This window comes from Trichosurus vulpecula, chromosome 4 (genome assembly GCF_011100635.1).
Source record: "Trichosurus vulpecula isolate mTriVul1 chromosome 4, mTriVul1.pri, whole genome shotgun sequence".
Taxonomy (NCBI): domain Eukaryota; kingdom Metazoa; phylum Chordata; class Mammalia; order Diprotodontia; family Phalangeridae; genus Trichosurus; species Trichosurus vulpecula.
The window spans coordinates 35719933-35860354 of NC_050576.1; the positions used below are offsets into that span (position 1 = coordinate 35719933).

At 48.0% G+C, this 140422-nt stretch overlaps 6 protein-coding genes across 6 annotated transcripts; 1 reads left to right on the forward strand and 5 right to left on the reverse strand.

Annotated features, from left to right (window-relative positions):
• Positions 1 to 9727: 9727 nt before the first annotated feature.
• CFAP57 (cilia and flagella associated protein 57) lies at positions 9728 to 68631 on the reverse strand. Its single transcript, XM_036757353.1, has 23 exons — positions 68591 to 68631; positions 68322 to 68505; positions 63848 to 64164; positions 59746 to 60035; positions 54238 to 54445; positions 46336 to 46488; positions 45543 to 45682; positions 44868 to 45033; positions 43922 to 44035; positions 36849 to 37061; positions 30944 to 31117; positions 29957 to 30118; positions 27887 to 28042; positions 24231 to 24324; positions 20579 to 20769; positions 19945 to 20118; positions 18666 to 18824; positions 18070 to 18213; positions 12442 to 12558; positions 11869 to 12003; positions 11646 to 11789; positions 10920 to 11052; positions 9728 to 10076 (listed from the first exon to the last, which is right to left on the reverse strand). The coding sequence occupies exons 2-23, from the start codon at positions 68476 to 68478 to the stop codon at positions 9871 to 9873; spliced, it is 3747 nt and encodes a 1248-aa protein (XP_036613248.1). The 5' UTR covers positions 68479 to 68505; positions 68591 to 68631; the 3' UTR covers positions 9728 to 9870.
• LOC118848466 (ubiquitin-like protein 5) lies at positions 56196 to 56522 on the reverse strand. Its single transcript, XM_036757354.1, has one exon. The coding sequence runs from the start codon at positions 56513 to 56515 to the stop codon at positions 56294 to 56296; it is 222 nt and encodes a 73-aa protein (XP_036613249.1). The 5' UTR covers positions 56516 to 56522; the 3' UTR covers positions 56196 to 56293.
• Positions 68632 to 68772: 141 nt separating the features above from the next.
• On the forward strand, positions 68773 to 73263 carry EBNA1BP2 (EBNA1 binding protein 2). Its single transcript, XM_036757355.1, has 9 exons — positions 68773 to 68902; positions 69003 to 69086; positions 69369 to 69529; positions 69623 to 69746; positions 70865 to 70954; positions 71387 to 71462; positions 71575 to 71668; positions 72445 to 72607; positions 72705 to 73263. The coding sequence occupies exons 1-9, from the start codon at positions 68840 to 68842 to the stop codon at positions 72753 to 72755; spliced, it is 906 nt and encodes a 301-aa protein (XP_036613250.1). The 5' UTR covers positions 68773 to 68839; the 3' UTR covers positions 72756 to 73263.
• Positions 72996 to 80274, reverse strand: FAM183A (family with sequence similarity 183 member A). Its single transcript, XM_036757356.1, has 4 exons — positions 80142 to 80274; positions 76003 to 76062; positions 74256 to 74359; positions 72996 to 73106 (listed from the first exon to the last, which is right to left on the reverse strand). Exons 1-4 carry the CDS (start codon positions 80272 to 80274, stop codon positions 72996 to 72998), a joined length of 408 nt encoding a protein of 135 aa, XP_036613251.1.
• A 2140-nt stretch (positions 80275 to 82414) lies between these two features.
• On the reverse strand, positions 82415 to 94886 carry AIRE (autoimmune regulator). The gene is made up of 15 exons (XM_036755463.1): positions 94737 to 94886; positions 93971 to 94145; positions 93649 to 93801; positions 93342 to 93413; positions 91160 to 91273; positions 90762 to 90895; positions 90079 to 90159; positions 89063 to 89178; positions 87966 to 88002; positions 86514 to 86591; positions 85408 to 85532; positions 84451 to 84616; positions 83810 to 83875; positions 83514 to 83582; positions 82415 to 82495 (listed from the first exon to the last, which is right to left on the reverse strand). Exons 1-15 carry the CDS (start codon positions 94884 to 94886, stop codon positions 82415 to 82417), a joined length of 1617 nt encoding a protein of 538 aa, XP_036611358.1.
• Positions 94887 to 106658: 11772 nt separating this feature from the next.
• On the reverse strand, positions 106659 to 140265 carry LOC118846695 (nuclear body protein SP140-like). Its single transcript, XM_036755464.1, has 17 exons — positions 140148 to 140265; positions 139345 to 139495; positions 137994 to 138171; positions 137486 to 137593; positions 135471 to 135503; positions 131846 to 131950; positions 129306 to 129445; positions 123976 to 124023; positions 119827 to 119860; positions 118682 to 118807; positions 115114 to 115253; positions 113184 to 113249; positions 111288 to 111406; positions 110362 to 110485; positions 109460 to 109531; positions 109037 to 109180; positions 106659 to 106730 (listed from the first exon to the last, which is right to left on the reverse strand). The coding sequence occupies exons 2-17, from the start codon at positions 139471 to 139473 to the stop codon at positions 106659 to 106661; spliced, it is 1638 nt and encodes a 545-aa protein (XP_036611359.1). The 5' UTR covers positions 139474 to 139495; positions 140148 to 140265.
• Between the last annotated feature and the right edge of the window lie 157 nt (positions 140266 to 140422).

The following is a 140422-nucleotide window of genomic DNA, read 5'->3' on the forward strand; positions in this document are numbered from 1 at the left end:
AAATAATATTATGAAAATGATTTTGATTTCATAGACCTCCTGAAAAGGGCTGGGGGTTTCCGGGGACCCCCAGACAAGACTTTGAGAACTGCTCCTCCAGCGATCCTTCCCCTTTCTGGCATTCACTGAGACCTTGCTCCCTGTCCAGACATGGAATCCCTAGCCATCCTCCTCAGCACTGGCGGCACCTTTTCTCATGTTCCTCACTTTAGGTGGGAAAGTCAGAATTGTGTTTGCTTCCCACCGTCACTTCTAGACCTTCCTTCTGCCACCACAGCTCAGCCACCCCTATGGATTGTCACTCAATCCATATCCTAGAAGCCCTTATTCACCAGCTCCAAAATCATTCTCTCCTCTTTCACAAGGAAGTCGGTTCCTGACTCACAGTCTTCCTTACCACCCTCCCCTCTACCATCATACTAGGAGACTTCAATATATACACTGATGTTCCCAATTCCCTGATCTCTTCAACTATCATGACTTCTTCCTTCACATCTCTACCCTAGCCATATCCAGGGATGATCAGGCCTTGGATCTTACTTTCACCCACAAGTCTTCACAAAATCTGGAAATCTTCTATGTGATCCTAACCTCCCATCATTCCATCTCCCCCTCTCTGCCTCATTCCTCTGACACCTGCTCTGCTCACCATGACCTCCCTCCCCTACCTCCCTTAGTCCCTAGGTCTTCTCTCTGGCTGTTATTTCACTTTCCTTTTCCAGTCTTGATCTTGGAGCTGACTGGTTCACCTCCATACTGCCCTCTGACCTCACATCCCTCATCCTATCAGTTCCTATGAGAAAACAGGAAGTCACCCCACTGTACTGACTGGGTCTACCATAAGTCTGTTGTCTGGGTCCTTACAGCAGCAAGGCAATCCTTTAATTCTTGCTGTATTCTTTCCCTAGTCCTCTCTCCACAATGGCCGTTTCCAACTTTCTCTTCTCTCTTCCAGCTTTCTACTTCTCAGCTGAGAACCTTACCTCATAGCTTTACTGAGAAAATGGAGGCCATTTAAGCTACCTCTCCTTCCCCCTCCTCATCTTACACCACTCTGACATATTCTGTTCATTATCTTTTCCTGCATTCACTCTCTGAAGAAGTAGTTCTTCTCAGCTATAAAATTATGCATATCCTTTGGCCTAGCAACACCAATACTAGGTCTGTATCCCAAAGATATCGAAGGACAAGGAAAAGGACACACATGTGCAAAAATATCAATAGCGGCTCTTTTTGTGGTAGCAAAGAATTGGAAACTGAGGGGATGCCCATCAGTTGGGGAATGGCTAACCAAGTTATGCTATATGGTTGTGATGGAATATTATTATGCTGTAAGAAATGATGGAGATGGTTTTAGAAAAACCTGGGAAGATCTATATGAGCTGATGCAGAGTGAAGTGAGCAGAACCAAGAAAACATCATATATAGTAACAGCAATATTGTAAAGATAATCTGCTTCGAAAGACTTAGCTACTCTGATCAATACGATGATCCAGATAATGCCAAAGAACTTATGATGAAAAATGCCATCAACTTCCAGAAAGAGAACCGATGAACTCTGAATGCAGATTAAAGCATTTAAAAATTTTATTTTTTTTTGCCACATGACATGTGGAAATATTTTGTATAACTTCGGATGTATAATGGGTATCATATTTCTTCCCTTCTCAATGGGTAGGGGAGGGAAAAAAAAGAAGTAGCCCTTCTCCTTGACAAAGCAGATGCCTCTACAGACCCCTGTTCTATCCCATCTTCTTTGGCAGAGGTTCTCCCTCCCCTGCCCCCATCATGCCCTTGTCTCTCTAATCTTCAACCTCTCCCTGTCTTCTGGCAATTTCTTTGCTATCTACACACTCACCTCTCCTCTAACCTGGAAAAAACCCCAAAATCTTATTTGACCTTATTATTCCCTCAAGCTATATCTCTTCTCGCTTTCACAAAGTCCTAGAAAAAGCTGTCTACATTTGTTGTTGCTTCCTCTCCTCTCACTCATTTCTCAATCCTTTCCCACCTGGCTTCCAACCTCAACATCCAACCCAAACTTCTCTCTATAAAGTTACTGATGATCTTTCTTAATTGCAAATGGAATGGTCTTTTCTTAGTCTTCATCCTTCTTACACTTTCTGCAGCCTCTGACATACTGATAACTTTTTCCTCTCTCCTGTCTGGATTCTTGGAATACTTCCCTCTCCTCACGTGCTTCCGACCAGACTGATCACCCCTTCTCAGTCTCCTTGGCTGTATCTCCATTTACATCACACTCTTTCACTATGGATGTCGCCCAAAGCTCTGTCTTGGGCCCTTGCTTCTCTCTCTACACTTTTGCTTGGTGATCATCATGGGGTCAATGATCATCTCTAGGTGAGTGACTCCCAGATCTGTACATCCAGCCCTAGACTCTCCTGAGTTTCAGGCCCTCATCAATTGGTCCTTTTAAACATCTTGAACTGGACGTGTCATAGATGTATCAAACTCAACATGTGCAAAACCAGAGCTCATTATCTTTCCTCCCCCAATTCTCCTAATGAAGACCTCCTGCCATGGTAACATGGAACCATTAACTCTAACCTCCTCTTTGAGCCTGGCTATCCAATCAGTTCCATATCCATCTGATTGCATTACCATCTAGTCCATGTTTCTCCATCTTCTCCACAAGAACAGTGTGAGACATTTCACCCAAAGCTTTGCTAATAGCTAAATAAACTCCATAGCATTCCCTTCACCTGCTACTGGAGTAACCATGTCAGAAAAGGAAAGGAGATTGACTGACAGCCAGGATGGGGAAGGGCTTGCTGCCCATGACAGGAGGCTAGGTTGAAAGAACTGGGGGTGTTTTGCCAGGAGAAGGTTCAGAGGATACTGGAGAGCTGTCTTTAGGTGTCTGAAGGAATCCCAAGTGGAGGGGGACGAGGTAAGGAGGGGTAAGATGTTGCAAAAAGGACAGATGAGGTTGAATGTCAGGAGGAACTTTCCCCACGCTGACAGTTGTCCCAGAGCAGAAGGGGCAGGTGGTAAGTTCCGAGTCTGAGTCCCGGGAGGGCTCCTACGGAGAGGAGCCAGTATTTGTCCCGGGATTTATCGGAGGAGGCGTGGCTGTAGTTTTACCACACTGAGCCCTTAAGTGCCGGGGGTGGGGGGAGTGGGGAGGTGTGTAAGTTTAGCTGCCCGACTTTGTCTTTTGGTCTCCACAGACCCTCCACACCTCTCTCCTCATCTCCTCTCACTGGAAGGTGGCCAGGGCAGCTTTCGTCCTCTTTATTTGACACGCCCAACGAGGGTCAGTGATTTGTCCAGTTCAGGGTAGAGGTGGGGGTGGGGTGGTGTACGCGGGGCTCCTGCCTGCCTTTCACCCCCCAGGTCTGGGATCTCAAGGAGGCACAGACTGAAGACTGACCTGCAGGCAGAGGTGCTGGTCCATAGGGTCCCAGGACAGCGGCTGAGAAGGTGGGGCGGCAAGGAACCCGGAAGGAAACCAAAACCCTGAGGAAAATCCAGATGGAAAATTACCTATGTTCGCCAGCCTCAGGTGAGCTGGGGGAGGAGGCAGGGCAAGCAGCAGGTGGCCCTTCCTGTCCTGGAGTCTTCGCCTTGATTGGCTGCAGCTGATCTGCTTGCCCGCCCCCTGCTCTCCGGGCAGGACCTGGGCGGGGACATTCCCCATCTGGGCAGGGCTAGGGCCTTACTGGAAACGGTATCTGTCCAATTCAGGGCCAACCTGCCCTGGGAGGAGGGGAGGAGGAGGAGGAGGAGGAGGAAGGGGAGGAGGAATGCTTTATGTCCACCTGCTTCTCTGGTTCCCCTACAATTTCCCTGAGGCCCCCAAGGCCAATGAGCCCTCTGAATACAGCTCCCTAACTGCCTTCGTCTCATACCCTCTACCCAATCCCCACATCCACTGACCCTGTAGAGCCCTCCTGATACACTCTTGGCTGTCTAACTGCCCCTCAAACCCCACTGCCCCAGGCTAAACCACTCCTGACCCAGAAGGGACTCCCAATATAGCCCCAGGAGCTCTAACTGCCCTCAACCTCCACGCCCCACCCCAAGCTCCAGGCCCTCACACTGTCCGCTCTGCCATTCCTCTCAGGCCTTAGTGCCTGGTATCTGGACCTCCTAAGTTCCAGCATGATCCCTGAGCCCCAGATCCCCCATTGCTCCCAGTGGGGCCCTGATTCTTCTCTGGGCCCCATCCCTTCAGGCTGTTTAAAGCTGATAGTTGGGGGGCATCTAGGTCTCATGGGGAGCCCAGCCCACTGGGATAGTTTGGTCCTGCCTGCCCTGCCTGACAGATCCTGAAGGAAGAAGGGAGAATTCTGTCAAGCCCTGATAAGCCTATCTCTGCCTGGTTTCAGTCCAATTCATTTCCATTCATTGATCATTTATTAAGCCACAAACAGTCCTTACCCTCATGGAGTTTACTCTGGGATGCGCCTTGCATGCAGACAAGTCCTTAACTGATGATTTAGGTGGGAGCACCCTAGACAAAGCAGGATTCAAGGAAGCCAGGCATTCCAAGAAGCAGATTTGAGGAGGGATAGCCTGGGCCAAGGCACAGTGTTGGCAGATGAAGTGTTGTGTACGTGGAACCAGCAAGGCCAAATGAGCTGAACCGACAAGTGTGTGAGGGAGACTCCAGGGTCACAAGGCTGGAGAGGTGGGTTAGAGCCAGGTTGTGAAGATGACAGGAGTTGAGGGTTGTGGCTATGTGAGTGAATAGAAGGGGGTGGCTGGAGGAATGTGGAGGTAGAGTTGACAAGCCATGGTAGTCATTTAGAAATGTGGGGTGAAAGAATGAGGAGCCAAGAATGAGTAGGAGGTCGTGAGCCTGGGTGATTGGAAGGATGATGGTGATCTGGACAGAAATGGCAATGCTGAGCAGATGAAAGGGTTTGAGGGCAGGGAATATAACAAGTTCTGATTTGGCCACGGTAAGTTTGAAATTCGTATGGGAAATACAGATGACGATATCAGTCAGTCAGTAAGTACTTCTTAGGCACCTACTATGTGCCAGGCACTGTGCTTAACACTAGGGATACAAAGAAAGGCAAAAACACATTCCCTGGCCTCAGTTAGCTTATATTCTAATCATAACATAGATGTCCAGTAGAAAGAGTGAGCCTGGAGCTCAACGGGGAAGAGAGCTAGCTCTGGGAGTCATCGGTATAGAGATCATTGAAACTACAGGTGCTGGAGACATCACCAAGTGCGAGAGTATAGAGAGAAGAGAGGATGATCTAGGTAGAGACAGACAGACTGACCTGATAGGTGGAAGGAGAACCAGGAGTGTCATGGAAGCCAAGGGAAGAGTAGACGAGAGGAGGGCAGACAACAATATAAAAAGCTGGAGAGGTCAAACTGAATGGAGACTGAGAAATGCCATTGACTGGTGCAGTTGGGTGACCCTGAACACTTCTGTTCAGTGGTAGAGTTGGAAGCCCAATTGGAGGAATGTGAGAAACGAAGTAAGGAAATGGAAGCCAGGGTGTATTAGACAAAGCTTCCTAGGAGTGTGGCTGTAAAAAGGAAAACTTTGCCATTGACTACCAGCATGACCTTGGGCAAGCCACAACCTCTCTGACTAAAGTTTCCTCCTTTGTAAAAATGAGGGAGGTTGGATTCCATGGCCTCCACATTCCCTTCCAACTTCAAGTATTTGTTTGTGTAAACACCTGCCACTGTTCACTGGAGCAACTCCCTTGGAGACTTGGATTTTGCCCCTGCCTCTGTAGTCCCCACCTTCTTAGCTACCTAGAGCCAGAAAAGAAAGTTCTAATCACAAAAGTCCTTGGCACTGTCAACATGGCTCAACCTCAGAAACCAATATGATTTTGTGAATTGAAATGACACTGAAGAAAATATTCTAATAATTAAGCTAGCTAGCATCAATATGGTGCTTTAAGGTTGGCAGAGCACTACAACAACCCTGGGAGGTAGTTGTCATTATTATCCCAATTTTACAGATGAGGAAACTGAGGCAGGCATAGTTGAAGACTTTCCCAGAGTCACACAACTAATGTCTGAGATGGGGTTTGAACTCAGGCCTTCCTGACTCCAGGTCCGGCACTATCCATTGCACCACATACCGACCTCTATGCTGATATTATATAGCTAATATTTATGTGCCACTATAGAGTTTGTAAAGCCCTTTACATGTCTTACCTTATTTGAAGATGTGTCTCCCCTCCACACTCCAGTCAAATTAGATAGTCAATCAAGCCTTACCATCTTGTTTATCACTGTGTTCTAAGACCTTCCTGGATCTTTCCATCTGCCTTGCACCGAAACCCTCTTCCATGTGTTGTCTTCCCCTGGTAGATTGTGGGCTCCCTGAAAGCAGGCTTCTTTCTTTGAATCTTAGAGCTCTGATTCCACCCCCCCCCATTCATTCGTTTATTCATCCTATGATAAGATACAGGATAATACCTTGAGGGAGAAAGTAGGATCAAGTGAAGGTTTTTGTTTTTGAAGAATGGGGGACATCTGGGCATGTTCATAGGCATCAGGGAAGGAGTCAGGAGAGGAAGAGAGTTTGAAGATGAGAGAGAATGGTAGAGGAGGAGACAGAAGGGAATGGGATCTAGGGCAGCCCAGTTGGAGGGCCCTGGTGAGGAGAAGGAACTTGTGATGAATGGCCTTAATTTTCTCAGTGGAGGAGTTGAGGTTCTCTGATGACAGGGATGGGGGGCTAGAGGAGAGAGGAGGAAGTCTGGAGCAGCCATTGTGCAGAGGATAATTCAAAAGTCAATCATGGGAGAAGGAAAGACTTCTGGGCAGTGAGGGACCAGCTGAGATTCAGTTACCCATTTGTCATGCATCCAGTCATCAAGGTCACATGTCCTTCTCCAGGAGCATGTGGCTGGAAGTGGAGAAAGGGGAAAATGGGAGTAACTAAGGGCTGGGGCTTGGCAAGAGGATCAGGGACTGAGGGATTCAAAGGGAGTCGATAAGGTAGAGTTGAACAGGGAGGCATAAATGAAGAAAGGAATGGACAGAAGTACAGAGTGAAAAACCAAAAACCAAGAGAAATAACGAAAGATGAAAAACCCACAGGGAGTCAGAGGAATCTGAAAGCTAGGTTAGAGTGTGTGGGTGGGGTGGGGTGGGGAGGATTCTGGAGTCAGCCAGGTGCCACAGTGGCTAGACCTGAACTTGAAGTCAGGAAGACTTAAGTTTGGATCCAACCTTAGACACTTCCTAGTCTTGTGACCTCGGGCAAGGCTAGCCTTTGTTGACTTCAGTTTATCTGTTAAAAAAAATAATAGCATCTACCTCTCAGGGTTGTTTTGAGGATCAAATACAAAGTGCTTTGCAAACCTTAAAAGTTCTACATCAATGCTGTCGTTCTTGTTGCTGTTATGGTTGTTAAGTGCAAAGGGGCTGTCTGGGAGTGACTGAGAGAACTGAATCTGCCACTGCCTCCTGGATCAGGGCATGAGAGGAACATTCAGCACTGAAGAGGGTGGCCAGGGAGGCAGGGTTTTTCCTGTGAGAAGTGGCAGCAGGAGCATGGGGAGACCCTTAGACCTAGACGCTTGGGTGACGACACTGTGTCAACCCTAGCACCTTATCTGCTGGACAGCGACACCTTTCTTGCCCTTCTATCACTCTTCTCCTAGAGCCTGCCAGATGGCCCCAGCAGTGGTCCCTCCGCCTCAGCTTGTCCTATATTGTACTTATTGGTGTACGGGTTGTGTCCCCCTCTCCCAGGAGAATGGAAGCTCCTTGAGGGCAGGGATTCTTCTGTTTCATGTCTTTGTACCCCCAGAGCCTAGCCTGCACACATAGCTGATATCTGGTAAACAATGAATCATTTTGCGAAAGTTGCGAAGTGGCATATTTTAGCTGGATAGCACAAGTATCTTTCTGCCAATGAAAGCCATCCTTAAGAAGAATGGGCTGCCGAGGGAGATAGTTTTCCCTTCACTGGAGGTTTTCCAGCAGAGGCTGGATGACTGGGAAGCCAGTGAGCCCACCTCTCCCTCTCCCCGCCCCTATTTCACAATTGAAGCCCAGACAGATCCAAGTGCATTGCCCCAGGCCACATGGGCAGTCAGCGGCAGAGCAGGGATTCAAATCCATGCCCTCTGACACCAAATCCAGGGTAATTTCTACTATGCCATGGGACAACTACATCGGTTGGAGGCGATGAGGGGCTTTGGGTTTGCATGTGGTTTGGACTAGATGTCTTTGAGGGCCCTTTTGCATCTGAGATTCTGTGATTTGGGCTCTGCCTGGACTGGTGTGTGTGTCCTTGCCTCGTGAACATGCTATAGAGGCAGCACATGATCCAGGAATCAGGACACCTGAATTCCAGTGTGGCCCCATGTCATCCATCACTAGAGGAGTGACCTTGCCACAATCACCTCTCCAAGCCCAGAATCAGAGCCTGTCACAAATGGATTCTTGAGCAAACAGCCATCCAGCTTCTCTTTAAAGACCTCCAGTGACAGGGAGGTCCATTTCCGCAACTGTTCATTCCCTCCTGTGGCATCTCTAGCACTTGGGAAACCTTTCCTCATATGGAGCTGTGCTGGGCTGCCTGTCATGCCTAACTCAAAGGGTCTTCTGAGGCTCAAAGCAGACAACGACCATAAAAACCTTCCTAGCTGCTGCTGCTGAGACTTACTGCATTGGCTAGCAGAGTGGCTGTGGGCAGCACAAGAGATCAGGAGGGGCTGGCACAGTCAGGTAGTGTTGGCTAGGGTGGTAATTACCAATCAATAAGTGTTTACCATGAAGCAGGCACTGTGCTAAATACTAGGGATACAAAAAAGGGAAAAAAACCCCAGTCTCTGCCCTCAGGGAGCTCACAGTCTAGTGGGGGAAGACAATGTGCAAGCAACTATGTACATCTAAGATATAGACACGGCAAATGGGAGGTAATTTCAGGGGCAAGGTGCTAAGGGTAAGGGGACCAGAAAGAAAGGCCTCTTAAAGGTAGAACTTGGGCCAAGTCTTGTAGGAAAGCATTCCAGGTGAAGGATCTGGGATGGACTGACTCACCCTGGGAAGGAAGATGGTGGGTGCTTAGTGAGGGCTCTCAGGTTCAGGCCTGGCTCCAGCCAAGAATGTATATGAGGGATTTAGTCAGGAGAGCCTTGTGAGGGTTGTGAGAAGGGCGCCCAGGCCCAGGCTCAGCTCCATTCAAGAACAATGGTGAGGAATCCAGGATGGAGAGCCTCATTTAGGGGGCAGGGGACCTGGAGTATGAGAGAGGACTTCAGAGCTAAGTCCCACCTCCACTGGAGTATGAAGGTGGGGACCTTGAATAGAGTGGGTTGGCGTTGAAAGGACTCCAGACCTCAGACCCAACATAGGCTGGGCATCTTGGATGGAGGGTCTTATGGGGGAGTAGCTGAGGGGGACCCAGGAGGGATGAGAGGGAGAGCTGGGGCTCAGAATGTATCCAAGACTCCATGGAAAAATCATAGATGGGAGCTGAATGCAGGCTGTAGCTTCATGGGTGGGTGAGTGAGGGGGCTGGCATTATTCAATTTCAATGAACAAGAGAGGAAATTTGGGGAGACTGCTTCTATTTATCTTCTTTTCTTGTTTGCCTGAATTTACTGGTAGCAAAATGAGTGAAGTGGGGAAGCAGATGGTGCCCATCTGTACAGGGGACAAGGAGGGTGGGAAAGGTCCGGGGGCATCCCAGAGAAAGGAGAGTGACAAGCTACCAGGCCTCCTGCCTTCCTTTGGCCCCTTGCCCAATAAGCGAAACTTGGATGGCTGAGGGCAGGCACCTTTCTTTATTCCTCCCCTTGTCTTCCCCCCCAGGGCTCAGGAAACAGGGCAAGGCTGGAGCAGTGTCAGAGTCCAGGCCTGTCAGGCCTCCAGGCAGCCAGCTTGGGTGCTGCTTGGGCAGGAGGCTCAATTGCTCATGTTCTCAAGATTCCTGTCATTCTCCAAGGAGGGGAGCCTCCCCACAGGGTACAGCCCTGGAATCTGCTCCTGCTCTTGGATATGGTCTCGCAGGCGCCGGATCTCTAGCCGCTGCATTTCTATGATCCGCTCGGTTTCTTCTTCCTCATTCAGTCTCAAAATCCCAACAGCAGTGGGCTTCTCCAGGCTGGGGGCTATGAGGAGGGAAAAAGAAGGGAGAGGCCTGGCTTTGGAAGCCACTCCAGGGTCTGGTCCATGGGTCCCAGGGGGCTCCTGAGTCATATTTGGTGAAAAGGAGTCTAGATAACTCAGACCCAGAAATGGGGCCTGGGGACCTAGAACATTAGGCAGAGAAATGGGGCCTGGGGACCTAGAACATTAGGCAAAGAAATGGGGCCTGGGGATCTAGAACATGAGACACAGCTTAAAGGGCCAGGGAACTGGAACATTAGACAAAAGAATGAGACTGGAGGGGTGGGGTTGGTCTAGAGCATGAGACACAAGAATGAGACTGAGGGGGTGGTGGTCTAGAGCACAAGACACAACAATTAAATTCAGAGACCTGGAACATTAGACAAAGGACTAAGAGCAGAGGTGAGGGTGTCTAGAAATCAAGCCCAGAAATGTGGTCTGGACAACTAGAACAGCTGAAATGGGAATGAGATCAAGAGGTCTAGAATATCAAACAAAGGAATAAGTCTGGGGGTACAGAATATGAGACCCAGTGGTAACAGCTGGGGAGGCTCTGGAACATTACATTCAAGGAATAAGGGGCGTGTACACGTGCACGTGTATGTGCACGTTTGTGTGTACATGCATACGTGTGTGTGCGCGCGCGCACGTGTGCATGTGTACATGAGCATGCATGGTGTGCGTTTGCTCTCGAGCATGTATTTCCAGAAGCCAGGCACAGGAAGGAAGGCTGGGGGCTAGAATGAGCAGGGTCTTTCCTCTTTTGTTTCTGGAGATGCGAAAAGCATAATTTGGATGGAGGCCTGGGGGGTTTCCGTGGGTCCCCTGCTCAGTCTGGGCATCACCTGCTTCAGATACATCTGAGTGTCGAAGTTTCTTGGTCAGCTTCAAGGCTGACTCGAGGTCGTGCACCTGAGTGCGTGTGATCTTCAGCTCCCTTCGAAGCTCGTTAATCTCTTTGATCAAGCTCACATTTTCCTGCAGTAAAGAAGGAAGAGTGAGCTGGAGTGAGCCCTGTGCAGGAAGCGCTCACTCCCATCGAGACTGACCTACGGCTCTACCATCGGCAGCCATGGCACAGGAAGAGTGCGGCCTTTTCAGCTCCTCCAGTGGGGGGCTCCCCCCGGGCTCTGTCCAGGACAGGAGGGCTCCCCAAGGAATCAGGTGGTCTGGATAGAGGGGGCGTCTTTCTGTCCTGGATTGTTGTGGAGCTTCTGACTCTTCCCTTGGACAGGCGGGGGGAAGCCAGCAGAATTGGGAGGGCAGAAGAGAAGGGGGTTCAGCCTGGGGGACCGTGTGGAGCTTCAGGACAGGTTGGCCTATGGGCTCTTCTGGCTCCCTCCAGCTGGGCATGGGACTGGAGCAGCCAGCTGGCCAGGACTGACCATGACCACGAACGGGGCCATTCTCTCTCTCTAGGAGTTGGGCAGTTTGCATTGCAGTGTCCAGGCGGCCCCCTGGGGCCCCAGATGGGCACTGACTGTTAAGGGATTGCCAGTGTCTTCATGAATAACGGGACTTAGACTTGCGGCTGGCAGCAGTCTGTCCAGAGCTCCGGCCACTGCCAGTACCTGCATGATTCGCACGTTGTCTGAGCGGTGTAACTCATTCTCCTTCAGCACCTTCTTCTTGAGGGTGGCCAGGTTCCTTTCCAGGTGCTCTCTCTGCCGGATGTACTCCAGCTGCAGATCTGTGTCCACGCCCACGATCTCCACCTGTGGAAGGAAGGTGCACAGGCCAGGTGGGGCAGGGTGAGCTTCCAGGGCTGGGGTGGGTGGGGGGGCTCCTACTTACCATGTCGGCCTGCTGGACATACTTGTCAAAGAGAGAGCGGATCTTTTCCTTTAGCTGCCGAGGCTCCTGGATGTAGCCCACACAGTTATGAAGATCTATCTTAAACCGCTTGACCAGGGCCTCCATGTCCCGCTCCTGAAAGTAGCATCTGCTTAGCAGCTGGCCAGGGCCAGCAGAGGCCAAGGGACAGAGGCCAGGGGCCCTCCCGGGCTCCAGCCGGCTCTGAACCTGCCCTGCTCCAAAGCCTGTCAGAGTCACTACAATCCAGCATCAATTCCCGTCTATTGGTTTGGGGCCTCGGTCTCCCCACCCAGGCCAGAGTCTCTTCCACTGCTTCCCTAGCAGGTAGGCATCCAGCCTCTGCTGGCACACCTCTAGGAAAATGGAGGCACCCCCACCCCCCACCCCAGGACGGCTCTGCTGCTTAGGAGAGTTCTGCTGACATCCAAGACCCTCTCAGGGGTCTGCTCTACTGGGGCCAAGCAGAGCAGCCAGGGAGGATTTGAGGGACACTATGGAGAAGCCCAGCTGTGAGCTGAGGCAGGTCTCCCCCTCCAGGGGCATCCAATCTACCTTCTGCCGCTCCCGGCGCATCTCCTGATCCGTAGCTCGGAGCTTCTGCCACAGCTCAGTGATGTTCAGTTCCAGCTGTGTGTTCTGTTTATGGAAACGCTCAAGCTCTGACTCCATCTGCCAAATGAGAAAAAGAAAGCAGGATGTCAGTGTGGACCCAAGGAGCACAACTTTCCCATTCCCTCAGACGCTCCTCCGTTCCCTGGCACCTGTCGAAACCACCCATTTACAAATAGTGCAATTCCACGAATATTTATCAAGGGCCTACTGTGTGCCCAGGACTGTTCTAGGCATAAGAAATACAAAAATGGAAGTGAAAGTCCTCAAGAAGCCTACATAGGGAAGGGGAATGGAGAATGGACATGTATTTAGAAAAATATATACAAAGTCATTTCTGGAGGGAGGGCACTAGCAAGCGGGGTATCAGGAAAGACTTCCTGTAGGAGGTGGCACCTGAGCTAAACTTTGCAGGAGGCCAGGGGTTCCGAGAAAAGATAAAAAAGGAATGAATTCCAGGTAGCTGCGACAGTCTGGACAAAGGCTTGGAAGCTGGAGATGGGGTGCTGCCATGTGTGTGAGAGGCAGCAAGCAGGCCAGTTTGTCTGAAGTGGAGAACGTGTAAAGGGAACTTTGTGTTATCATCTAAAGCAGGAGGGAGATTCTTTTAGAAATTAGTTCTTTAAAAAAGTATTCTGACCTGCTTCTCTCCCCTCCTCCACAATGAACATTTCCATACACAGGGTAGAAAGCAGAAAGAGATTATATAGGAAGCTGTGAATCTCCATTTCATGTTTGTTTTTTAAAGACTCTCTATCTTGCCCAGGCTGGCAGCACAGGGGCTCCTCAGGGGCCTGACCTGCTCTGGCCCCCCTCAGGCAGCCTGGTGCCACCTCGATGCCAGACTTAGTGTGAACACCTGATCTGGGGAGCCCTCTGCAGCCCAGAGTGGCCCAGATCCAGAGATTCACCTGCTTCCCCCACCCTGGCAGCCGAGCTGTGCCACCATGCCCACCAGCCAAGACCCAGATGTGTAATAAATTCCACACGTTGCTTTCTCCATCCTACCCACAACTGCCAAAGTGGCTTTGCACCCCTGACTGTATCACTCCCTGCTCAATAAATTCCAGTGGCTCCATGTTATCTCTAAGATCAGATAGAAAATGCAATGTTTGACTTAATTTCCCACCTTCCCCAGTCTTCTTACACCCTACATCTCCTGGACTCTACAATCCAGTCACACCGGCCTCCTGCCTCTTCGTCCAATAAAACACTCCATTTTCCATCTCTGGGCCTCTGTACTGTCTGACTCCATACGTGGAACGCCTTCCTTGTCTCAGCCTCCTGGCTTCCTTCACGCACCTTCTCTCTGAGGTGACTTCCATTAATTTGTACATATCCCATAGCTACCAATTGTTTGCTTGTGGTCTTTCCCCCTAGAAGGTGAGCTCCTTGAGGGCAGGGACTGTGTTTTTGCCGTTCTTTGTATCTAGTACCTGACACATGGTAGATGCTTAGTAAATGCTTGTTGACTGATTTCCAAAACTGTCTGTACTTTCTTCTGAACTTCCTTTTCTCTCTCTCCCCAATTAAAAGCAGAAAAAAAAACTCTTATAATAAATATGCATAGTCAAGCCAAACAGATTCCCAGAGTAGGCAGCCACATCCAAACAGGTCTGTCTCTTTGTGCACCTTGTGCCCAGACGTGGGTAACATGCTTCATCCCAGGTTCTGTGGAATTGGAGCTGGCTCTTTGTTCATTACCTTCATCAAGTTCTGAAATTGTCTTCTGGAGCTGTTATCTCTGTTATTAACGCTTCTGGTTTCGCTCTCTTTACTTTGGGCTGAGGGGGTGACCCACATGTGAGAACCCGCCCCCCCCCCCGGGGGGGCACATTGCCAAACCAGGATCAGTTCAGAGAGCCAGGGTTAGAAAAGGAGAATGGTCTCGTGTGATGGTGTAGCTACACGGTCTTCAAGTATCGGGAGGCAGAGCTGCCTCGTGGAAGACCGGTTAGATTTGTTCTTGGCCCCAGCAGACAGAACGAGGAGCGATGGCAGCAGCGACAGCGAGGCACATGAAGACTCTATGTCTGGGAAGCTTCAGGAACGCGACAGCCTGCCCGTAGCGCGGCGTCGGCGCTCCCTGGAGGTCTTCAAACAGCGTTGACGAGCGCGGGCGGGGCAGGGAGGGCGCCTCCCCCAGGACAGGACAGGTGGGGCCACCTTCTGACATCGCTTCTCTCCTTACCTCGGCACTACAAGGAACAGAACCAAAGTGACCGAGAAGAAGCGGGCTCCCGAGGTAAGAAGGCTGGGGGAGGAGGTGAGCCCCTGCTCGGTAAGACTCCTGGCCCAGGGGAAAGACTCACTGGAGAACACAACAACTGGCCAATGTATTGACCGTCAGTGATGTTGGAGGGATTATGGAAAATGGGAGAGGAATCGTAAGACTGGGGAAGGGCACATGTTCGGAGGTTTTTAAAAGGAAAATAGGAATAACAGCCGGCATTGACTTGGCGTCAAGCCCGGAGGCAGGTGCGATTGTCGCCCCCATTCTGCAGAGAGGCTGAGACAGGTGGTGATGTGCCAGTAAGTGCCCAAGGCAGGATGTGAGCTCGGGTCTTCTGGACCCCAGGTCCAGGGCTCTCCATTCCATATCAGGGCTCCGGGCCAGCGAGCTTGACTTTGATTCCTCAGACAATTCTAGAACAGTGCATTAAAGAGATGGTTGGCTGAACAGCCAGAAAGGGAAGTGATGATACAAAGAGCCTGCCGGGCTTCACCAGGAGCGGGTCGTGCCAGGCTGGCCTCATCACCCTTTTTCACAGGACTGCCAGACTAGCAGATGAGGACAATGCGGGGGATAGAGTTCACTCAGGTTGTAACAAAGCTTCTGGTAGAGCGTCTCATAGCATTTTTGTGGAGAAGGTAGAGAGATTCGGAGTAGACGACAGCGCACTGGGGTGGGATGGTAGCGCTCCATGCGTCGTTCTGATGGGTCCAGGGACAGTGCCTGGAGTTCGGGAGTGGAGGGTTCCGGAGATCCGGGCTGCTTGAACATTTTTATCAATGGCTCTCGTTAAGGATAGGTGGTATGCTCATCACATCTGCATTTGAGACTAAGCAGGGAGAGAGAGCCAGTCAGTCACCTGGCATTTCTTAAGGGTCTACCACGTGCCAGGCACTGTGCCAAGTGTTGTGGATACAAAGAAAGACAAAAATCCAGTCTCCTTGAGGAGTTCACAGTCCGTGGGGTAGAAAAACATACAAATAAATAACTTTGTATGAACAAACGATAACCAGGATAAATTGGAAATAATCAAGGGATGACAGAGTCAGGCTGGATCTAAGAAGACAAAATTTGATAGGAATAAATGTTGTCTTCGATTTGGATACAAAAAAAATCAACCTCCCCAGTACAAGAGGGGTAAAGCACAGGGAGCCAGCAGGGGTTTAAGGAGGTCTGGGGGTAGGGGGAGTTAGTAGATGTCACACTCCAGATGAGTCAGTGGGGACGGGATCTCGCGCTGCACTGGGAAGGGCACAGACTCCAGGGCTAGGAAGGGAGGCGACAGTCCCTCTGTGTTTTGCCCTGGTCAGATCTCCTCTGGAATCTAAGTGGATTTGGAGTCAGGAAGACCTGCGTTCAAGTCTGGTTTTAGACGCTTATTACCTATGTGACCTGAATTCTGTTTGCCTCAGTTTCCTCATCTGTAAAGTAAGGCTGATAATAGTTGTTTTGAGGATCAAACGCAGTAATATTTGTAAGGTGCTCTGCAAACCCGAGAAAGCCGTATGAACGCTATTAACATAAATATGTTGGGCTTGTTCTGTTTGGCCCCAGAGGGCAGAGCCAGGACCAGCGCGGAAAGTTGCAAAGAGAATGACTGAGGCTGAGTATCAAGAACACTTCTCAACCCCAAGAGCTACCCCAGAGTGGGGGGAGAGGGCTGCCTCCCTTGGCAGTCCACAAGCAGAGCTTGATGCATGGGTCGGGGGGTCCTAGCGGGAGTCTCTTTGTGCATGGGCTGGACTCATGGTCCCCGGCTCCCCTCTGGCTCTCTCGTTCTAAACTGCCCCCTTCCAAACTGCCCCCTTCCAGGACTGGGATGGTCAGCCAAGAATGGCAGTGATGCCTCGCGGCCAGCAGAGGGCAGTGGCTGCAGGACTCTGGGCAGCGCCCCCAGGCCGGGTGTCCGCTGGGATCGGCCCCTCCAGAGTGGGGTCTGCAGCAGAGGGGAAGCCCTGCCACGGTGGGCTCCAGAGCATTCGAGCAGTCACCTTAGATTTGGGTTCGGCCCTGGGCTGCTTCACACTTCTGTGGATGCCTGGGGCACGGACAGAGACCGATGGCTCTGCTCCGGCTCATAACATCGGCAGATAGCACCAGACAGGGCGGGCTGGCTGATGCATCAGATGCCGGAGTCAGGAAGGCTCCCAAAGGATCCCGACAGGCTCAAGGGAGCGATAAATTTATAAATTCATAGTGATAAATCTAAAGTCTCATAGGAATAAAAAAGGCTTGGGAATAAAACATCGACTCCCCAAGCATAGGATGGGGGAAGTTGGGTTGGATGGCAGGTGAGAAAGATCTAGGGGTCTGAGTGGACTGAGCTCAGCCAGAGTTAGCAGCCAAAAGGGGGAATGTGAGGGAGTTTTGAAAGAGTCCTGGGGCCTCTGGAGTTTACCTTCAGTTTGGGGCACTGCCACTTGGGAAGGACACACTAGAGAGTATGCAGAGGGGGCAGAATGGGCAGTGAGAAGCTTCCTACCACTCTGGAGAAGAGAAGGCCCCCTGAAGGCCTGTAATGGAGAAGGGGGACCAGCTTCTTCTGCCTGGCCTCAGGAGGTACAACCAGGGGCTGGGAAGTTTGCAGAGAGGGTCAGATTTTGGCTCTGTGTCATGAAAAGTATCTCCATGAGGAAGGGGCTGCCTTGGAAATGGCAGGTGTCCCTCCTGGAAGGCCTTCACCCAGAGGCAACACGGCTTCTTTGGATTTCAGGTCTGGGGCTAGAGGGACCTCAGAAGCCAGAGTCTGGCCCAGGGAGTGAGGGACTTGTCCAAGGTCACTCAGGCAGTGAATGTCAGAGGAGGGAATGCTTGTGTGTCATAGGGGAGATTTTAAAACTGTCACTTGGCCATGACTTCACCCAGAGAGCTCCACAAAGCAGGCTGGTGGCCCTTGGGGCTTGTCTCCACTTCTGTGTGGAGAGGAGGAAGGCATGTGTCATACCTAGTCAGTTAGATGGCTTCCCTATTCACTGCTTAGGACTTGATGACCCCTAAAGCCCCTTCCTACAAAGGTTCTGGGATGCCCTGACTGGGAATCTTGGACAAACCCCTTCTCTGAGCCTCTGCCCGAGGAAGCCGAGACCCTGTGGAACCCTTAAAGTGCTGAGAGCTGCTGCTGTGCCTGAAGGAAACCCTCTGGACCCTCCAGACTGAATCACAGAATTCAGTGTCCCCACCCTGTTCTCCCCAGTGGCTAGGGGCTGCTGCCCTGGGTGCAGGGATGGGGTCAGAGCCCCCTGTCCCCGGGGGCCGAGGACTCTCCCTGGCCCTAGTGGAGGGAGGGGGCAGACCCAGTGCTGGGGGCGGGGATGGAGAAGGGGGCAGGGGCTGCTGACCTCTTGGATTTGCTCCTTCATGGCCTTGATTTCATTCTCCCGAGGCTCAATCTGCTTCTTCAGCTCCTTAATTTTATAGTCCAGCACAAACTTGAACTTCTCCAGCTCCTGGTTCTTCTTTTTCAGGTCATAGATTCTCCTTTCCTAAGGAGAGACACGGGGGTCACAAGGACTCACTTAAGAACTTGGGGAGATAGCAGCAGGGAGAGAATACAGTCTCCCTTCCCCTTCCCCAACTTGGGCTGGCAGGAGCCCATGAAACTGTGGGGGTTTATGGGATGGTGAGAGGAAGCCACTCTGCAGGGCAGGTGGTGTGGATGCTGAGGGGGGCCCCTCGGCAGAGCAGGTGGTGTGGATGCTGAGGGGAGCCCCTCTGCAGGACAGGTGGTGTGGATGCTAAGGGGAAGCCCCTCTGTGCAGGGCAGGTGGTATGGACACTGAGGGGAGCCCCTCTGCCTGGGGTAATAAGCCATGGGCATAATGACTGGTCCCTTGCAGAGGCCACTCCACAGGGGTTCCAGAGTCAGTCTCCCACCCCCTTTGCCCACGTGTGTCCCTGGGGCTAGGTGCAGAGTGGGGGGCAGCCCCTCTGTCACCTTGTCCTGAATTGTCTCATCTCTTTCCTGGATCTCCCGCTTCAGGCCTTGGATATCTTTCTCCAGTGCCTTGATGACCCCTTGGAGTTTCACCTGCTCCCCCTTCAGGGACTCAATGTCCGAGCTCCGCTCCTCTATCTCCTTCTGCAGGCTGCTGAACTGAGACCCCCCACAGCTGACAGTTGGTGACCTGAGCCCCTTGGCCTCCAGCCCTCCCTAGTGCCCTGTGCAGAGGGATGGCCCTGGAGCATCATGCCCATCATGGCAGAACTTTGGTAGGTGGTGGGTAAATGCCAGGAGTGTGAGGGTGTTGGTGAGAACAAGGAAGGACCAAGTCCTCAGAGGAGCCTCATTCTCTCCCATCAGGCCTGGTGATGGCAAGCTAGGGGCCTGCTGCCCCAGGACCAGCCTGGCCAAGCTTGGGGGGCTCATTGCTGAGCTGGCTGGAGCAGTAACCAAGGACCATGGATGGAGGCCTAGAGGGACCGTGACCTCCATCCCATGGATGGACTCCTGGATCCTTGCAGCACTGATGGGTCAGGTCAGTGCTGGGCACGTGGCATATGTAGATTGTTGGCAAAGTCTCACAAGCCATCTTCCAGGAAAACTTGGAAAGGTGAGGGCAGGAGGACCGGGAATGAGCCATGGCTGAAGCCCTGGCCAGACCACCTCTGGAGGCTAGTTCCCTGCTCTGGGCTCCCCCTTTCAGGAGGGACAAGCTGCAGGTGATGGGCAAAGTAAGGGGCCTGGAAATCCAGGCCGAAGGGGCACAGGTGACCTGGAGCAGAGGAGAAGGCTGCGTGTGTGCCGTGGGGTCACCTCGAGCTGAGGAACATCTTTGTTTGCCTTCGTCTGCTCGGTGCTTACACAGCACAGCCTTGGTCATGAATCAATGTTTACTGAAGGACTGGATGGAGAGCCTTGCCCAGGGTCATCCCCAGGGACAAAAAGACAGGGAAAGGGGAGCAAGGCAGGTGGGCCGTGCTCTCAGACACTTCCTCCACCCGGGGCCAGAGGCTGTTCTCGGACTCCCTCAGCGCCCCCAGTCTTCTCTCAACCCCCCTGCCCTGCCCCGGCCCCTGTCATCCCCCCGACCCTCCCTGGTCCCTCTCACTCCCCCGCCTGGCCCCTCTCATCCCCTCCTGACACCCCCCCCCCCCGCCCCTCTCATCCCCCTGGCCCCTCTCATCCCCCCCAGGCCCCTCTCATCCCCCCGGCCCCTCTCAGGCCCCCTAGTCCCCTCGCCCCTCCCCGCCCCAGCACAGAATGGGGGCCTCACCTTCTTCCGCATGATGCCGGTCTCTCCTTTGAGCCGCAGGTTGGCCTCCTTTTCATCCCGCAGCTTTTTTTCATATTTGGTTTTGATGTCCTGGATTTCGCGGTCTTCGTCTTCCTCGATCTGCTTCTTTGTCTCTTCAAACTCTCGTAGTTGCTGCCTCGCATCATCTTGAGCCTGGCTCAGGGATCACGGGGGAGGACAGAAAGGGTCAGCACCCGGGTGTGTCCAAGGGACTGGCTAAGGGCCTGTGGGCAGGGGCTCCAGCCTCGTCTTACTCCCTGGATGTGCGGGGATGGGCTCAGGGCCCGTGTGTGTGCAACTTGGGTTTTGCATGCATGATAGTACAGAGGGTATGGGACAGGAGGTCAGGCCCTTTGCTCTGTGTGCCTGAGGAATTGCCTAAGGGTCACATGAGTTCTTAAGGCTAATAGAGACCTGGTCTAAAGGCTACTGGACTCCATCTGAAGGAGAAATGGGGACCTGAGGATTTCCTGGCTCCTGCTGTGGATGCCTCCTCAGGTTCTGGGCTGGGGCCTGGACTGCTCCTGCCTCTTCCCTCAGGTTTCCCCCTCCCTGCCCTCAGTGGGGCTGCCTGAGGCCGGGGACCTGGCCCTGCTCCAGGGCCCTCGGGCACCTCTTCTAGCAGCGTCGCTTTCTCATGGAGCTTGGCCTCGTAGTACTCCGTCAGCTCCTCCAGGGCCTGGCTCTTGGTCTCCTCGTTGTCCCGGAGCTGTTTCTCATACTCCTCTTGCATCCGCTGGGACTTGAGCTGTAGCTCCTGGTACTTCTCATATTCCAGCAGCAGTTTCTGATTGTTACAGCACTCTGGAAAGAAGGGTGGCAGGCTCTGAGAGCAGTTGCCCTGGAGGCCTGGGGCTTGCTGCCAGTGGATGCCCCCTAACTGGCTTCCTCCCAAAGAATGGGCTCTGGGGGAACCCAAGGACAAGGTGGGGGGACGCTGGACCCCTGCTGGCCACATCAGCTCAACATGCACTGATTTGGCACCTGCTGTGTGCATAGCACCGTGCTCCATGCAGAAACAAGAGACAGACCTTGCCCTCCACAAGGAGAAGACACACACACAAATGACTGAGGGACACAGCAGAACACAGAAAGAAGTGTAAAGGAGAGACACAGACAAAGGGCTGGGAGGAAGCCAAGGGCTGACCAGCTATCTGCAGCTAGAAATCTGGGAGGGGACAGGGCCTGGAAAGATGAAGGCAGGGAGAACTCAGAATTCTAGGGTTGGGGGATCCTGCAGGAGGGGAAGAAGTGCACCCTCAGGTAGGGGGAGGGAGGGGGAAGAAGGCTCTGCCAGACCCCAGCAGCCTCTGAAAATACGAATCTCTGCTGCTGTATCTGAGTCAGTGACCTGGACACCACGCATCAAAGGTGCAGAGGGGAGGGAGAACAGGATGAGATAGTGAGGATGGACAGGCCTCCTGGGAGCTCAGAGACCTCCCTGCTTAGACTGGTCCAAGCATCTCCCAGGAGGGAGTCGAGCAAGAACCGTCTGGCCAGCACCTGGGAGGACTTGGCATCTCAAAGTCCCCATCAGAGCAGATGAGTCCCACTGCTTCTGCTGTCATGAAGGCTAATAGGAATCTAGAAAGCATCACCAAAGAATATCATATCTTGAGCCAGCAGTCAGGCTGTTATAACCTCAGACTCAGGCTCAGAAAGGCCCAAAGTTTCAGACCTTCTGAAAGAAATAGGGGGATTGTGGGAGCATGCAGTTGACGAGCATTTATTAAGCGCTTACTCTACCGTGCTGAGCTCTGGGGATACATAGAGAGGCAAAAGGCAGGCCCTGCTCTCAAGGAGCTGCCAGTATAATGGGGGTGATGATGTAGCCATAACAAGCCCCAGCGTGACTGGAACGAGATCCTGAAAGGAAGGCATCACAGTGACGGCGATGGGGCTCTCGCCAGAGATGCTGGAAGGGCCCTTGCAGATCAGCTAAGATGACCAGAGTTGAAGCCATCTGCCCCCACGGGGTCAAGCCAGTAGTCAGGAGAAGAGCGAGAATCAGAGGTCAGGTTCTCTGACTCTAAGCACAGTTTCCTTACCTCCCCCTTGGAGTTCCTCAAGGGGGAACTGGCTCAGTTGAGAGAGTCCTCTGGGGTCCTGAGAGGTGAAGGCACCTGCCCAGGATCCCTCATCCAGCCTCAACCTGATGCCAGAACCAGCTCTACATTCGCTACGCATGCTGCCTTTCCAAGTCCAAAACCTATGACAAATAAATGTGCCGCCCATCTTTGGCCATGACCCCCGTGGGCAGGAAGATTTGGGGGAAAGGGCATATAACCACCTTCCCAAGGTCTAATCCTGACCCTGACCCTGAGCTTGAAGGGGTTTGTGGAAAGAAGCAGGAAGCCTTTATAAGCTGAAGAGGTGACTGGGATCCCGGGGGGAACAGACAGCAGAGAGAAAGCCCTGGGGAGGGCTGCTGGGGGCTGAGCCAGCATGGAGGATTTAGGGATGCCTGGGCTGGGGGGAAGGGACTGATATGTGCCTCTGTAGAGTGAGCCAGGGAGGGAGATGCACACTGATGCCCTCTCCCCCTTCCTTTCCTCCCTCTTCAAGAGGGAGGTGAGGAAACTGTGCTTATAGACTCCCTTTGGACTCGGGGTCTCTGCGGCTTGGGAAGTTTTAGCATCTGTCCTCCATGTTCACTTCCACTTGTAAGCTGTTAGCCCCTGGAGGCGACTGAATGCTGTGTGTGTGTGTGTGTGTGTGTGTGTGTGTGTGTGTGTGTGTGTGAGAGAGAGAGAGAGAGAGAGAGAGAGAGAGAGAGAGAGAGAGAAAGAGACAGACAGACAGACAGGCAGACAGGCAGTGAGATAGAGAAAAAGAGACAGAGAAAGACAGAGACACTGAGAGGCAGAGAGATAGAGAGAGATAGAGACTGTGAGAGAGATAGAGAAAAAGAGATAGACGGAGACAGTGACAGACAGAGAGAGACAGAGAGACAACGAGTGAGAGTCAGAGAGATACAGTGAGAGAGACAGAAAGAGAGGGAGGAGAGAGAGACAGAGACAGAGAGACAGACAGGGTCAGACCTGAACTTCGGGAAGATCATTGGCAGCAGAGTAGAGGCTCGAGTGGAGGGGGAGAGACTTGAGGCAGGTAGAAGCCCCCAGCCACTAGTGTAAAGTTCCAGGAATGAGGTGATGGGGGCCTGCACCAGGGTTGGGGGGGCCAGTGTCAGAGGAGAGAAGGGGGTATATTGGAGAGATATTGCAGAGTGAAACTGATAGGCGGGGATATGGGGGGGAGCTGTGAGACAGAGGGGAGTTGAGATTTTGATCTGGGTGACTGGGAAGATGGGGGTGCCTTTGATATAACAGGGAAGTTAGGAAGAGGGGGAAGGTTTGGTGGGGAAGAAAAACGAGATCCCTCTTGTACAAGTTGAGTTTTAGATGTCTCCTGGACGGTTGGAGATAGGAGGCTGGAGGTCAGGAGAGAGGTTGGGGCTGGACAAAGGAATCTGAGTGTCATCTACATTGAGATCATGGGTGAAACTACAGGAGCTAGTGAGGTAACCATGAGAGAAAGTATGGAGGGAGAAGAGAAGAAAAGGGTGTCCAGGACAGAGCCCTGGGGGACACCTGTGGCCCAGGGTGGGGAGGGGTAACCTGGAGATTCAGCTAGAGACTGAGAAGGAGCAGCAGGAGGGAGCAAGGTCAGGAAAGCCCAGAGAGGGGACAGTATCCAGGAAGAGGCCAGAAGAATCGAAGCTGCAGGGAGGCCAAGAAGAAGAAAAATGGAGAAAAGGTTTGGCAATGAAAACATCACTGTGACTTTGCAATTTCAGTTGAATGATTGCGTCAGAAGCCAGACCTCAGAGGGAGGGAGGGAGGGAGGCGACAAGCATTTATTAAGCACCTACTGTTTGCTGGGTGCTGTGATAAGCGCTTTATAAATATTCTCTCTTTTGATCAGCACATCTCTGGGAGGCAGGTACTATTACATCCATTTTACAGTTGAGGAAAATGAGGCGGTCAGGTTAAATGACTTGCCAAGGTACACACAGTGCATCTCCCTCACAGGTCCTCTGACCTGTGGCTCCTTTGCATTAGCCAGGGCCCCAACCCACACAACCCTGGTCAAACCCAGCATCTCAATCCACTCCCAGCACTCCAGGTATCTGCCTAGACAGGGTGGCGTGGCCCCTCCCCCCACCTCAGAGCCCCCCTCTGGCTGGCTCCCTCGGTGCCCCCCCACCCCCCACTTCCCGCTGGCCAGCTCCCTCAGTGTCACTATCCAGAGGCCGCCCCGCTCACCAATGTCCTGTAGCTCTCGGCTCTGCTTCTCCAAGAGGTCTTCTACATAGTTGTTGTGCGACATCTCCTGCTTTTCCTTCTCTGTTCTCAGAACCTGAAACCCAAACAAAGGTTCTGATGCTCTTTCCTGTTTTGACATATTTCTCCCTAAGAGATCCTGGGAGGATGGATCTTCCTAGAAGCCCTGAGTGCCAGAGCTGGGAGGGACCTTGGGGCAATGTCTCTTAAAAGACCATCCAGACTTCCCTGGCGCGGTCAGCCATTCCCCAATTGATGAACATGTTCTCAATTTTCAATTCTTCGCCAACATTAAAAGAGCTGCTATAAACATTTTTGTACATATAGGTTCCTTTCCTTTTTTGTTTTGTTTTTTTTTATCTCTCTAGGACACAGACCTAGCAGTAGCTGGATCAAAGGGTATACATGGTTTTATAGACCTTTGGGCATAGATCTAAATTGTTTTACAGAATTGTTGAATGGGTTCACAACTCCACCAACAGTGCATTAGTGTCTCAATTTTCCCACAGCCTCTCCAACATTTATCATTTTCCTTTTCTGTCATATTAGCCAATCTGATAGGTGTGAGGTGGTACCTTGGAATTGTTTTAATTTGCATTTCTCTAATCAATAGTGATTTAGAACATTTTTTTCATATGACTATAGATAGCTTTGATTTCTTCTTCTGAAAACTGCCTGTTCAACCTTTTACCATTTATCAATTGGGGAATGACTTGTATTTTCATAAATTTGACTCAATTCTCCATATATTTGAGAAGTGAGGCCTTTATCACAGAAACTTGCTATAATTTTTTTCACAGTTATGGTTGTATTTCCTTTCATCCTATTTTTTCCCATTTACCCTATTCTCTCTCTCTCCTTTCACCCTGTCCATCCTCAAAAGTGTTTTGCTTCTGACTACCACCTCACCCCAATCTCCCACCACCCCTATCCCCTTTTCCTCCTATTTTCTTGTAGAGTAAGATGGATTCTGGGCAGCTAGGTGGCTCAGTGGATATAGAGCCAGGCCTGGAGTCAGGAAGACTCATCTTCTTGAGTTCAAATCTGGCCTCAGACACTCACTAGTTGCATGACCCAGGGCAAGGCGCTTAATCCTGTTTGTTTTAGTTGTTTCCTCATCTGTAAAATGAGCTGGTGAGCGAAATAGCAAACCACTCTAGTATCTTTGCCAAGAAAACCCCAGATGGGTCATGAAGAGTCAAATATGAATGAACAACAACAAAGAGATAGATTTCTATGCTTAATGGAGTGTGTATGTTATTCCCTCTTTGAGCCAATTCTCATGAGAATAAGGTTCAAGTGCACCTTCATCTTCCCCTCCACCATAAAAGCTTTTTCTTACCTCTTTTATGTGAGACAATTTACCCCATTCTACCTTTCCCTTCCCACTTCTCCCAGTGCATTTCTCTTTCTTGCCCCTTAATTTTATATTTTTAGATAGCATTCCACCATATTCAACTCACACATGTGCCCTCTGTCTATATATACTCCTTCTAACTGCCCTATTAATGATAAAATTCTTAGAAGTCACAAGTATCATCTTCCCATATAGGAATGTAAACAGTATAGCTTTATTGAATCCTTTATGACTACTCTTTGAAGTTTACCTTTCTATTCTTCTCTTGCATCTTGTATTTGAAAGTCAATTTTTTTTTTTTTTTTGCTTTTTGGCAGGGCAATTGGGGTTAAGTGACTTGCCCAAGGTTACACAGCTAGTACAAGTGTCAAGTGTCTGAGGTCGGATTTGAACTCAGGTCCTCCTGACTCCAGGGCCAGTGCTCTACTCACTGCGCCACCTAGCTGCCCCTGAAAGTCAAGTTTTCTATTCAGCTCTGGTCTTTCTAGTCAGTCCTCTACTTCACTGAATATTCATCCCCCCCCAATAGATTACACTCAGTTTTGTTGGGTAGATGATTCTTGGTTGTAATCCTAGCTCCTTTGCCTTCCAGGATATCATATTCCAAGCCCTCCTATCTTTTAATGTAGAAGTCACTCAATTCTGTGTTATCCTTACTGAGCCTCCATGATATTTGAATTATTTCTTTCTGGCAACTTGCAATATTTTCCCTTTGACCTGGGAGCTCTGGAATTTGGCTATAACACTCATGGGAGTTTTTATTTTGGGATCTCTTTCAGGAGGCAATCAGTGGATTCTTTAAATTTGTTTTACCCTTTCGTTCTAGAATATTATGGCAGTGTGCCATGGTAATTTCTTAAATGATGATGTCTAGGCTCTTTTTTTAATCATGGTTTTTAGATAGTACAATAATTCTTAAATTATCTCTCCTTGATCTATTTTCCAGGTCAGTTGTTTTTCCAATAGTTCATATTTTCTATTTTTTCATTTTTTAAATTTTGTTTGCTTTGATCTTCCCTGTCACCATAGTAATTTTCCATGGTCAGGTTCTTTTTTGTTGTTTGCTCATTTTTCCACCTATATCTTGACTTTTAACTTTATGTTTGGACTCTGCTCCTAGGGTGGAGGGGGCACTGTCCCAAGCTTCAGGTTTTTTTGTGGAGCTGCTTTCACAGCTAGTTCTGGGGGTCTGTAAGTTTTTTGTTCTTCCAAGGCAGTATTATCTAAAGCTTGGTGTGTTTACTACTCTCCTGGCCTGTTCTCCGGTCTAGGAGTGACCACAAACACTCTTTTCCATCCCGGAACTGTGCCCAGGGTCCCTACTCCCCTGCAGCTCCCTGCAGCTGCAAGTGCTAGTGAACCCCTCTGTCTTGGAATTGAAACCAGGGTCCCCACTCCCCCATGGGTGACCATAAGCATTCCTCTGCACCCCGGAACTATGACGTGGGCTCTGGTAATAAATATGGGATGCCTTCCATCAGGTTTGCACCAGGGAGGAGGCTGGGAAATGCTCTGCTGGTGAGCCAGTACTGATGGGTCTCCTCAGAATCCACCACTTAATGGCTTTGCAGTGAGGATCCAGTTTTATTCCTCCAAAGTCTTTGCTTCTCAGACCCCCAGCAGGTGGTTTGTGAGGGAGGCGAGATTTTTCACTTTGTGGTTTTCACAGCTCTGGATTGGGTGGTTTGCTTTTCATTATGGCTTACAGATATGAAGACTGCCTGGTCTGTGTCTGCTTCCCAGATTCTATTCTGTGTGTTTCTTTTTGTGGCCTTCCCTCTCAGGGTGGTTGTGGGGACCAAGTGAGACGATGTGTGTAAAGTACTTAGCAGTATGCCTGACACATAGCAGGCACAATGTAAATGCTTATTTAAAAAAATTGCTGCCATGAGTACCAGATGTGAACATTCCAAAGAGGTGTTCCCACATCCCCTTTCCCCACTTTCTACCTCTCTTTATGAGTGGTAAGCTCCTTGAGAGGAGGGACCATCTTGTTTTCTCGTTTTTGTATCTTCAGTGCTTATCCCAGCTTAACCCAGTACACAGTAAGCTATTAATGATGCCCTGTCTATCATTATCACCTGTTCCAGAGTTTGTTTTACACGCCTTCGTGTTCTCCAATGCTGCAGATTTAAGCTGCTCCTCCACTCCCTGCTCCTCTGCTCTAGGGCTGAGTGGTTTGGGGACAGTGACACTCACGCTCCTCCCCCGACCCTGCCCAGGAAGGGTGCGTCCCTGCACCCCCACCCTGGATGGATGGATGGGGGCTGCCATGACTCACCTGGTTCTTGGTTTTCAGAGACTCCATCTCCTGGACGAACTTGTCAGTCAGCTCCTTGATCTTCTCGGTGTAGTTCATGTCTTTCAGTCGTAGCTGGTACTCATTCTCCATCTTCAGCTCTTCCACTCGCGTCTTCAGCTCCAGCATGATCTGGGCCTGCAGAGGGAGAGAGGGCAGTGTCAGGACAGTCTGCCCCGGGCAGGAGCCCTGAGGGGAGGGACCTATCCTGTGTCAGCAAGCCCTGCCCCCAGCATCAGGAGCAGCGAGTGCCTGAGCCAACCTGGGCAAGTCTATCTGTGCCTCACGTCACCCACTCCTAGATCCCTTCTTCTGTCCCCTGAGGATTTATTTCCCTCCTCTGCTATCTTCTCATGAGCTGGTATCCTCCCTCCTTCTCCCCTGCACCAGACTGACAATAAGCTCTACCTGGGACTGCTCTTTCTGGGTCCCTCTCAGGGTCTGGCCCAGGGCCTGGCAAGGGGCAGGTGCTCGGCTGGTATTTTTGATTGGTTGGGGAAGTGAGGCCCTGAGGCTGGAGGGGAATGATCCCTGAACCCCCCAAGCACAGAACCTCACACTCTGTGTGTAGGCACTTTGTGACTGGGCATGGAATCGAACAGAAAAGGGGAAAGATGCAACCTCTTCCAGATGGTAACTTTTCAAAGATTCCCCCTCCCATGTTTCCTATGTTCTGAAGCAATGTTCAAGTTCACTGACAGGGACTGTTTGGCTGCTTTATCTCAGCCCCAGCCCTAGAAGGTGTTCCCACAGAACACAGCCTTATGCCTCATAAAGGATGGGAAAATTGGCCTAAAGTTGGGGCCACAGCACAAATGACATTCAGTGCCTTCCTTTGACAACTACTTTCATAGGTGTTCTTCTGAAAAGAGAGGCTGGTTCCTTGGCATCAAAGGAACTGGGTTTTTTTAAAATTATTTTTTCATTTATTATTAAAAATATATTTTTTTCATTTAACAAGCATTTATTTTCCCTTCCTCCCACCCTGAGAGAAAAAAGTAACCCAAGCCAAACACTTGAAACAAATGTATCTAGCTAAGCAAAACACATTCTTCTATTTTCTTTCCACTGCAAAACTTCAGGGAGGCTCTTTCCAGCTTTCCTTTCCAAGTGTCTTGGAAAAAGGTAAGGAATTATCTTGCCAACATCCACATCCATTCCTGGGCAGAGGGTCCAAGGGTCCCGCCATCTTGGCGAGAGCCATCTAGCAACCACTGCTACTCTGTGTCCCCCTCGGAGTCCTGCCCAGCCCATGTCCAGGTATGGCCCTGCCTTCCTTTCCTGCTGTGCCTCTCCTGGTATGCTCACTGTCTATGTGCCTGTGGCTTCAGTGGCAGTTCAAAAGCAGCCAACTCGGAGCCCTGGATGCCCAGGATGGGGTGGGATCCCCTGTTTATGGCAGTCTCCTTATCCATGGTGAGTCTCTCCATGGTGGCTCAGCAGCCCACGCTCTTTGTTTTAAAAGCCTCACTACGGTGTAACATGACCTTTTGATGCTGCCTTTACACAGAACATGTTTAACTTCCTAAATTTCCACTTCTCTCTGGCACCCGGGGATCTTAGAAATTTCAGAGAAGGCACTCAGGCTCTTCCTGACAGTTTATATACATACACATATATTTCTACAATACTACATGTATCATGTGTATGTACATATGTGTGTGTACAAATATATATACACACAGACAGATACATATATAGATACATATATGTCACTTTATTAAATCTAGCTTTGGTATAAATGCTCACACTAACCATTGAACCACCAGTTCTCCCAAGCCAGTCAGTCTGGTTCCAGGATACCCCTGCCTGTTTGGGTACACCAGCACCCACTGAGGGGGCTGTGCTGCCTCTGGCCAATTTGTGAGGCTATGCACTCTCCAACAAGGAGACTGCAGTGGGAATCCTCATGCCAATGAAATCCTAGCTCCTAGGAATGCTCCCAGGTCCTCCTGCAGAGGGCTCATGATCATGTTCAACCTCTACCCCCCAGGAATTGGCCAGGAGTGTGCACATGGGACAAACAGAGAAGAGCCGAGCCCCAGCCCTTACCTTCTCTTCCATGTCTGTCTTAGTGACCAGCACCTCCTCAGCAAAGCCCACTTCCCGTTCCCTCTTGACACCCCGGCCATCCTTATCGTAGACTTTCCAAGTTATGAGACAGCCATCCTCAGCACCGGTCAGCAGGAATTGGTCATCAAATGTAATGGCCATCTAAGGAAGGATTGGGCATGAAGAAGGCAGGTGGATCAAGGGCAAGTGGAGGCCACACTTCTCAGCCATGTCCTGCCTTAAATCTCCTAGAAAAACGGGACATACCCTGACCTTTGAATGACAAGGGAAGTCCTGTCCAGAGCACCAATTAAGGAAGGGGGGAGGGGGACAGGGCTCTCAGTGGCCTTCTTCAGCTTCTTATCTCTAAACAAGGGAATATCCTCTTTGGAAGCCAGAAAGAAAAGCATTCCCAAGTATGTATGGCCACCCCAGACTGACTGTCCAGTAGGCTTCCCTTGGGGCTGGTCAGCTCTAAAGGAAGGGGACAGGGCAGGAGCAGCAGCAGCAGCTCATCAGCTCATGCCCATGGTTGCCCATAGGGAAATGCAGCACATCAGTCCTAAGGAACAGGTAGTCACTAATCATTTCCACCTTCCCCTGGCTGTGCACCCTCAAGCCCTGCCATCCCATCAGGACAGCTCTAACCCCACCATGAGAGACAGAGCTGTCCCATGAGGGAGTCTTTAGGCCCAGCTTGAGAGCTGGGGCCATCCCATTAGGGTTGGCACCTTATGAGTCACTCCCTGCACTCTGAGAGGCCATGTGCTGTCGCATTAGGGCTCAGGTGTCTTGTTTTCCGGCTGTCTTATGGTGGTCAGAAGGGAAGACAGCCATGAGTCTTTTGAAGCCTCTTACCATTTCTTTGGCATTAAAAGACACCTGAACAATTGTTTAAATCTCTACCACCTGAGCCTCTCTTCATGGGAAGCAGGCCAGTGAGATATGGGAGTGTCCAGGAGGGGACAGCAGGAAGGCCCCTCTTACCTTTGTGACAGGCCCAGCATGTGCCTGGTACTCATTGAATTCCTTGTGCAAGGGCAGGGGGTACTTCATGGATCGGATGGTGCCCATTGAGGTGCCGACAAACACCATGCGCCCTGAGTGGGAGATGACTAGTGCTGTGTAGGTGACATCAAAGGCAGACACTTCCCGAAGCACCTGGGATGCAGAGAGCCCTGCTCAGTGGCTGAGCCTGTGGGGGCATCCCACTGTAGGAGCATCTGTCCCCAGATGTACGTCTGCTGCAGCCCATCCACACCAGAGCCAGACTCCTCCTCCTGCTGGCACCAGTTCTGCCCTCGGCCAGGTAACTGTGGCCAACACAAGACACAAATCCTAGAGGGAAGGCATTACCCACCAAATCTCGGGTCCCTCCTCCCCATTCTAGCCAGTGTGTGATAAATGCCTGCTCAGCGACACTGAAGTCAGGTGGCAAAGGAAGGAGAAAGAGGAGTCCGAAAACTGTTCTAGAGAGAAGATACATCAACTGTCTGCTGCCTTCCCCACCTGCGTGATGGCTCCTTGGCCTCCGTGGCTGGCTTCCTAACTGTGGGTGACCCCAAGGCTCTGGCCTGGGCCCTCTTGTCTCCTCTCCACACCTCTCACTTGGTGACTTCATCAGCTTCCAAGGATTCAATTTCCGTCTCTGAGCAGATGAATTTCATATCTATCCATCTATCTGACCGGCCCCAGTCCTGTGCCACTAATTGCCTACTGGATAGCTCAAACTGGATGTCCCATGGTCATCTCAAACTCAACGTGTCCAGAACTGACCTCTTCATCTTTCCCCCCAAGCCCTCTTCTCAACTTTCCAATGACTGTTGAAGGCACCGTCATCGTCTCTAGGCTGCCCTCCTGACTCTATTCCTGGACTTTCTCTACAAATGCCTCCAGAAACCTCTCTGCCCTGCAAGTTCACCCCAGCTCTTGGCTTCCCACACTGGAAATGCCCTCCACCTCTGTGGGCCCTCTCTCTGATTGGCTGGTTCCTCCCAGAACCTCTGTTTTAAGGGGGAGGCCCCGACCAACCAGCTCTTCATTCCTTTCCACGGTGTACCCCTGACTTCCTGCCAATGCTTTCTAGCCTGTGTCCTTGGGCTGGGGAACCTTCATTTCTCCCTCCATGCCCACACTCCTTTCAATTTTTTTTTTTGATGTGCTGTTTTCTCTATTAGAAGGTAAGGTCCTTGAGGGCAGGGACCATCTTCCTGGTTGCATTTGCATTCTAAACCAGGTTGATGATAACTGACAGGCCTCATACCTGGTGGTGAGTTAGGGAGGTGTCTACCCCAAGCATGTGAAGACCTCCCCCAGTGGAATGGGAGGATGAGAACAATTTGTTCCAATGGCCACGAAGGCGGCAGGAGCAGGCGTTTGAGCGACGTATCCAGCCTGTCAGAGCGGTGCTCTCTGTGGCAGAGTTTGAATGTTTGGCAGTGTAGCTGGAGAGAGAACCTCAGGGGTCCTTATCTTGCCAGGTGATATTCAGAATCTTCCTAAGACAATTCAAGTAGAAGCCCTTCAGTTTCCCGGCATGGCGCTGCTAGACTGCCCAGGCTTCATAGGCAAACAACAAGATCAGCACAATGGTTGTATAGACCTTCAGCTTGGTGGGCAGTCTAATACCTCTTCTCTCCCACACTTTCCCCTGGAGCCTCCCAAACACTGAGCTAGCTGTGGCAATGCACGTGTCCACCTTATCATCTATGTGGACATCCGTGGAAAGTAAACTGCCAAGATCAGTGAACTTATCCACAGCATTCAAAATGTCTCCATTTGCTGTTACCAATGGTTCCATGTATGACTGGTGGGCTGCTGGCTGGTGGAGAACTTATGTTTTCTTATTGTTACTTGTCAGGCCAAAATTAGCACAAGTGGCAGAGAATCAATTCGTACTTTGTTGCATCTCAGCTTCAGAGGCTGCACTGAGTGCGCAATCATCTGCAGTCTTGGCTTGTAGCCTTTCCAAGTTCAATAACTTACTGTCAGTCAGCACTTGACCTTGATGTCATTTTTTGTGCTCAGTGAAGGCTTCTGATAACACTGCAGAAAACATGATGCTAAAAAACCACGGGAGCACGCGCACTGTCCTGTTTCCTTCCACTGGTGACTGGCAAAGCACAAGAGCCCTGTCCATTATCTAGAACAGGGCTGTTCAAAATGCAGTCCCCACCACAGGTGGCCTGCAGTGCAATTTATGCGGTGGCCTACAAGCACAGACATTTACATAAATGCTTTAGTAAATGAAGCCGAGCTACTGCGGAGCTCTCACTAAAATGGCAAATCAAAATGTATTGTCTATTGTTTCAATAAAAACCTATGGTTGGACAGCCCTGATCTAGAACCTGGGCAAGCATGCCGTCATGAAACTGGTATACAACACTGATAAACTTGTCTGAACAACCAAATTTTGCCATGATCTTCCCTTGTGACTGAGAATATTAATGGCCTTCAAAATGTATAGCTACACCTAAGTATTTCTGCAGTATTTGTTTCCTACCCCCTCTTGACTGTATAAAAAATGTAATAGTGTGTCAAGATAGTTTAAAATTGTTTTGAATTATGCATATTCACATGTGCTTAATTGCTAAAAATCTCTTAGTTTATCTTTGAATGGAAGAAAAATATTAATGGCCTTGGTTAGACTGACAAACATTGTACACTGCCTCTGCTCTGTTCCTGGCATTTCTCCTGGAGCTGTCAGCCAGCAAACACCATGTTGACTGTTCCTCAGCCATTTCTGAAGCCACACTGGGTCTCAGGTAGTTGACCATCCTTCAAGTGAAGGATCAGCTGATTGAGGACTCTGGCAAGAATCTTTTTAGTAAATGTTTAGCTTGGAGAGGATAAGTCTACGATCAGCTGCATGGCTGCATCGTCATCACTCTCACATCTTGTCTGTCTCTTCTTACAATGACATAGTCTGTTAAATGTTAATGTTTGTTGCGAGGGTACATCCATTAAATTTTGTTGCATTTGGGTAAATGGAAGACAGTGTTGGCGATGATAAGGTCATGAAATTCACAAGTCTTTGATAGTAAGTGACCACTGCTGTTGCTGTCGCTGGTTCTGACTCCATTCCTCCCAAAGACTCCCTACCATGTCTGGTAGTCTGTGCCTACTCTGGTGTTAGTCACCCAGGATTATAGTCCTCTTTCAGCGCACTGATGATGAGGGTCTCCAGGTCTTTATGACATTTTTCCTTGACCTCCTCAGGGCTTGTCATGGTGGTGATATGCGCACTGATCATGGTGGCGTGGTACTTTTCTGCAAGTGGCAATGACATTGCCATGAGCCCGTTGTTCACTCCTTTCGGTGGGCATACAAGCTTGTTGACTAGATCAGCCTCATGGTGCTCCCATCACTGTGGCCACTTCAGAAAATTGTGTATCTAGCTCTGACTTCAGTAAAGTGACCTTCATTTGCCAGATTTGTTTAACTTGGGGCTGCTATTTCTATGTGCTACCTGCCAAGTTCTCTTGAAATAAGAGCTGTTTGTCTTTCAGTTAGTGTTGTCCATAAATGTGTGAACACTCCATGTACCAATGGTGATTGGAATTATCTTCACAAAAGTTTTTGTGTTTTGGTGGGAGGCTGAGATCTCCATCTTCTGAAGTTAGCAGGCCAGGGTTAAATGAAGCAGACAAGTTTTAGGGCATCTTTTCTAGCCCCTTCCTTATGCCAGGAAGTGAGCAATGCAGTCCTTAAAAGGCTGCTCAGACACCCAAGGTGCTGCCAAATCCCAGTGCTGCTTCAGTCCAGTGAGAAGATGACCCCATGGCCTGGGCTGCCTCCCAGGGCTTGTGACTACAGCTCCCAGTGTATCTGCACCTGCCGCTTCATCACTAGCCCGTTGCCACAGGACTTTGAGGTAGGTAAAACAGTAAGATAGTAAAATAGTAACAAAGTAAAATAACAAATAATAAAGCGGTAAAATAGTTGAATAATAAAATAAAATGATAAAATTGTAAAAATCATTGAATAGTAAAATAATAAAATAGTGAAATAGTAAAATGGTACAAGTGATGATGCCTTTTGACTTGAGCATAAATTGGATTTAAGTGAGGCTGAGTTGCGCGAAATCATCAGCCTCACTCTCTCTTCCAGTCACTGGAGCCCGGTGAAAAGACAAAAGTCAAGATGACTGACAAGTGCTCTGGATACAGTGGATCACCTGCTTCTGCCACCTTTGTGGTCCATCGAAACAAAATGTTCTCATCTTTCCATTTTGCTGGGGGAAGTCTTCACATGCTTGGGGTACATACGGCCCTAATTCACCAGTAGGTGTGAGGTCTGTCAGTTACCCTCAACCTGATTTAACCCATCTGCCAAGATGGTTTTTACTGGGTTGTGGCTGCTGCGCATGCTAGAGTTTCTTGGAGCTGCAGGTGAGAGCTGGGTAGCAGGTGAAGACTACAGGTGGACGAGCAGCCTTAAAAAAGGCTTGGTAAGTCCTCACACCAGAGGGGCTAGTTCTCCCTGAGCACCCCAAACACCCACACCCTTCGATGGAAGTAGAAGGCAGTTAGCTGTTGACTGGCTCAGGGATGGGCCATACCCCTAATTGCCCTTAAACAGAAAGATGTGCTCTAAGGAATCAGTCAAGTCAAAGATCAGCTATGAAAAGGATGACTCCTGGCATCAGAGAACAGAGCTGCTATAGAAAAAGAGGCCAGCTCTTGAAAAAGAATTGTTCCTCATGTTTTGGATGGAGGGCCATGGGGTTTCTCTCTCCTCTTTACATCCCATCAATCCTGCTATCTTGCAGGTGAACTAATTGCCCAGTAGAAGAAACTCGGTGGTGCAGAGTCAGGAAGACCTGAGTTCAAATCCAGCATCAGATACTTACTGGTTGTAATATGACTTTGGGAAAGTCATTAGAGCTCTGTCTACCTCAACTTCCTCCACTGTAAAATGGGGACAGTAATAGCATCTATCTCTCTATCACCTCTCTCTCAGAGTTGTTGTGAGGATGAAGTGAGATTACATTTGGAAAGCACTCAGCACAGTGCCTGGTACATAGTAGGTGCTTCATAAATGTTCATTTTCTTATAATAGAGGAGGTGTTGCGAGTCAGGCTCAGGACTGGAGGAGCTTTGTGAATTTAGAGTCAGCCCTGGCAAGGAGGAATCGAGCTTGGAGAAGAACATGGCCAGGAATCCCAGCTGAATGACCTGCCCAGCAGACACTGCACTCAGGGGGAACCTCACAAAGACACTATGAGAAGGAAAAGAACATTGTATTCCTGCCATTGGAGGTGTGAGTTTCCTACACGTGCATCTCTCTATTCTTATACTCCATATGTGTGTCCATTCTTCCTACTGATGCTGTGTGGGGTGGGAAGAGAGTGCCCTAGGGCTATGGAGAGAATGATTTGTTCTATTTTTCATGCTACACTATTTCAGTAAATATATTTGCTTTGAGTCAGTTGTGTCATGTGGCCAATTAGTAAAGGTAAACACATTGGTGAGGGAGGGCTCATGAGTTAAATTTTTAGGAATGTAGCCCCATAGAGCAGCACTTCTTAAACTGTGGGTTGTGACCCCACATAGGGTCGAGACCCATAGTTTAAGAAGCACTGAAGGGGTCGCGAGTGGAAAAAGTTTAAGAAGCCTTGCCATAGAATACCTTGAACCTTCAAGTAGTTGCTCCTCTGGGGTCCCAACCTGCCAGCATGAGTTGGGAGAGGATAGTTCAAGAGGGTGTGCTATTCTGTATAGGTTTAATCTGGGATGTATTTGGGGTGCCCTATGTATTCACAGGAGCCCACTGAAGAGATTTCTAATCTGGGATTTTCATCCACAAAACCAGCTAGTCAACCATGAATGTCTGGTATCCGGCTCCTTTGGTTCTACCCCAGGCCTTCTCCCAATGTCATGGTCTTGCTCACCGAAGAGTCCGCAATCTCCTTGAGGGTCTGGTCAGATCCAACAGCAAAAATGATTTTAGAGTCGGGAGAGATGCCCACACAGTTGTAGCTGCAGGATTTGAGCACACACTCAGTCTCTCTCTTCCCCGAGGAGAGGTTCCACTCATACACAGCACCATCTGTGCCACAGGAAATCAGCTTGCTGTCATCCAAATTCCATGCGACTGACTTGATCTAGAAGAGAGCAAAGAGTAACCCTGGGGAAGTAGTACAGACCTGGAAAATTCAGTTTAACCAACATTTATTGAGCCCTACAAGGCACTGGGGGGTGGGTATGAAAAAAATAAAGAATGAGACCCTGTCTACCTATAAAGGCTCTTTGGAACATATAACCTGTATACCCATAAGGAAATACAAGTCTAACTGATGTAAACCAATTGCTGTAAGGAAAACATCAAAAGATCCTAAAAGCTGTCTTAGTTGGCAAATGCTTGTCTTGTCTGCCAAGTGTAGAGATATGGCAGCCAAGGGCAACATCAGTTTAGGAAGGAAACTCCCCTGTAAAATCATACAGACAAAGACAATGGATGGTGGAGATGGCCTCATCAAACAGAGAGAAGCAGTGAGGAAAACAGAAAGGAGAAAAACAAATGGATGAGACTCCCTAAGGGAAAGTCATCCCCAGGACATTTATGGATGGGAGACAATGAACAGAAGAAAGTTCTGCAATATGGCAGCTCTTTTCTCCATCAAAGACAGAGAAATCACTGCCCTAGGGCTGGGAATGGTGCAGTCCTATATGTGTTTGTGGAGGAGTTTGGGAAAGCAATAAAGGGAACAAAGTTGCTGGACTAGGCCAAGTGTAGAGAGAACTGTGAGGTCACCGAGGTCTTCATTCATAACATGAATGAAGAAAGGGGGATACCAAAAGTGTGTGTGTAAGAGGGAAATCTCAGGCCTCATCAATGAACAGCAAACAAAGGAACATAAAAACCCAGTAACTTATGAATCTATTCTCCTACTGATGGAAAATATTTAGTACACATGCATCTGGGGCATCTTTAATGAGAGTATTCAAAGTGCTTGTGTGTGCATGTGCCTGTGTGTGTGTGTAGAGTTGATTAGACTTCTGACCATCCGATTCCTCTCCTCCCCCAGTCCAGTTGATGAAACTACTGAAGAGCGAAGCCTGGGACAAAGACGAGGAGACATTAAGATATTAAAACAAAATGTATAGAAGTGTTTGCACTGTTTTTGTTTATAGATGCAAGCTTTCCCCCAAATATATTTTAACTGATAACTTTTTAAACTTTGCCTGGATTTCCTCTTAAGTCCCTGTCCTTTTTAATCCCAGAAAGTCATCCCTTGTGCAGCAGTTTTTGTTGTGCATGCCTAAATCACATAAGACGGAGGCACCCATGTGGGAGACACCAGGGATCTGTTTCTGGGAGAAGACATGAGGTTGGGAGTGGACTCTTTCCATTGGCTGCATGGCCAGGACAGGCTGCATCTTTCAAACTACCAGACTGGGCGAGTCTTACTTTCTTCCTGGCAGTGCCCATGGGGCAAAGGTCCCGTTTACCCACAGCACGGGCACCATGCACTGAACTATGTGGGGGAATAGGGCTACCTTGGCCCTGCCCAACCTTTAAGGCCCTGTGGTCTCAAGAATCGCGTTTGGGGTTTTGGTCTGTTTTATTTATCCATTTCAGTTCTAGACATAGTCAGTGATGTCTGTGGATTGGGGATCTTGAACCATGATGAACATGGAACCAGATGCTGCCAGTCTGGCAGGGAAGCAATGAGAAGCCTGGTTACCGTGATACAAATCCAAGGGGGTTTTGGACTTCGAACTTGCGGTGCTATGCTGTACAGGTAATGAGAGAAGCTATGAATCAAATTCAAAATCTCCAGAGACTTGGGGCAATTGTAAGCCAAGATTATGCCTCCCAGACATTAGCGGGGATGTTTATATTTCTTTTTGCTACACCTTTGACGTAAATGTTCCTTGGCAAAAGCTGATCTGACTGTTAAGTGGTTGAATGGGACTAGGGTGCAGGGGACCCCTAAAATTGGGAGAACACAAGCCCCTTAAGCATACATACTGGAGAATTCTGGAGGAGAGGTGACTTGTATATACCTGGCTCTTAGGCAGTGAAGGTTGGGGTAGTCACTGTTACATTAAAACAAGTACTTTAAAAAAAATTGTAAGCGTGGGATTCATTTATTCAACCTCACTCCACTTCAAGTAAGTGATGATACCCAATCAATCAATCAATCAATCAATCGTAGGTCTCAACTAAGTCTGAAAAGTCCTTGCAAGTCATTTGATGAAGTGAAATGATGCTAGATGGGTGATCTGTTCCAAATGGCAGAGGGATTTTGTTTGGCTCTCTGGGTCTTGTATAAAAGCATCGAGTTGATTGGAATCGGGACATTCCAGCAAGTGGAGCAGGAGAAAGTGTTCAGCAAACCTCTGAGGAAGGACCACCTGGACTGGGGAAGGAGGAGGGAAGAGAGGCTTTGGCTTCAGCCTACTGCCTTTAGTCAGAGAACTGGCAGGCTCTGATGGCACCAGAGGATTCTGGGCTGCCTCTCTTTTCATTAGGGTCCTTTTCATCAGGCTTCAGCATTGTCCCAGAAGGACAGCAGCAACTGGTGCAGTGTCTACACTGAAGGCCAATTACAGACTGGACACAGGCTCACCATGCTAAGCATTTTATAAAGGGAAGAAAAGGACTTCTAGCAACCTGAAGCTGAGATTTACCCCATTGCCACATGGATTCTCTAAGCCTGAGTCCCATTTGTCATGGATTTTGTACATATTTGTGGCACACTTTGGGGTGGGATATTTTGTATCTTAGTGTACCCCCTTTCCTAAAAGCTACTTAAGGATGGCTGACTAAAATGACTCTTAACTGACGATATCAGGAGGAAGCACTTAAGTTGGGGCTGGGGTCAATGGAATTAGAGAATTCCTCCCAACTCCTCTGTGAGACCTAGAGAACCCTGAGAGGGTCATCTTTACCACCCTGCCCCTCAATTGCCTGAGGTGTAGCCTTGTTCTGGGATCCTGAGATTCAATGTGTGAGAATAGAAGTTGGACAAGAATCTACAGAAAGAAAGAAAAACAAATCTGTAAAACCAATCAGTGTGTTTTAAAAAGCAAAAAACCCCTGACATATCCAATGGTCCACATCCATGGATTGAGTGTGAAGCCTTTTTTGGAGCCAATCTTTTTTTTTAAATTTTGCATGATTTGGTTTGGATTGTTAAATTTTCTTCCTATTTACATCACTGTAGTCGATTTGTTGTTCAGTTATTTCAGTCATGTCCAACCTTTTGTGACCACATTTGGGGTTTTTTTTGGCAAAGATACCGGAGTGGTTTGCCATTTTGTTCTTCAACTCATTTTACATATGAGGAAACTGAGGCAAACAAGGTTAGTGACTTGACCAGGGTCACACAGCAAGTGTCAGGCCTATTTTGAACTCAGATCTTCCTTATTCCAGGCTCAGTGCTCTATAAAACTGTGCCACCTAGCTGCCCATTGTTGTCACTACAGATTTTGTTTTCCTGGTTCTGCTTTACTGCACTTTGCATCAGTCCAGGTAGGTCTTTCCATGCATCTCTGTATTCATCACATTCATTGTTTCTTCTATTACATTCATGTACAACTGGTTTAGCCATTTCCCATCTGTTGAATATCTGTTTGGTTTCTGGTTCCCTGATAAGCATAGAGAATACCACATTTTGGAGTATATAGAGCCTTTCTTTTTGTCAATGACCTTTTTTTTTTTAAAAAAAAACAAATCTTTTATGAAAGTTCCAAATAATGTGAATCAATACTATTTTCCTTTATGTTTGCTTTAAATTTTTTCCAGTATTTTAAAAAATACGACTTATTATATCAGGTGGCCAAATTTCATACACCATACTGATTCCTTGAAAAACACTCTTGGCCTTTTTCAATAAAGATGATTTTGGATTCTGGAAGGAAATTTGATCATTTCATGATGTCCGTTTACTGAACCACTCCCAATCTGCCTAGCAGTGAACATGCCTAGTACGTTCAGTACATGCCTGGTGGTGGAATCTCTGGGTCAGAAAAGGGTATGGATATGTTAATCACTTTATTTACATAATTAAAAATTGCTTTCCAGAATTAGACCAATTCACAGCTCCACCAACAATGCACTGGCATACCTGTTTCTACGCGGGTTTGCTGGGGATGAGATGAAACTTCAGAGCTGTTTTGGTCTGCATTTCTGTTATTCTTAGTGAATTGGAACGTTCTTTTGCGTGCTTGTCAATAGCTTGAAACTCTCCTTTTGAGAACAATCCATTTATCTATTGAAGAATGGCTTTTGGGCTTATGTATTTCTGTTAGTTGTCTATATGTCTTGGATATTAAACCCTTATCAGAGATATTTAATCCAAATACTTTTGCCCAGTCAACCACTATTCTTTAATTTTGTTCATGCAAGAGCTTCCCTAACACATGAAGCCAGAATTATCTATCTTTTGTAATCAACTCCATTCCTTACTTGGTTAATAATACATCTCTTCCCTACAGCTGTGAGAGGGATATGATGTACTTGTCTCTCTTTTTAAAAAAATTTATTTATTTACTTTTAGTTTTCAATATCCACTTTTATCTTCCTCACTTTTTAACGATATGATCTTTTCTATTCAGGCGACATATGCTGAATAGGATCCATATTCATTTAATTCATTGTGAGATGCTGGTCTAAGCCTAATTTATGCCAGATTGCTTTCTAGTTTTCTCAATGATTCTTATTAAAAAAGAAGTTTTTCCAAGGTAATTTATAGTTTTGAATTTATTGAACACTGGGTTATTGAGTTCCATTACTTCTGCTTCTTCATTCTCTTGTCTAGTCCAATGATTGACTTTCCTGTTTTTAACTAGTACCAAATGTTTTTGATGACTGCTGCTTTATAATATCATTTGAACTGATTTGTGTGTGTGTATGTGTGACCAAACTTGATACAATCAGAAAGCAGCTAACCTTTGGCTGGCCAAAGGCTTGGGCATGTGCCTAGTGGCCATGTACAGAACAAGACACTCCCTAGAGAATTTGTAGAGGAAGGAGAGAGCTCTGAGGTGTGCGGACTCTGGCAGTCAAGAAGAGAGCCCATTACGGAAGAACCCAGCCCTTGAACCTGCCTCTGTTGAGGGAGGAAATTTTTGTCCTCTAGGTACCTTGCCTAATGGGAGACACTGTACCTGCTAAGGAGCTGACCCAGTTAGTCAAAGCACAAGACCGAAGGAGCTTTGTGGGCCAAAAGAGAGTTAGTCTTTGTCACAGGAAGTGGAGCTGCAGAGATCAGGTCCCAGGAGACCGACTGAGTGGCCTGCCCAGAAAAGACACTGCATACAGCGAGGAGTGAAGTCAGAACATCACAAGAAGAAGAAGGACATCAGGGCCTTGTAGAGCTGGAAGCACAAGTTACCCTGGTCACGTGTGTTTCCTATCCGTGTGCCTCTATTAGGGTGCTCTATGAGTGCACCCATTTTTACCATTGATATCATGTGTTTTTGTGGTAGAGTGTACCCCAGGCTTATGGGGGTGGTGGTGGATGTGTTCTATCTTTCTTATGATTTCATCTCAGTAAATACCTTTGATTTGAGCCAACTGTGTCCTCTGGCTGACTATCAAAAGTAACCACACTGATGGGAGCCTGTAAACTATAGTTTATTAGTGTGATCCTGTAAGAGTACCTTGAATCTTGAGACCCCACCTGCAAGTGCCCAGAGGGGATGATACAGTAGAGCACTGGGGGATATTCCATAGTAAATTGCATCTTTACCAGTCCACAATTAATTGAAACTAACTAAAAGACATAGAGGATCTACAAGACCCTACTGTGCTTGTTTGTTGACTATTAAAAAAATGATAAATTGCCTTAAAGGCCCTCTTCCAACAATATGTGCCATCTCCCATACATATATCAAAATGATGTGAGATTCTCTGGTAGTAAGATAACCTTAATCAGTGTACCTCTTATCATCAATATCATGTAAGGCGTAAAACAGGGAAAACTAGGGATGTTGAATGTGTTTGCCATTGTGATAAAGGAGATCAGTTAGTCAGTCGATAAACATTTATTAAGTGCCTATTAAGGACTGGGGATACAAAAAGAGGCAAAAGACAGTCCCTGCCCCAAAGGAATTCATAATCAAATAGGAGAGACAATATGCAAAGAAATATACACAAACAAGTTGTAGACAGGATAAATGGGGGAAAAGGCATTAGAATTAAGAGGAGTTGGGGCAGCTAGATGGTGCAGTGAGTAGAGCACTGGCCTTGGAGCCAGGAGGACCTGAGTTCAAATCCGGGGCTCAGACACTTGACACATGTACTAGCTGTGTGACCTTGGCAAGTCACTTAACCCCAAATGCCCTGCCTTCCCCCCCTCAAAAAAAAAAAAGAATTAAGAGGAGTTGAGAAAGCCTTCCTGTGGAACAGGAAGAGGTGGTCTTATGATTCTTGACTCTGATTAAGCCACACCTAGGTTGCTGGCTGCAGCTCTGGGCATGAGCTAGGAAGCAGAAGGGGGAAGGGACAAGGGGCCATGAATCTATGCCGAATGGAGATCAGGTGAAGGCCCTGGATATGTGGAGCATGGAGAAGAGAACACTTGCTCTAGGCAGAACCCTGTGTGTGTGTTGGGGTGGGAGAGGGGAGGCAGGGAGTTTCAGGAAGCCCAGTTTAGCTTTGGTGTTAGGGAAAACTTCCCAACAAAGAGATGTGTTCTGTAGCGGGTGGGGCTGCCACGGGAGATGGGGAAGCACCCCTCCCTGGAAGTCCAAGCAGAGGCTGGATGACCACTGGTTGTGGACATGATGGAGGGATCTGTGCTCAGGCCTCTGAGGCCCCTTCTGACTCTTGGATTCTGCAAACTCAGTGTGAGGCAATCTGACTACCTGGCAGCCCAAAAGGTACATGACCCTCACCTTGGGCCCATTCAGGAGGGCATGTGCGTGTGTATACCATATATGGGGTTGGGGGAGATCCCTACAGTCTAGACTGGCTGGGCGGTCCCTCCCCTCGGCCCCTGGCCACACTCACCTTGCCTGTGTGTCCCTTCAGGTTACCGATGTTCTCCAGGCTGGTTGAAGTGTAGATGTGGATCACGTTCCCATTGATGGCGGCAAACAGGTGGCCTCCGTTACTAAAGGCACACTACAGAGTGGATAGGGTGAGAGAGAAATATGAGCACCAGGGAGGCCCTGCTTGAGGACCCTGCAGACAGCTCCAGGTCCTTCAGATCTCATGACAACCATGTCAGGGCCAGGGGCACTGTGGAATGACTGTAGCAGACATTCTGCCCACCAGACTGGCCAGGGAGGACAGTCTGTGATGGACAATGCTTCTCCCACTGCCTCGTCTGCACCCCTCAGTCCCCAGGCACAGCTTTGCAGATCCCCTCACTTGCTCCTGACTTCTGGTCAGGGCCCTCTTTGACTCTATGCCTGGGGCTGGTTCTCCCAAGGAGCCCTGGGCATGTTACTGTCTGTAGGGTTAGTAAGAGGAGAGGCCAGAAAACCTTCCATCAGTGAGTGGCAGCCAAGCTGTTTACTCTGGCCTCTGGACAGTCATGCCATCAATTAAAGGGGGTGGGATGATTGCAGGGTACATTGGACATGAAGACAGTGACTCATGGGAGGAAATCCAGTAATGAGGCCAGGGAGAGCATGGTGGAAAAGATTTGGTGACGACCAATGGAGGGACAAAGAGAAATGACTTTATCATTTGACTTGGGCAGAGAGAAGAAATGGACCACAAACAGTATGGCACAGGACTGAGCTTTAATCATGGAAAGGAAAACAGTTGTAGCAAGCAGAGCTGTCCCTGAGTGGAAGTGGCTGCCTTGGGCCTGAGGAGAGAGCAAGCTCCCCATCCCTGGAGGTCTTTGAGCAGAGTCTAGACACTCTCTCAGGAAGACCCTGTACAGGACCCCTCTGCACTTCCCAGGATGCTCAGCCTTGCTTCCTGCTCTCCCGGAAGTTCTTACCTCTCGGCATCCCCGGATGGGGAATTCCTTGAATGCTCGGATGTCATTAATGAGCAGATTCATGATGCGCAGCTTGTCAGCAAAGCCGACCACAGTGAAGTGCCCAGAGGGGTGAAGAGAGACTGTGTAGGCCTCCTCCTGGTACTCCTTGTACAGCTCCAGGTTACTGGTGACAGGATGGGGAGGGGCTCTCCATCACTCTCCTCCAAAGCACAGCCCATGACTTCCCAGTCCCCCCTCAACAGGCAGCAAGCTGGCATCGATGCTAAGAGCCCTCCTAAAGGGTCCACCTCTCCTCCACCCCCTAACAAAAGAGAAGCTCCCTGAGGGTAGGGATTCTTAATTTTTGTCTCCATAGCCCTGGGACCTTGACCTTATTTCTTGGCCCGGATTTGTGATGGCATTGGTGTGGACATGCCTTCACCAGTGCAGGCCGGCACCTCCTTGGATGGATGTTTCAGAGGCCTCAGGGGCCCTGAGAAGTGAAGGTCGCTTAGCCAGCATGTGCCAGAGGCACGGCTCAAAATGAGGTCTCCCTGGGTGCCAGGCTGGCCTTCCGGCCACTGCCTGGCACGGAGGAGGCGCTGGACACATGGTGAGGTAGAATGGCCCAAATAACCTGGACAGGACAACAGCAGGGCAAACATCACATCATCCAGGTGGTTTCTTTCTTACTTGGTCTCGTAGTTCCAGATGCGCACTGACCGGTCCAGGGAACACGTAGCAATGAGGGGCTTGCGGATGCAGGCAGCCAGCCCTGTGATGGGCGCAGAGTGTAGTGGGTACATGAGAAATTCAAAGTAGGCAGGCTCCCCCTGGGAAGATCACACAAGAATTCACAGACGGGCCCTGGCCCAGCTCCCCATGTAGCATCCTGAGTGAGGGAGGCCAGGAAGCTGAAAGAAATTGCCCTGGGAGGAAAGAACGCTAAGAAAACAGAAGTCCAGGCCACGGTCTCCTGGGCTTTTTGCTACCAAACACATCTCGGAAGCAGTGGTACGTGGAGGAGTGGCCGCATGAAGGACACCGGCACTGGGAGGAGCCGCTTCACGCTGGATCTCGGCACATCTAAGACTGGCTTAAGTTCCTCTTTTTTTGTTTTTCATCTTTTTATCCCAGAACTTGGTACACCATGGGTGCTTAATAAGTGCTTGTACCTAGTACACCACAGATGCTTAGTAAGTGCTTGTTGATTGGGACATCTGTATGTGTAGAAGTGATTTGGACACTTGACCATGTAGGAATTACCTAGGAAACTGGTGAGTACGCTTCTTTTTCACAGAGCCCCCAGACCACGATTCTGAGCTGGAAGGGGCCTTTAAGGTTGACTAATCTGAACCCCCTCATTTTACAGAGAGAGAAACTGAGGCCAGGACGTGCCCTAGGTTGGTCATGCTGGTAGAGAGCAGAGGGGGTGGGATGTGACTGCCTCCGATGGAGGGGCAGGGCCCCGGCCCTGCGGCCTCACCTTGCTGATCTCCGTCAGGGACATGGTGATGCTGTAGAGCTGGTTTTTGCTGGTGCTCACAACCAGCGTCTCCTCCGAGGGGCTGAAGCACATGCAGAGGATCTCCTGCTTGTCAGACTGGCTCGGGTCGTTGCTGTTCTGGTCCAGGGGGATCTGGCCCAGGGAGGAGGAGGAGACCTTGCATCAGCTCCAGGTGTTTACACTCCACAAGTGCTCATTCTACTCCAACCACACCTCTCATTATTACTCCCCTTGTACACATGAAGAAACAGGCCGAGTGAAGGGATGTGATCTGCCAAGGGCCCCGCAGCTAATAAGTGTCAGAAGGAAGATCTGAACTCAGATCCTCTGGACTCCAAGGACAGCACTCCGCTCACCATGCCATGGGAGGGTGGCAGGGACCAGTATCCCACACGGTCACTAATGATTTCCTCTGCCTATTCTCACTGATCATCCTAACAGCTTCAACTCGACCCAGTCAGGCCTGGGGAGGGCTGAGGACACTGTAGAGATCCCCCACTTCTCCTGGAGATGATGCAGGACTGAGTGTCACTGGTCTGAGGAGATGGAGCTTTCCCATTTCCTGGTGGGAATCTTGGACAATTGCACTTTTTAACTAAAGGTAACATAACAGCAAAAATTACCAATAAAAATTTAGAAGAAAAAAAAATGACCTTTTCACAAGTGCCAATGACTTCAGGGAGATTTCCCCCAAGGACATTTTCAGAGAAAGTCTCTGTCCAAGAACTCTCCCTGAAGTCACTGGCACTTGTGAAAAGGTCATTTTTTTTTCTTCTAAATTTTTATTGGTAATTTTTGCTGTTATGTTACCTTTAGTTAAAAAATGCATCCCTTGGTGGTACAGTAGATAAGAGTATTGGGCCTGGAGTCCAGAGGTCCTGAGTTTAAATCCAACCTCAGACAGTTAGTAGCTGTGTGACCCTGGGCAAGTCACTTAACTCTGATACCCCCCCTGAAAAACAAATGAACAAAAAACCCAACACATCCCTCCCCTGCCCATTGAGACACCCCTTGTAACAAAGCAAAGGGAAGGAAAGCATTCAGCTAAACTAACCAGTGCCACACTCACAGTCCCTTCCCCCCAAGGATCGAGGAACAGGAAGGCCCAGGGCTGCATGCTTTTTGCAGGGTGCTTCCTCTGCAGTGGCGTCTTAGCTGATGCTCTTGCTAGGGTACAGTGGGGCTGGAGGAGCACATCAGGCCACTCAGTGACTGCACTGCCTCCTCCTGGACTGTGCCAAGCAGGCCACATTCCTGCTGGCCAGGAGCTGCTCCACTACTAGCTATCAGCTGGATTGGGAGGCTTGTCAGGAGCTGGCCCTTCTCAGGACGTGGCATCTCTGCTGGTCTCCTGGGTTCACTCTTCAGAGGACACCTCTGGGACTTTTCCGCATTTGTCCACTAGCTGAACTGTGGCCTACTGTGCATTCATTCAGGGTGAGCACTACTGTGCCCTTTTCAACTGGAATGCTACAAAACTCTTTCAGCTAGGGCAATGACCCCTAGCTTAGGACAGGCAGAAACCTCTTCCCTTGGACTTCCTCAGAGCCCCAGCTCCAGGCGGAAGGGGAAAGGTGTATCTTGCCTCCAGACCAAATTTTCTTGACTCAAAAGTCCCTCAGTGACACGAAACCATTCAACACTGTCCTGGGGTTTCAAATCCAATGCTCCTGAGCAATCCTAGGGTAAGTTCACTGTATTGCAGGCTTCTTCACATGCAGCTGAAGGATTCCAGCTTTCCATCCTTTCTAAGGTGGGTAATAGCTGTTTTCCATCTGAAGACTCTCTCTGTTACCTTACACTATCTTGTCTTTTAGGCACTACAGCTTTTGCTCAGCTCTCACTGGTGTATCCCCTTATATCCTTCAAAAAACAAAAACAAAACAGGGAAAAAATTCCCCCCCTCAAGTTACCTAGAACTGAATACAACCCCAGAGATAGAGACTGAAAAGGGCTGAGGACAGAGGCATTCTCACCAGCCATGTTCTAGGCTCCGGGCTTGCTCTAACTTTCTTGAAGACAGCTATCATGTTCCCCTGAGTTACCTAGAACTAAATACAACCCCAGAGAATGAGACTCACCAGCCATGTTCTAGGCTCTGGGTTTGTTCCAACGTTCTTGAAGACAGCTATCATGTTCCCTTGAGTTATCACCTTGCTGCTCTCATATTTGAGGACTTTGATGAATATTTGGGTGTCCCCTCAATCTGGCTTCTTAGCTGATCTACCGCCACCAGACTTGTATCTTTGTTCCTCCCCCTTTGCCAGGCACACCCACAAATCTCATTAAGTGCTGAAATTCCCTTGCCTGACCATTCCCTCCTGTCCTTTTTGCTCCCCATGTTTATCCCTTAATCACGATTCTGGGAGCTGTTGTCTACAGACCTCCAGGACACTCTCAAAAGAGTTCAGTGCCTGGCTCAAAGTCTTTCCTCACCAACTTTAACATATATAGTGATACTTCCTAAAGTACCCTAACCTTTCAGTTCCTCAGTTTAATCATTTCACCACCACCACAGCTACACACAGAGGTGGTCAGTCAGGCAATAAGCATTTATTAAGCGCTTATTGTGTGCCAGGCACCGTGCTAAGAACTGGGGATACAAAGAAAGGCAAAAGACAGTCTCTGCTCTTGAGGGGCTCCCACTCTAATGGGGAAGACAATATGCAAACAAGATATGCACAGAATAGACTGGAGATGCTCAACTGAGGAAAGACTGGGTAACTGATCAGCACAACGATCAGCCATGACTCCAGAGGGTCCAACGTGCTACTCATCGCCCAACTGGAAGGCAAACAACTCAAGCTGCAGGATGGGACATATTTGATGAGACGATGTAGAACATTGTTTTGCTTGACTGTACAGGTCTGTTATAAGGGTTTAAGGGTTTTATTTTTTTCTTTATTTATTAAGGAGGGGCTGGATGGGTGGGAGGAAGGGGAGGATTTTTGCTGAATAAAAAAAATTTATTAAAAAAAAGGAAAAAAAAAACCTCTTAGCTGTGGGATACCTCAGTGTACTCTTTCTAACCCCAAATCCAATCCATTTACATGCCCTCTATCTGGAATTAGACAAATATAATAAAAAGATAAACAAGAAAGAATTTAAGGACTTGCATAGAACTTTAGAATGGGAAGAGAAAGAAGCATATTTTTCAGCTGTACATGGCACCTTTACAAAAACTTTAGATGGCCCATAAAAACCTCACAGATGCAGAAAAACAGAAATACTAAGCGTGTTGTTTACCGACCACAATACAATAAAATTTATATTCAGTAAGGGGCCTCTGAAGAAAGAATAATAATTTAACTGAAGCCTAAATAACTTAATCCTAAAGAATTGGTGTGTCCAAGAACAAATCATAGGTACAAAAAACATTTCATCAATGAAAATGACAACCATCAGACATATACCATAATGTATGGGATGCAACTAAAGAAATTCTTAGGGAAAAATTTATATTTTTCAATCCTTTCATCGATAAGAGAGAGAAAGAACAAACCAATGATTTTGAACATACAGCAAAAAAACACAACTAGAAAAGCACAAATCAAAAACCTCCAACTAAACACCAAAATAGAAACTCTGAAAAATCAAAGAAAATAGTAACAAAGTTAAAAAAAAATGCTTCATCGAACAGATAAACCTAGAAATAGTTTTTCTTGGGGAAAATGAGTAAAACAGCTAGTTTAATTTTTAAAAAGGCTGGAAAATAAAATTGTTCATATCAAAAATAAAAAAAAAGAATTCACAACAATTGAAGAAAATTATGAAGGAAACTATCACAAGCTATTTTGCTCAACTATGACAGCATGCCAACAAAATGGTTAACTCAGACGAAATGCACGAATGTTTGCGAAAAATACAATATACCCAGATTAACAGAAGAAATAGATTATTTAAATAACTAAAGCAGAAAAAGACATTTCACAAGCTATTAGTGAATTCCTAAAGAAAAACTTCTAGAACTATCAAATATTTAAAGAACAATAAATTTTAACATTACCTAAACTGTTTGCCAAAATAGGAAAATTAGGAAATCTTCCAAGCACTTTGTATGATACAAATATGATTCTGATACCTAAATCAGGGAGAGACAAAGCAGAGAAAGAAAACCGTAGACCAATATCTGTAATGAACACTGATGTGAAAAATTTAAATGAAATATTAGCAAAGAGGCAAAAATATCATATTAAAAAGATTATATATAAATCTTTACTAAATCATTTCTTACTGAATCTTTACTGAAAATGCAAAGGAAATGCAATAAAAGGAAAATCTATCATAAATAAAATAGATCATGTTAATAAGAAAAATAACAAAAACCATATCATGTACATAGATGCTGAAAAGATTTTGACAAAATCCCATACCTATTTCTGTTAAAAACACCAGAAAGCATAGGAATAAATGGATTTTTCTTTAACTGGGTAAGTAGCATATATCTAAAACCAAGAGTAAACATACGTAATAGAAAAAGATTAAAGACTTTCCATGAAGAATAAGGGTGGAGCAAGGATGGATGCTCATTACTATCACTACAATTGAATACAGTGCTAGAAATGCTCACTCTAGCAATAAGAAAAAGAAGCCAAAGGAATAAACACAGGCAAAGTAGAAAAGGAACAATCGCTTTTCTACAGATGATATGATGGTGTACGTAGAAAAGCCTAAAGAGTCAATTAGAAAGTAACTGAAACAACTAATATGTTCATCGCATTTGCAGAATATAAAACAAACCCTCATAAATCACTAGCATTTCTGTCTATTACCAAAACCCTAATAGGAAGAGATAGAAATTCCATTAAAAATAATGACAGAAATAAAATACTTGGGACTGTATCTACCAAGACACACATGAGAACTACATGAATATAAATACAAAATAATCTCTGTGGAAATAAAGACAGATCAAAATAATTGGAAAAATATTAATTGCTAATGATTAGGTCAGGCCAATATAATAAAATTACTACATAAGCTGGTTTACTTACTTGGTGTCAAGCCAATCAAGGTACTAAAGCACTATTTTGTAGAGCTAGAAAAATAATAATGAAATTCATTGGAGGAACAAAAGGTGAAGAATCTCGTGGGAAAGAAGAGGGCCCTGTGGTGCTAGAGCTTGTAAAGCATTAGTCATCAAAATGATTAGGTCCTAGTTAAAAAAAGAGTGGTTTATCAGCGGGAGATCACAGAACACATGGAAGCATTTACTATTTAATAAGAGCAGTTGGGAACACTGGCAGAAACTAGATAGAGACTGACATGTCTCATCATCTGCCAAGAAAAGCTCCAAGTGCACGTATTAGATATGAAGGGAGACATTATAAACAAATTAGAGAAGCAAGGCAGAAATCAAGTGCCCTTCGTATCTATGGATAAGACGAGAGTTCATGACCAAAACAGGGAAAGAAAGTATCACAAAAGAAAAAAATGGACAATTTTTGATTACATGAAATTTAAAAGATTTTGTATAAACAAAACCAATATAATTAAAATTAGAAGGGAAATAGTTAACTGGGAAAATATCCTTGCAGCAAGTTCCTCTGAGAAGGGTCTCATTTCCAAGACGTCGATGATAGGGAAATTGAAAAACGCAAAGGAAAGCAACTCTGAAGTACCACCTGTATCAGTCACATCACAGAGGCCTATGACTAATGCTGGAGGGGCTGCAGGAAAACAGATGATCTAATGCACTATTAGAAGAGGCGTGAACTGTCTTGCCCATTCTGGAAAGCAACTTGGAACAAGGCACCAAAAGTCACATGACTCTGTGTCATCCGTCTATTGGGAAATGGCTAGAGAAATTGTGGTATATGAATTAATGAAATACATAAATGACAAAATAGATGGCTTTGGAGAAACCTGGGAAAGCCCGTGTAAACTAATGCAGAGTCAAGTGAGAATCATGAGAACAAATCACACAGTAACAACATGACAAGGAAAAGAACTTTGAAAGATCTGAGAACGCTGATCAATGCAGTGAGTGAGCATGGCTCCAGAGGTCTGATGATAGAGCACGTTCCCCCAGCTCTGGACAGAGAGGTGGTGCACTCAAGATGCAGAAGAAAACACACATTTTTGGACATGGCCAGTGTGGGATTTTGTTCTGTTTGACTGTGGACATTTGTTACAAGGGCTTTGTTCTTTGTGCAAGGGGCAAGGATGGATACAAATAGGGAAGTAAAAATTAAAAAGGGGGAAAAGGGGGAAAAACATTCATTGAGGAATGTTTTTTAAAAACCAGAAAAGGGAGAGTTGTAGTGAAACTGCAGATCTCCAGTATGCACAACTTAAACCTGTAGGTTTCTGGCTTTGGAACCTACAGATTTAAGTTGTACATAACAGAGATCTGCAGTTTCATCTACAATTCTCTGTTCCATTACATATATGGAAATATCTATTTTGTGTGAAGATTACTGAGTTAAAAATAAAAGTGTTTTTAAAAGATATTAATTAAAATATTAAACAAATGAGAAAGATGAATTCTGTTTTGAGCACGCTGAGTTTGAGTTGTCTACATGGTATTTATTGCTAACTGTCCAAAGGGTAGTTGGTGATATGGGACCAGAGCTCAGCAGAGAGACCAGGGCTGGATAGATAGGTCTCGAGTCATCTGCATAGAGATGATCATTAAACCCACAGAAGCTCATACGTGTAAGAGGGTACAGAGAGAAGAGAAGTGGGCCCTGAACAGAGCCTTGAGGGACACCCAAAGTTACAGAGTGACCTGGATGAAGATCCGGCAAAGGAGACTGAGGAGGAGCAAGTGGTCAGGCAGGTGGGAGGAGAAGCAGGAGAGAGCAGTGTCACCGAATCCTAGAGGAGAGGACATCCAGGAGGAAAGGCTGCACGTGGGCTGACATGGCAACTAAACCTGTGGGAGCTGAGATCAGTAGCAAGGGAGGCAGAGGGCCCAGACCAGACTCTTGGGTGCAAATCCACAGGACATGACCTGGATGAAGATCCAGACAGGAGGGCACAGGGTCAGGTCATCACAGCAAACAGAGGAGAAAGTGTTTGGGAGGTGAGGGTGATCTACAGTGTCAAAGGCTGCCGAGGTTGAGAAGGCTGAGGATCCAGAAGAGGCCGTCAGATCTGGTGACTTTGGGGAGGGTGGTTTTGATTGAATGATGAGGTCCTCAGTGGGGAGGCTGGGGCAGAGATGAGGATGCTTGGAATGGCTGCTATGGAAGGACTGCTTGGGTCCACTGACCAGGGCAGGGTAGGGGAGTGGATGGCGCTGTCCCACCTCCACTCTGACATAGGCTTCTCCTCTTTCCCTGGGCTGCTCCCAGCTGATGTATGTCAGAAGCTGCGATGATGCTGCAGGGGTGTGCCCTCCTCCTCCTCTGCCCCCTGCCACCCTTCTGGTAGGTTCTTGCAAAATCCTATTGCTTCCCAATCGAGCTCCTGGGATGGGCTTGGGTTTAGTTAGTCTCCTTCCACTGGGGCCTCTTGCTTGCTTATTTGGTATCTGTTTTATTTTTACTTTTTCTGTGATTATGCTTAACTTCCAGCAGAGTGTATGCTCTTTGAAGGCAGAAACTGCCCCCAGAACTTACCACACAGTAGGCACTTAACATGCTTATTGAAGATCCATCCTCCTTCAGCCCCCAAGTACAGGCACACCTTCCTTTGTGGGATCCAGAACGGTAGAACCTTCCAGATGTGGCCTTCGAGAAGCCAGGAAGACGTGTAGGCCACAGCGGTCCTGGAGGGAGCTGAGATACTCCCTGGTTTCCAGGGCGACTTGCAGACCCTCCCTCTGCTGCTGTCTCTCAGTAACCTGTCTGCTCTGAGATTCCCTGGATCCAAATCTAGCTCCCAGTGCAGATCCTGAGGGCTGTCCTCCTCCCTCCTTTCCCAAAGAATCCTTACCCGGATCTCCCGACTCTCCCGATAGGCATCCTTGTCCTCCATCTTCTCATAGAGCAGGACTCTGCCCAGCCCTGCAGAACACGCAAAGCCCTTCGAGTAGGGTGCAATGGCAGATACCTGGGGCATCAAGTTCTGGCTCTCACTCTTCTCCACAAAGACATACTCACTGGACATGTCAGGAGAGCTCGGTGCCGGGAATTCAATGAGGCTGCGAAAGGAAAACACCAGATTACAGGAAAAGCCTCATGGGGCTGAGCTTACTGGTGGCAAGAAAGAAGGACCCCAGCTGTCCCCGCTGAGGTTAGGCCAGATAGAGATGGAGTTTCAGAAACCCAAGCCCTGAAGTACCAGGGACCCAGCACCAAATACTTGCACTCTCCCAGGACATAAGGCATCAGGATGCTTAGAAGAAAAGAGAGGCAGGGGGTCAACCCATCATCTTGTCCCTCGGGCATCACCCAAGGCCCTCTTGGTCTCTGCTAGGGAAATCAGAAGAGTCTGGGTCTCTTGCTCCAAGTGAGAGGCTAGGGTGAGAGGGGAAGTAGAAGGGCAAACGTCCCTGTTGTGGGAACTGGCTGGGGCTCAAGAGAGAGGTGGGTCAGTGTGGGAAGGTGAATAAGCTGTTTGGTGTCTCCACCAAGAGAACAAGAAGAAAATGCTAACAACACAATTGGAGGCACGGCCCCTGGCAGGAGGAGAGGCCCATCTCCTGCGTAGGACAGGCAGTCTTGGTGGGAGGCCTGTGTGTGCCTGTGAGCTGATTCCATCCCTACGACTTTGGGAAGGAGAGTTCTCCACACAAGGAACTTTAATAACCCAACTGTCTGGGGAATGACAACATCAGGTATCGGATTTTCTCTCTGCATTTACACGTGAAGAGCTACGTGCTTGTTATAAGAATGTTTACTGTAATAGGTCTGCGTCCTTTGGATTTGACTGGAAGCTTTTTTCGGGTAGGTCTTAGATCTGACTTGCTATCTTCATTCAGGCCCAATCTGGGTATCCCTCAGGGCTCCGTCCCGGACCTCCTCAGCTCCCACGATCTCAATGGCCGTCTCTATGCTAATGATACTCAGATGGACTCATCCAGCCCTAATTCCTCTCCAGTCTCCTGTTTCAAGCCACTTATCTCAAAATGCATGTCCCACAGATAGCTTGAACTCAGCATGCTCAAAACTGAACTCATTCCACTGCCCCCAAATCTTTCCCCCCTTTAAACTTCCCTGTTAATGTCACGGCCCCATCCTCCTCCTAGTCACCCAAGTTCATAACCTAGCTGCCGTCCTTGATGCCTCACCCCCATCCCCCCCTCCAATCTGTTGCCAAGTCTGTCAATTTTACCTTCGAACATTTCTCACCCACCCTCTTCTCTCCTCTGAAGTTGCCACCACCTTGTTGCAGGCCCTTATCACCTCACACCTGGGTTTTTGCAATAGCCTGCTAGTTGGGCTCTCTGATGTATCTCTCCCCACTCCAGTCCATTCTCCGTTCAGCTGTCAAAAGGATCTTCCTAAAGTCCACGTTTTACCGTGTCACCCCCTTTATCTACCTTCCCCCAATCCCCTCTGGTCATCTCCAGTGGCTCCTTATCACCTCCAGGATCGAATATAAAATTGTCTCTTTAGCATTCAGAACTCTTCACAAGCTGGCCCTGTCTTGCCTTTCTTGCCTCTCTCCCCAGCCATGTCCTCTGATCCAGTGACACTGGCCTCCTTGTTCCTCACAGAAGACACACATCTCCAGACTGGCCATCGTTGCGGGCTCTTCCCTGTGCCTTGAGTTCTCTCCCTCTTCATCTCTGCCTATTGGCTTCCTTCAGATCCCAGCTCAAATCTCATCTTGCTTTTCCCGGGCTCCCTTAATGTTGGTGCCTTCTCTCTGTCGATCACATACAATTTCTGATTTGTCTCGTTCACCTGTGGCTGTTGGCATGTTGTTTCCTCCATTATGAGAACAGGACTTGCCTTTTTTTTTTTTTTTTTAGCATTTAAATTATTTTTATTAGCGAGACTTTAAAAATGGGGGGTGGGTTGCAGAATTGGCAGGCCCACTGCTCCTACTGATAATAAAGCTCCAGGTTCATTCCATCATGGATCTCACAGTCACCCAGGGAAACATGGTCCTTGAAGATTGTGTACCATTTCTTCAGAACAATCTTGTTCCAACGGGTGCCCGTCTGAGCCGCAATCAGTTTCTTCAGGTCTCCTATTGTGTCATCCGTGTTGCACTTCACACGGACCTTCTTCCCCAGCCGGTCGTTACATACAACCTCGATCATGGCTCTCCCTGCCTCCAGACGTAGCCCCTTCCTCACTTTGCACGACAGCGCCGCCCGCACTTTACGGCCACCGGAAATTGGACTTGTCTTTCTCTGGATCCCCAGTGTCCACCACAGAGCTGACACTTAGTAAGTGCTTATGGGCTATTTTTTAAACCACACGTACATGATAGGGAGGATGACGGCAATAGCTTCTGCTTTTAATAGAATCTTTATCCACATTCCTTGGCCAGAGCTTAAGCCACCATTACTCAACAGAGCGTTAAACAACAACTATGCTAACTGAAGGGGAGGGACAGCCTCCTCCAGGGGAGGAGCCCCTTGCCCTTGCCTGCCGAGTATGACGAGGAGAGGAGAATAAAGACTGAATAAACACCTTCCCCCAGTCTTTGCTGGGGAAATACCAAATTGTGTTCTGAAGGGCTGTCCTGGGGAAGAGGCCTCAGCTGGTCCCACCTGGCTTACAAGGCGGAAATGGCAAAGAGGCAGATCTAGGCTGGGGGCAAGAAAAGACTTCCTGCCCATCGATTGTGGCCACTTGGGGAGGGAGTGAGCTCCTGCTCCACGGAGGGCTGCATGTATATGTGGGTCAAGCACTTGTAAAGTATGTGGCTGTAGAGATTTCTTGACAATAGGGGTCCTTAACCTGGGGTCTGTGAACTGCTGTTTCAACAGAAGTGGTTTCCTCTGTAATCCTTGTGTTTAATTTTATCCATTTACAAAAATGATTCTGAGATGGGGTCCACGGGCTTCATTAGACTGCCCAAAGGACACACACACACACACACACACACACGTGCGCGTGCACCCCCTTCCCCCCCGCCAAGACTATCCCTCTCTCAAGTCTGGGTATTTCCAACAGATTTCCAAGGAATGTCCATAGGATGTTCTCCATCCTCCTCCCTTCCTGGTTTCTATGGCTTCAAGTCCCTGCTAATATCCTATCACCTTCTACAGGAAGCCTTTCCTGACCTCCCTTAATGCTCATACCTTCCCTCTGTTCATTACTTCCTATGTGTCCTCTATAATGCTTGTTCATACAGTTATTTGCATGTTGTCTCCCTTGCTTGATTATGAACTCTGAGAATGGAGACTGTCTTTTTCTTTGTATCCTCCACACTTAGCCTGGTGTCTGGCACATCATGGCAAACATAAACAAATGTTCGCTGACTGCCTGGCATGTTAAGCAGCCCTGCTTTGGGGTCTGGTTTGGACTAGAGGCTCCAGGGGCCCATATACTGTAATATTCTCGGGAAGCCCAAAACAAAGCACGGCCAGGTGCTTGTTGGTTTCAGCAGAGCCCTAGACCAGTATTCACAGAGATGAGATTCCACAGGATGAAGAGATCGTTCTTCAATCCAGGGGAAAAAGAAATGGACTCCCTGTTAGACGCAGTGGCCAGGAGCCCTTTGGCCAGTTACCTGCCCTCTCTGAACCTCAGTTTCTTCATCTGTCTAATGGTGGCTGCGGCAGGGATTGGAGCAAATCCAGTGAGATGGTGGGTACTAGGCAAGCCTTGGGGTACAATTAATGTCAGCCATCTAACCCTTTTTAAGGAGGTTATTTTTGTTTTCTGATGTTTGGCTTAGAATTTCCTGATGACTGGTTCTGATGCAGAGAGAATCAGACTGCTGCAGGGGGTGGGCTCTCCATCCTGGGAGGTCTTCCAGCAGAGGCTGGCCTGGATCATTGTTTGTCAGGTGGGGACTCCTTCTGTGGAAGGGTCTGAGTGGATGCTGCTGAGCTTGATTCTGTGCCTCCCTACTGGACAGCTCTCCTTAGAATTCTAACGTCACTGCACTAATGCCAACCTTTGCCTGCACCCCCCATCTTCAGAATCCCTTATAGCCTTCCCTGATATCCCCAATGATTAACTCTCTCTCCTTCTTCCATGTTCACTGTATGTCAGGTACTGATTCAGAGGCAGTCTGGTGGGGTGGGCAGGGAGCTGACCTTTAGAGGCCTCAGGTAGACCTCTGACACATCCTGGTTGGGTGACCCCTTCTCAGGACCCCAGGCAACATTCCATGCCTCTGAAGCAAGGGCCAATCTGCCACTGCAGGGGGAGGAGTTTCCTCTCAGAGCATGTCGGACCCTTCATTGATCACTGGACTGGCCCCAAACTAGTATCTAAGAGTGTAAGCTCCCTGAGGGCACGGACTCTTTCTGTCATTGTGACTCAAGTGCCCAGCAAGAGGGCACTTCATAAATGTGCCAGTCCCCCCCAGCTCTAGCTATGATTCCCCCAATCCTCTGACATTAGGAAAACTTGGGAGATTCCATGAGGGGACAGATAAATTTTGAATTTAAACATATTAGGCAACACAGCCCAGGGAATAGGTCTGTTCCCTGACTTCACAGAAAGGCTCATGGTGCTGCTGGTACCCACGAGGCTGTCTAAGGTCTGGGCAGCCTGCAAGGGTGGGAGGGAGGCCAGGTTGGCTGGCTGCACACAGCCTCTGCCATACTTGTTGAACTCCCAGGGGAGGGTCAGGGAGATGGAAAAGGTAGGCAACCAAGAGGCCAGCTAAAGTGGTCTAGGGCACACACGGACAAAGGATGCTGCTGTCCTTGCCTGAAATCAAATGATGACTTGGGATTGCAGGTCTGGAAGACCAAGTCTGAGAAGGACAGGCAGGGAGAGGTCTGCAGACACTGTCCCCAACAGAACGAGGACAGTGCCCCAGGAAGGCTTGGCAAGGCTATGTTGGGGATGGACTAGAGGAAATCCAAAAGTGAACCTAAGACTCCAATCAATGGCAGGAGCTTTAAAGACTTTTTAGAAGCCTTGTGACACCACCTTTTGGCACAGGGCTGCCTAGTTAATCCTCTGCCCCCACCTCACTCTATGCTTCAGCCCATGTGGCTCCATCTCCAGCCTCTGTGTCTTTGCCCAAGGTGTACCGGTGCCTGGTAGGCTATCTCCTCCCCATCCTGCCTTGGAATTCCTATAGGGCTCAGCTCTCCTATCACTTTCATGAGGTCTTTCTCGATCCTTCCAGTCAAGAGTGCCCTGACCCCCACCATAATCACCGTCTCTACCCCTCAGGGGTCTCTGTGCAGCGGGGCCTAATCCCTAATTAACAAATTCATGGATGAGGATCCCAAGCAAGGTTTATTACCAGACCCCCGCCTGACACCCCCCACACCTCACCCCCCCTGGCTTAGATGGCTGGGGCTGGTTGCCTGAGACTCCCCTCCCCGGACACCCACAAGAAAGGTCCTGTTACCTCTCTGACTCCTGGACCACTGCCATTTTCTTGGAGGTATCGCTGCTGGTCTCCCTGCACACAATGCATGTTTCCCAGCGCTGATCTCCAGATTCAAACAAATAGAGCTTGCCCATGTCAGTGCCCACAATGATCCGGTCTTCTGAGATCCAGGCGTGGGACAGGTAGTTCTGGGGCTCTCCCCGCTGGAAATTGGTTTGCTTCAATGCTCCCTCAGCATAACGGAAAAGTTTAAAGATGCCATTTCCAATGACACAAATCTGAGTGTTATCTTGGGGATTGAAGCTCACCTGTGAGAGGGAAAAAATTAAGCCAGTTTTCTCACATCTTCCGAGAGAAAACAGCTTCCATTTGCGAATGGCCTGTGCTGCAACCACTGCTGCATTCCATGTGCCTCAGGGCAGCAGCCTGGTCCCATGGGGAGGAAGAACCAGCTAGCCTGGCTGACAGGGAGAGCCAGGAAGGTCACTCTGAAGCCTCCAAGGGATGCCAGATCCACTGTGCCTTCTGGTCTGGCTGACCCCAGCCAACCGGTGCCCACTGAGTAAAAAATAGGATGAGTCCCTGTGCTTAGACAAGTCCGGGGGAGGTTGGGAGCTTGACTTCCAATCCTTGCCAGATTCTAGTTATGGGTTCTGTAAAATGGTGGTAACAAAGGGAATGGGGAATCAAGTGTGGGCTCGACAACGTCATTGCTCTAACAGGGACTGCAGTGGGACGTGGCCCTGAGAGTGGACCTAAGGGAGTCCCAGTCACAGGGATGTCAGGGCTGGTCACTCATTGGCCCCATTCTGCTGAGCTGGCCACAGCAAACAGCAGCCAGAGGTCCTCAGCAGAGTCTACAGATAGGCAGAAGGGTTGGGAGAGCTACAGGCAGAGGCACCATCTGTCCCCGATGGTATAATGGAGACTCTCCAATTCCGTGTTCCCTCTCAGTGAGGGGATTCTTACTACATAGAAAAGGGCCTGGGCTTCATAGTTTTACAAGACACCATCAAGTCCCTAACCCTAACCCTGATTTTGTAAGCTGGGCCCACACCACGAGAGGTCCTGGATTCTAAGTCTTCATTTATAGACAGGCACTACGACATCTGTGACTTGACCATCAGTTGCAGATCATATTGTCAATGCTCCTCTGCCTGCTCAAAGGAAGAACAGTCTTGGGGCCGCACAAATTAGGTTGTGCACTTTCTAGACTCTTGGGGTCAGAGTGGTCTATGTACAGCCTAGAAACGTCCAGGACAGACACACCAGGAGGATGGGTGGCCAACAGCACTAAATTTGCAGGGTGACAAGTCAAGGAGTAAGAGTAAACATAAGGGGAAGACTGAGAGGTCTGTATCCCAAAGACCTCCAAAAAAAGGGATAAGGACCTATTTGTATAAAGATGATAGCAGCTCTTTTTATGGTGGCAAAGAATTGGAAATTGAGGGGATGCCCATCAACTGGGGAATGGCTGAACAAGTTGTGGTATATGAATGGAATGGAATATTATTGTGCTATAAGAAATGAGGAGCAGGAGGATTTCAGAAAAACCTGGAAAGACTTATATGAACGGATGCACAGGGAAGTGAAAAGAACGAGAAGAATGTTGTACACAGTAACAGCCACATTGTGTGGTTATCAGCTGTGAATGACTTAGCCAACCTCATTGATACAATGATCCAAGACAATCCCAAAGGACTCATGATGAAGCGTGCTATCTGCTTATGGAGAAAGAACTGGTATTGACTGAATGCAGACTGAAGCAGGCGATTTTTCATTTTCATTTTTTTCTTTTGAGTCTTCTTGTACGAAATGACTAACATGGAAATGTTTTATATAATTGCATGTGTAAAACTTATATCTGATTGCTTACCATCTAGGGAAGGGGGAAAGGGGAGGGAGGGATAGAATTTGGAACTCAAAACTTTAAATAAAAAATGTTTAAATTTTTTTGAAAAGGAAATTAAGGGGAGGGGGAGATCAGAAGAGAGGGGATGAGACCAAGGGCACAGGCTATACAGAGTTGGCCTTGGTGAGCACGGCCACCCACTCAGAAGAGAGAATATTGGGAATGATGTAGAAAGGATGAAGGCATAGATTAAAGGAGAAGGGGGAGATTAGGGTCAATGGCCTTTGCTTGTAGGTAAAAATGCAGTGAGGCCCTCTCCTTCAATGACTGGGAGGAGCAATGGGGCGAGAGGTTTGGAGCGGATTGTGGGGTGTCTGATGAGGGTCAATCAGGGCACTCTGTGATCAGTCCCTATCACCAAAAGAATCAAGAGCACCTGATCCTAACTCCCTCCTTCTTCTCTCTAGTGAGGGGCTCCCATTCACTTCCATCTAAAGGTCCCGACTTGACTGGGTCAAGGGAAGGCCTAAGTACCTGAACACTCCTAAGTCAGCAAGCATTTACTAAGGGTCTACTCTGTGCCAGATACTGTGCTGGGCACTGAGGCAATTCCTGCTCTCCAGGGCTGCCATTGTACTGAGGGATGGGATGCACATACACAGAGAAGGGAATGCTGGCTATGTACCAACAGAAGCAGTGTTTGGAGGGCACTGCACCAGTAACTGGGGGAATCAGGAAAGGCCTCGACAGGAAGCTGCACTGGGAGGGAGAGTGCTTGGGGGGGACACACTATGGAGGGAGAGAAGCCAGCAGGCCGATCTGTGTGACGAGGCCAGGCTATGAGTGGGGTTCGGGTGGACTGAGCCTGTGGAGATGTGCAGAAGCCAGACTGGGAAGGCTTTAAATGCCAGCCAGAAGTGTCACCACTTCTGCAGGGGATGGAGCCTTTGAAGCATCCTACAGGGTCAGTGACAGGCTCTAAAAGCATAAAGTGAAGGTTTCACATGGACCAGTGTGTTCTCAGACGCCCTCGTTTGGGTAGCAAAGGCAATGCCTAATGCTCAGTGAGGCGGCTGGTGCTGAGACAGACAGGGGCCTTGGACTCTTTGTGTGGAGGAGCCACAGACCGGCCCCCAGGGCCCCAGGCCTGCTGAGTGGGCTGGGAAGGGCTGTGCTTTCAGGAGGAGGCCTGATGCCAACTCTGTGACTGGGAAGACCTCGGACAGGAGTTTTGTTTCCGTCATTTCTCAGGTTGTGAAGGGCTTTCAGTGCCCGGACCACCTGCTCTGCTTGGCCCCAGGAGGACCAAGGCTCGGCCCTGTAAGCAGAGCTGGAGCCCGGCCCCCACCAGCGCATGCTGCACAGTTTACAAAGCCCTTTCTAGCTATGACTCAAGTCTCCTGATGACTGGGTGAGTTTTCCTTATTCCTATTTTACAGATAAGGAAACAGAAGTTGAGAGCCTTGGCCAAGAGAGATAGCTGGCACACGTCAGAGACAGAATCAGAACCTTGGTCTTCTTGGTGTCTCCACTGTCCCAAATTCCCTCCCCTTCCTGGTGGTCTTCAGGCCAAGACAAGCTGGCCTGGGGCCAGGCCTGCACTAGAGGCGATCCCTGGCCTATGTGAGTGTGAGGTCCCTGCCTGTAGCCCAAGGCTGCCCTGGCCTCACATGCTCACCAACATGCACATCATTCTTGGTTTTAAAAGGTAGCAGGCTGTGGTGGATGGAAGTCTAGAGGTGGAACGAGGGAGACCAGAGTTTGCACCTCCTGGCCTTCCACAGGACCCTCTCAGAGTGCCGCTTTCCTCATGTGTCAGATGGGGATGGACATTGTCTCACAGGGTCATTGTGAAGAGCAGCTGGGATGATGTGTGTGAGGTATCAGATGAGCGGGGATACCACCATTAGTGCTGGTTCCCAGGGAGCACTGTGACTGAAGGTGTGGTGGAGGTGCCAGGGAAGGAGGTCCAGGGTCTAAACCCCAGCTCTGCTCCTTTTAGCCTGTATAGTCCTAGGCAAGTCCTCCTGCCTGCTCTGGGGGGCTGCTCCCTGCAAGGTAGCTCTGGGTACATCTGCAATGCCATGATCCTGTGTAATCTTTCCTCCCCTGAAGGCCCAGAGTTGTACCTCAGGCCAGCCCCTGGAGGGCAGAAAGTGCACACATCTGCTGTCCAGCCTTGCTAGCACTGGCCTGGATGCCCGCTGGTCTGGATAGCGCCCATGCACACACGCCTACCCACCTTTTAGTCATCCCCATGGCCATTACCTGGTAGATTGGGTTGTTCTGAACATCGGTTCTAACAATTGCCATCACTTTCTGCTTCTCCCACATCAAGTAGATTAGGTTGGACTCAGGAGGTCCCATCTGGGCCACAAGATACTTAGAGTCTGGAGAGAAGGCCAAGCTAATGAATTTCTGAACTGGGAAGTCGAAGTTGCTGAGGACTTTTCGCTTCCTGCAAGGAACTGAAGACAGCTCGTAAATGGTGATGGTGGGTTTGTCCTGCACAGTCTCTGAAATGGCCAGGTACCGCCGATTAGGGCTGATGGCCAGAGCAAGCATGCCCTGACTCTTCTCTGAACCTGCAAATGGAGGTAAATGCAGCTGGGTCATGGAGCTACAGGTGGAATGTAGTGGACTTCTATTAGTTTGCTCATTTGTCCAGCAATCAGTAGTCGTAATAGACTAACCAAGGATAAAAGGGTAAATGTGATATGTGCCCCATCTCAAGCCTATCAAGGGTCACAGAGGGAGTCTAATTAGATAGAAGGCCTGCGCATGGCTATGCTATGTCTTGATCTTAAAAGGAGAATGGAGAAAGACTGGAAGGAGAATACACTGGAGGAAAGGGGGGGAAGGAGAGGAAGGGGGGAAAACCCCCTCCTATAATTGGGGTGTCCAACTAGACATCTATACAAAGAGCGAGCAGGGGGAGCTGCTCATCTTTGAAGCTCAGACACAACTATGTACAAACAAGCTACAGACAGGATAATTTGGAAAGAATCAACAGAAGGAAGGCATTAGCCTTCGGGGGAACTGGGAAAGGCTCCTTGTAGAAGGTAGCATTTTAGCTGAGGGAATCTTTATGGCGAATCTTCCATTTTGGCAAACTGCAGGACATATGACATGTGGCCAGATTGTGTTGGAGGCCTTGAATGTTGTGGTAAGGACTCTGAGCTGTAATTGGTAGGCAATAGAGTGTCTTCAAGGGTTTTGAGTAGAGGAGACATTTAACAAGTGTGAATAGTGAAAATTAATCTGAGCTGTACTCTCTCTCTCTCTCTCTCTCTCTCTCTCTCTCTCTCTCTCTCAATTACTTTGTATTTTCTTGCCCATTTCTATGTGGTTTTCCCCAAGAAGGATGTGAGCCCCTAAAGGCGAGAGGCTTTTTAGATTTTATCTGCAAATCCCCATATTCTGGCATGGTGCCATGAATGTATACGATATTTCATTAAATGTGTGCTGAACTGTCTGAATTAGAAAGGGTGGCTCAGAAGGAGAGCGAAGGCCTTTCTGGAAGTCCCCAAGTCAACCCCCTGTGCTGGTGGGGCTGGAAAGAAGCACCGAAGTAGGTGGGGGGGGGCAGCAGCAGGAGCGGGGAGAGGGAAGGACAAGGGAGGAGCTGGGGACAGGTAGGTAAAGTATGTATAGAGACAAGATGCCAATGGTGGTGGGGGTGGGAGAGGCCTGCAGACAGCTGGAGATGAGGTCAGAGTATCAGTGTGGGAGTGAGTGGGACAGCCAAGGGAGAACACAGAGAGAAGGTAGACAACAGCAGACCTGTGGTGAGAAGGAACTGGAGGACTCCATGAAAAGATAGTTTAAGAGCATTATTCCAGAAGCCAAGGGTAGAATGTGGTCATGGGCATCAAATGGTCAGTGGGCATCCCCCAGGGCTCTATCCGGGCCCTCTTCTCCTTTAGCCTGTCTGCAGAAGGGTCCACCCTCACCTCTTCTCAGCCCACCCTGAATCCCCCACTGCCTTCGGGACAGCCCAAACTCAACACGTTCCAAACTGTGCCTATTCTCTCTTCCCTGACTCCTTCGCTCTTCCCAATTTTCCCATTACTGTCCATCCTTGAAGTCACCTAGGCTTAGCAGGCACGGCATCCGCGATGCTGTCATTCTGACAACATCAAAGCCAGTCTCCGCAGGTCATGCCTCTCCCATCCTCCACATATTCCAGTGGGATTTTCCTAAAGCACAGATCTGACCACACCACTCTCCTATTTGATTAAGCCCAAGGGTTCCCTATTACCTCGAGAACAAACAGAAAGCCCTGTTTGGCTTTTAATGCCATTCCCAGGTGGTTCCTTTCCACCTTTCCAGGCTTTTTACGCTTTAAGTCCCAACTAAAATCCCTCCTTCTAAAGGAAGTCTCCCCTAACCCCTCTTAATTCCAGGGTCTTCCCTCTGATAATTATTTCCTATTTATCCTGTAATAGCTTGCTTTGAATATATTTGTTCATATGTTGTCTCCCCCATTGGATTGTAAACTCCTTGAGGTCAGGGACTATCTTTTGCCTCTTTTTTGTATCCCCAGTGCTTAGAACAGTGCCTGGCACATAGTAGATGCTTAATAAATATTTAATGAGCCGAACTGAATTTTAGTCCTCTCCACACTTCTGAAGGTCCAGTCATGCTGGCCTTCTTTATCAAGCATAGTATGTGCTTAATACACAGGGCAGCTATGTGGTGCAGTGGATAGAGCACTGGTCCTGGAGTCAGAAAGATGCCTTTTCCTCAGTTCAAAATCAGCCTCAGACATGTACTTGCTGTGTGACCCTAGACAAGTCACTTAACCCTGTCTGCCTCAGTTTCCTCATCTACACAATGAGCTAGAGAAGGAAATGGCAAACCACTCCAAGTATCTTTGCCAAGAAAACCCCAAGTGGGGTCATGGGGAGTTGGATATGAAAGAAAAACAACTCAACAACAACAAAGATGCTTAGTAAATGTTTAATGATCTGAACTGAATTTTGCTCCTCTCCACATGCTCTCAAGGCCTCCCTGCTATCCCTCACATTTGACATCTCTGTCTTTGCACCTCGACCTCCAAACCTCCTGGGCTTCCTTCCAACAAATCCCACATTTGAAAAGAAGCCTTTCCCAGTCCCTCCAGCTGTGAGTGCCCTGTGAAATCACCTTCACCCTAATCTACATAGATCCTGCACACACTTTTTTACCTGCATGTTATCTACCCCTTCAGATTACAAGCTTCTGCCTTTGTATCCCCAGCACTTGGCACAGGACCTGGCACATTGGGATTGTAGATTTTTCTTTGTGTTTGCTGATTTCATTTCCTTCATTGATACAATCTTGATGTGTTTAAAACCCCATGATTTAAGGAAGGGGAGCCCTGGATACCTACAAAGCCCCAAGATTTTGGACAATCCGAGGTCACAGCTTCTACAAGTGGGGAGCCCCTTTGCCAGGAGTCCACCTGCTCCCCTGACTCCATGGACCACCCACGGGGACCACAAGTGGCAGAGCTGGGGATTTCAGCTATAGGTGGACTGTAGGCATTTCCAGAGAAGGGGGTAAGTGGAGAGGGGTTGATGGGTGCTTGTGCTTGGACTCTAAATTCTAACAGCCTCTGCTTGGGTGCTTGTTCCTGAACCCCAATTCCAAAACATCCCGTTCTCGTAAACACATCTTGTTCCCAAAACATTCTATCCCAGGCTGTCTCTCTCTCGCTAAAGGGCAGCATGACCCAACTTATCCCTGCTTCTACCTCAGGAAGCAACTATGTGCAACTATAGATTGAATTCCCGATGCTGATAACTGACTGAACACTGAGTCATAACCATATTTACTATTCCCTTTAACCCCTTTAGTGAACTTAGTGACGTTTCACAGTAAAGACCACACCCCCAGCAACCCCTCTGTGGGCTATTTCCTAGAGAACTCTGGGTGATAATGCCTGCTCAGTAGATACTAAATGTGCATGTTCCTTTAAGAGCTAACCACGCCTTGAACATTCCCTAAACCACTCCCTAATCCCACCCCCAAACACCTAACTGACATGCCCCTCCCTTAATCCCCTATTAGCTTCTAGATTCCCCCTGCACCTCTGCATGGTTGCAGGCTCCCTAAGAACTCTTGCCGGATGAAAAATTGTAATAAATCTTTGCCTCCTTGACTTAAAGAATGCTTGTGTCCGCGAATTCATTCCAGGTGGCCCCTTCCTGGGAACTTTAGTTTGGGATCCCTGCATCCCTGGGTTTCTTTCTCCCCCTCTACAAGGTCACTTCTTTATGGCTCTGCCCTTGCAGAAAGTAAAGTGTTAAATGAGAGAGTCTGTACCAGGAAGAGCAAAATGCCAGGCTCCAGCACCCCCAGAATGCAAGGGCTGGGCAACGAGGATATACTCTATAAATTCTGCCAACTGTGATCGAGGGGATCTGGTGGCTGATAGAGGCGGCTAAGAGAAGGAGACATAAAATTATTAGATGGAGAAAGACAGCATGAGACAGGAAGATCCGAGTTCAAATTCTGCCTCAAACACCATAGGACCCTGGCAGGTTTTTTTTTTTTTTTAACGCGTCTGCTCTGGTTTACTGATCTGTAAAATGGGGGTAGTCATAGATCCCACTTCCCACAGGGAGATAATGCTTGTAAAGTCCCCCAGGCATGCCAGCTGTCCTTCGACGTTTTCTGAGGTGTGTGTGTGTGTGTGTGTGTGTGTGTGTGTATGGGGGGGGCTGCCTCAGTTTCCCCGCCCCCCCCGCGGGGGTACCTGGGATGAACTTCTGCCACTTCTGGTCCACATTATACTTCACGCAGTGGTTCCCACACGGAAAGATGACGACCTGCTCGTCGAAGAAGCAGAGGTTGTTGGCGACGCGGGCGCGGAGCCCGAAGATGTGCTGGGCCTGGGCCACCACGGTGGTCATGGCGCCGCGGGGAGGGGGGAGCAGGGGCTGCGGAGGGGAGAGAGTGTTCATGACCCCTGACCAGTGACCTCACCGTCCTCCCGGGCTGGGACCTCCGCCCCCGGGCCCTGACCTGTGACCCCGCGGGGCCCCCTCCGCAGCTGGCCTCAGTCGCTTCTGTCTCTCTCTCTCTATCTCTCTCTCGTTCACGCTCTCCTTTTCCTTTGGCTTGGCCTCTCTTAGGAAACCTCTGTGTTCCCAAGGCAACGGTAAACAGGAAGAGGCGGGTCTTCCCGCCGGAAGCAGAAGCATCTCACCGGAAGTGAAGGCGGCGAGGCTTGGGCGGTGGTGACTGGGCTCGCGGAAGGAAGGAAAGGCAGTGATGGCGGCACTGGCGTCAGGCTCGGATTCGGAGGCGGACTCAGAGGCGCTCTCGGACGCCGAGGTCAGTGGTCCCCTTCCCTCCTCCAGGCCCGGTCCCTGGTCCCGACCCTTGCTCCCTCCCCGGGCCTGGCATGCCCTGACGCCGCCTTGTGTCCCCGCAGCTGCAGGAGGCCTTCGCTCGGGGCGTGCTTAAACCGGGTCTCAATGTGGAGCTCGAGGCGCCGAAACGCAGGCAAAATGACGTGGTGAGCGCGGGCGTGGAGGTGGGGAGTGTTTTGGAGTGGGAGAGATTGCCGGGGGTAGAGTGGGCTTGCGCTTCGACTCCACGTGCGGCGCCTGGCGCCTTGGAGCATGCGCGATGGCGTCGTGAGTGGGCGGGGGAGGAGCTAGGAGCCTCCACGCGCGGCTCCGGGTTTGGGGGGCGGGATGATTGAGGGCACAGGTGTATTTGGCGTGGGATGGGGGTGGGGCGCGCTGGCAGGTGTCCGCGGAGGGTCCCCAGGAAGCTCACTGTGGGCACTCCCTAGGCTGGGCTGGGTCAATGCCTGGCCGAGTTCCGGAGGAACCTGGCGTGGGTGGAGCGGCTGGACGTGACCGTGGGGCCAGCGCCAGAGCTCCCAGCGCAGCAGACGCTCCTGGAGCCTGGAGCCGTGGACCCCGAGGACGACTTCCGGAGGGAGATGACCTTGTAAGTGGTGGGGGGAGGGGGCGGCCTGGGATCGGATGGGGAGGGGGTGAGCGGGAGGGGCCCCCTCTGCAGCTGCCGGTGTCTGTCTGCCAGTTACCGCCAGGCCCAGGCTGCGGTCTTGGCCGTGCTGCCCCGGCTCCACCAGAACCAGATCCCCACCAAGAGGTCCCAGGATTACTTTGCAGAGATGGCCAAGTCTGACCAGCAGATGCAGAAGGTGGGTGTCTGTCCCAGTCTGGGCAGGGGCTTCTCTTGTCTGAATCCTTTCACCGCAGAGTCCTTGTTTCCTCTTTTCATTTTGGGCTCTTTGCAGTAAAGCCTTCTCCCCACCTCCACCAGCCTGCTCTCTTTGGGTCTTCTCTGTCTACTCAGGGCAGTGTGCCAGGCCAGGGTCCCCTCCCCCCAGGCTCAGTGATGCCTCCTTGGTCCTGTCATGAAGTGGAGTAGAAAAATTCAGACCGCAGAGGGCAGAGCTCTGTCTTCCACGAGGTGGCCTGAGGGCCCTTCCTGCTTTATGTCTGTGACCTGAGGAATAGGCTTCCCCCCACAGCTTTAGTTTGGGGTGCTCCCTGCCTCCTGTGCCACAGACGTGGGCACCAGTGCTGACCTTGGAGTCGGGAAGATACTTCCGAGCTGTGTGACCCTGGGCAGCTGACTGTACTCACTGCCTCCGTTTCCTCCTTAAAAACAAGACTAATAGTAGGAGCTGCCTCCCTAGGTTGTTGTGCAGACTTGAAAGTGCCCTGTATGAATGCTGGCTGCCTGGGCGTTACAGGGTGGGGCTGGAGCCCGCTGCTCCCAAAACCCTTGATTTGGCCCTGGAGGAGCTGGCAGAGGCTGGCAGCCTTTCACTGCTGGTAGGCAGGAGTGGTGCAGAGACTGTGTCCAGCAGTCTGTTTTCCCGTCTCCCCTTGATGGGCAGCTTATTTTAAAAGCACGCTGGTAGAGACCGTCTTCCTTGGTGCCAGCTCTGGGACATCTGAGAGTGTTGCAGGTTGAATGCCGTCCCTCCTCCCCTGTCTCTTGGCTTCTTTCAGAACCTGGGAAGGGCCCTTCTGGTGTGGGCCCGTCTTCTCCAGCTGCCATCCAGTGCTGTGTTTGTCTCTAGTCGGTGCATTGTCTGTGCCCTTCAGACTGGTTGCTCTTGAGGGCGGTGGCTCTGATTTTTGCCTTTCTCTGTATCTCCAGGGCCTAGCACAGGCGCTTACCCAATTCTTGTTGATGCTAATGAGCAGAAGTCTGCCTTCCCTGGACCTCATACTGGGCACTGGGGGACGCTGGTGTCAGAGTCATGGCACCATTGGCCTCAGGGCTTCCTCTGTTTACTTCCTCCAGATTCGACAGAAGCTCCAAACGAAACAGGCTGCCATGGAGAAGTCTGAAAAGGCCAAGCAGCTTCGAGCGCTCAGGAAGTATGGCAAGAAGGTAAGAGGCAGAAAGCGGTGGGGCTGATTGGGGCCTGGCTTTGGGGTCAGACCCCTCTTGCATCCAGTCTGTCAGTGGAAGCAGGACCTGGGCCCTGGGGCCCCCTTCTTACTGCTACTTTCTGTTGTTGCTGGAGGGGAGGGAGGTATTTTCTCTGTGTCTACCGACGCCTTGCAGCAGCTGGAAGTGATGGGGCAGGGTGATGGGGCAGCATTGGTGTGATCGAAGATTTGCCCCCTCGATCAGGTGAAGAGAAAGGGCTTGATCTCAGGGCCCAGCCTTGGGGTTTCCATGGGCTTCCAAGGAGCCTCTTGGCTCCTTATTCCTGCTTGGGATCCAGTCTCGTGCTTGGCCTTGTGTTTCCTGGGGCCAATGTAGAGTTAATCAGCACAGCTTCGGTTTCTGGACTGGCCTGGGCTGTGTCTCTTCTAGGTTCAGACAGAGGTTCTTCAGAAGAGGCAGCAGGAGAAGTCTAAGATGATGACGGCCATCAAGAAGTACCAGAAAGGTCAGGGCAGACTGGGGTGGGGCGGGGAAGCCAGGGCTTAAAGGAGGAGACCCCCAGGGGCTGCTTCTCAGGGCCCAGCTGTTCTCCTGATCGGATCCCTCTTCATACCCAGGCTTCTCCGACAAACTGGACTTCCTGGAGGGAGATGGGAGGTCGTTCTCGAGGGGCCAGAAGGAAGGTGTCAAAGCCCAGCAGATGAAGAAGGGGTGAGGCTGGGCTTTCTCTTGCTTTCGGCTGTTTAAGAGGCTGGAGGGATGGGATGTTGATGAAGCGCCTGCTGGGTCCCAGGCACTGTGCTGAGTGTTTTACACAGCTGAGGCTCTTGTGCCCGTTTTGCAGTAGAAGACCCTGGGCTTAAGTGACTTCCCCTGGAGTCATGCAGCTAGGAAGTAAGTTCAGATCTGAGGCCAGATTGGAATCCAGGTCTTCCTGACTGAGCCCAGGCTCAGAGATCCACTATCTCACCTGGACACCCACCAGGAGCAGAAGCCTTGGGTTGGCCGGTCCTCTAATCAGCCAGCATTTATTTAGCACTGTGTGTCAGGCCCTCCTTGCCCTCAAGAGAGCCTGATTCTGCTGGCATAAACATGTGATCAGTGAAGGATATGTATGCAGAGTTGGTGAGAGGTAGTCTCAGAAAAGCCATGGAGGGGCATGAGGTAGGATGGGTTTTGTGGCCGAGAAAGCTCTTTCACAGAAGGTGGGTTCTGAGTTAAGCCAGGGTGTACAGCTGGTGCAGAGTTGTGGAGTGGGGAGGAGGCTGTGTCACTGACTACAGAGCACGTGGAGGAGCCTTACTCTAGGAAGAGAGGAAGGGGCTGGTCAGGCAGGGCTTTTAAAGCCAAACAGGAGTTTGTGTTTGGTCCTGGAGGTCCCAGGTTGGGCTCCTGGGTCGGAGCAGCCTCATGGTGGAGGATGGGTCTGGGCAGGGCTTTGGAGCCTGGTTGGGGAGGGACCTTGAGGGGAGAGCATTTGATTTCAGGCCCAGTGCCAAGCGGCGGTACAAAAACCAGAAGTTTGGTTTTGGTGGAAGGAAGAAAGGGTCCAAGAGGAACACCCGTGAGAGTTATGATGACGTGTCCAGCTTCCGGGCCCGGACCGCCCATGGCAAGGGCCCCCACAAGATGGGCAAGAAGCTGTCCAATGTGAGTGCGCTTAAAGGCCTGGGCCCACGGTGGGAGGGAGGGGCAGCAGTAGGACACCTCTGAGACTGGGGTATCTTTTTGTCTTTATTTTTTTTAGAAGAGACCTGGAAAACGGGCGAGAGAGAAAATGAAGAGCCGTGCACGCTAAGTGCCACCTTTTATACAAAGGAGTGGACACAAAGGACGTAGGCTCTTGCCACGGCCATCCCTTGGCTGCCTTTGCTTTCTGAATGGGGGGGGGGAACTGGGGGAGTTGCAAGCCACCCCTGTAGCATTGGCTGGCTGGTGGGGGCTGGGGGTGGGAGAATGGGTCCTAAAATGGGTGTGAGCAGCTTCAGAAGATTGGGACATGGCCCAAGGACTGGGGAGCCAAGCATCCCTGGCCCCACTAGTCTGAGCTTTGCCTGGCCTTGATGCGCCAGAACTCCGCCATGTACTTTGTGATGTCCTTGTAGCTGCGGAAAAAATTGATCCTGGTGTCCGTGCGCTCGCTGGGGATCTAGAGGATGACATACGTGGCCGTGAGGGGGTGAGGCAGCTGTTCCCCTGCTGCCCTGCCCCTGGATCCCCGACCCCCCCATCATTCATAGCCCCTGTGGGGTCAATGCCAGCCCCTTTCCAAAGGCTGTGTAAATAAATGACTGTCAGGACCATTATGGCTTGAGTTTAATTGGATGCAGCCTTAAGCCAGCCCAAGCCTGGCTTCCCCTCTGCCTCTTGCTTCTCTCTCCCCCCTTCCCACACTTCCCCTTGGTAGAATGGCCTTTTCCTTGGTGTATGGGCCCTTTTGCTGCTCTGGAGTGGCAGCCTCAACCCACTGTGATCCATTCATGAGTCCTGCTGCTCTCAGCAGTATTGCAGGGTCAGAGCACTAGACCTGGGTTCAAATTTTGGCTCTAGTCCTTAACTTTGTGGGGCCCTGGGTTCCTTTATGTCTCAGTTCCTCATCTGTTGGTTAAGGATGGGCAGCATAAGGGGGTAAAAGAGGCCAGGGAGGGACAGGACAGGCTAGCTGATGTTGAAATCTGGGGGCTGAGGGCATGGCTTGGACCAGCCCTGTACTTCACACCCTGCCCCCTTTTCTCTTCAGAAGGGGTGGGTGGACCTCTGAGGCCCCTTCCAGCTCTGAAGCCTGCTGTGTGTGAGCCCTGTGATATCTGTGCTTCTGGAGGCTGAGTTGGGGGCTTCTGGGGGGTCCCCTTTCCTGTTCTTCCCCTGTGTTCTCTTTAGTCCCTTTGTCTTTGACTGGGGGTGCGGGCTCCTAGGACTGATGCTGCAAATAATGTAAAGTTCGTGTCCCCACATCCATTCATTGGTATTCCTAATGAGTGAGAATTTACCATTTGTCCCCTGGACACCCTGGCCAGAGGTAGCTGGAGGAGACCTGAAGTTACCTGATTCCGTCCCCTGCCATGTCAGGGAGATTCCCCGAGTATCTGGCTTAGGTTCCTCCTTGTGTCTAACCAAAAAGTGTGGCCACAAATTAAGCCCATTTCCTTCTGTCCAGTCCTCTGGTGATGGGCCAATGTAGCTCATTAAGCCTGTGGCCTGGGAAGGGTGAGGGGTTAGCTGTGAATGGGGGTAGTGGGGGGCAAGATTTGGGGCTTTCCCTCTCGGAAGACCACCTGCGGCTGCCTAGAGCACTCACCAAGGGCTCAGAGTCCCAGCCAATTTCCTGGCTCTCTGTCTGGGGCTCCGAGTATTTCTTCTTGGGTCCCTGGGCGGCATAGTGAATGATGTTAAGGAACTTGGCTATAGGTAAGAGACAAGTTAGGGAGCTTTTGAAATGTGATGGGCAAAAGACCACCTCGTACCATAATTCATCTTCCACTTAACCATCAAATTGGCATTTCTAAGCACAGATCTGACCATGTCACCCTGTTGCTAAGATGAAAACACAAAATGCTCAGCCTGGCACTGAAAGCACCCTACAATAGTAGGTCAGTGGTGGGCTTGTGGTCCACCAAAGCCCCTGGATCATTTTAAGAAATGGAACTGTCCTGCCACACCTCTTCCATCGTGTACGGGGGAAACACATGTCAACCAACTGGCCCCTGAGAGAGAGAGAACTGTACCCACTGGTAGGCATGGAGGGGGCTGGACAGCGAGCTCCTAATGCTTCACAGCTATGCTGTCCTGCCAAGATCAATATGGAGTCAGTCAAGGGAGCAAGACCAAGCTGGGGGTGGTGGGTTGGAGAGTAGGGTGAGGGCTGTTAATTCTTCATTCTTGAAGAGGACCAGGCCCATCACCAGGATGATGTCTTGGATTGAATTTAAGTGGGGCCAACCTGCTCAAAGTCCAGTCATCAGCCTCTCTCTACCCTTGGCCTAGGGAGCTTGTACCTGAGGCAGGTGGCTTAAGTCTAGCACCACCTGGTGGTCACAATACACATGACACTCCCTTGCTGGTTGAGTTAAGTGATCAGACTTCGCTAAGCTCATGGAATTCAGGGCAGGTGTAGAATGATACTGCTATTGCAGGACTTTTGTCACGTGGGACACCCAACAGTGCTTCGCTGTTAAATGTGTGATCTCATAGATACAAGCGCCAACCACGATGTGGATTGTTGCCCTGATCCATGCAATCCATGCCCTCCCCTAAATGGGCCACAAGGTCTTCACATTGTGGGGTTATCAGTGGGGCAAAAGGGCCATCTGCTGGTCCTCCCAACATGTGACCAGCCCATCAGTGGTGGTGTTGGTGTTGGGGTCTTTGTGGTCCTACGTTGATGGCATTCTTAATACCACACTGTATTATTCATCTGTCATGTCACCTGCCCGCCCTCTCCATGCCCCAGTGACCCTCCATTTCAATCCTTCCAAGACTCGTCCATACAAAATGACACTGGAGGAATGTTTGGTGTTTAAGAGAGTGGCCTTCATCTCACAGAGAAGCCCACAGTCAGTAAAAGCACTGGACCGTAACCCATACACCGCTGCCTCCTAGTTGACCCTGGGCCCAGTTTGCTGTCCATTTGCAGGGCTGGCCCAAATGAGTATGCTGATAGATGACCTCCATGATTTATTCATCCAGCCTTGGGCCCAACTTTAGTCCCATCAAGCTCTGTTCTGCTTTCTCAGCCTTCAGGGACCCAAAGTAACCCCCATGCTATAAGGAGAAGTCAGGGGAAGATGGACTTTATTGAGAGTAATCTCTTCCTTCCCCTCCCTCCCCCCCACCTGAAAAATCAAGCTTCTGGATGATCTGGCTATAATCTGGACCCCAGCCACACCAGAGTCTGGGCCCTTCTGAACACTCATGAATACTACTACTTGTATCCTTGCCAACTTGCTGCTCCTAGGGACCAGGGCAGGGCAGAGGCGAGCTTATGATTGTCTACTGGGTGAAATGTCCCCACCTTTTTCACCTGTTCGAGCAGAGAGAATCCTTACCATCTGCAGGTTCCTCCACATTATCATGCCAGGACATAGGCTTCCTGGTGATGGTGTGAACTGCAGAGAGACAATACAAGAGAGCCATTATCCCCTCCTGTCCCAAACCTAGTGTGAACTGGAGAAAGGCCATACAAAAGAGGCTTTATCCTAGCACTAACTCTACACTCTACTACTGCCCCAAACCTAGTGCAAACTGGAGAGAGAATACAAGAGAGCCATTATCCCAGCCCCAACTCTTCTTCTCTACTGTCTATCCCTGTCCCAAACCTGGTGTGAACTGGAGAAAGACCATACAAGAGAGGCTTTATCCTAGCACTGATTCTGCACTCTACTGCCCCAAACCTAGTGCAAACTGGAGAGAGACTACAAGAGAGGCATCACCCAGCACTAACTTCCTCTCTACATCCTAAACCTCCTGCCTCAAGTCTGGTGTGAACCTGGGAACATTACACCAAAGCACTTCTTGCTCTTTGTCCTAATCCTGTCCAAGCCTGGTGATGATGCTGAGATAGAAAGGCAGAAGACAGTTTTTTCAGCATTGTCTCTCTGCCCCATCCTCAGGGTAGTGATGGTATGAAATGTAGAGAAACAATATTAGACCTGTTAGCCCAGTGTTAACTCTATCCTATACCTCACTCTCCCTGCCCAAAGTGTGGTAATTGTGTCCACTGCAGAGAGACCGATAGAGAGAAGCCAGAGGCAGGATCCCTGCTTGAGTATGTTGTAAATGGGTATTCCTCTGTGGGTAGTTGGCTGCTAAGGTCCCTTCTTAGCCTGCCATTCTGTGATTCTTTGAGACACTGACCACAGCACAATCTCGCTTTCCCTTCACAGCTAACTCCTCTGCCCAAAGCCAGGTCTTTGTGTGAACTGCAGAGGGACAATGCAGAGAACCACGACCACACTGTCTCCCACCCTCTGTCTCACTTCGAAGGTGGAGATAAAAACAGACATTTAGATCCCACTTTATACATTGTCCTGTTTGAGATTCGCAACCACCCTGTGTGGTGGTTAGTACGGGTAGCATTACTGCCATTTTAGAGATGAAGAAACTTAGGCTGGGAGAGGTTAGCCAGGACTCCAAACTCAGTGCTCTACTACTGTTGTCTGACGATGGTGTGACCTGGAAAAGAAATGACAGGAGGAGCCCGTTACTCCAGCTCTAGACTTCCTCTTCTTCTGTCCCCCAGGCTGAGGCCTGAAGCACTCTTGGAGAAGTAAGAGTGATGGGATAAAGCTGCATCTGTGGCCTCATTGGGTTTAAAGCTAGAAAGAACCTTAAAAGATTGAGTCCAATCCCTTATCTGGGTCCCCAAAAGATTTTTTTAAACTGAGCTGCACCCACAAAACAAATCCTTTTAATTCATTCCTTGTGCCTCTCCCCCAAGTACATAGCTTAGGACTGAGAAAGAAGTGAGGCTCAGAAAGAGTTCTGTTCTTCCCATTTGAAATGCCTTCCCCCATGTCTCTAACTATCCAAAACCCATCTACCCTTCAAGGCCAGTCCCAGTCCCTGATGTCCAAGATGCCATCCCTAATAACAAGCCTACATTGCCTTCTTGCCTTCATAACTGTGCCTAGATCTCCTGGTTTTTGCCTGTCTTTGTATCCCTCGAGCTTGGCATATGGCCTGGTATACAGCAGGTGCTTAATAAAGGCTTCTTTTCAAGCCACACCCGCTTTTCACTGTAATGATCTAAAATCGGAGTCTTAGATTTCACAAAAGAAGAATGGGAAATAAAAGCACAAAACATTCCCAGCAAGATCTGATTTCTTGATAAAACTCTAAGATGTATAATTAAAGGGATGGCTGAGATAGATTTGGAAAAGGAAGCAGTGACTACAGAAAGCCAATATGGTTTCATCCAGAATGGGTATTTCCAAACTCTGAGATTCTGTGTTTAATCACTATTATAAGAAAGGCAGCTTAGTTTGGGGGATGGAACACAGCCCTCATACTCGAGGTGCCCTGGGTTCAAGTGCCACTTGTGACACATACTATATGACCTTGTCTTGCAAGAGACAGCTTTCTAGGCTAAGAAGAAAGACGGTGTGTTGGGAGGGGGAGTTTTAGCACTGGATGCTCCCCATGAGAATGAAATCTTGGGTTGGGACCAAAAAAAAAAAAAAAGGATTGACTACTTACTGTGTTCCAGACACGAGGGAAACAAAAATGAAATCTTTGTGCAGTTTAGAAAAGAAAATAAACAAGTATGTTCACAAGAGGAGTGTGAAGATCAAACAACTTGGCCTGAGCAACTCAAGGAAAGACAGATCATTGCTCTCTGGGGTGGAGTGGGAAAGGGTGGCTTTGGGGATGAAGCAGGTAGCCAGGTGGATACCACGACTAGAGTCTCAGACTTGGCAATCAGGGAGGCCAGATTTCAAATTCTGCCTCAAACACTTATTAGCAGTAGGCAAGTTGCAAAACCTTTCTGTGCCTCAGTGTCCTCATAAAATGGGGATAATAGCATTGGCCCCACAGAGTTTGGGATCAAATGAGATCACTCCCATAAAGTGCTTTGCAAACCTTACTGAGCTTTATAATTGCTAGCTATCGAGAGAGTTGGTAATCGAGCTAAGCCTTAAAGTGAAAACAGACTTCGGGAGATAGAAGATCTGACCCCATGCCATGAATCCCCCTCTCCAGCTGTCCACATCTGGAGGGCTGGGGGCACCACACATGCACATCTTTTCTTTTTTAATTTTCTTTTTAGAAGGGGGGAAGAAGTGACTTGCCCAAGTGTCTGAGGCCGGATTTGAACACATGTGCACATCTAACCCTAACCCTAATTCCAAATTATCTCTGAGGGTTGGAGAACCTAGTCCTGCTTACCTGGGATGCCCAAGTGTGTGTCTTTTCTTACAGAGAGTGCTCGACCACTGTTTCCAGCCTCATTCCCAACTAGGCAAGATGAACATTTTGTGGTTGTTCAGTTGTGTCTGACTCTACATGACCTCGTTTGGGGTTTTCTTGGCCAACATACTGGAGTGGTTTACTATTTCCTTCTCCAGCTCGTTTTACAGATAAGAAAACCGAGGCCAATGGGGTGAAGTGACTTGCCCATGGTGTCACAGCTAGAAAGTATCTGAGGTGAACTGGTGAAGATGAGTCTTCCTGATTCCAAGCCCAGGGCTCTATTCGCTTTGACATCTAGCTGCCCTAAGACAGGCATTAGAAGGCACTTGGAGGCCAGAAGTTGGATCTCCCTCCTTTTCATTCATCTCTGATGCTCCAGAGGCCAGGTTCTATGCCTGGCATTGGGTGGGGGAGGGGCACGAGAGAAGAGCCAGGTTCTTCTACGGAGCCTCCCTTGTAGAGGAGATGATAATAGTATTAGCTATACTATAATACAGTGATAATAGCTAGTATCATTAAATAACTAATAGCTAGTACCAATATGGCCCTTTTAAGGTTTGCAAAAATGACAAAATATCACCTCATTTTATTCTCACACAGCCCTGGGAGGCAGGTGCCTCCCCATTCTACAGGTGGGAAAATTGAAAAGGAACAAAAGATTTTCCTAGGGTCACTCAGCTAATACATGTATAAGAGGATTTGAACTCAGACCTTCCTGACTCCAGGTCCAGCACTCTAGGGTGTTTCTCCCTTCGTCCCTTCACTCCCCGACCCCCCGCCCCGACCCAGCTGCACCGTGTGTGCCGGCACCCCAGGCACCCTTTACACCCCAGGCTTCCCCTGTTCTCCCCCACCCCCAGACACGTCTCACATAGAGTGGGCTATAGGAATTCCTGTGTGACTCCCGCTAAATCCTCAGTGGACTAGGGGTGAGTGCGGGTGCACTCAGTGGGGTTCATGCATCCTCCAAGTGCAGCGTCTTGGGGAAGAGGCTCTCAGGATTCCCCTCCCTCCCCACTGGTGGCTGGGCCGGCGGATCCTGACCCGAAGACTTTGCTTAGTACTCGCAGTGTGGATGCCGCCTTAGTGGGGTTCCTGTGATCCTCCATGGGCGATTTTCCGGTCTGATTCTCGGGCCCCTCTTATCCTCTCCCAGGGCTTCGTGCCTGGGCGCATCCCTTCCCCACAGGTGGGTAGGTGGGGAGGAGGCTGGCGCATCCCGATACTCTGAGCCCTCCCCGCTCTCCCCCCGGGCGGGGCGGGGCGGGGTGCACACCTTTGCGGTTGGGGTTCACGTGGTAGGTAGTGTACAGCTTCTGGGCCCGAAGCTCCTTGCGGATCAGCTCGCACATGATCTGGTTCTGATGCACTTGGTCCGGAGGTGCCTTCTCTCGCCCGTGAGAAGCCATGGTCTGGATCCAGCTACCTCTCGCTGCCCTCTAAGCTCAGTTGGCCGCCGGTTCAGACGCCGTCTCTAGGCAACCCGGTCTCGCTCCGCCCCATCCCCCACAGTGGTAGGGTCCGCCCAGGCCCCCAGCTCGCACTTAGGTCCGAGCGCTCACTCCCGGCCCTTTCCCCACCCCCCACCCCAGGACGTGTTCTCTGAAGGTGCTGTAGAGCCCGAAGTGTGTTTACCCCACCCCCTACCCACTGGATGGGACAGCGCAGAGCCCACTTCCCTTGTTAACTGTATTAATTAAAAAAAAAAAAAAGAAGCCGGCAGTCTCCCTGTCTCCCCCTCCACCCGTTTCCAAGACACCCTCCGGCAGCAGCAATAGTGAAATCCCTAAATCGCAGATCAACGCCGGCGGGTTTCTGGCCTCATCTCTCCCCCTCTCGCCTACCCCGGGGCTTCAATCCAACTGGGCCACTTTCCTTCACTCATCCGTCAATGTTCCCTTTCCCTTTCCGCTCTTCGGGCCTTTGCCAAGGTGTCCCGAAGGCTTGGAATGGTCGCTCTCCTCACCTCCGTCACTGGAAATACCTAACTTTTTTCGTGGCTTTGTTCAGTGGCCACCTCCTGATCCCTCCAGTGGTTGGGTCTTCTCCCCCAAATCCCTTGTTTTTGTTTGCTATGTATTTCGTATTAATCTTTACATGTACATGTTATTACACACACACACACACACACACACACCCCTAGCAGAAATGTTTTTGAAGGCAAAGTCTATTTAATTTTTGTGCTTGTATCTTCATCAGAGTACAGTATATTGTAGCATAGTATACCACCTCGTATAGTGACATAGTAGGTGTTAATTTGAATTGAAAAAGCTTATTATGATGGAGACAGAACCAAGTTAGAGTAACAGGAAGCAGTAAAGTGAGCTCTCCTCCCAAACTCCTTCAAACAGACCTAGAAAAGCACCAAATGAATCTTGATGGGGAAATCTAAGAAGTCAGAGTGAGTCATTTCTATAGCCAAGGTCAGCACAGGGAGACAGAGAGGTAGGTGGATACTGGGGAAGGGTCTGACAAGGAGCATACTCCAATACCCTGGAAGAGGCTGTGCACCCTGGCCAAAGGAGGTCCCAGATGTATGCCAAGAATTCAAATTAGCCCCAGGAAGCCAGGACAGCTGCACCCCTCAACATGGTCATTTCCTTTGAAGCTACCCTGTGCCTGGCTCCTCCTTGAGAGATTCACACCTTCTTGTTGGTGTAGATGCATCAGAACCTCTGGGAAGAAAATTCTAGATTTTGGCCTAATCTCTTTCACCTGTGTGCACAGAAGGGCTCATTCTTGAGCAGGATTCACTCCTATCGGATTATTTCCCTAACTTAAGAGATGATGTGAAGTTGCTGGGCTTGTTTTCTAGATGAGATTCTCTAAGTTCCACCAGCAAAGAGGGGGCCCTCTGGTCATGGACACTGCAGCAGGCAGTGACCTTATCTTACCAAAGAGGAGGTGGGAGCCCCTGGGAGGTTAAGCTACTTGCCCAAAGTTACAAAGTTTGTACGTGGTAGAACTGGTATACAAACCAATTCCTTTCAGCAGCACCAGTCCGACAGGTGAGAAGTTAGTGAGTTTGTACAATGCTAAATGCCCCAGAGATGGGTGATATTGCCATGTGGAAATGCCCTTAATCCCACTGATACCTTGCTTAGTAACACTGCCCAACACACCAGAGGCCAAGTGACTTGTCTAGGGTCATGTGCAGAAGTCAATTGTCAGAGGTGGACCTTGAAGCCCCTGGATGCCAAATCCAGCCCCCTCTTCCTTATGCCACGAGCCTCTAACGTGGATTTTTTTTCATTTATTTTATTCATCTCATTGATTTTTATCTAGGGTCCAGCTGTACCTCCCTCCTTGGCCCTCCACCTTTGTCGCTTCCACATACTCCATCCCCCTCCTCTATCGCCTCCCCAAAAGTACAGTCCTATGGCATCATACAGACAAACACTGGCCATTGCTCCTGCATTCAGAAGGTGCCCAAGATATCACAGATTGCTGGACATGGTTGTGGGAAAGAGCCCAGGGCTTCTCAAGGTCTCTGTTACCGCCACCTGTCTGCATTCCTCCTTGGCTGGCTGGGCTCCATTTTATGGGGCACTAAGAGAAAAAGCTCTGGGCCTCAGAGAGGGGGCGAGACATGTTCTGGAATGCCCACTGCAGGATTCCATCAAAGGAGTTCTGGAAGACAGAGCCCCACCATGCTCTCAGGTTCAGGGGACCACAATATTGTAGGAAAAGGTGATGAGGCCACCCACCTGCCTCCACCTCAGAAAAGTCTGCCTAATGGATAAGGTATTGGCCTCCTCTGCCTGGGAGTGGGGGGTTGAAGCCCCATCTGGACTAAGCCAGGGCTTAGTAGGTAGGGTGCCGCACTTGGAGTCAGGGACAAATCCTGGGTGCGAATTCTGCCTCTGACACTTACTAGCTGTGTGACCCTCAGCAACTCACTGAACCATGTTCAGCCTCAGTTTCTCCCTTTGCAAAACAAGAGGGATGCACTCCCTGGCCTGGAAGGTCCTTTCCAGCTCTAGGTGTAGGAACCTTCTCTTCACCCATCTATCCCCAACCCATCCTTCCATTTCAGCCCCACCCTGACTCCATCCCACCTGAAAAATAACCACCTTTGACCGGGAACTTGACTAGATGTAGGAACTGTCCAGGCATTCTCTGAACTTCCAGGTCCCAGGACAGTAATAATTTTCTATTCCTTGACACCAAGAAGACTAGATGGATAAAACTAGAAGGGCCCTTTAAGACCCCACAGTCCAGCCCCTCGTGTCATCAATGCAGAGAGTACAGTTCAAAGGGGTACCCTGGGATCATTGATTCAGAGCTAGAAGGAACTTGGAGCTCATCAGGTCCAAGGACCTTATGTACAAGATGATAAGAGGGAGGAGGCTGAATGGTGGCCTAGGCAGGTGCCTGGGTCAAGAACTGGACTCACAGAGTATTATTTAATAGACCAATTTCTGCCTTAGTGAAGGGGGGTCCTCTAGTGGAGTACCCCAGGGATCTATGCTGAACCTTGGGCTATTTCATATGTTCAGCAATGATTTGGATGAAGGGACACATTTCCAGGCTAACATGATGGATGCCAATCGGGATTTAGGGTAATCTCAAAGGGCTAGAACAATGAATCAGATCCAATAAGGCAGAATTCACTAGGGGCTAATGGAGGACGCCACAGGTCAGTTACCTCTCCCAGAAGTGAGTCCAGCTCATCTTTGTTCAGAATGGTCTCATTCCGAGAAGAATCTCCACTCACCTGGGTTGGAGAGAAGTGAAATGTCAGCCCAAGTTTCAAGTGGTGGTTGGGGCTAAGGCGGGATATCTCCCCAGGACACCAACCCCAACTCGCAGACTGCCTAGAGGCCCTTGTCCTGATTCCTGGGGGACTGCTAGCCTCCGGTCCTGAGGGGTCAGGGGCCAGTGTACACCTCCTGCCACAGGAGGGGAGGGGGCTACCTTTTCTAACCCTCTTTCCCTCCCCACCTTGGTGCTGGCCCCACAGGCCCTAAGGGGCTTTGTTGGAAGCTCCCTTTGAAAGTCTGGGGAGACCTGTGGATCAGGGAGCCTGGAAAGTTGGCAGTGTGAACATAGGTTTAGTTAAGTTAGTTAAGAGTTGCTAGGTGGCAAAGTAGAGTGCCTGGACTAGAGTCAGGAAGAGTCATCTTCTGAGTTTAAATATGACCTCAGAGGCTTACTAGCTGTGTGACCCTGGGCAAGTCACTGAACCCTGTTTGTCTCAGTTTCTTCATCTGTAAAATGGACTGGAGAGGGAAATGGCAAATAGTTCCAGTATCTTTGCCAAGAAAACCCCAAATGGGGTCATGGAGAGTCGGACGCAACTGAAAAATGACTAAACAGCCACCACAACGAAGTTGTTAGTTAATTAAGACATTATTCAACATCTTTTGGACTAACTTGAATTCTAGAAAGAGGGCTTGGGCCCATTCAGTCAAGGTCTATTCTTGAACCTCCCAGCTCCCCTTAATTTCCAGTGGACAGTGGCCTGTGCAGACATGTACAGGGTAGAGCCTGAAGCTCCCTCAGACTCCTAGGAGGGCATCCAGGAAGCCCGCACAGTGGTCATCTTGGCATTGCCCCTGTGCACACAAAGAAGGATTTCCTACACCTTTCAGGGCATAGGCATTTAGGCAGGGCTTAGGAAGTCTCAGTAGATTGATGAGCTTGGTAAAGACCTTCACAGACTCCAGGGCTGAGATGCTAGGGCTCAGAGTATCCTCTCCAGGAGTGAGGGCAGGGTCTTGTGAACAGAGTTTGCACTTGACAATCCCCCTGGAATGAGAGGAAAGGGCAGAGAAGGTAGAGCTGCTTCCTTCATGGTTGGGTAGAAGGTAGGGTGAGCTGAACTTGTGGGCAGGACACAGGTGGGCAGAGGAGAGTGGAGGCTCAGGTTTCCCCCACATTAATGTTTCCATTCCTGGGGAAGGGCTCAGTTTACCAGGCTCAAGTTAACTAGGTTTGAAGAGTTTGTCCCAGGCGAGCCTCCTGTTTCTATAGTCAGAGATGGCCCTGGGGACAACCTAGATCAACTATGATGTCTTTTTTAAAAATATTTTTTATTTCATTAAATATTTCCCAATTACACTAAAAATTTTAACATTAATTTAAAAAAAATTTCAGTTCCAAATTCTCTCCCTCCCTCCCACCCCTTGAGAAGGTGAGAATTCTGATGTCTTTTTAATCTCTGACATTCCCCTCTATTTTGGTGACTATTCCCTGATGGAAAGCCCAGTGCCTCATCTTCCCCACTAGGCCTTCCCTCTAGGCTGTAAGTTCCAAGATCACTCCTTAATCTTCTTTTTCCTAACCTAAACTCTCATAGTAATTCATTCACACGAAGGTGTGAAAGCTTGACACACAAAGGAATATTTCTCTAAAGGCAAAATCTCACCATCTTTTTAGCCAGTTAGGAAGTATGCTTAAGGTACCCAGCATTCCTAGAGATCAGAGATCTCAGGGGCTCCAAGGGTGTCCGTTCTTGGTCCCCAGTGGCCTCTTGGGAGGGCTTCATTCCAGCAGGCTTGCTTTGAGCAGCAGCCCGGCATCGTCCAGACCTCACTCACCCTGTCCTGCTGGAGTTGGCTGGGAAATGACAGTGCCAGTGGAAGGCCCTGGAGCACTGGGCACAGTGAAGCACATCCTCACTTCCTTGGCAGACTCCACACCTCTCCTCAGCTGAGAGCTTCTGCTACAGAGAGATCCCATCACCAGGAGGGTAGCGCAGCATGCCCCCTCCTCACATCTCACCCCCAACTGCCAACACTCTCCTTCCTGTGATTGCTCCTCCGAGGAGAGAGCCTACCAGAAAAAAAGACAGCTGGCAATGAATTGTTGTATCTCTGAGACCATAGCACTCTCTTAGGTGGCAGAGAAGTCCCTGCCTGGGAAGCTCTGCAGGTGTAACTCCACAACATACAACAATGTCACATATAAGGAACTGCCACCTTTCCTATGAAGACATTGCTTTCACTAAAAGAGGCCAGGAAAGGACTTTTGGGGTGAAACACAAAGAAAAGCAGCCTGAGACTCTGCTGAGAGAAGGTGGACTCAAAGCAGCCTCTCCGTCCAGGTGTGGAGAGCTCCTCAGAAGGAAAGGTGGGTGAGAGAGATTGCAAATTCTGTTTCACCTGGTTGGAACTTGGGAGCAAGCTGCCCCTCCCAGGTTAAGCTCTAACCTCACCACCATGCTGCTAACTCAAGCCTTGACTGACATCACCTCCCTCAGCCTCCTGTCTCTTCGGAACCAGAGGGCTGAGTACCCAACACCTCCCACCGACACCTCCCAATGCCTTTCTTTATAGAGGGCCAAAATTGGACTCTCAGTTCACTCCACTTTGCATCTACATCTCTGCCTCATTTCAACTCCTAGGAGCCTGTAGCTGTGTGGGCAGCCCTCTGGAGAACCACTTCAAGCTTCCAGCATGAGTGCAGTGTGGGATGAGCAAGCCAGTCCTAGCCTAGGAAGAGAAGCCTGGAGAGAGTTGGGAAGCCAGGGAGGTAGGGCAGTGCCACATTCTTTATAGATGCTACAAACCAAATCTTTGATAGTTTCTCATCCTGAACCATAACTTCAGTCATAGTCAAAGAGTCTCCAAGGTCATTTGGACCATCTCCAGGAAAAGTGACCATCTAGTCTTGGCTTACAGACCTGCACTGAAGGACAACCCACCACTTCCTGAGGCAGCTTAGGCCTTGGCAGCTGAGGTGGGAGGGACACACTCTCCAGCTGATCAATACTTTTCTTAAACTGTGGCATCCAGAACTGACCACAGCCCTCCACCTATGGTCTGACCAAGGCAGAGGAAGGCTCTCTCCTCCCTCATTGTGGACCCCATGTCTCTCAATGCAGCCTTGGCTTGAATTTGCCTTTTCTACTGCAATCTCACTACAGTTCACGTCAGTCAGACCTGAAGTCCCCAGAAATGTGGAATCTTATTCAGATGAACTGCTGAATTTTCGAACCCACATGTAAGAGTTTAGATTAATCTCACTTAAATCTCTGCAGACCCAAAGACAGAAGGGTAACTATTAGCTCTGACCCAGTACTCTTCTGGATTCCAACTGTTATCAATCAATCAGCATTTGTAATCTATCAGTTCAGTTCTCCCCCACAGCTTGGTGGCATTTGAAAGGCTGTCCTGTGTCGAAGGGCTCAGACTTAGCCTGCTTGGCCCCAGGAGGCAAAACCTGCACCCAGGGGGAGACTTACTAGCCAGATGTTCCAGAATGGAACAAGCTGCTCAGGAGGCAGTGGGTGCCCCCTCTCTATAGGTCTGTGAGCAGAGCCTGAAGAATCCATCCTTGTGGAGGATGTAGCGGGGGAGCTTCTGGCTACAGCATGAGTTGAACTAGCTGGCCACTATAGTCCATGGCAGCCCTGTGTCTGTGGTCTAAAAGGCCTGGGCTCCCAGCCTATGAAGGGATGACTTTGTTTATTGCTTTGTTCATTAGTAAGCCCCTGGCTAGCCCCTGCTGTGCTGCCTAAAACTACCATCTGGATACAATGACAGAGTCAGCGGAAAGGGTGGAAAGGCCTAGAATCCTGGGGATAGGCCCAAGCGGCTTGAAAAAGCTAGACCAAGCCCAGAGAGTTAGGGCAGCCCTAGGAAAGGACTGGAGATCCACAGCCTGTGACCTTGCAGCATCTCACTCACCTGCTGCCTCTCGGGCCCTGAGTTCTGCAGGGGCTGGCAGGTAGCCAGAGGAAGCACTGGCATCAGAGATGGAGAAGAAGCAGGAGGGAGAGGCTGCTTGAAGGTGAAAGTAGCCCCCAGGCCTGGGGTGGGCTCCTGGATGGGGTTCCTCCCCTGTGTTCTAGCTGGTCTTAGCCCAAGGAGAGCCTACTTGGAAAAAAACAGGAATGTCTGGCTCTGAATGTTCAATGGCCTCTTTTGGACAATGTCAATGGATGGAAAACGGCCCCTCAAGCTGACTGTCTACCCACTCCACAAACTTTTGGGTTGTGTCCCTTCTGGGACAGATAATCAGAACCATGCACAAAGTAACTGTTGGAGAAAAGAAGACTCCTATCCCTGAAGATCTGAGGGGCCTCAGGCCAGTTGCATACCGGAGTCTCTGGGTGGAGGGCTCTTTCCTCTCCGTGAGGCCCATCCTGGTGCACCTTCCCAACTATGCAGCATCCACACCGCCACATTCCACTGGAGAAACACAGAGAAGGGGAGAAAGGGGCAAGCCCATTCACCAGTGTTTCCCAGTACCCTTCCTCCCAAACCATCTATTTTAGGAAGTCTAGAAATGACATTTTTGGTCACAGAATTAGTCTCAGGCCTGGCAGGGGCCTCAGAGGCATCTAATCTAACCCTTACTTGAAAGAAGCCTCTTCCTTAACAAACCTGTCAAATGGTTGTTCAGCCTCTGCTTGAGGCTCCCAGGATAGAGAGCTCACCACCTTCCAAGGCAGACCCTCCCACTGATGGGCTCTTGTTTCTGACATCCAACCTTAATCTGCCTCATTGCTAAACCTCTCTGCCTTGGCTCCACACCCCAACCCCCACCTCCTTATCCTGGTTCTGTCCTCTGGGCCCAAGGAGAACAAGCCTCCACCTGCCTCCCCAAGTTAGCTCTTCAGCTGTGTGATGACAGTGGTCACCTTCTCCAAGGTGACTCAGGACCCTTGGATATCCTGCTTGCCTTCCTTGGAGCACTTCCCAGATTATCAATGTCCTTCTCAAACTCTGGTGCCCAGGACTGACCACAGGGCTCCAGACGGAGTCCGAGCAGAGCAGAGGCCAGCCAAACACTTCCTCCCCGGCGGCTTAAGAACTCACTAGCTTCTTAAATTACCATATCACAGTTCTGGTGCCTACTGGGCTTGTAACCTATTTACTCTTTCCTCCCCACCTCCCAGCCCATCTTCTTCAGATGAACTCTCCCTGTATCCTCTGGGCAAGATGGACTGCTGTCCAGCTAAACCTTTCCCTCTCTGGTTGGGAGGTGATTATAGGGTGGCTTGTGATGATATACTCACCCTAGGTTGCCCCCAATACCCCCATCTGTCATGCCAAATAGTGGACAGGACCACAGCTAATTGGGAAAATCCTACCCCGCACCCTTCACTTTCATCTTCGTGTCTAAGCTTCTTCCAAGCTGCCAAGCTTTTGGAGCATGGGGGCCTTGGTTGGACTGACCTGGTAAGTGGGGGACTGTGGACCTCCTAGGCTCTGGCTCCCTTAGGCTCTGGCTCCGTTGGGCTCTTACCTGGGAATCTCTGTCAATGGTGGTTCTAGGCAGGCCAGGTGGAAGGCTCGGGGACAACCATCACAGCAGATCAGCTCCCCACCATCTCTGCACACAGCACACTCATCATCGTTCTTCTAAAGCCGGGGGAACCAAAATGCCAGTTTTGCTGCCTGCTCCAGTACTCTGCCTCCTTAATTACAGGTCTGAGCCAGAGACCGCTATCTGATGGGCCCATTGGAAAATGGCAGGTAGCAGGGGCGGGGCTGCCCAGGCTTGCTCATATGGTTCAAGGGATCCATCTCACCTCTTCCCCCAACCCAGTGAACCATATCCCTATTCTTCAGCCTCATCTCTTCTCCCCTGGGAGCCCATGCCCTCCAGCTTGCCTTGGCCTGTTTCAGGGTTTTCCCAAAGTAGAGCCAGCAGCTCACATAATCATGCTAATAACTCTCATTCCCTCTGCCCCTGCCCCGCCCCATCACAGAACGTCAGAGCTGGAAGGGAGCTCAGTGATTGTCTTCTCTATTGCATCCTTCAAAAAGGGGTCACCCAGCCTCCACTTGGAGGAGGTGCTCACCACCTTCCCAGGCACCCCACACCACTCAGAGACAGTTCTCATTGTTAGAAGGTCTTCTCTGACACTCAGGTCTCTGTCTCTGCTCTGGGGGGACAAGTGGAACAAAGCCGATCCCTGCTTCCTAATACAGCCCTTCAGATTCTCGAAAGTGGCCATTCATCCAAATTAAAGTGTAGGTCTCCTGAGGGGATGCCAGTACCAGTCTTGGAATTGCCATCTGTTGGTGTGAAGTCATGCCCCTTCTGGGCCTTGTTGGAGCTCTCCAATGTCCTTCCAGCCCCTCAGTCAGACTAGGTTAGAATTCTGCTAGATGAACTTGCCTGGTCATTCCTCACACCTGAACCCGCCCCATTTCACCTCCACCTGGGGCTGGGTGGCCTGGTGGATGGAGCAGGGTAGGGGAGGAGGAGGAAAGGGAACAAGAAAGGGGAAGGGGAAGGAGTGAGCCTATCTGTACCTGGTGGAGGTGCAGCTCTGGGGGCTGGGCTGGAGTGGCAGGCACACTGTGCTGTTGGCTCAGCTGCAGCTCTGCTCTGCCCTGGGGGTGGAAAACCAGAGGGCCCCCACCCATCAGAAGGTGAGCTCTGACCCTGTCATTGCCCTCTGCACTGGGCAAAGCCCCTTCATTCTAGCAGCCTCAGTGAAGAGATATGGTGTGGTACCAGGCTGCAGATGTGATGGAGACAAAGAGAAGTTTTAGGGCCAGCCAGGCTGCCCTTGGAGGCCTCAGAGGCAACTCTTCTGACCCTAAAGCCAGCACACAGATGAGGAGAGGCCCAGGGAGTCCTGAGAATGGGGAGTGCTATCTGCCCACTGTTTCTGAGGAGATCCCCATAGTCACACTGTCTCTGGAAGGCCCCAGCACGGATGGTCTCTGGCAGGGATCTGGGAGTCAGGGAGGGGGCCTGAGGAGTTCAGTGAATCTTTCCTCCCAGGAAGCTCTGGGACTGCCCCTGAGGCTTCCCAGATCGTGGTCAGCATCCTTGGGTGCCTTTCGGTTGGGTGGAGGCCCTCACAGTGGGGCTACTGTAGGGTAGGGCAGGGCTGGGCAGTAGAGATGAGAGGGAAATCCCATCTTAGAGGATAGGACACTGCATCCTCAGACAAGGGCTGTTAATCCCACCTCCCTGCGGGCCTTACGTTTTGGGGTGCTTGGGTAGCTTTGGTTCGTGTTGGTGGCTTCGGGCTTCTTGTTTTGTTCTTTCCACTGGGCTCCTCAAATTTACCTGGTGTATAAAACTCTCCCCCAACTTGGATACATTTCTTGGAGCCTCCTGGAAGGGAGGGTCTGGGGTCAGGTGAGGGCTGGACTGGGGGCCATGGAGTGTTCTATCCCCTGACTCTACTGGTGCTGGAGCCCTCAGTCCCTATATCAGCTCTCTTGGCCCCATGTCTGATGCAGGATGACTAGAGTGGCTGGGCTACCCCATCAGCTCCAAGTCAGGCTCCTTTTCCCACTTTGGCTCTAGGGACAAGATGGCCTTAGGGGCTTTCAGTTGCTCTTCAGGCCCTGCCCCACCCCCATACACATCATCTACCTGACTCAAACACCTGTTTGATAAGGACACCCTCCACTGCCCCACAGGTGCCTGGGAGCTCACTGGAGGCCACAGCCACAGCCCTCTGCACCGATGCAGACACACTCCGAATTCCTGTGGGGCCAAGAGGTGAGAAGATAGATACCTGTTAGTCTACTACTGAACCAAAAAGCACACACCTGCTCTGAACACCTATGCACAACCTCCTCTCATATCTATCATACTCCTGTTCTCCACCCTCATGGCAGCCTCCAATCCCTCCATCCCCCATTTCTTCCCTAGGCCTTGATTCTTGCAATGGCTACACTCTCCTCTCTTCCCCATTTTGAGTCCTTGGTGAACCAGCTCATCTCTCCTCCATCGTCATCTCTCAAGTCCATTACCCTGTTTTATTTCTGATCTTGCCCTGCCAAGCTTTAGTCTTGGATCCCTCCCACCATTCAAGGCCTGCACCCCAACTTACATACTACTGAATGACGCTGGAAAAGAATCACAGAACCATCCATAACCATTTTGTTTTACATAATCTCAACCAGGCTCTCACTGCAGCAAGACAATTCTTTTACACCTTAATTGATTCAGTCTCCCACTCACCACAGCAGCTTTTCTAAACTTTCTTTTCTTTCCTGGACACTCTCCCTCCACCCTATCAGCTGAAAACCCATCTTGTACTTTACCAAAAAAACAAAACTGAGACCTTCCATTTCTCCCCTCTTCTTCCTCCTCTCACAACCTCTTGGCACCCTCTCCTTTATTCCTGTCTGTTATGAAGAGGTTAACACCCCTTCACTAAAGCCAACCTTTCCCCATGCATCCTTAATCCTGTGCCCTTCTGTCTTTTCTAGCAGATTCTCACTCTCATCTTCAGCCACTCCTCATCTACTGGCTCCATCACTGCTGCCCAAAGACATGTCCTTGTCTCCCTCTTCCTCAAAAACCCTTCCCTAGACCCCTGCTAAATATCATCCTCTATTTACCCTCTCTTCCTCACTCAGACTCCTAAAAAAGCTCTTGATACTTCCTACCTCTTCTCATACCACTTCTCTCATCTTTATAACATGGCTGCTGACCTCAGCATTCAACAGAAATAGCTTTCTCCTGTTATTCTCTCTCTCTCTCTCTCTCTCTCTCTCTCTCTCTCTCTCTCTCTCTCTCTCTCACTGTTAGATTCTGTTTATGTATAATAAATGTTTGTTGACTGACAGGCTAACTACTGGACATTTCAGACTGGATGCCCTGGAGATATCATTCCTTTCCACACAGTATTATTTAATGTGATTGTTGTTCAGTCGTTTTCCAGTCATGTTCAACTCTTTGTGACCCCATTTGGGGTTTTCTTGGCAGAGATGCCAGAGTGATTTGCCATTTCCTTCTCTAGCTCGTTTTACAGATGAGGAAACTGGGGTAAGCAGGGTTAAGTGACTTGCCCAGGGTCACACAGCTAGTAAGTGTCCAAGGCTGGATTTGAACTCAGAAGATGAGCCTTTCTGACTCCAGGTCCAGCACTCTGCACTGTGCCACCAAACACTGTTCATTTTACAAGGAACTGAGATCCAGGGAGGAAGGACATCAGTCAGATTGCCCAGGATTGGCCCAGGCCTGCTTTCCTCAGGGTCCAGACTCTTCAGTTATGCTTGTGGCAAATGAGATTTCACTGAAAGCACTGCTCAATTCAGTGACTAACAAAAAGGTGGATTCAGAAATAGAGAATGATTCTTCTAACTATAACCCGCAACATGCCTTCATAGAGTGAACCAGCTGCCCGCCCTCCCCCCCCATCCTCATACAAACTGCCTGAACTTGGAACCTGACACTTATTAGCTGTATGAAGGCGACTATTGCTGAATCTCTCTGAACCCCAATGTCCTCCTCTGTGAAATGAGCAAGGTGAGGACCAAAGGAAGCCATGTTTGTAAAGAGCCTGGAAAACCATAAGCTGTCCTGGATGTGTTGGTGATTTGGGTTAAGGGTACTACAAGGCCCACAGGTCACATGTCTCAAAAGCCCTTGCTGCTGGCTCCCCCAACCTCCACCATGGTACTGCAGGCGGGCATTTGGGGGGCACCAGCTCAGTTTAGCCTAGCCCCTGAAGGCGGATCCTTACACCCAGGATGGGCCTGGCTATGGGGGGTGGGGAGGGGGAGTATCCCACAGGAGCTCAATTCAAAGAGCTTTCACTCACCATTTCCCAGAGGGAAGCGTGGGGGCTCTGGGTTCTCTGGCTTCTTTGGAGGCTTCACCTTGTGGGGAGGTCCTGCACAGTAATAAGAAGGTAAATAGACTCCTAGGTAGAGATTGGGCTTGATGGGGGAAAGGTGGGGGGCAGTGGGACCTGAGCACTATGTAGCTATAGAGACCCCTAAGGTAGGGTGTCCTAAAGTAGAGTGTGCGGGTGGGGACAGGGAAGCCAGGGCCCGGGACTAGGGGAGCGGGATCACAAAGGGCCATGGGACCACCAGGCACATTCAAGACATCTTTCTGTCACCGACCTGGACTAGAAGCACATCTTAGGGACTGGGAGGCTGGTTGAGGGAGCTCCTTTTCTTCAAGGCCCTTCCTCTTCCCCTGGAGTCTGTAGGTGCTTGAGACCTTCAGGCTGGCTGGGGGTCTCCTCCCCTTGTGGCCTCGGCTGAGGTCCACGTCTGCAAGACAGTGTGAGCTGGGAGCAGGCAGGGCTCTCTGGGGGAATATTTCCCCCTTCCTTTGGTCCCTGGATCCATAGAAGTGGGGTAGCTGGGGCATGGGGAAGAGCTAGCACTGCCAGGACAGTCATCTGGACAGAGGGAGGCCCCCAGACCACCTTCCCCTCACCTTTGGGGAAGCTGTTGTGAATGGCCTGTAACCTCCCATATCTCTCTAGGTTGTAGTCCTTAAACAGCACGGTCCAGAAGCCTCGTATGGATGCTGAGTCCCTCCCCAGGAGCCAGCTGAGCAGGGCATGGAGGGCCTTGTGGCAGCCTTCTTTTTCTCTCAGGCTCTGAGTCTCCTAAAAGGAAGCATGCCTGGTGTGGGAACAGGCGTGGGCTCTGGCCATCTTTCCCTGATTTCCCCCTTTCTTGCAACCATTGAGTTAGAAATGACTTTGGAGGCCATTGAGCCCCCAAAGCTGGGAAAACTGAGGCCCGGAGAGGGAAGGAACTTAGCCAAGGGCAAGTGGAAGTCTGGGGCTGGCCCCCTTGTCTCCTGATGGGGAGAGCCTGACCCCTGACATGAGCCTTCTAGGCCTTGAGGGGGTGACAGCATCAAGGCCACAGCTGATCCCTAAGCCCCCCTCCCTGAGCCCCATCTGCCCTACTTCTATGGATCCAGGGGCCAGAGGAAGGGGAAAGGTTTCCCCAGAGTCCTGCCTGCTCCTAGCTCATTCTGTCTTCTTGTAGACCTGGACCTCAGTAAAGGCCACAAAGGGAGGAGACCCCCAGCCAGCCTGAAGGTCTCAGTTGGGGATGGAAGGGGTGAGGAACAGGCTTCTTTCACAGGGTTTTCATCTAATATCAGGGCACATACAGGTGCGAGAGACCTGCAGACCTCAAGACCTAAGGACTCCAAAAATCAAGGCTTAAAGAATCCCTTCTCCTACCTTGAACTTGTCCTCTGTGATGACATCATGATCGGCCAGGCCATGGAGCAGCGGGAAAGTGTCATCCACTGCCATAGAGATCTCAGTTCTGTAGAGTTTCAGGAGCTGCCGGACATCTGTTTCCCCTGAGGGTCTATCCGAGTTGGACATCCTGAGAGAGGCAGACTTCTCTAGTCAATCGGAGAGGGAGAGAGAGAGAGAGAGAGAGAGAGAGAGAGAGAGAGAGAGAGAGAGAGAGAGAGAGAGAGAGAGAGAGAGAGAGAGAGAGAGATGCGGGGAGAGACAGAGACAGACACACAGAGAGACAGAGAGGAGAGAGAAAGACAGAGAGATGCACACACAGAGACAGACAGAGACAGAGACAAAGAAAGGAGAGAGACAGATAGAGATAGAGAGACAGAGGCACACAGAGACACAGAGATTCAGACAGACAGAGACAGAGACAAAGAGAGAGAGAGAGACAGAGAGAAAGAAAGAGACAAGAGAGAGAAAAAAATATAGGAGCAGAAAGAGAAAAGCAGAGACAGAAGGAAACAGAGAAGAAATATGGATGTAGAAAGAGAAGGTAAGACAGAGATAGTGATAGAGAAACACAGAAATAAAAATACAAAGAGACACAGAAAGAAATAGAGACTGAGAAAAGTGATGTTCCCATCACCTCACTTGGAGGCAGATTGGGTCCACTTCCACCCCGATCTAAGTTTATGTTATTTCTAAGTTCCCCAACCTTTTCCTGCTCCCTACCCTGCTGGATTCAGGAAATGCCTTGGGAAGGTCAGATTGTCTGTCTCTCGTTGTCTCTGCCTGTCCCTTCTCTCCTCTGCTCACCTGGCCCCTAGCTGGGCACAGGTGGGGTATTTAATTCCTGGTGAGTATGTCACCTTCTTTCTGTGCAGCAAGAATCTTGGCAAAGTAAGACAGGTGGGATGAGCCGGATAGCCCATGACCTCCCCGCTTCTCCTCTGATTCTTGTGCTATTATACCCAGTTCCATTCATGGAAAGAACAGAAATACCCCCATTAGAGGAAGCAATCAGGATTCCCAGGGGAGCTTCTGAATTTAGGGGTGTGACTGAGGCTTAGAAAAGGTCTGGAGTATCCAGGAGTAACCTGGGGGCTTTCCCAAGTCATGCTTCTGAGGCTCTGAGTGACGTTTACAATTCCACACAAACATGAATTGCTTAGTCAGCATCAGTGATAAGCATTTTGGTGAGCAGGCAGGGCTGGCCTGGGTGAATTCACTTCCCCTCTACCCCCCAGCCATGGAGGGAGCCCAGTTCAGTTTGGGAAGAATCTAAACAGAGCTGGGAGTGGGGTCTCCATTTTTGAGATCCTTAGGTCCTTTTTTGAGATTTCTCTGCCTGGGTCTGGCTCAGATCAAGGGTCAGCACCTAAAGATGGGCTCCTCAAATGCCTGTGTTCAGTGGGGCCATTTCGTAGTTGTGTCTTTGTGTGTGTGTGTGTGTGTGTGTGCAAAGGCATATGCACATGAGTATTGTATGACTGATGGGGAAAAGGATCAAATCTTGTGCCATTTAAGAGGAAGATGGATCCTGGGTATAAAAGAGCCAATGACTCTAACCTTAACCAGGCAAAGACCCTCTCTAGGACCCTCAGAGCTTCAGGGCTCCCAAGCACCACCTTCCCTAGTTCATAGATAGCAGGGATCCCTTCTACAGAAGCCCTGGCAGGTGGGCAACGAGCCTCTCTTTGCAGACCTCCAGTGGTGGGGATCCTACCACTTACTGAGGCAGCCCCTTCTGTGTCAACAACCCGGCTGGCAGCTTCTGTGGGGGTATAAGATTCACCCACAGCCAACACCCAGAAAGCTGCCAACAGCACAGGTTCTTTCGATCTGCTTAATTAAGGAAAGCAAGGTGAAGGGGTTGACAGGCTTACTTTTAATTCAAAAATCATTCAGTTAGTTCAGGGGAAAAAAACCAGCATCCTGAACTTCAAAACAAAATGCAAACAAATTACAGACATCAACAGACTTTGTCTGATTCAAGTCTCAACAGATAGTTACCAGAGTTCAACAAAGTTTCAACATCCGGGTTTACAAGCTGGAGGGCTCCTTAGCTACAGCTGCCCAGAGTCTCCTCATCAACACCATCTCCAGAGCCCCGCACAAATGGCTCTCTCCTCCCTTCTTATAGGGCTTCAGACATCAAACATCATCTGAATCACCAGAGCTCAGGCTCTGGTGATTGGTTCTTGAGTTGGCCCCTCCCCTTAGGACCCTGGGATGTTCACATCCACATGGATTACATTAACACCTAATGGGGTTTGGGCCTGGGGCTTAGCACCTAGTAAAGCTCACTGAGATAAATTGAGTCACTCAAAGAAAACAAAGACAATTCTGGTTACACCTTCCCACTGTGTGATAGGAAGTTTTCCTGACACCTAACTTAGACTGGACTTTTTGAAATTCTTCCTCCCCCCCATTGTTTCTGGTTCTGCCCTCTGGGGCCAAGCAAACTGAGGATGACCCCTTCTCCACATGACACCCTTTGAATACTTGAAGACAGCTCGACTGTCCCCCAGGAATCTTCTTTTCTCCATCAGCCTATCCTGGAGACACAGACTCAACATCCTTGACTATACTGGCTGCCTCCTCTGGACACTTCCGGCTTCTCAATGTCCTCCTGAAATCAAGGTGCCTAGAACTGAGTACCTGACTCCAGCTGGGCTCTGCCTGGGGCAGGTGACAGAGGGACTCTGTCACCTTCCTATTCTTAGAAGCTCTCCCATGAGGGTCTCTGGCTGTCACATCACACTTTAGACTTGAGCTTTTTGGGGAAAATCTAGACTTTTGTCCCAGGCCACTTCTCTCCACGATCTTTCAAAGTTCACTGACACTGACATTGACTCAGCCATCCCATCCACCAGATCTATCAGGATCTGGGAATGAATGGATGGAGTGCATCTGAGCCAGGTGGCCTGAAATCACCTGAGTGGCTAGGCACTCTCTCATTGTTCCCTTACCTATCTGGGGAATCTGGATGAGCTATGAACTACTTTACTTCTGTCCATCCCACTGCAAAGGGAGCTGTCCTTGGTAGAGAGGAGAGAAGCAAATTAAAAGCTGAGCAGGACCTCCTCTCCATCATCCTCCTCCCCTGGAACATGGATCCCATTCCTCCTTTGAGACTTCCCTGTCCTGTTAGAAACATGATCCTCCTTTCGGCTATTACCTGCCTCAACTTCCATCTCTTGTACACATCTCTGAGAAATCAAAGTTGGTTGGTGAATTCCCAGGGCAGCTATATCTGTCTCTAGATCTCACCTCTTTTCCTTTCTTAATTGTTTTTTTTTGTTACTTCACACACACACACACTCACACACACACACACACACACACACACACACACACCCCTTTAGGGTACATCAGATTTTTTTGGCTTTAATCAATGAAATTCAAGTCTTAGACCTAGATCAATTGTCTTGAGGCTGGTCTTATCAATCAATCAACATTTATTAAGCGCCTACTATGTGCTAGATACTATGTTGTCTTCTGGGGATACCAAATGAGGCAAAAGACAGAAGCTTGCAGTCTAATGGGGGAGACAACATACAAACAGATATACACAACGCAAGCTATACATAGCACGAAAAGGGGATAATTAACAGAGGGAAGGCAGTGGACTTAAGGGAGGTTGGGGGAGGCCTCCTGTACAAGCTGAGATTTTAGTTGGGACTTAAAGGAAGCCGGGATGTCAGTAGTTGGAGTGAAGAAGGAAAGTATTCCAGGCACTGGGGACAGCCAGAGAGAATGCCAGGAGAGGAGAGATGGAGGGTTTTGTTCCTGTACCAGTGAGGAATCCACTGTCACTGGATTGAATAATGTGTGTCAGGGAGGAAGGAGGGAGGAGACTGGAAAGGAAGGAGGGTGCCAGGTTATGAAGGGCTTTGAATACCTAGTGCTGGGCCTGGGTTCAGTGAGATCCAGATTCAAATTTGGCCTCAGACACTTATTAACTGTGTGACCCCAGGCAAGTCACTTAACCTCTGTCTGCCTCAGTTTCCTCATCTGTGAGATGGCAGTAATAATAGAACTTACCTTGCAGGGTTGTTGTGGGCACTAAATGAGGTAATATTTGTAAAATGCTTTTCCTAGTGCCAGGCACATAGTAGGTACTTAAGAAATGCTTGTTTCCTTTCTTTTATAGGAAAAACCAGTCTAGCCCACATGGATTAGATGAAGCTCCTAGTCACCTGTGGACTAGTGAATTCCCCCTCACAAGCATAGGCTGGATGACCACTTCTCAGATGTTATAGAGAAAGAGGGCTTCCCTCCCCAGGGGAGGCATCTCTCTAGTCCCACCATTGTCCCCAAGGGCACAAATCCTCTAGCAGTGAGAAAAAAAGGGAGGCGGAGACAGTCTGGAGGGAGTCTGTGACCCTAGGAAGTCTTAGGACACGTTAAGGGGCTGAGATACTCAGACAATGACAGTCATTGAATCTCAGAGGTAGAAGGATCCAACCTATGTCTCTATAACATGCCTGACAAGAAAGAGAGAAAGAAAGAAAAAACCTCCAATAAGCAAGCCTGCCACCATGTTCATCTAAGTTGCTCAAAGTGATCCTCCACTTGCCCTAGGGGGTTGGGTGCAAACCTTTGCCTAGGTTTGTTTAATAGTGTGGATGTCAGGAGGTGTGAGAGCAGTCTCTAGTGGCTGGGACATGTGGCATAACTTTCAAGGCCCTGGACTCACAAAAGGACTTTTATTGGCTATCTGTTTCTGGTTCTCAGGTTGCCTGCCACCTTCTCTGGTTTATCTACCTTTGGGTTAATTAATGCTAATGGAGACAGCAAAGCTCCAGGGAAATCAGAAAAGGGAGAACAGTACCCGATGGCAAGGCTAGATTTCACATTTTTAATTTAAACATACACACTCGTTTCTGAAATCAGGAATGCTTAATTGAATTTCACTTAATTAGTGACTTCTTCAGTTCTGCTCTGATTCCACAAACTCAGCTTGTAGAAAGGGTGTAATCCTGCCCACAGGAGATAGAAGTCCAAGGCCTCCCACAGTTTGGTGTGATTAAGGGGAGCCACCTGTGGAATTTATGGACTTTCCAAACAGCCTGAGGGTTTTTTTATTATTTAGCAAGGATGCTATAGAAACTGAGTCCCATCTCCTAAGTAACCACACACAGATGCTCTGGCCCTGATTTAGTTCAGAGCCCTTGAGTGACCAGAGATCCTGAGTGACCTAGCTCATATCCCTTGATTGAAGAAACTGAGATCCCCGAATGCCCAAGCCCAGATCCCCTGAGTGAGGAAGCTCAGAACCCTCTGTTCTTTTACCCACCAGATGGAATTCCTTTGGACTTTTCTTCCATGCCTCTATGTGTATGGGCTGGGGGCAATGCCTTCTTCCCCTCCCCCTTTCAGCTTCTTTTTATGTGTCATCTTCCCCCATTAGACTGTAAGTTCTTTGAGGGAAAGGACTGTCTTTCTTTTTTGCATTTGCAACCCCAGTGCCCAGTGGCGTTTTTTGCCTCTTCTTGTTTTTCTCTTTCTCCTTCTCCTTCTCCTTCTCCATCTCCTTCTCCTTCTCCTTCTCCTTCTCCTTCTCCTTCTCCTTCTCCTTCTCCTTCTCCTTCTCCTTCTCCTTCTCCTTCTCCTTCTCCTTCTCCTCCTCCTCCTCCTTCTCCTCCTCATCCTCCTTTTCCTTCCTTCCTTTCTTTTTTTTTTGAAGGCAGTTGGGGTTAAGTGACTTGCCCACAGCCACACAGCTAATAAGTATTTGAGGCTGGATTTGAACTCAGGTCTTCCTGACTCCAGGGTCCACCATGCTCTATCCACTGTAGTGCCTTCTAGGTCCCCATTCTTCTTAGCCTGCCTGCAGCCTTTGACTCTGTCATTCACAGTCAGCTCCCTGGGGTTGTCATTCTGCTGCTCCTTCCTGGGTCTCCTACCTGTCTGCTCATTGTTTCTCAGTCTTTTTCGTTGGATCTTCATCCACATCGTGCCGCTGATAGCAGACATCCTCCAAGGCTCTGTTCTGGACTTTCTTCTTTTTCTCTCCAGACTCTTTTTTTATGGACTGATCTCAGCAGCTCCCATGGTTTCAACTATCATCTCCAAGCAGATGACTCTCATATCTCCATGTCTCATCCTAACATCTCCTCTGACCTGCAGACTCAAACTGCCTATTAGATGTTTCAAACTGGATGTCCCATACACATCCTAAATGCATCAGTCCAAAACTGAACTCATTACCTTTTCCCCAAAGCCTTCCCCTTTTCTTAACTTCCCTACTATTGTCTAGGGCACTGCAGTCCTCCCAGTTACTCAGACTCCACATCTAGGTGTCATCCTCCACTCTTCACTGGCTATCTAAACCCATCCCACCCCCCCCCCCAGCCTCATATGCAATCAGTTGTCAAATCCTGTTGATTTTACCTTCTAAATCTTGCAATCTCCTCTCCCCTATCACAACCACCATCCTGGTGCAGACCCTTATCGCCTTGCACTTGGACCATTATACTGTTTGTTGGTCTCCCTACTTCCAGACTCTCCCTAGTCCAGTCTGACCTTCACTTAGCTGTCAAACTGATATTCCTAAAGCACAGGTTTGACCACATTACACACCCTGTCCTTCCCTCCCCTTCAATCTATTCCCGTGACTCCCTATCAACTTCTACTAGTCCTCTGTTTTGCTTTTAAAGTCCTTCATTACCTTTTCAATCTTCTTACGCCTTGTACTCTGGAATACAATGACACTGGCCTCCTTGATGGTCTTTATCCAGGACATTCCGTCTTGAGACTCCAGTCATTTTCACTGGTTGTCCCCCGATACCTAGAATACTCTCTCTCCACATTTCCACCTTCTGCCTTCTCTGGATTTCTTCAAGTCTCCATCAAAATCTCACTTTCTATGTGAAGCCTTTCCTAGTCCTTCCTTCAAAAAAAAGGTAATTTTTTTCAATCAGCAAATATATGCCTTTTCTCTCAGCCCACCCGCAATTGAGAATGAAATAAAAACAACATCCTTGTTACCATGCATGTTCACCTAAATGCTACAAACACATATGGTCAAGCAAAATGAATTTCCACATTGGCCATATCCAAAAGAAGACATTCTCTCTCTCTCTCTCTCTCTCTCTCTCTCTCTCTCTCTCTCTCTCTCTCACACACACACACACACACACACACACACACACATTCTGGGTACAGAAATTGATCTCACTTATGAGGGGAGTAGGAAGGAAAGGAAGAAGGGAGAGAGGGCAATTAGAGGGAAGGCAGATTAAAGGCGGGGTTAGTTCCAAGCGAAACAAAGAATGCATAAAAATATTCATAGCTCTTTGAGAGGTGGCAAATAATTGAGCACCCATCAATTGTGGAATAGTTTAACAAATTATAGTATATGAATGTGTGATGGAATACTTTTGTGCTCTAAGAAGTGATGAAGGGGATAGTTTCAGAAAAACCTGGGAAGACTTATATATGAATTGGTGCCAAGTGAAGTGAGCAGAACCAGGAGAACAATTTATACAATAACATCAATATGGTAAAGACAAATAACTTTGAAGGGCTTAAGAAAATATATACATATATGTATATGATGTATATATTTTTGCTTATACATGCATCTCATTTTGTACTGAGTTTCACCTTTCTGTCATGTGGTAGGTAGCATGATTCATAATAAATCTTTGGACTTTCAAAAACAAGAATCAAGAGAAGCATGAAAAGGTAAACAAGAAAGAGACGTCATAAAGGGACTTACTAAAGTTGAACTGTTTTGTTTACATTCCTACATAGAAAGATGATGTGTATGATTCATGAGACCTCAATATCATAGTAGCTGAAAGGAATATGCATATATATATATGTTTATGTATAGATATGTATAAGTGAATGTGCATGTATGTACATATGTGTGTGTATATATATAATATGTGTGTATATATATACATATATATATTCAGAGAGAGAGAGCGGACACAGGGTGAGTTGAAGATGAAGGGAAGATATCTAAAAGAAGTAAAATCAAATTAAGGGATGAGAGAGGAATATATTAAGAGAGGGAGATAGGGAGAGATAGAATGGGGTGGATTATCTTGCATAAAGGTGGCAAGAGGAAGCAGTTCTGTGGGAGGAGGGGAGAGGGCAGGTGAGGGGGAAATGAGTGAATCTTTCATCAAATTTGGCCTGAGGAGGGAATACCATACATACTCCATTGGGTATCTTACCCCACAGGAAAGAAGAGGGAAGAAGATAAAAAAAGGGGGGGAGATGATGGAGGGGAGGGCAGATGGGGGTGGAGGTAATCAAAAACAAACACTTTGGAAAGGGGACAGGGTCAAGGGAGAAAATTCAATAAAGGGGGATGGGTTGGGAAGGAGCAAAATATAGTTAGTCTTTCACAAGATGAGTATTGTGGAAGGGTTATACATAATGATACACATGTGGCCTATGCTGAATTGCTTGACTTCTTAGGGAGGGTGGGTGGGAAGGGAAGAGGGGAGAGAATTTGGAACTCAAAGTTTTAAAAAGAGATGTTCAAAAACAAAAAAAAATTTTTTCCATGCAACTAGAAAATAAGATACACAGGCAATGGGGCGTAGAAATTTATCTTGCCCTACAAGAAAGGAAGGGAAAAGGGGATGGGAGAGGAGTGGGGTGACAGAAGGGAGGGCTGAATGGGGAACAGGGCAACCAGAATGGAATAGGGGGGAGGGTAGAAATGGGGAGAAAATTTGTAATTCAAACTCTTGTGAAAATCAATGCTGAAAACTAAATATGTTAAATAAATAAATTTTAAAAAATAAAAAAATAAAAAAAAAATCAATCTTTGGAATGGTGGTGGGTTGTTGTGAGAAATAACTCCTTCAGGCTTGGGGGAGGTGGGGCAAAGTTAAAAGCCAAGTTTATTAGGAGACTGCAGTGAGTGTCTCATAGACCAGACACACTCCTATAGAAGCAAAAGCAAGCCTTACATACCTATCCCTGATCGAAAAGTCCCTCCCCTACTTCCCATTGGCTAGGTACTACTGGGGGTACAACTTCCCAGCATATTTTCCCTTGATATGTTCCCCCTCCCACCACATACATCACATGACCATCCAAATGAGCAGTTACTCCTCCCAGAGGAGGGGAAGTTAGTATTCATGAACTTACTGAGAATGAGTATACCAAGAAAGACTTAACTTTGACCCTACTTAACTGACTTCTAGCCTCGAAACAGGATAAAACCGGTTGGGTTCTGCTTTGCTCATTATCTTCTGTGTGAGATATAACTCCTCCATTACATCTCCCATTTTGCTGACTCTTAATCTGAATTTATGGAAACAAATTTCTCCATTATATCTCTCAATTTCACCTTCTTCTGCTAGAAGATAATTTAGTACTAATCTATGTTGGTATTTACGCAGGTTGAAAGCCTCATCCTTAATGGCCACAGGCAGAGCTTAATCTGGCCCTTGTTGTTGACTCTAGAGAAGAAATTCCTGGGTTTACTCAGAGAACAAAGGAGAGGATGTTTGCCCTTAGGTATGCTGAAAATGTTTAATCAACATCCTCCTACTACTTTCTTCACAATCATTCACATTTTCCTGCTTTCCCCCAAGTCAAAGGCTTTCTGTTGTGTATGGATCCCTAGGTTTCGTGAATCATGTATTACATGATTTCTGTGGAAACAAAACCTTTTATCATTCCTTACAGTTATTATGCTGATTGATCAGAATTCCAAATCTTTAAATTTGTTTTTCTTTACCATATTGTTGTCATTATATAAATTGTTCTCCTGATTCTGTTCACTTCACTGCCTCAGTTTATACAAGTCTTCTCAGGTTGCTGTGAAACCATCCCCTTCATCATTATGCACAGCACAATAATATTCCAACACATTCACATACCATAGTTTGTTCAGCCATTTCCCAATTGTTGATTACTTCTTCATTTTCCAATTCTTTACCCCATCAAAAACAGCTATAAATACTTTTATGTCCCTTAAGTAGAATGTGTTTTGCTTAGAACTAGTCCATCCCTTAGCATACCCTCCTTCTAATTCCCTCTTCTCCTTTCTCCTCTTTCCCTCTCTGTTGAGGGAAATGTATTCCTGTACTCTGTGTGTGTGTGTGTGTGTGTGTGTGTGTGTGTGTGTGTGTATGTATGTGTATTGCCTTTTAAGGAATCAAATGAATTTTGGCTTCCCCCTTCGGAAAGAGAAGGGATTAGGTATGAAGTGCATTTCACAGAGAGAAATAGAGACTCTAGCAGGTAGTGAGCCCCAGACTACTCAGCTTATCTGTGGCAGAGGAGGATGTTAGTGGAGGGAGGCACTCACCAACAGGGAAGATGAAGATTCTCCCTGATGCCCCACTTTTATTCCTACCCATGATACCTTGGCCTCCATTGGCCCATCCCTTCCTGTTACCTGGCTGTGTGGATATGAATTCACAGGTCCCTATCTTGGAGTGGTTTAGTTACTTTCCCTTCCCTGCCTTCCTGTTACCTCCTTCTCCAGCTTCACCCTCCTGATTTGTCCCTGACCATTGCTCCCTGTGGGATCTTGGGAAAGTCCCTTGGGAAAGTCTCTGGGCCTCAGTTTCCGCACATGTAGAATGAGAGGCTCAGACTGGATTACCTCTCAATCCTTCAGTATCTTGTCCTCAGCAGTTCTTGCCTAGGTTAATGCCCTTCTGGAGGGGGAAGGTGGCTGCTGGTCCTAAACCCTGAATTTGCCCCAAGGTACTGGTGACTTGAATTGCCCTGAGTCTAGGGTGGTGGCAGAGTAAGAGGGGACCCCAGTATTTAAATATATTTTAACTAAATAAAGGCATAATTTCATTTTTCTTAAAAAGAAATATATTTACATTCTAAAAATTCCATAAAGTATAGAAAGAGGAAGAGAGAAACAAGTATTGATTAAGCTCCTCTTATGTGCTAAGCACTTTACAAAGACCCTAAGACCTTTGGGGGTCACCCTATAGTTAAACCACGTGACTGCCACCTCTTTTCCTTGGTATAGGACTGACCATCCAGGGCCCGTGCTGCTCTCTCCTTGGTGTCAACGCCAACATGCCTGGAGAGTAGGCCTCTCCTGTAGGCATGCCTCCTTCCAACCCCAAGGTGGCATTTATTTTCCAGGGTATGTGATGCTCAGGGATGGATAGAAACAACCCATGCGTTGAGGTCCCTAGGCTATCCTTGGCCCTGAGCACGTGGTAACACATGTCCCTGAAATTCCCTCCCTGGCTCACTGACTAGGCACACTTAGAGGGGGGCTGCAAAGGTTGTGGCTGGTTTAGGTCCCAATTCTCTTCAAGGTGCATCTGGGTCAGTTCCACAAATACCCACTCAGTGTCTATGTAGGCTAGGAATCAGAAACTGCTTCCCTTAGGAGCCCCTAAAGATGCTCCAAGCTGCCAGGCTCCCCCAAATCTAGTTTTCTTGCTGCCTGTTCTGAGAGAACAAGTGAACTGGGGGATTGCATGGACTCTGCCCAGGTAGGTATGCAGGAGGTGGTATGGGGTCATAGAAAGAACACAGGACCGGGGTCATAATCCTGGCTCTGCCCCTCACTACTCATGGGACCTTAGTCAAGCTCCTTCCCCTCTCTGGATCTCATTTTCTTCATATGTAAAATTGGGGGCCGGCCTAAGATGTCCTCTGAGGTCCCTTCCAGCTCTCAGTCATTCCTAGGCTCCTGTAAATAACTTTTTGGTGTATGAATAAATGAATGAATGAATGAATGAATGAATGGAAGCAGCAATCTCAGGCCAATGGGTTCATGTGGAATTGTTTTGGCATTTGGGGAGTGTAAACAAAAAGTGTTGGACTCTGGTGTAAACTCTCTGGGGGAAATGTTTAATCTGCAATATTGAGTACCTCATAGTAACCTGGCAATTCCTTGTTAAACCAACCAGAAAAGCCTTGAATTGCAACAGAAAGAGAAAAAGACTGCTAGGGTGTCAGCAGAGCTGAGGACGGATGTTCCAGAATGAGGAAGGCCAGCAGAGGGGTCAGTCCTGCAGCCTGTGGCATGGGGGAATCTGAGACAGACCCAGAATCTCCCACTCTCGACCAAGGAGGAAGCAGCGCATGGGGCTGGATTGGCTCATAACTAAGAGGACCTGAATGAAGACTAGAACCAGAAGGAGTCAGGGCAACAAAAGTCGCCTCTCTTCTTCACCTGCTTCCTCAAAATCAAAGACTGCTTTGAAATCCCTCTCAAACTTTGTCTCCAACTTTGCTCCCAGATAACCAAACTGGTTGTTCTGAAAGAAAAAAAATAAAAGTTAATGTTTACATAGGACTTTACAAATACTATCCGATTTGATCATTACAACAACCCTGGGAGATGGGTGTTAACATTATTTCCATTTTATAGATGAGGAAACTGAGGCAGGCAAAGTGTAAGTGACTTGCCCAGGGTCACCCAGTGTGTGTTTGAGGCAGGATTTGAATTCAGGTCTTCCAGAGTCCAGGTACTATGTTCTATCAACTGTACCACCTAGCCGCTTAGACAATGGACAAAAGCAATGCTGTTAGTCGAGCTATGACTTGACCTAATTATTCTGGAAAGCAATTTGGAAGTGTACCCCCAAAGTCACTAAACTGTGCATGGTTTTTGACTCAGTGATACTGCTTTTAAGCCTCTGTCTGAAAGAGATAAAGAAAGAGGAAAAGGAACCATATGTTAAAAATACCGATCGTAGCTCTTTTTTTTGTGGTAGTAAAGAATTGGAAACAGAGGGGATGCCTATCAGTTGGGGAAGGGCTGAACAAGTTACGGCGTATGAATGCGATAAAATATTATTGTGCTGTAAGAAATAATGAATGGGATGGTTTCAGAGAATCCTGGGAAGACTTGCATGAACTGATACAGAATGAAGAGAGCAATTTATACCGTAGCAACAATATTGCAAAGGCAAACAACTTTTGAATGACTTGGGGGCTAATAGAGTGTTACTCATCTCCTAATAGAGAGATGATGGGCTCAAAAAGAGAAATGAGACACTTATGTTTGGATATTTCCTTATTTGTTATGAGAGCCTTCCCTTCCTCCCTCCTTTGCTCCCTCCCTCCATCCATCCTCTCTCCTTCCTTCCTTCCTTCCTTCCTTCCTTCCTTCCTTCCTTCTTTCCTTCCTTCCTTCCTTCTTTCCTTCATTATCAATAGAACTGAGGTGGAAGGGGAAAGAAAATTCTTTTTTAATAGAAAAAATTAATACAATTTAAAAATAGAAATTGAATAAGGGATCCTGGCCTACATGTAATGATCTGGCCTTCCTGTCCAGGCTCGGGTCAGTAGTTGGTGAGGGTAGTATCCTGTACCTGTATGGAATGGTGAACTTCCTCAACTATGAGGAGCTAGGGGGGAGGAAGAGAATGAGGAGGGAGCAAGGAGAGTGCTGAGGTCTGGGGGCAGCTGGCCAGAGCGCTGGCCGGTATAGCCAACGGACACCAAACAGATGGACTTTCTTTGAATTATTGTGAATCTTTTTCCCATCAATCCTTTCTATCCTGTCAGAGACATGAATGAATACTGTGGTCTGGATGGATTTTAAGCACTTGCATCTACTGTAGAAGAAATCTAGAATTTTGCCCAAGTTGGATTTTTTCCCCTGTCTTCATGGATGGGTACAAGGATAATAATTAGCATAAATGAGACTCAGTGGGCCTTTAGGCTCACAGAGAGCACTTGCTCTCCCCTCCTGGACACCTCTGAGGCTCCTGACCATGACATCCTTCTGGTCCACTGGCCACGATCCTCCAATGACCATGGTTTACCCAGGCCAGTAGCTTCCTATGAGTTGTTCCATTCCAGAAAGTGATTTTCCATCTACCTCAGGGATCCAGATCAGGTGACCAGGCAGACCACAACCCTGGGCTTGAAGTGGGGGGAGGTAAGGAGGATGAGCCTAGGAAAGGGCTGTCTAGGAAGAAGAATCCAGAGGTCCAGAATCTTGGAGGAGCTTGGCCTTGGGAGCCAAGAGAGTCACCCAGAGCAGACAGAATAAGGTGGCAAGTCAGAGCCTGGTGTACTGTGGGCTCTTTAGTAAAGGATGTCTGGAGTTCACTGGAATCACAGTGAGATCCCACAGGTAGATGCCCCCTACTCAGATGAGGTGAGCAGTGGGTCAGGAAGTGGGCAGCCAGGCAGCAGCCAAGAGGACACAGAACATAGAAGGTAGGGCAAGTCAGGCACTGAGTTGTCCAAGCAGACAGCAGAGAAAAGGAAGACAATAAGAACTGAAGGCCAGACACAGATGAGAAAAGTCAGAATCCAGAACCAGGGTTAGGATGCCAGGTCATTGGGAAGCAGGCAGTGCCACTCACCTTGTTAAATTGCTTGCAGTTGTAAAAAATCAGGCACATATCCGAGACAAAGTCCTCCACTGTATTATAAGTCCCATTATTTAGATGCTCCTTCACCTTGTCTAGCCACATGGGGTCTGTGACTTCCTTGGAATACCCCTTATGCTGTTGACAAAGACATGGAGAGCACATCAGCTCCAACCCAGAAGCTGCTTCCATCAGTTTCTGATGAAACAATTGGGAATTCCAGCCCCACATGGAAACTGGGTGAATCCAAGGGACCCAAGGTAATGGCAGACACATTTGGCTGCAGGAGACCCCTTCTGTTGTACTGCCTGGGTGATCAGTGCCCAGTATGGGGCTTGGCAGGTAGTAAAAGTTTAATGAATGTTTAATAAATTGGGCCTCAGAGGTAAAATCATTATTTGAATCACTGTTACTTACATGGCGTGGATCTCCAGTAAAGAGAAAGCTTTCTCTGCAGTAGTACATTCTCATCAGGAGAAACTCACATTTCTGCAGAAGATGAAGTTTGTGTGTGAGATAAAGCCAGGACAACTGGGGAGAGGGGGGTGTCACACCTAGTGTCTCCAAACAGTGGAGGGCCTGATACACTCACTGTCAAGCTGCATATGCTAGTGAGGTAACCTGTATGTTCCCGTACTTGACATGAGTGACTTCACTGGAGAGGAGGCCTTGTCCATTTCCATATGACTGGGCATCCCCTCTAACCTTGCAGTTTGCCTTCATTTGCCCCAGTTACCAAACCAGACCAAGCAAAATAAAGAGTCCATCCCATCTTGGACCCTGAGGCCAACAATAGATGAGCGGATAAGAAAGTATTTTTTCCCTGGCTTGGAACCTCAGCAGACAGTACCTTAATGACTGGGGCCACAGCGTAACTCTGTATTTTCTGAACATTCTGAGTGCTTGTGGAAAATGGCTTGAAAGCTGACTTTCACTTGCCGCATGATGCTTCTCTCTGCCTTGGCTTGCAACAATGGCCAAAATGAACTCTTTTATTGACTTGTATCCTAAAGAATAATTGGGGTGGAGCATTTTCTGTCTACAGCACAAGAATCCTTGGAATTTGGAAGATGCAGAAAATGGGTTGAAAGTCTCCTTTGCCCTTAAAGACATGAGGTCTAAGTGAAATGGGAACATTCCAATCACTTTCCTAGTGACCAGCCTCTCTCTCTCTCTCTCTCTCTCTCTCTCTCTCTCTCTCTCTCTCTGTATGTGTGTGTGCGCGCACGTGCGAGTGTGTGCTTGGCAGCAGAGAGGCTGGTGCTCACAGTGCAATCAGAAAGGACCAGACCTACATAAAGGATGGCATTCTGACTCACCAGTTGCTGCTCAGTATACATCTGCTGTTTTAGAGGCTCAGGCTGCTGCTGGTAGGGGTCATTCTCTGGGCGTTCCTTCTCCCTATTCTTCCTTATTTTGCAGAAGGTGCAGTTCCACTCTGCACTGAGAGGTCAGAGAAACAGTCAGTTGATCACTCAGTCAGTCAATAAATATTTGTTACACACCTACTATGTGCCAGGCACTGTGTTAAGTGCTAGGGATACAAAAAGAGGCAAAAGATAGTCCCTGCCCTCAAGGTGCTCACTCTCAATTGAAAATGGGCATCAGCAAGACAGGATAGAAAGAGCTTTTAGTTCCTGGGGTAGGTTAGTCATAATCCCCTGACTCCCTGACTCAAATTTCTTATTCCAATATGACTGAGGATCTTTGTACATGCTCTACCATGTCCCTGGGTCCATGAATATGTGTCCTGTATCCTTGCTGATGCCATCACTCACATTAAGGGTACAATGGGCATCTCCTGCTCCCCTCCTTCTTTATCTAAAGGGACTGATGATAAGTCGACCCTGGGTCCTAGGGGCTGGCAGCATTGAACCCCTGATGGAGCCAGGTCCCTGATGTTGGCCAGCTGTGGCACATTAGGCCCCAACATCCCATTCAAATGATCATCACAGGTAAGAACCTTGTACTCCCAACTTTTCCTGAATAACTATGAGTCAAACTCAGAGCTGTGTGCATTGACATGGCCCCCTTCCCCAGCATACAAGAGTCCTTGTACTATTCCTGATGGCTGGCAGAGTTACATCTCTGGGAAACCTGGGACAGGGTCATTAATTTCAGGAGACACCTAAAGAGGGGCTGTCCCTTTATCAAATAGCCCAGGACCCTGGAAACTTGAAACTTACAGGGGCCCCACCATACACTTCCCCATTCAGACAGTTTGCATGTTGGAGTCTGAGCTCACCTACTCTCTGATGAAACACTGGGGATGTGGCAGTTCCTATGGAAAGATTTGGGGCATGAGTCACAGCAGAATAGCTCACCTCCATCTTTACACATGAAACACTCATTATCATTCTCTGGCTGAAAAGGTGAGAGAGAGAGAGAAGAAAGTATTATTTGTGGTTCTGGACAGGGGGTCTTGTAGCTGTTTAATTTTCTATTCTTGGAAGTACTTGACATCTCCTGTGAAGAGGAAATCTATGACCCAGGAAATAAAGGGAAAACCACACACATGGATGAGATAGGAAAGGAGTGGCACCTCTGTTGCAGGCTTGTAATGTTTCTCTAACTGCTCATCTATATCCTTTTTCTGTCCCAGTGGTCTGTAGTATACTTCCTTGACAATATCACTTATGCAGCTGCTTCCACTAATTTTCAGCATGGTCTCCCTCCATATGAGTATACGTTCTTAACATACCATGCTAATTCCTTCCTCTCCTTTCCACCCCCACTCCCACCCTTTTTAATATGGGATTTCTTTCCCATCAAGGTCCAGTGACATCTATGAGACCATAGATCTCTAATAGGTATCAAAGTAACTTCTGTGATTTTTCAAAACGTTATATAGGGAATGAGCAACAGATTCAAACCCAGGTCCTCACTGTGCCACAGGAGTCTCACAGACTTCTCTGCCAAGGGACTTGTCCAGTTTTTAAGTTCTTGGTGCAATTTTTTTTTGGCAATGCAATTGGGGTTAAGTGACTTGCCCAGGCTCACACAGCTAGTAAATGTCAAGTGTCTAAGTCCAGATTTGAACTCAGGTCCTCCTGACTCCAAGGCTGGTGCTCTATCCAGTGTACCACCTGGCTGCCCTTTGCATTTTTTTTAATTGACATAAATGGCATGAAAAAAATTTCCTGTTTTGTGAGCTTCTGATGTATACATATATGTATATATATATATATATATAAACACACACATATATAGTATGTATGTAGATGTAATAATAATGACTCACATTTACACAGGGCTTTCCGGTTACACATACAAGAGGGTAGGTAGCAGTAGAATGGTGCCTCCTGAGTTCTTTAGGGATTGGTGATTCTACCAGTGAGGGCACTCCCTTCCAACACAGATCCTATTAAGCCACCTTGGGATGCAGTCAGGTGGGGCAGTGGACAGAAGGCTAGATTTGGAAGTAGGAAGATCTGAGTTTGAATCCAACCTCAGTCACGGTATGATCCTAGGAAAAAGCCCTCAATTTCTGCCTCAATTTCTGTCTGCCTCAGTTTCCTCATCTGCAAAATAAAGATAACCATAGCACTGACCTCCTGTGGTTGTTGTGAGGAGCCAATTAGATAATATTTCTAAAGCATTTTGCAAACTTTAAGGGCTCTACATGCATGCTCGGCCAACTAGGTGGTACAGGGGATAGGAGCAAGCTAAAATATGGCCTCAGACACTTGCTAGCTGTGGGATCCTGGGCAAGTCTCTTAACCCTGTTTGCCTCAGTTTCTCCATCTATAAAAAAAGCTGAAGAAGGAAATGGCAAATCACTCCAATGTCTTTGCCAAGAAAATTCCAAATGAGATCACAAAGAGTCAGATATGGCTAAAAACCAGCTAAACAGCAACAAAGTATATGCATACTGCTAATTTTTTATCCTTTCATGAATAAAAATGAGTGTATCTGATATGAGGTGCGTCCTGGGATATAGTAGAAGGGCCCTGAATGGTGGGTCAGTAGATCTGGCCTCTGCTCTTGGCTCCTCCACTGCGGGATTTTGGACAAGCAGATGACCCTCTCCTGGCCCAGTGTCCTCATGGGTAAATGAGAAGGGGGAGATGTTCCAGCCTAGCTTCACTGTGCTAAGAGAGAGATGTAGGCAGACAGGACAAGGGAGGGAGGGAGAACTCACGAAGGGGTCCTCATCCTGGCAGATTTCACAGGAGCAGGTGTCCGGGTGAAGCTTCAAGATGTCATTCTGTTAGAGAGAAGATGGGTTGGCATTAAGGGAGGTGTCCACTGGAGGCACTGAGCCCTTCCTTGGGCAGATCTCTTCTCCCGGGGGTGGGTGGAACAGCTGAGCCTGTGTTGACTGACATGCTCTAATCTCCCTCAGAGTAGCTCCTGGAGCTGACCACACCACTGTAGAGGAAAGGCAGAACCACATCTCAAGGACAAGGGGACTCCATGGAGAGAGATAGAGCAGTCAAGCCGCATGAGGCCACCACCCCAGGAAGAATCCTGGGCTGACATCCCTCCTCTGGCCCTGCTCCTGGGGCTGAGACTGATGGAGTCAGAAGAAAGGGGAGCAAGAGAGCAAAAGAGCCCCAGGAAACCTGGTTGGTGTCACTTTGGGAAGTGCGTATTCCTGGGATAAGTCTTTCATGTTGGAGCCTGTGAGCTGCTTGGGGTAGTGGGGAGAAGCACACCAGAGGGCTGAGGAGGGATAGTGCTATGTCAAGGGGTCAGTAATGATTGAATCCCTGACAAGATGTTGCAGCCACGTCCCCATTCTCTTGGGATTTCTCGTAGAAGCCGCAGGGTCCTGGCCTCCAGCACTCTGGGACCCTGGCCATGCTTCCCCTGATAGAACGTGAGGGTCTTGAGGGCACGAATTGTTTCACTGTTGTCTGTATAGCCGGACCTAGCACAGTTCCTGGCGATAAATACATGAAGGTGCTTCATGAAACGCTTGTTGGATTGACTAAATGTCCTTTCCAGTGCTCTGATCAGAGGTGAGACTGTGCAAAGCTGTCTTTGGAAGCCCTTCAGAGAGTTAAATGGCTAGGAGACCTCCCCACTCTGGCCACTTCTGTCAGGGAAGATGAGCCCCATTCATTTCAGGAAGCATCATCATTATGCCTCCCTAGGCTACTAGGAGAGGAGCACAGAGTCATAAAACTGGCAGGTAAAGGCCGTCCTGCACAGTTCCTGGAGGTCAGAGACATGGTAGCTTTCTCGAGGGCCAAGGTTAGAGGACCTGAGCTCTCCTCCACAGAACTGAGCCTCAGTCTGTTAAGAGGAAGACATCCTTTAGGACCTCATGAGCCTTGCAGAGAACCAGGCTGCATGTGCCTTAAGTTGGCTCAGGGCTTGGTCTCCTTCAGCCTGCTGTGGGGCTACAACTATTTTGGTCCTGACCCATCACGGTCCAGGGGAGCTTCTGTGGCCTACAGGCTATGTGGGGAAGGCAGCCACCTACAGACTGTGATCTGAATCACAAGGCCCCTCCCCTGTGCTTGAAACTCTGCCCTTCTCTGGCCAGCTTGTCTTTGCCCTGCTCTTGTCCCTGCCCTCTGATTCAACTCAATTCAAGGCACCAAGCATTTGCTGAGCACCTCCTATATTCCAGGCACTTGCTGGGGCTACAAAAACTGAAGTGAAGTAAGTCTTGCCCTCAGGGGGATTACATTCTACTGCCAATAGTTTATGTAGGAGTCCTGCTTAGGGCAGGAAGGTAGGATTCTCCATCAAGAAGACCACATGATAAAATATGTAGCTTAGAGATAAGTGGGATGTGTCATGATGGAACTGTCCTCTCTTATTAACCCAATAGCTCTCATTAAAATACATTCATCTGCCTTAGTGGATCAGATTATACTGTTTTCAGCTTAGCTGGCAGAAGCCAGGGTCCTGAAGAGATGAGAGGGACACAAGATGGATAAGTTCTGACTGGGGGTTGAGAGACGACAAGAGCCTGAGCCCAAGTCCAGGGCATTGGATGCTTATGGACCACACCTGACCTTCCTATAACCTCATGTCATCCGAACGATCCTTGTCATAAGCATGCGTGACATTGGACTGCCCAGAATTCCAGGGAGGAGTTGAGCCTATGAGCTTACCTCAATCAGGGTCTGCAGGGTCAGTTTGCCACAGCGGATGCTGTGGGTCCAGGTAGCAATATTGATTTCAGGCTTTGAGGCCAAAAACTCTTGTGGGGTACACCACCCTCTTGCTGTCTGTATGCATTTTCCCTTATAGACTGTAAAAAAGAGAGGGAGAGACTAGGAAGAGAAGGAAAACATGGCAGCCCTCTTGCCTCAAGCTCAGTCTTCAGTGCTCATGGACTCTCTGAATCCTGTTATTCATGACCTTTCCAGAAGGGGAGATGCCATCAGTAATAAGACATTGCAGAATAATCAAAATTCCTTAGAGGTTACCTAGCAGCCCCTTCTATCACAACACTAAAAGACAGATACCCAGCTACCACTAGCACACATTTCCATGATGCTCATTACCTGACATAGTTTCTTTTTCAATTTTAGGAAACTCTTTATATTTAATTCAATTCAGATAGAGAAACATTGATTAAGCAATTACCAATTAGCAGGCCCTGTGCTAGGTTCTGGGGACACAAAGGCAAAAAACCAAACCAACCCAAAACCCAAACCTGCCCAAGGAGCTTACGTTCTACACTGGGTTGAAGTCGGCCTCCCTAAAACTTCTACCCATTGACTTGAGTTCTCCCCCTTGGGCAACATGGAGGATGTCTAATTCCTTCATTTACAGGGCTGCCCTTCACACATTGGAGGGGAGTGAGCACACCATCCCCATAGATTTCTCCAGGATAAGGGTCCCCCAGCTGTTCTTCAGTGGGCCCTCCACTTCAGGTTGGCAGCGATGAAGAATATAAGGTCATCACTGCTCCCCATGATGAGGAGAAGTCTCATGGCTTCAGGTTGTTTGGCCCTATCAGCAATGACAACCCTGCTCCCCAGTATGCCCTCTCACCCACCATCTCCCCCACAATGTTGGCTCATGGTGAACTTGTGGTCAAGAAAAGTTCCCACAAGAAGGTTGTTCAGCCAGTCCTGCTCAAGCTATATGGGCACCGTTCATTACATGGACCTAAATCTAAAATTTTCCTTTGCTATCTATGCTCTGGACCCACCTTTTCAGCTTGTGGTGATCTTTTTCAGGCTTAGTTCCACCATCCATTGAATTACCTATCCTTCCCTCCCACCCACACATTCTCTCTTTAATCCAAGTTATTAGTAAGACACTGGCCAAGACAATGCCAAGGATGGGAACTTGAGGCATACCCCTAGAGACCTCCCTTCAAGCTGGCCCTGAGTGAGGTGACATTCTTGTTTGAGCAGGCTCTTCAGTCATGCCCTGAAACAAAGTCAAAACCTGAGACAAGTGAGTGATTAAGAAGAGCCCTGATGGGCACTTCCCATCTCTTCTGATCCTAAGGCCCCAAGGCTCAAAACCACTAGACAAGGAGAATGTTCTAGGGTTTACCAAGATTCTGGCAAAGCACACAACAGCCTCTCCCAGGGATCCTTGTGAACACAAAGGAGATGTAGGTTATATGACAGCTCAATTGCACAATCTCAGGACCAGTTGAATGGTAGGACCCAAGGTAAGGTCCAGTTTCCATTTGGAAATGTCTAACAGGTAGCTGGGAATTCAGGATTGGGAAAGCAGCCCGTGGAAAACAGGGGATGCTGCTCCTTTTTTTATCTGTCTGATTTCTTTTCAGCAAAGTGTTCCAACACCCTTTCCTCCAGAGGCCACTGAACAAGGGATTTTTCATCTTACTTGTCTCACAGAATTCCCCTAGAGCAGTCTGGGCAAGCCTATGGAATGCTTCTTAGATTTATTATTTCTGTATTATTCTTATAAAAGAATTATTCTTAGAATAATACTTTTAAATGCATAAAATAAAATTAAAAGGAAATCAGTTAAATTGAAATACACACACTTATATGTATATGTTAAGAATCCCTACTTTAAAAATTGTTACTGTCTCTTTAAGATACAGAGAACCTAGGAGTTAGCAGTCAAGACATCCTTCTATATGAGTTATTTCACCCTATGAAGTCAGGGAGAGTATTATGTGTGTTTAATTTTTACCTGTGAGTTACAATATGGAGAAGACAGAGAGGAAGGTGAGGAGAAAGTTTTTCCTTGGGCAAACTGTCTTATGAAGAAATGTTATAAAGAGAATTTTATCAAGGCTTAAGAAAAGCTGAAGATACTGTTTTCTTGTCATGTCTGGAGAAAGAATAGAGACACAGAAGATGGCAGGATCTTCTTTCCAAAATCATTTACTATGTGTAACCTTTATCTTGGGAAGAAGATGAAGAGGATTCTTACGAGGAGACTCAATTTGTTAACCTAAGTGAATCAAATTATGTGAGACTGCACCTTAGAAGTGAAGAAAAATGTGCTAATGGATAAACAATTCTCAAACAGAGAATTCTAAACTATTAACAATCACATGAAAGAATACACCAAATCGCTAATAAGAAGAAGAATGTAAATCAAAACAACCCTGTGGTTTTGACTCAGATATCAAATTTCGCAAAAATGACAGAAAATGCAAATATTCAGTGTTACGGGGGTTGAGGAAAGATGAGCATGGTAATGCATCGTTGATGGAGTTGTGAATCAGTATGACCATTTTGGAAAGCTATTTGGAATTATGCAAATGAAGGGAATAAAATGTCTATATCCTTTTACACATAGATTCCATTACTGGGCTTATACCCCCAAAGAGGCCATTGCTAAGCAGAAATCTCTGTACACAGCAAAATATTTATAGCAGCAGTTTTTGTGATAGCAAAGAATTGGAAACAAAGTACATACCCATTAATTGGGGAACAGCTAAACCAATGGTGGAGCATGAATGTAATAGAATAAGACTGTGCTAAAAGAATTGATGAATGTAATTAATTGTATTAAATGTAATTAATGGAAAAATTCAAATATCTGATGCAGAGTGAAGTAAGCAGAAACAAGAAAACAATACACACTATGACAACATCAAGGGAATGTTGCAGAAGTATAAAGAATGAACATGGCTCCACAGAGGAGATAGGAGGCACTAGGTGGTGCAGTGGATAGAGCATTGGGCACCGAGTCAGGAAGACCTGAGTTCAAATTCACCCTCAGATACTTACAAGTGGTGTGGCCCTGGCAAGTCATTTAACCTCTGTTTGCCTCAGTTGCTTCAACCGTAAATAGTGATAATGATAACACCCACATGATGATAACCTCCAAGGGTTGTTGTAAGGATAAAAATGAGACATCTGTAAAGTGCTTAGCATGTGCCTGACACCTAGTAGGCGCTGTGTAAGTGCTTAGTCTCTCCTCCTTTCCCATGTAAGAAGACAACCTCACCTCGCCTCTTTGGGAAGTTGGGGAGTCCAGAAATGTAAACTACACATATTTTTAGGTGTTATGCTGGTTTCCCCCTCTTCGTTTTCCTCTTGGTTTTTCTTAAAGTGTTATTTGTTACGTGAAAAGTCTCTGTGAAAAGTGGAGGAGGAGGGGGAGGTGTACTGGGGTAAATTAGGGAGATTTTTCAATCTGGTGAGTGAGGATGTTAGAACCAAGGGCTGTGATGTGTAATGAGCCAGGAAGGCCCTGAATGGCACACCAGCTGCCTCTCTGAGAACTCACATGAGGCAAATCGATCCTTGAACAGGCGCTCACTGCCCAGTCCACATGACACAAAAATCCATTTCCTGGCTTGGAGTTGGGCCCGGTACTTTGATCGGTCGGCCAGTGAAAATACTTGTCTTCTTGCTGTCACAAGAAAATAAAAGTGAAGATGTTTGTTCAACGCTCAGAGGCACCAAAGAATCCCCAATTGAACTAGGGTTGAGAGGACAGGTCACTCTCCCTGGGATGAAAACTGAAGCCAATGCATCTCTAGGAGTGAGATTTCACTGAACCTACCAGAGAACAAAGGAGGCTAGGAAACGTTACAAAAAGGTTACAGTCAAACCCGTCCTTCCGAAGGACAAAACTGGTGTCCACCTTCTAGTAAATCTAGCGAAAATCCCATGAAATAGATGAAGCACGTGAAAGTTCACCTTAACTCCCCCACACAGCCCAACACGCCTGAGGAAAACCAACCAGGAGTAAGGTTACATGGAGATAGATTCATGATAAAATGAGAGAAAAAGAAAAAGAAAGAGAAAAAGAATAAAAGAGAAAGAGAGTAAGGAGGGAGAAATAAAGGAAAGTGGGAAAAAGAAAGGAAACAAAAAGATGACAGGAGAGGGAAAAATAGAATGAGGAAGGAGAATGGGGGAGGGGAGAGGAAAGGAGGAAGGGAGGGGGGGGGGAGAGAGAGAGAGAGAGAGAGAGAGAGAGAGAGAGAGAGAGAGAGAGAGAGAGAGGGAGAGGGAGACTGGTGTGATCATCAGCACTATTGACAAAAGCTGTCTCTACATCCTTGTTCGGCTGCTGTGGCTCAGCCAGTGTTGGTCTTGGAGTATGGAACACCTGAATTCTGGGCAAGTCACTTAACTGATGCCTACCTCAGCTTCCCCATCTGCAAAATGGGGATAATAATGTGACCTCCCTCCTAGAGTTGTTGTGAGGGTCAAATGAGTTAATGTATAAAGTGCTTTGCAAACCTTAAAACACTATGTCTATGCTGGCTATTATTATTATTATTATTCCATATCATATGTAGCACCGACAGTGGGGAACATTCACCTATTGTCATGACCTCAAGTCATAATCTGTTCATTTTGTAAACCTTATTGTAAACCTTACATATTGTAAACCTTACACAGTTAAAAATTCGTACTAACCTGGTACCTGGCACTGAGTCTTTCCTGGTCCCTGCTGTGACAAAGAAGAGAACAGAGACACCAGTCAGGGTGTGTTCACACACCATGCAAAATGAGTTTTCCTTAGGGAATGGACCCAAGAGTACCAGGACCTTCTGTCCTCTCCTCCACAGTTCTGGAGAGAATACGTAAAGAATAAGCCAACCTTTGTCCCAGGGGCTGTCCTGGAAAATCTGGGTGTGGTGCTACCCATTGGTTCTGTATTTCCCTAGGATGGGGAAGAGTCCAGAGTTGTGTGTGTCCCATCACTCCATCGAGAAGCCCAGCCTCCTTCCACCCAGTAGTCTCACAGAGCCTAGCCCACAACAGACCTCTCTATTCTAGAGGAAAGACTTCCCAGGCTGCCTATGTGACTGATTGCCTGGATTTGGATTTTTCCACTGTTCTGATCTGTTAACTCCGAGTCAGGCAAATAATGCTCATGGATTTCAACCAGATGAAGCCCCTGATGTGCTGCAGGGCCTTTGAATCATTCTCCTTCTGCTGACTTAGAAAGATAACCTAGTTTGTAATCCAGTAAAGAAACTCCTCTATCTGAGCCTCATCCCAAAACTGCTATCAATAAATGACCCTGAAAACTTCTCTGCCAATCTGATGATTAGGAAGGCTCCCTCCCCTATCTGGCCCCCATTATTTCTTGGGGTATATAATTTTGCCACTTGAATCCCAACTTTGAGCATGTTTCTTCCCTGATATGTCTCCCTCCTTCTTGAATGGGTGAGTTTCTTGTATCTGTGGGGAGAATCTGTTTGCTTCTATAGCCACATGGTGTGTGTGCGCGTGCGTGTGTGTGTGTGTATGTGTGTGCGTGTGTGTACATGTGTATGTGTGTGTGCGTGTGTGTATGTGCGTATGTGTACGTGTGTGTGCATATGTGTGTGCGCGTGTGTGCATGTGTGTATATGTGTATGTGTGTGAATGTGTGTGCGCGTGTGTGTGCGCGTGTGCATGCATGTGTGTGAATGTGTGTGTGTGCGCGTGTGTGTGCATGTGCGTGCATGCATGTGTGTGTGGGCGCGTGTGTATGCTTGCACTTCTTTATATCCACTTCCTGAGTACCAATTTGGAAATTCCTGGACCCAGATCTTCACTTTAACTTGCGCTCCAAGGCCAAATAAAACAATTCCCTCCGGGATCAAGCGCAGATTCCCCTGGAGCTGACAGCCCTTCACAGCCTGATTTCCACCTGCCTTTCCAATCTGTATCTCTGCCCTCCCCACTCACTAAGGTCCATCCAGACGGCGCCTTCCCTGGTCCTCCCACCCAGTGCTCAGTCTCCATCTCTGGCCGTCTGTCCCCCAGACTCCTTCCTCACCTCCAGCACTTTGCCGAGCTCCTTTCCAAGCTCACCCCAGATGCACTTCCCTACGTGAAGCCTTTCTTTATCTGCTTCCTCATTCCCTCCCTCACTTCAATGCTCCCCTGCAAAACAACCTTGTATTTATTTTGTACAAGAGGCGGCATTTTATAGGAGAACTGGCTCTCAAGCCAAGAAGGTCCGGGTTCAAGTCACGTCTGAGCTAGACCCGGCCCTGTGGTGAGCCAGTCGCCATCTTGGGCCTTGCAGCAGCAATTCAGATTTGAAGATCTTTCCCACGCATTAATAGGCCATGTGACCTGCTGACAGCACAGGAAGCTTAAGTCACATGGGGTGGGAGGAGCTTCCTGACAGGAAAAGGAAGTTATGTCACAGGAAGTGCTGAGAGATTTTGAGAGAGAGAGAGAGAGAGAAAGAGAGCCCACACGAGAGCATGAGCGAGAGCGAGCAGTCATGGCTGTCAAGGGCCATCGTGACTGTTAGAGCTGAGACAACACAAGGCGACCTCTGATAGCTGAGCACACTGCGACACCTGTCCTCTGAGTTTGTTTTTGGGAAGATCCCAGCAGGGGGTCCGAGAGGTCTGGGGGTGGCGAGGCTCCCTGTCGTGATATTATGTGTCGCATGCTTGGCTGCTGGGATGAATGGGGCAGCTGGCTCACGGAATACGGTCCTCTGGTGTCTGCATAAATGATTTACTTCTTCTGCCTTCTACGTGGAGAGTCTCGTATGCTTTGCTGCGATACAGAACTACATCGGCCTTTTGACAATTATCATCTACATTTTTATTAGTGCCTTACTGATACTGGCCTCTGGGCAGTTTTCTCACTCTCTGTTTCAAGAGATGATGCTGATTTATATTGGTAAATGGAGTTTCCTCTTCAGGAGGTCCCTCTATCAGTGACGTTACTAGCCCAGTCTCTGACTCTAGACCTGTCGATCCTGACTTTGCATATATTTCATTTATTCTTGTGATATAATATCAACATTCTTCTAGGGATACCCTGGATGGCTGTGAGCCATGGAGTATGGCGGTCTCTGAAGGGCCAATGTCTCAGGTCGTTAATAGAGATAAGGGAATCTTGCCCAGGGACACGAGAGGGCTACATGTGTCACCGGATGAAGAAATGGGAGGAGGAATATTGGGACATGATTACGGTGTTGAAAACAAAAGACATCAAATATAAACCTAAAGATATTATCAGAGAAATGTACAGCATGACCAGGAGGACAGCCAGTCTTGTCAATATGGTCTCAGACCTTGACATCCTTGAGGAGGACTGACACGTGGCAAGTGGGAGCGGGCACGGGTGAGTCAACACCTGTCAGTTGGAGGGCACAGATTCATCGGGGCAATGAAGGAAATCAGAAGCTGGGAGGGTCTGGCAGGTGTGACCGTGAGCCTTGCCCAGCAGTGATCTGTGCATAACCTCTAAAGAACAACAAATAGAAACAGGATAAAAGAGTGAAAATGAGGGGAGAAGAAAAAAACACTACTGGGAAAACCTCTGAAAGAATGAAAACTAAGAGAGAATATAGAAATGAGCCCTCGCACAATGAACAGTGGAGGAAAAGGAGGAAAAATCTCTGAAAGGAAAGACTGGAGTTCCCCAATGGAGAAAGTTGGAATTCGCTGAGATACAAAGGAGATTTTGTCGTCTGCAAGGATGCAAACAGAAACATTGAAGGAAGAATAGAAGAGGAGAAACCTGAGAAATGACCGTTTAGAAAAACCAGTGGAGACTCTGAATAAGGCAGTGGATTACCTCTCAGCAACAACAAAGCGTAGGAAGCTGAGAGAGAGACAAATAAAGCTTAGGGGTGAAACCCATGAGGTATTTGTTTCTTGAGGGAAAAAGGACTTAACTGGGCAGGTGTAGCCTGACACAAAAGTGTCCCTTTCTTGGCTTTTGGCTGTCTTCTAATTTTACCTGTTGGGAAGGTCTATAGAGACAATACTCAATTAGTGTCTGTTAGTTCAATTCTGAGTTCATTTACTGTGACCAGCAGGGTAGGAGGATGAAATATTTGTGTGAAAACGGAGGTAAAAACTCAAAGAAAGATGATCTTATTTTCCCTGTGTGTGGTTTTCCTGGTGTCCATCCCAATGGTAGGCATGAAACACAGAAATTTCTGACTCACTGTTTAGCTTGGTGGCTACTATGATGCTCAGATTTTTTTCTACCACATCTTCATTACTCCAGTTCTGCCCTTTGACTGGTTTGAAGCATAACTGGCTCCTTGATTCTAGGACATCAGGCACTGTTCACAACGTATTTTCTTTAAGCTGCAACTACCAATCAATTTTTAAAATGCATTTATCAAGTGCCTACTGTGTGACAGGCCTTATGTTCTGTGTTAGAGATATACGTAAAGACATAAATGAATCACACCCTGCCCTTAAGGTGTTTATATTCTATAAGGATAGAAACCAGGTGTAAAACAAATATATTAAAAATAAATATAAGGGACTCTTCCCAGGAGTGGGCATTCATCTATTTTGATGCCCTCAGGGACCCCTAGGTCAGAGCACGATAGAGTGCACTGCCAGCATGACCAGATTAAAATGTAATTGGGAAATATTTAAGAAATGAATAGAAATGCAATAGGACATAGATAATGTTAATTGTGGTTTTCTGAGACAATATGCATCTGACAACAATTCTTAGGTACAGCTTGATAGCCTCTGTTTCTACTTGAGTTTGACAATGCTGATCTGGATAAAACTTGGAAAAGGAAAAGCTGCCATGTGGTCACCTGGGTAATGTCAGATCATAATTAATCGTAATTACCTTTTTTGTCTTGCCACATATTCTTGGAGGACAAAGTAGAAATTTTTTCTGAAAGGGATAAAAAGTTAATGAGCAGGGTCTCCTTGTCCATGCCTTCTCCTGCTCCTGTACCCCAAGTTCCATACTTCTAAATCTGCACTAACGATCTCCATCTCCAGATCTGATCATATCAAGTTCTAGACATCTAAAACAAAGCTCCCAGTCTGCCCTTCCCTCCCCACCAAATGGTTCCTCCTTCTGACTTTGCACTTCTAAAAAATTATTTCTTTAATTAATTTACTTTTAGTTTTCTTTTTTGTTTTTATTTTTATTTTTTAACATTCACTTTCACAATATTTTGAGTTCCAAATTTTCTCCCCATCTCTCCCCTTCCCCCACCTCAAGACAGTGTGCATTCTTATTACCCCTTCCCCCAACCTGCCCTCCCTTCTATCACCCCTCCACCCCTTCTCTTATCCTCTTCCCCTCTGTTTTCCTGTAGGGCAAGATAAGATTTCTGTACCCCATTGTCTGTATATCTTATTTCCCAGTTGCATATAAAAATAACTTTTAACATTTGTTTTTAAAACTTTGAGTTCCACATTCTCTCCCTTCCTCCCTCCCCACTGACCCTCATTGAGAAGGCAAGCAATTCTATATAGGTTATACATATGTAGTCATACGAAACACTTCCATAACAGTCATGTTGTGAGAGGCTAACTATATTTAACTCTATCCTATCCTGTCCCCCATTTATTCTGTTCTTTCCTTTGACCTTGTCCCTCCTCTAAAATGTTTGCTTCTGATTACCCCCTCCTCCCATTTGCCCTCCCTTCTATCATTCCCTCTCTCTTATCCCCTTCCCCTCTGCTTTCTTGTAGGGTAAGATAGATTTTCCTATCCAATTAAATGTGTGTGTTATTCCCTCCTTAAGCCAAATCTGATGAGAGTAAGGTTCACTCATTCCCTTTCACCTTGTCCCTCTTCCCCTCCATTGTAAAAGCTTTTCCCTTCCTCTTTTATATAAGATAACTTACCCCATTCTATCTCTCCCTTTTATCCTTCTCCCAGTACATTCCTTTCTCACCCCTTAATTTTATTTTTTAGATATCATCCCTTCATATTCAACTTGCCCTCTGCCCTCTGTTTGTATATATATGTATGTATTCCTTCCAACTATCCTAATACTGAGAAAGGTTTCATGAGTTCTAAATATCATCTTTCCATGTAGGAATGTAAATAAGTTGCCTCATGATTTCTCTTTCTTATTTACCTTTTCATGCTTCTCTTGACTGTTGTATTTGAAAGTCAGATTTTCTATTTAGCTCTGGTCTTTCCATTAAGAATGCTTGAACGTCCTCTATTTCATTGAATGTCAATTTTTCCCCCTGAAGTATTATACTCAGTTTGCTGGATAGGTCATTCTTGTTATTAATCCTAACTCCTTTGACCTCTGGAATATCATATTCCAAGACCTCTGATCATTTAATACAGAAGCTGCTAAATCTTGAGTTATCCTGATTGTGTTTCCACAATACTTCAATTGTTTCTTTCTGGCTGCTTGCAATATTTTCTCCTTGACCTGGGAACTCTGGAATTGGCTACTATATTCCTAAGAGTTTTCTTTTTGAGATCTCTTTCATGAGGTGATCGGTGGATTCTTTCAAAATCTATTTTCCCCTCTGGTTCTAGAATATCAGGGAAGTTTTCCTTGACAATTTCTTGAAAGATGATGTCTAGGATCTTTTTTTGATCATGGCTTTTAGGTAGTCCAATAATTTTTAAATTATCTCTCTTGAATCTATTTTCCACCTCATTTTTCCAATGAGATATTTCACATTGTATTCTATGTTATTCATTATTTTGGTTTTGTTTTATAATTTTTTAATTTCTCATGAAGTCATTAGCTTTCATTTGCTCCATTTTAATTTTTAAGGAATCATTTTCTTCAGTGAGCTTCTTGACCTTCTTTTCCATTTGGCCAATTCTGCTTTTTAAGACATTTTTCTCCTCATTGGCTTTTTGGATCTCTTTTGCCATTTGGGTTAGTCTATTTTTAAGGTGTTATTTTCTTCAGCATTTTTAGGGGGTCTCTCTTAGCATGCTGTTGACTTGTTTTTCATGATTTTCTTACATCACTTTCATTTCTCTTCCCAATTTTTCCTCTACTTCTCTTACTTGCTTTTCCAAATCCCTTTTGAGCTCTTCCATGTCCTGAGACCAATTCATATTTTTCTTGGAGGCTTTGGATGTAGGGACTTTGACTTTGTTGTCTTCTTCTGGTTATATGTTTTGACCTTCCTTGTCACCAAAATAAGATTCGATAATCTGATTTTTCCCCACTGTTTGCTCATTTTTATAGCCAATTACTTGACTATTTAGCTATTTGTTAAGGTAGGTCTTTGGTTCCAGTGTGGAGAGTGTACTGTCCCAAGCTTCAGGCATTTGTACAGTTGTTTTCAGAGATATTTCTAGGGACTTGTAAATTTCCAGTTTTTCCAAGTTTGTATGATCAAAGGAGAGGTGTTTACTCCTCCCCTGGTTTGTGCTGTGGTCTGAGAGTGACCACAAGCACCCTTTTCTGCCTTGGAACTATGAGGAGGACTCCCTCTCCACTGCTGTGACAAACTCTGCCAAGCTAGTGTTCCTCCCCCAGGACCACCACCCAGGACAGCAAACCAGATCTAAGCACAGGCAAAGGAAAAGAATCTTGCCCCAGTGCCAGCAAAGAGATCCCTGCAATCCCCTTGTGATCATCTACTTGATCCCCCACCATTTGTGGGCTGAGAGCTCTGGGAGCAGCCACTCCCAGTGCTGACACCACCTTAGGTCTGGGCTTGGACCTTCTCCTCTCTCACTCAGGTCCAACAGAACTTTCCTACTGACTTTCTAAGTTATCTTTGGTGTTTGTGGGTTGAGAGCTCTGGAAACTGCCACAACCTTTCAGGTTGTCATAGGTTGGAAATTTGTTTTACTCTGTCATTTTGTGGGTTCTGCTGCTCCAGAACTTGTTTAGAGTCATTTTTTACAGATATTTGGAGGGGTTTTGGGGAGAGCTCCAGCAAGTCCCTGCCTTTACTCCACCATCTTGGCTCTGCCCTCTCTGACTTTGTACAACTTGTGATGGACACCTCCACCCTCTGTCCACTCAGGATCTGAGCCTCAGAGGCAGCCCATGTGCTTCCCTTTCCATAATCTCCCACCTAAAGGTGACTGGGGAGTCCTATGGATGGTCCTTCACAATGTCGCTACCATCCTTTCCTTCATACTCACTGACACCACCATAACAAAGGTTTTGATTACCTCATCTGGACTATGACAATACAACTTGACTCATTTAAACAAGCATTTATTAAATGCCTGCTGTATCCCTATATGAAAAGTGCTAGGGATCCAAAAACAAAGCTTCGCAGTTCCTGCCCTCAAGGAAGTTAGATTTTTTGGAGGAAACAGTATGTATACATATATAAACTAAATATTAAAAATATGCAAAGTAATTTTGGAATGGGGCAGGGGAGGATGCTATGAAAAACCAGAGTGATCAGGAAAGACCTTGCATGGGAGGTAGTACTTGGGGTGATTCATGATGGCTAGGAATTCCAAGGTAAAGGTAGAAGAGAGGAGAGGGAGCATCAGGGAGACAGCCTTTGTAACTGTGGAAGATGAAGAATTGTGTAATGGAAAGAGCAAGACCAGTTTGGACAGAGCATAGGCGCATGACAGGGAGTAATGTGAAATCAATCTGGAAAGGCAGGCGGAAGCCAGATTGTGTGATGATATTAACTATCAAGATGAAGCTTGTACTTTATCCATAGGAGCCCAACAGTGAGGAACACCATATACAACTCACTCAGTAATGTAATCACAACATCCAGCATGCTTCAATGGCAAAGTCTCTTCCCAACAGCCAGAAGGAAGCAATTCACATATTTAAAAAAAAAACCCACTGATTCTAATTGTGAAAAATTACTCATTGAGAATAGGAAATGAAAGAGACAAGTGAAAAGAGATTCATTGGAAAGCAAGTCAAGTAGGCTTGTACTCCAAAACAGCTTTTCCTTCAAAGCTGAACATTAGTTGTTCAGTTGCATCCAACCTGTGTGACCCCATGGACTTGTCTGTAGGGTTTTCTTGGCAAAGATACTGGAGTAGTTTGCCATTTCCTTCTCCAATATGTTCCATTTTATAGATGAAGAACTGAGACAAATAGGAGTTATACGACTTGTCCAGAGTCACACAGCTAGCAAGTGTCTGAAGCTGGATTTGAACTCGGATCTTCCTGACTCTGGGCTCAGATCTCTAATCCAGTGTGCCTTCTAGCTATTCCTAAAGCTGAATATACTCATCACAATAAAACTTCTCCTTCATTAAGTTAGAAAATGTAATTGTTTCCAGCTAACAAATTCAGAACTGGACCTTTGAATGCCTCCATTGGCCAAGCCTCCATCAGAAATTTAACAAGGTTTAGAAAGGCCTGAAAACTGGTAATGAGCAAATGACGATTTCATGTTTACTTGCTCTGAGTCAATGAGATTAGCAGTGGAAGATAGGTACGATCCCATAGTCTAAAATTGTACAGGGAAAGCTAGTCCAGGAAGGATGGAAAACTCTCAGGAATAAATTCTGAAGTCACAAAAGGAAACAATTCTACAGAGGGGGAAAATTGAAGCTTGTTTGAAAAGACTGATAGAGACGCCTGGGGGACTCACCAACTTAGATTTTAGAAACACATACAAGAGATGGAAGCAAGGGCAGGTAATAGAAAATGGACAAAACCAACAGGGAGAAATGTGCGGAGATGGGGGTGGGGTGGGGAAGGCAGGCGGCAGACGAGGGGGGAGGCCCGCATGGGGAGAGAGGGACAGACATTGAGTCGGGGGACAGAGAGAGGCATTCTGAGACAACGGAACAATTCACGCCGAGAGTCGAACTGGACTCTTGGAGACACCTCGAAAGGGCTCCAGAAATCAGCGGGAGCTCAATGGACTACACGGTGAGTTCCCAGCTGCCAGAGGTCAAACGCCCAACACAGCTGCCTCGCAACCGATGGGCAACCTGAGTACCAGGCAGGGGTGCTGGGCCAGCAGCCACAAGTTCTCTGGAACAGGGTTTGGTTGGTCTATTTGTGCCCATTGGGAGTGTGTGAATATGGGTGAGTGTGAATGGGGGTGTTTGCGTGCGTGGGAGGGTGAGGGGAGTTCCTTGGGAGTCGGTTGACAGATGCGTGAGACCGGGAGAGGCAGCACCAGCCGACCAAGGGGCCAGGCAGAGCACCAGCGTGCGGCTTCGGAAGGCCGGGTGAGCGGCCAGCTCCAGAGGCGGCCGGGGGGGCGGGGCGCTCCAGGCCTTACCTTGATGAGGTAGTGCAGCGTGTACCCACCGCTGTAGATGTTTTTCTTCCAGTTTTTGGAAATTTTGTGGCCTTTGATTTCAAACTCCCTTAGGGTGAACCACCTTCCGTCTGCCATCTCGATGCACTTCTCTGAGGAGCCTAGATTTGCCGGGCAAAGGCAAAGTGGGGGGTGGGTGGGAGGAGAGAGAGAGAGAGAGAGAGAGAGAGAGAGAGAGAGAGAGAGAGAGAGAGAGAGAGAGAGAGAGAGAGAGAGAGAGGAAGAGGAGAGAGAGAGAGAGAGAGAGAGAGAGAGAGAGAGAGAGAGAGAGGAAGAGAGAGAGAGAGAGAGAGAGAGAGAGAGAGAGAGAGAGAGAGGAAGAGAGGAGAGAGGAAGAGGAAGAGAGAGAGAGAGAGAGAGAGAGAGAGAGAGAGAGAGAGAGGAAGAGAGAGAGAGAGAGAGAGAGAGGAAGAGGAGAGAGAGAGAGGAGAGAGAGAGAGAGAGAGAGAGAGAGAGAGAGAGAGATTCCGTGAATTTTCTTTTGGCTCTGGCCTACTGGAGGAGCACCCCAGCTAGACACTCTAGACCCTCTCCCATCTACCCTCCTATCCTCCAACCCCACACGGGTAAACCAAGTAAGGCTGTGAGTTCCTCCAAAACAGGGACTGTTTTAGTTTTGTTCTGTAGCCTTTCTTTGTATCCCCAGCTTTGCTCAGTGCCTGGCACATAGCAGGCACTTAAATGGTTGTGGACTGACTGGCTGGCTGCTGCAGGGATACTCTTGCCCTGAGTACAGCTTCTCCAAACTCCTTGGTCTTTAACAACTTCCTATAAATTCTCTTTACGTTAATTCCACAACAGCTGACAAATGTGTTAACTATCAATAGGTATAACCCACGTAAACAAAAACTCTTCCAATAATTCTTAAGAGCGTAAGGGGTCCTAAGACCAAAAAGTCTGAGAACTGCTGCTCTAGACAAATCTTTGGGCAGCCAGGTGGCACAGTGGATAGAGAGAGCCAGGTCTGGAGTTAGGAAGACAAATTTGGCCTCAGACACTTGGTAGCTGTGTGACCCTGGGTAACTCACTTACTTCACCCTGTTTGCCTCAGTTTCCTCTTGTGTAAAATGAACTGGAGAAGGAAATGGCAAACTACTCAAATATCTTTGCCAAGAAAATTCCAAATGGGTCACATAGAGTGGTATACAACTGAAAAGATTGAATAACAATAAAAAGGCAAATCTTTCAGACTGTAAGTTGCAGAGAAGGTGGTGACTTGCACAGGTAGAGGGAATTTCCTCCCCCAGGAAATCACAGGTCTGGTCCCTATTTATGGCTATTAAGTGTCTGGGGTTCTATGTGTCTGTGTGCCCCGCCCCCCATAAGGTTGTAAGCTCCTGGAGGGCAAGGACTTGGTGTTTTTCTAATCCTGTTAACTACCCTCAGCCTTAGCACAAGCTATGCCCATAGTAGGTACTTAATGAACACTTGTTGGACTTCCAAGCTCATTTAGAAAGGGTCAGGAAGGTCCTGTGACCTCAAAGAACCAGACATTCTTGGGCTAATGACTACTTGCACCCTCCATCTATCCCTCTATCCACCCCTCTGTCCATACTTCCACCTGTGAGAAATAACTCATTGAGGCTCAGAAGGGGTGAAGATAAAAAATAAGTTTATTACTCGACTGCAGTCGTGGGTGTCTAGTTGGATAGACACACCCTCCAGAAACAAAAGTAAGCTTTAAAAACCTATGCCTGACAGTAATATTCTTCCCTTGTCTCCCCATTGGCTGGGTAATACAGGGTATACAACATTCCAACACGCCTACCACATAGTTCCCCTTGACATGTTCCTCCTCCTACCACACATATTGTATGACCATTAAAATGAAGCTTTAGGCCTCCCAGAGGAGGAGAAGTTAATATTCATAAGCTTATTAAGCATGAGCATTCCAAGAAAGACTTAACTTTTACTCTACCTAGCTGACTTCTAACCTCAAAACAAGATAAAACCAGTTGGATCCTTGCTTTGCCTGTTATCTTCTGTGTGAGACATGACTCCTTTGTTATGTCTCCCATTCTGCTTTCTTGCTGATTGTTATAACGGATTGTTATAACTGATTGTTATTCTGAACTTATGGAAATAAATTTCCTCGTTATGTCTCTCAATTTCCTTCTTCTTCTGCTAGAAGACAATATACTACTAATCTATGTTGATAGTGTCTTCTATAATCAATTTATTTTCCTGCATTTGTTGCAAGTCAAAAGTCTTTCTGGCATGTATGGATCCCCTAGATTTATAAGTCATATATCACATAATTTCTGTGGAAACAAAAGTTTTAATCACTCCTCACACACCAATCCCTCCATTCAACCTTCTGTCCATTTTTCCATCTTCCCTTCCATTGACCTTTCTGTCCATCCCTGTATCCACCCCTCCAACCATCCCTCTATCCACCCCTCCAGCCATCACTATCCATCCCTCCATTCATCCTTTCACTCATCCCACCACCAGTCCCTCTGGGCTTGACTCTCCCAAGAGCCAGAGGATCTCAGGCTCACCTTTCTCCATTTTTTTCTTGTGTAAAGTGCCCTTTGCCTTCCCACAGGTGACAGGAAGCTCAGGGAGACGGAAATTAATCTTTGGACCTTTGGCCTTTCTGGAAACTGGAAGAGAAATGACCAAGTTGATTTGACCTTTCTCCCACCCACATTTTGCCCTGCCCAAAGAAAAGACATCACTAGGGGCTCCAGAGTAGAGTGAGGAAAGGAGTGCCAGCCTTGGAGGCAAGAGACACAGAGATCCAAGCCCTGATTTTCATGCTCACTGCCTATGGGGCCATGGCAACTTACTCTGGAGCAGCAGAGTAGCAATGCCTCCCTCCCTGGGTCCTTGTGAGGGTCAGCTGAGACCTCAAAACACAGTAGAGATGCTCACCTTTGAGTGGGCAGTGTGGTGAGGCAGACAAAGCCCTGGGACTCTGGAGGCAGAGGGGCCTGGGTTCAAATCACTGAGGCCACAAGACAACCTGAGTTCACATCCTATTTTGAACATTTACCAGCTGTGTGACCCTGCACAAGTCAATAGACCTCTGTCTGCCTCTGTTTCCTCATTTGTAAAATAGAAATAATAATATAGCTCCTACCTCCAAGGGTTGTTCCTTAGATCAAATGAGATAATATTTGTAAAATGCTTTGGAAACTTCACAGCACTATATAAATGCCAGATCATCATCATCGTCATCATCATCATCTTCATCCTATTCCTGCTACTACTGAATGACCATGGGCAAGTCACTGAATGTCCCTGTCTCTGTCTCTGACTGTCTTTGTCTCTCTCTCTCTGTCTCTGCATCAGTCTCTTCCTCTGGAAAACCAGGGGCTTAGACTTGATGGTGACCAAGTCTCTTCCAGCTCTGGACCCGTGTTAGCTGCAGTCTTCCCAGCAAAGCCCTTCCCAGATTAAGCCCAAATTTATCAGGGTGTCAGAAATCAGGTGGCCCAGAGAAATGCACAGGGGGCTTAGAGTCCCAAGCCTTGGGTTCGAGGAAGGAAGCAAGGTGTGATGGAAAGAGCATGGGATCTTTCTTGAGTTCTGCTGCTGCTGTTTCTGACCTGGCATTGGACAAGTCACTACCTCTGCCAGCTCTAAATCTTATGGTCCCATGGTTTTGTGAAAATAATTCCCCATGGTTAATTTTTAAATTTTCTCAGAAAAGGGAACAAGCATTTATTAAGTGCCTACTATATGCCAGGTACTTTACAAATATTATCTCTTTGATACTTACAACAACCCTGGGAGGTGGATGCTATTATTATCCCCATTTTTGTAGTTGAAGAAACTGAGGCAGACAGAAGTTAAGTGACTTACCCAGGGTCACACAGTCATAAGTGCGTGAGATCAAATTTGAACTCAGGTCTTCCTGATAGCAGGCCCAGCACTCTATCCATTGCACCACCTAGCCCCCTCTAACCTCTCTGCTGTTCTTCAGACCACAGTGGTGACTCAGTCTACTTCCTGGGAATGGTGGGTATCAGGACTGAAAGAGAGGATGTCTCTTGCCACTTTGACAATAGGGTGGGCCTCATGTCTCCCCACCCAGACAGCCTCCTGTGTGGCTGAAATCAGGGCCAAATGAGCTCCAGGCTGAATACGCTGATGGGATAACAAGTAAGAGACAGTGAATGGATGGATCCAGAAGGTTGGCAAGGCCTGGCATGAGCATTGTTCTTGTGGAGAGCCAGTGCTAGACAGGCGCTGAGGGTGGTGAGGGAAGGGAAGGGAGCCTTTAAAGACTCATAGGGTGTTTAAACTACACATTAGGGTAAAGGGATCAGAGGACCAGAGAGCGGTGGGGTTAAATTGGAGGACTCTTCCTCCCAGTGTGAGCAGGTGTGGAATGGGCCCATCCTATGAGGATCAGTCAAAGAAACAGGCATCTGCGTGTGTGTGGGGGTGGGGCTAAGAGAGCTGTTTTCCAACTTTGAAGAACTGTCATATGGTCCAGTGATTGATTTTATTCTCATTGGTCTGAGAGGGAAGAAAAAGGAAACAAGAAAATGGCGGGGGCGTTGCAGATGGGAGATCAGGAAGGACTTCCTCACAATGAGAGCTCTCTAACCGGAGAACAGGCTGGCCTTGGAGGGGGTGGGCTCCTCCTCAGCAGAGGCCTTCAAACACAATCTGAATGACCACTTATTTGGTAAGTTAGAGCCAGAGTCTTCTTCAGTTGGTTTCTAAGCTCTTTCTCTGTCTCTTTGTCTCTGTCTCTGTCTGTTTCTCTGACTCTCTCTGTATCTTTGTCTCTCTCTATCACTCTCTATCTCTGTCTTTTTTCTCTCTGTCTGTTTCCATCTGTCTCTTTCTCTCTGTCTCTGACTCTCTGTCTCTGACTCTTTCTCTCTGTCTCTGTCTCCATCTCTTTCTCTTCCTCTCTCTGTCTCTGCCTCCATCTCTCTCTCCCTCTGACTCTTTTTCTCTGTCTCTGCCTTTCATTCTCTGCTGAAATACTCTGATTGTTTGAAGGACCAGGTTTCAGGCAGCTGCTGAGTGTGCCTTTTGTGTTTCTTTTGGTGCCAAGTGACTCCAATATGTAAGAAACAAAGGCCAGGACAGGGTTACTGGAATTGTCTGCTCCAGGTTTTCCAGGATGGAGGCTGCAAGGAAAGGGCTCCTTGGAAGAATGGGAGGAAAAAAAAGACTCAAAAAGGTGGAGAGGAATCCTGGTCCAGGAAAGGTGCCCCCATGGCACAGAGAAGGAAGAGGACCTTTGGGCCTAAGCAGTGGAATCTGAGCCTTTTCAGGGGGGGACCAATGCAGGGTGTCCCTCCAAGGGCTTCCTCCTATGAAGGGCATGGGCACCTTCCATGCTTCAGGGATGTGGCTGCAACTTCTAGGAACAACTGAGTGGTTGTTGAGAGGTTGAGAGGATGGTCTGTAATGGGAACAAGAGGCTCCTGAATGAGGGGAACCATGGTAGCCTCTTGTCAGTCTGGGACAAACAGTAGACACTATGCAGGATTCAATCCACTTGAACAAAAAGCACATGTTCCTTAAGGACCTAATGTGTGCTAGCCCCTGAGCACAGAAGCTTAACAGTCCCAGCCTTCATTGAGAAGGGTGGGGTGAGATGTACAATGTAGACACAAGAAGGAAATACAAGATGGATACTAACAAATACAAAATTATTTGGAGGTAGGAGTGAGTGTGGGTGTGGGGGGAAGATGGAGATCAGGAGAGGATTCCTATAGGAGATATCATATGTGTTGAGCCTTGGAGGAAGCTAGGGATTCTAGGAGGGGCGGCTAAGCAAAGACTGAATGGAGGTGGGTCATGGATAAAGATGAGGAAGTGAATGCTGAGGAGTGGTCAGACAGGTAAGAGGAGAGCCAAGAAAGGACACAAAAGTCAATGGAGGAGAGAAGAACTTAGAGGAGGACAGTATTAAATTTCCATAGGACACACAGTAAGTGAGAAGAGTCAGGATATGAAGCAAGATCCATTGACTCCAAGTCAGTGCTCCTTCTCTAACCCCATGATATTAAAAGGGAAGTCATTATTAGAGATTGTATATCGACAAATAACCATATTGTATGAACCAAAGACATAAATAATACATTTTTTAAAAAGAAAAAACAAAAATTGTGAGAAACTTTATCAGACTGCTAAAATATAGCTAAAACTCACCTACAGCTTTCTCCTGAACTCTCAATTGAGTAACTATGTTAAAAGAGAAAAATAAATTAGTTTGACATGACCTGTATTTATTGAAGCTATACTTGTTCTCTGTGGGGTTTTTTTGCTTGAAAAATTTTTTATCGATAAGTTTTCTTTCCACAATACCTTTATGACCTGAATATTTCCCTCCTCCCTCACTTACCCAAAGACATACCCCTTGTAAGAAAGAATTAAAAAGAAAGGCGATGCGGAAAGCAGTCCAAAATTAACTAATATATAGCTTGGTATGGCAACATATGCAGTATATGTTCCATACCCACAATCCGCCCCCGGTCAAGAAAGGAAAGGAGATTTTTTCTTCCTTCAAGTTTACTGAGACTAAGCTTGGTCATTGTAAATTGTATAGCATTCTATTTGTTATTCTTTATGCTAAAATTATTGCAGTTATTTGGTTCCTGATTCTTTTTACTTCTTTCTGTATCAGCTTATATATGTCTTTCTAGGCTTCTCTGAACTCTTTATATTCATTGTTTCTTATTGAACAATTACAATATGATCTTGTACCACAACATTTTTTTAGCCATTCCACAATCAATGTCCTCTATTCTGTTTGTATCTCTTCATTATTACTATGAGGTCTTTCTTTCTGTATAGGGCATGGAATCATAGAATTTCCTACTACTAGGATCTCCGAGTCAATGGGCAATGGGCATTTTAGCCATTTTCGTTACATAATTCCAAGTTGCTTTCCAGAATAGTTGGACTAATTCAGCAAGCACTCTACCAGAAGTACGTAGTGTGCCTGTCTTTCCATAGTACTGATGGGGTGCTTGGGTGCTTGTGCTTGGACCCCAGTTTTAAGATCACATTTCTCCCTAGCTTCAAAATACCATCCCTGACAGTTTTCTCCCAAGCCCGAGGACACTATGCCTACAAATTATTCATGAGTGGGGTCCAGTGAGACAAACTATCTTTCCCTATCACAAGAATAAACTGACCTCTGAAGAAATTCTCTTGTAGAAACAGGACTATCTTGTAACCACAGAATTATCATGTATTGATTCCCAAAGTTATTGTATACAATCCAGAGGTCAAGTTGTAGACATCAACTCTGAAAGCTACATTGCTACAGACATAACAGACCAAAAATACTTGAAAAAAAACTTGTTAATAAAATTGCTAGTTATTTTGAAGTCATTCAATTTTCTCTATATAATTGTCTCCCCCCACTGCCCTCAGCCCAGAAGGCCTACATTTATGGCCTTGGAGCATCTGTGAGAATCAGCATGGGCCCATGGGCCCACTTAGGTTTGTTAGGAGAGTAAACTCATTTATTCAGCTGTCATGATTTCAGAATCAGGACTCCTATGTCAGAAGTATTCTTGCTCTGTGACTTTGGGTAAGTCAATTCACATTTCTAAGTTTCCTCAGTTTCCTCATCTGTTCTGGCTCAGATGAAACAATATTTGTAAGCCCTCTTCAAACCTTAAAGCAGCACAAAAATGTGAGCTGTTATTATTTCTGTTGGAGATATTACATATAAATATTGATAGCTTGATTTCTTCTGAAAACTCCCTATTCATATCCCTTTACCTTTTATCAACTAGGGAATGGCTCTTGTTTTTATAAATTCACCTCAGTTCCCTGTGTATCTGAGAAATGAGACTTTTGTCAGACAAACTTGCTGTAAAAATTTCCCATTTCCTGCTTTCCTTCTAATTTTGGCTGCATTGATTTTGCTTGTGCAAAAAATGTTTTAAATTCATGAAATCAAAATCATCCATTTTACTTGCTATGATAATGCAATCATTAAAAAGATGAAAAACCAAATGGACTGCCCTCAGGGACCTGACACAGCCAATATGCCCAGGTGATAGGAGGAAGGTATGATGTGGCATGAGGAACAAAGATGAGATCTGGGCACAAAAGGGTAAGAAGACAAAGAAGAGGAGTGGGTAAGACAAGAAGGATTTGTGTAAGAGGGGCCTAAGCAGAGGCAGGAGAGCTCCTAACAGCCAAAGTACCTTGGATAGAGCTTTGAGGGGCACTGGAAGCTGATGTCCTCTCATAAAGGCTGCTCCTCCAAACAGGAGACCTCACACTGGCTTCTGATGCTGATTCATCTAGAGGGACTAGACAGCAAAAGAAAACTTCAGTCAGAGAAGGAGGCAGATACACAGGGACAGCCACCTCCCTGGACTCTTCACATCCTTTTCAGAGCCCCCTGTCTAGGGCAGCTATGGATGGAGCTGCTCAGGTGCCTGCAACCATAAGATGGGACAGCTCCTTTGTGTGGCAGGTAGGAGTCTCGAAGAGCAGCCAGACTTTACCATGCCTGGAAATGCCAGTGGGGGACAGGAAGACACCTTTCTTTGTACCCATAGGAAGGGATAACTCCTGTGTAGAAGTCCTCCAGGACAGCCAGACCCAATCATCTATGCCCTGGGAATGCCAGTGGGAGACAGTAGAAGATATTTCCTGTCTCCCTGCACCCATAGGAGACCCCTCTGAACAGCTCTAGGTTCCCCTTACCATCTTTGAAGTGCTTTTGGATTTGGACTAATCGTGGGTACTCCTTCAGGCTGGCGGGATGGAACAAGACTGCCAGGATCTTGGTGCTGAATTTCTTCTCCAGCTCCATGAGGATGCCATATGTACATAGGGACCCCCTGTACATAGGGACCAATTTTTGGTACTCCTTCTGAGCACGCTAAAAATTATTGACAAGAGAGAGTTTCTATCAGATGATTCTGTGGTTCCAGAAAGGGACTTCCCACCATGCTGGAGAATCTTGAGACCATCCCAAGCCTCCATTCCTGGGATCATTTTGGACCCTTCCCTCCTTCTCTCCCTCAAACCAGTAGTGGTTGCGAAGCCCTGGAGATCTTTCCCTGCACACCCCCCTCATACCTGGATTCTCCTCCCACTACAGCTTAGGGTAGTGGAAAGAGCCTTGGACTCACTCCCATAAATCCTGTTTCATACCCACATGAACTGTGTGACCCTGGGCAAGTCACTTCATCTTTTTCAGCCTCAGTTGCCTCATCCATGAAAAGGGGATAATAATAGCTGCCGCCTTCCAGGATTGTTGGGAGGCAACATATGGTAAGTGCTGGGCAAACCCTCAGCGTTCTGCAAATGGTGACTTGTGTTGTTATGCAGGGACCCCTCACTTTGAAGCAATTATCGCAAGAGACTCCTGCCTTCTCTCCCCATAATTCCGAGTTTACTTTGTTCACACAGTCAGGGGCAGGGAAATCAACTAGGAGCCAACTGCAATAGTTCAGACTGGAGGTGAAGAGGACCTGAACCAGGTTGGTGCCTATGTGAGTGGAGAGGAGGGAGGAGATGTTGAGGCTGTGGAATCCATAAGACTTGGCAACAGATTGGATATGTGTGGGGGAGGGGGAGAGAAAGAAAGAGAAGAGACAGAGAAAAGGGGATAGAGATGGGGGACCGAGAGACAGAGTTAGATAGAGAGAGAGGGAGGCGATTGAAGGGGAGGAAAGGAAGGGTGAAGGAGAGAGAGAGGAGTTGATTACAGGTTCCAAGTGCAACCTCTTTCATGAAGCTTTTCCTTATGCCCTGCCAACTGCCAGTGACCTCTCTCCCAAACTGCCTGGTATATATTTATATTTATTCACTTAGGCTATTTCTATTACCTGTAGTTTTATATGCACTTCTTTTCTCCCCCGTTAGAATGTCAAGTAGGGATTTTTTCAAGTAAGAATGATTTCATTCTTTGCACTTTCATCCACCCCTTGCACTTCTCATAGCGCCTGGCACACAGTAGGTACTTAATAAACATTAATTGATTGATTGAATATGTAAGCCTGATGCAGTATTGGAGAGTCCCATGAACGAGGTGATGGAGAGTACTCACATGGTACATTTTCTCAGGGATAAGAGAGTGGTCTCGCAGCATCTCCAGGAAAGGAAAAGGGGTAGTTACTGCCTTGGATATTTCCAGTTTGTTCTTTTTAAATGTCTCGAGAAGGGTGTCCTTAACCATCTTCCTCTCTAGATCTGATATCCTGTGGAGAGAAGACAGGGAGTGTGTGGGAGAATGTATAGGGGTTCTCTGAGGGCAACTAGAGGATCTTTCCTCTTCAGAGGGAGACTGAGGCCACAGAATCAGGAAAGACGTGGTCAAGCTGAGTTTAGGTGAGCAGAGCAGGGGCTGCTGAGGTTTTCCCCCCTTTTTCTGGCCTCATCTATGATGATTAATACAATTATAAGTGTGACTGGGGGCCTAGGATTCCATTCCTCCCATAAGGGGCTAACTAGGATCCAGTTTCATGGAGGAGATATTTTGCCAAAGAAAATTTTCTCTCTCTTGGCTCATTATACTTTCTGTGGACAAAACTCCAGGGAAATCTCTAAAAACTAGAAAATTAATTTGTCACTGACTAACTGCTTCTGATTGGCAAACCCCGAAAATAGCAGTGTTGACTGCCTCAGAGCCCTAACCCCCCAAGTCATCATCCAGGGGAGCGACTCCCCCTGTGAAAAAGGGGTCTGCTCTCCCCACCAACAATGATACCAATGGCTGACCAACTGCCAACTAGGCAGAAAATTCAGCCTAGCTGAAGGTGCCCTAAAAGTGAGACAGGAGACATATTCCAGACATTATAAACCACTGCCACCACCTTGATCACCACCTCCACCACCTTGATCACCACCTACCTTCAGACCTTGATGTAAATAGCCCTGGTCCCTTTACCCAAGAGCCCTGGGAACAGCATTATGCCCTGGATCACCCTGTTTCCAACCAAGTTCACCGCCCCCACCAGCCATTGTTCAGGATAGCAGCCCCCGTGGAGATAAGAATGGTCTCTGTAGGTGCTGCAGATTCCTGGCTTCTCAGCAGCCACAGTAACTGAAAACCCTCAGAAGAACGTTCTTTGTACTGTCAAACAGTAATTCAGCATCAGAAATGATTGTGGTTTTACCAAAGGAAG

What these genes read in the sequence shown, in the direction of transcription:
- LOC118848466 (XM_036757354.1), bottom strand. Translation starts at nt 56,515, where the DNA reads ATGATCGAGGTTGTATGTAACGACCGGCTGGGGAAGAAGGTCCGTGTG.
- CFAP57 (XM_036757353.1), bottom strand. Translation starts at nt 68,478, where the DNA reads ATGACCACCGTGGTGGCCCAGGCCCAGCACATCTTCGGGCTCCGCGCC. An exon ending in CCATCCGGGGATGCCGAGAG is followed by an intron (nt 44,036 to 44,867) that starts GTAAGAACTTCC and finishes TCCACTCTGTAG; the next exon opens with TGTGCCTTTAGTAACGGAGG. An exon ending in TGAAGGGACACACAGGCAAG is followed by an intron (nt 37,062 to 43,921) that starts GTGAGTGTGGCC and finishes GCTCTCTTCTAG; the next exon opens with ATCAAGTCAGTCGCATGGAA.
- EBNA1BP2 (XM_036757355.1), top strand. Translation starts at nt 68,840, where the DNA reads ATGGCGGCACTGGCGTCAGGCTCGGATTCGGAGGCGGACTCAGAGGCG. An exon ending in AACGCAGGCAAAATGACGTG is followed by an intron (nt 69,087 to 69,368) that starts GTGAGCGCGGGC and finishes GGCACTCCCTAG; the next exon opens with GCTGGGCTGGGTCAATGCCT. An exon ending in TGGGCAAGAAGCTGTCCAAT is followed by an intron (nt 72,608 to 72,704) that starts GTGAGTGCGCTT and finishes TATTTTTTTTAG; the next exon opens with AAGAGACCTGGAAAACGGGC.
- FAM183A (XM_036757356.1), bottom strand. Translation starts at nt 80,274, where the DNA reads ATGGCTTCTCACGGGCGAGAGAAGGCACCTCCGGACCAAGTGCATCAG. An exon ending in TGTGGAGGAACCTGCAGATG is followed by an intron (nt 74,360 to 76,002) that starts GTAAGGATTCTC and finishes TCTTACCTATAG; the next exon opens with CCAAGTTCCTTAACATCATT. An exon ending in GCTGGGACTCTGAGCCCTTG is followed by an intron (nt 73,107 to 74,255) that starts GTGAGTGCTCTA and finishes GTCATCCTCTAG; the next exon opens with ATCCCCAGCGAGCGCACGGA.
- AIRE (XM_036755463.1), bottom strand. Translation starts at nt 94,886, where the DNA reads ATGTCCAACTCGGATAGACCCTCAGGGGAAACAGATGTCCGGCAGCTC. An exon ending in AAGATGTGCTTCTAGTCCAG is followed by an intron (nt 93,414 to 93,648) that starts GTCGGTGACAGA and finishes ATTACTGTGCAG; the next exon opens with GACCTCCCCACAAGGTGAAG. An exon ending in GATGCTGCATAGTTGGGAAG is followed by an intron (nt 86,592 to 87,965) that starts GTGCACCAGGAT and finishes TGGATGCCACAG; the next exon opens with TTTAAGAAAAGTATTGATCA.
- LOC118846695 (XM_036755464.1), bottom strand. Translation starts at nt 139,473, where the DNA reads ATGGTTAAGGACACCCTTCTCGAGACATTTAAAAAGAACAAACTGGAA. An exon ending in GACTCAGTGCCAGGTACCAG is followed by an intron (nt 118,808 to 119,826) that starts GTTAGTACGAAT and finishes TTCTTGTGACAG; the next exon opens with CAAGAAGACAAGTATTTTCA. An exon ending in TTACTGGAGATCCACGCCAT is followed by an intron (nt 109,181 to 109,459) that starts GTAAGTAACAGT and finishes CTTTGTCAACAG; the next exon opens with CATAAGGGGTATTCCAAGGA.